This window comes from Mytilus galloprovincialis, chromosome 6 (genome assembly GCF_965363235.1).
Source record: "Mytilus galloprovincialis chromosome 6, xbMytGall1.hap1.1, whole genome shotgun sequence".
NCBI lineage: Eukaryota > Metazoa > Mollusca > Bivalvia > Mytilida > Mytilidae > Mytilus > Mytilus galloprovincialis.
Window position 1 is genome coordinate 92363576 of NC_134843.1, and position 112909 is coordinate 92476484.

At 31.4% G+C, this 112909-nt stretch overlaps 6 protein-coding genes and 1 long non-coding RNA gene across 10 annotated transcripts; 3 read left to right on the plus strand and 4 right to left on the minus strand.

Annotated features, from left to right (window-relative positions):
- Positions 1 to 8429: 8429 nt before the first annotated feature.
- Positions 8430 to 19086, minus strand: LOC143080721 (uncharacterized). Of its 3 annotated transcripts, XR_012979781.1 has the most exons (5): positions 18817 to 19086; positions 17339 to 17420; positions 15625 to 15807; positions 8933 to 9040; positions 8430 to 8502 (listed from the first exon to the last, which is right to left on the minus strand). It is a non-coding gene; the product is annotated as an uncharacterized LOC143080721 (long non-coding RNA). The 3 variants fall into 3 exon arrangements; XR_012979782.1 differs by lacking the exon at positions 17339 to 17420 and having other exon boundaries at positions 18817 to 19084; XR_012979783.1 differs by lacking the exons at positions 17339 to 17420; positions 18817 to 19086 and adding an exon at positions 16537 to 16554.
- A 16291-nt stretch (positions 19087 to 35377) lies between these two features.
- LOC143080722 (acyl-coenzyme A diphosphatase NUDT19-like) lies at positions 35378 to 39147 on the minus strand. Its single transcript, XM_076256720.1, has 3 exons — positions 38366 to 39147; positions 37542 to 37749; positions 35378 to 36782 (listed from the first exon to the last, which is right to left on the minus strand). Exons 1-3 carry the CDS (start codon positions 39086 to 39088, stop codon positions 36538 to 36540), a joined length of 1176 nt encoding a protein of 391 aa, XP_076112835.1. The 5' UTR covers positions 39089 to 39147; the 3' UTR covers positions 35378 to 36537.
- A 422-nt stretch (positions 39148 to 39569) lies between these two features.
- Positions 39570 to 56115, plus strand: LOC143080727 (xaa-Pro dipeptidase-like). 2 transcript variants are annotated; one of them, XM_076256726.1, is made up of 16 exons: positions 39570 to 39648; positions 40567 to 40744; positions 43307 to 43434; positions 44076 to 44139; positions 44566 to 44613; positions 46447 to 46508; positions 47248 to 47292; positions 47650 to 47725; positions 48645 to 48691; positions 49666 to 49734; positions 50647 to 50724; positions 50988 to 51136; positions 51829 to 52013; positions 52626 to 52733; positions 53235 to 53318; positions 53600 to 56115. In XM_076256726.1, the coding sequence occupies exons 1-16, from the start codon at positions 39629 to 39631 to the stop codon at positions 53744 to 53746; spliced, it is 1488 nt and encodes a 495-aa protein (XP_076112841.1). In that variant the 5' UTR covers positions 39570 to 39628; the 3' UTR covers positions 53747 to 56115. The 2 variants fall into 2 exon arrangements, with proteins under 2 accessions (XP_076112841.1, XP_076112842.1); XM_076256727.1 differs by lacking the exon at positions 49666 to 49734 and adding an exon at positions 49768 to 49836.
- Positions 56116 to 59234: 3119 nt separating this feature from the next.
- On the minus strand, positions 59235 to 71475 carry LOC143080730 (nucleolar protein 9-like). Its single transcript, XM_076256729.1, has 11 exons — positions 71264 to 71475; positions 69796 to 70227; positions 69232 to 69336; positions 67396 to 67534; positions 66624 to 66813; positions 65806 to 65934; positions 64953 to 65090; positions 64035 to 64274; positions 63328 to 63586; positions 60225 to 60292; positions 59235 to 59423 (listed from the first exon to the last, which is right to left on the minus strand). Exons 1-11 carry the CDS (start codon positions 71403 to 71405, stop codon positions 59250 to 59252), a joined length of 2016 nt encoding a protein of 671 aa, XP_076112844.1. The 5' UTR covers positions 71406 to 71475; the 3' UTR covers positions 59235 to 59249.
- A 14-nt stretch (positions 71476 to 71489) lies between these two features.
- LOC143080731 (uncharacterized) lies at positions 71490 to 72718 on the plus strand. Its single transcript, XM_076256730.1, has one exon. It carries the CDS (start codon positions 71592 to 71594, stop codon positions 72474 to 72476), a length of 885 nt encoding a protein of 294 aa, XP_076112845.1. The 5' UTR covers positions 71490 to 71591; the 3' UTR covers positions 72477 to 72718.
- A 2173-nt stretch (positions 72719 to 74891) lies between these two features.
- LOC143080733 (UPF0489 protein C5orf22-like) lies at positions 74892 to 90154 on the minus strand. Its single transcript, XM_076256732.1, has 6 exons — positions 90006 to 90154; positions 83123 to 83268; positions 82366 to 82515; positions 76780 to 77424; positions 75799 to 76005; positions 74892 to 75108 (listed from the first exon to the last, which is right to left on the minus strand). Exons 1-6 carry the CDS (start codon positions 90078 to 90080, stop codon positions 74964 to 74966), a joined length of 1368 nt encoding a protein of 455 aa, XP_076112847.1. The 5' UTR covers positions 90081 to 90154; the 3' UTR covers positions 74892 to 74963.
- A 93-nt stretch (positions 90155 to 90247) lies between these two features.
- On the plus strand, positions 90248 to 111993 carry LOC143080732 (protein arginine N-methyltransferase 5-like). The gene is made up of 16 exons (XM_076256731.1): positions 90248 to 90423; positions 97444 to 97562; positions 97837 to 97922; positions 98230 to 98361; positions 99162 to 99265; positions 99690 to 99903; positions 103371 to 103460; positions 103987 to 104058; positions 104459 to 104536; positions 105892 to 105950; positions 107580 to 107705; positions 108108 to 108393; positions 108895 to 108988; positions 110130 to 110246; positions 110599 to 110663; positions 111258 to 111993. Exons 1-16 carry the CDS (start codon positions 90326 to 90328, stop codon positions 111408 to 111410), a joined length of 1893 nt encoding a protein of 630 aa, XP_076112846.1. The 5' UTR covers positions 90248 to 90325; the 3' UTR covers positions 111411 to 111993.
- The last annotated feature ends 916 nt before the right edge of the window (positions 111994 to 112909 follow it).

Consider the following 112909-nt stretch of genomic DNA (forward strand, 5'->3'; position numbering starts at 1 on the left):
ATAATTTTTAAGACTTAAGATAACCAAATAAGTGTTTTTTAAATGTTATAGGTTCATCTTAAACATAGCATAGGTCAAATGAAAAGATGTGATAAGGAAATGTGTTTGAGTGAAATTTTTTGTTGGTTTTCAGATGCTTTTAATGCTGTCTTGTAATCATTATCAAGAAAAGTAAAATGGCAGCTTCTCGAGCTCAGTAAGAAAATAAATTTGATTTTACTGAAATAATAATCATTCCTTTAGCGTATTTATCCTAAGAAAAAATTACCCAAGTGTAAATTCTTCACAATAGTCAATACAATTTACTAGGGAATTTTATATATATCATTCATGACCCATGTAACGTGATGGGGTATCAGGTCGTTCCGTCCCCAAACCGATCCGGCCCAAAGTCAATCCGTCCCGAGTCGATCCGTTCCAAGTCGATCCGTCCCACGTCGATCCGGCCCTATAATAAAATGCGGGAAAATAAAAAAAAGTTAGAAAATAAAAAGTTAACGATTTTGATTTTGAGTAGATTGGATTTTTTTTTTAATTATTTTTATTGATTTTTGTACTGTTATTGGGGACCTTGTCCCCATATTAACTTTGGAGGATTTGGTGACATATTTTAATCAGTATAAATGGAATTTGCAAAAAGTATCGATGATTAAAGAAAATATTCAAATAAATGTCTCATCTTATGAAAATTAAATATTCAAATATTCGTCAAGCGCCAACTATTTTACCGCCCACCTTTTATATTATTTTAAAATTCCCAAACAAATTATGAATTACAATTCATATATGTCTTTTTGTTTTTCATTCCTTATAAATATTTTTTATATTGGGGCCAGATCGATTTAAATATGGGGCCGGATCGATTTGGGACGGAACGACTTGGGACGGATTGACTTGAAATCATGTGAGGGTACCCAAATTGCACCAATTTTGACAGGTTTTCCAACTACGTTTTTTATGATCTAGACAAAAGTGTCAATTCTGTGTTTATTTTGTAGACTTATCCTTATTTACTATATAGTTACACCAATATAATTTTGAATCCATGCTAAATCAAAGAAAATGGACTTGAACCGACCTCCAAACGATCCATGATTCTGAAATGAGAAGTACCAAAATTACATCCCTATAGTAATTTTTGGGGCCCTTTATAGCTTGCTGTTCGGTGTGAGCCAAGGCTCCATGTTGAAGACCGTACCTTGACCTATAATGGTTTACTTTTACAAATTGTGACTTGAATGGAGAGATGTCTCATTGGCACTCATACCACATCCCACATCTTTTTTTATCTATTTCCTGCTTGGTTTGTTGCTCGTGCTGTGTGGATGCAGTAGAATGTGTCCCCGTGTTTGTTATATTTTTCAATTATGGGTTGTTTGCCTTTGAGAAAGCTTTCACATGTTTATTATATCTTTGTTCTTAATTGTTAATTATATATTATGGTGTTTGGATGTATAAATACTCATCCGCGCCTGCTATTTTTATTATTGCCCCCTGCTATGGTTTTACTAAGATTTCTTACAATCGTTGTTTTTGCCCTGTGTTTATTATATGTCTGCTTTGTAATACTTAAGTCTTCACGTCGGGCCTTTTATAACAGTTTTTGTTCTTTTACTGCTTTGCCTCAGTATCATTTCTTATTCCGTAATTGTGATCCTTATTCAATGTTACAACCTCCGGTCTTTTTTATTTTTCCTATACCCCTATATGAATTATCATGATTTTACGTAATGAAAAGAAATATAACCAAACTTCTAGGAAATCCACGTGCTTAAACAAACGTATTTGTAATGCCTCTACAGTCAGATTGTTTAACAAAAATTCACGTGGATATCAACAAATTTTCCCGTGCAATGCCAAGTTTGATATATCAACGTTTAGATAAGCATAATCACAATCTAAAATTTATAAAATTCCAACCACTTGAAACCGTTCAGAAACAACCAGGAGAATCACACAAGCAATTTGAAAAATCCCGTGAAGTTCGCGAATTATTTTTGATAAAAAGACTTCAAACAGCTTATCCTCTCGGTCTCAATGACAAAATATTAGGACAGGGGAACATAACTAAAACTTCTATTGGTGTCATTAATATTGTCGATAAACGACTTAGAAATAATAGGTCTCATGGTAAACGCATAAACCGTAATCAACATATTAAACATCGTATAAATTATACACTTGCTGATCTGTTATCTATAATAAAAAATAATGGCAGACATCAAGTATTATGCAAACTGGGTCAGATACCAATAAGTAAATTAAATATATGCAATTTTTCTGGAGTGTGATAAAATTTCCTTTTTTAGCCTATTGTATGAATACACCCGTATTATTACAGCATTTTGTCATCACAGGCTGTTTCCTAGTATCGATAAACCTGAAAATCATAAACGGCATTTTCTTAAATTAAAATATATAAATAGAGGTATTGATTTTATCAACTTATCTAGTATATTCGATGACTCTACCATCCAAAGCCAAATACCTCCATATTTTGATAGAATAGAACCGTCTATGATTTCGTATTCTTATATAAAAAAAAACAGCAGAAGTTTGATTTTTAATTATACGTCAGTTACATTAGACGTCAATATAGAAAATAATGTTCCTTCCACTTGAGACTGTGAAACATCTATTTTTAGATATGTTCCCTATGGTCATGTTATTACAGTAAACCTCAACATGCATCGTCGAAGACCGTGAGGTCAAGACTTTTCTTAAGAACGGACCTAAATTTCGTCCTCCATCTATAATAGATTGGAAAGAGTGTCGTCAGGTCATTAAAGACGCTCTGTCTGCCTACTGTAAAAATTGGTGTAAACTTAAAAAATCTCTAGACAGTTATTTCAATAAATTTATGAATACTGTTGATATTCGTATATCTCATTTTGAAAACAATTCTGAAATTAATAATAGGGTCCATGATATTCCCATTTCTAGAATAAAAAATAAACTCCAAGTTACAAATCAACTCAGAGGAATGCATAAAACTAATAAGTATCATTCATTCGTTAACCTCAATAAGACACTTGAGCCATAACAGTGATTTAATAGCAGTGAGTATTGTAGAAGTGTGCCATCTGTTTTCAATTAACCTCAGTCTGGACAGGTCACAGGAAGAAGCTGCTATCTCCACAAAGATTGAGGACAGAGGCATTAGAACATATTTTTAAATACATATATCTGCAATTACTATCACTTTTATTAAACATTTCATAATTAAACAAATTAATAATTTATTTTCCTTTTTTTTTTCAATATATCTCATATTCAAAATTAAGACATATGCAAGAAGTCATAAGAAAAACATTTTAAACAACTCCTCAAACAACTTCATATATTGAAATGCAACACAATTTGAATTTGGAATAAACAGGAAGATGTACGTGTCTTCTTTCTTGAACAAAATGAGAATTTTACATTGGATGTAAAGCAAATGTTTGGAAGTAGTTCTTTTCACTTTAAATAGAGAAGATGGATCCTTCTGACTGGCATCAATGACTATTTAGGAAGATTGCATGTATTTTGAATTGCATATTCTGGTAAGTACAATAAATTGAATTCCACCATTTTGGTGATATTATCTGATATGCTCTGTTTGTTCAACATATTAATAAAATAATTATAGTATTATAAGTATCTTAATTTTTATTTTTGAAGAGTAAAAAGAATAAAAAACCTACAATAAATATTTATTCATGCAAACATTTTCATCTTGTCTGTTTTGTCCTGAGGTTTTGTCACAGTCACTTCCTATTTTGAATTGTTATTCCAAATACAATATTAAGGAATGGTTATTATTTTGAGTTGGTTTGATTTTTTTTTTTTTTTTTTATTTCTACAGTGTAAGTGATTTTCCAAGCTATGACTTTATTTTATTCTTATGCTCTTTACAGTTATTTATGCTGAATACAAAATTATAATCACACATTTTTAGGAGTAAGCATTTAGCATTTCTTGGTTTTGCCATTAAGACAGTTGAAAAAAGAAAAAGAAATAAGCAGTATATATGCATAATGCCATCTTTTTTATTTGTAATTTCAGATTATAACAAGGGATGCATGATGCAAATTAAATCAGAAGAAATTAACCATCTGAAGAAAAGCTGAGAAGTGGTAGATCCAGATGGAGGGTTGTAGGGGTTGGAACACCCCCCTTTTTTGTGGATCATCTGTTAAAAGACAAAACGGACTTTTCCAAATCCAGCTGGATTTTTTTTTGTTAAGTCCGGTTGAACTTTATAGAGGCCATATTTTTGCCAGAAATGCCAGCTGGATTTTTTTCAGACATATTTTTATGAAAGTCCACCTGGACTTATTGATGTTTTTCCTCATTTTTGTTGAGTCTGCGATTAACAGCAAAAGTAGGCGAGACACTGGGTTCCGTGGAACCCTTACGAATTTTTTATATAGATTAGACATTTGGTTTTCCCGTTTGAATGGTTTTACACTAGTCATTTTGGGGGCCCTAGATAGCTTGCTGTTCGGTATGAGCCAAGGCTCCGTGTTGAAGACCGTACTTTGACCTATAATGGTTCACTTTTACAAATTGTGACTTGGATGGAGAGTTGTCTCATTGGCACTCATACCACATCTTCTTATATCCATTAAATTCACATCCTCAAAAAAAAACGAATAACAAATGTTTTGTTCTATTTCTTCAAATGTTAAGAACAATTTGACATTAGTCCATGCTTAATATTCATTTTTTTAGAAATAGATGCTTGTAACATATTTTATTTGCTCATTTTTAAAAGATGACTTTCTGTGAACGTCGCATGGCGACGTTTCCGTAAATTTTACTTTTTCAGTGAATGGTTCATCTGTTGATATATACTGTGAACGTTTTGTGTATATTTAAATATATTTACCTATGTTGGAAGATGTGTATAATGTCAAATCATAAAATTACAAAATTGTTTAGTCTCAAAGGAAACTTGTAAGATTTCCGCAGCTATTTTTGTTGAATATGTGCAATGTGGGTACTCGGTGCAATTTGGGTACTGTGACGTTATATATGCATGTAGTCCAAACAATTATGACGTCTTGCAAGACGTCATAATTATTTGGGCTAATATGCATGATGAAAAGTTAACAAAATATGGAGATGGTTTCCCTGAGGGGAATCTAAGAAAGGTATGAAAAAATGGGGCTTTGGTCTTTAGTCGGAGGGGGGTAAAATTAAAACGATTGTTTTTACTGTGGATAAAGATTTTTGTTTTTTGTATGATAAAAAACATAAGAAAAGTTTTGTTCCGGACAAAGTATTTTGTACTTTAAGACTCTAAAACCAAAACCGTGCCTTGAAAAAAAAATGCTGTTTTTACACCTTAAACATTTCCAACTGGACTGGGTTTTTTTTCTATAGAAAATGAAAGTCTTAAATTATCTATTACCTGAGTCTATAAATACTTTTTTTCCTGTATATACTTCTCATTTCAGACCAGCATTCTGCAGAGGTCCACATACACTCACTGTTCCAGCAGAGTTATTTCAAGAGAACAGACAAAGGTTGTGTGAAAGGTTAAAGGGTAAAGTTCAGAGTGGTGCCATTGTATTGTTGCAGGGTGGAGAGTCACAGACTAGATATTGTTCTGACCATGAACCTTTATTTAGACAGGTAACAGTATACTGTAACTGAAAATCCCTGTTTACACTAGGATAGGAAGTAAACACACACATGACATACTGTACATCAAGTCATTTTTACGAAAATAAATGAATCTACAGTAATAGGAATATCATCTTAATAGCATATTCAGTTATGTGCATGAGAAAGTAAGCTTGGAATAAAAAATTCTTAATTGAAATTTGTTACTTCATATTAATTTCAGGAGTCACATATGTATTATACTGATTACATGTTCGTATTATTTTAATTATATCTGTGAAAAAAAAAGTATTTAGAGAAATAATAGTATGTGTTATTTTCTTTAGAAATAACACTTGACATCTTCAACTGTGCCTATTGAAAATGACACACCCATTATGATTAATATTTAAGTGTTACCATGATACATAGACTTATAGACTTATAATTTCTTAAAGCAGAAGGTGAAAAATGTCACCTTTTTTTTGTGAGTGGTACAATTATATAAATGTTATATGTTCTAGAAATCCTATTTCCAATGGGCTTTTGGAGTGGAATAACCAGATTTTTATGGTGCCATTGAGGTAGATACAGGAAACACAATATTGTTTCCTCCCAAAGTTCCAGATGACTATGCTGTCTGGATGGGAAAGTAAGATATTTACAAAAGAGAACTTATTGAATAATGTTCTTCAATGAAATGTCAATACCAACTAAGGCTTCATGACATTACTTGTGTGTGAAAAAATAAAAAATAGGCTTCTTGTATGAACATTTAACTAAATTTAAAATAGAGCTGATGTGATGCTTAGAATATTTTCTTGCCTGGAGTAGATTAACATAAAGAAAATCTTCCATGTGAAGATCTTTTTGAACAAAGATCGTTCTATATATACAATTTCTTAGTCATTTTTGTGTCAGCCTAGATTTTGCATTATTTCTCCATTTTGCTCAATTTATTTTAACTCTAAAATAGAACATTTAAATCTGCAAATTAGAGGCATCATGAAAAACATTTAAGTTCTTGTCCAATATAGTCCTGCTTTAGAGGATATACTTTTATAATCCAAATTAAGTCTGTTCAAAGAGTAATCTATGATGACTTTTTTATTGTCCTTTTATGATCTTTTATAATTTTCTATTTCTTGATGATGAAAAATTTAACCCTTGACCTAACTACATCCATTATCAGTTAGATTGATCAATATATTTTCAAACTTTGGTTTTATCTGTTATCTCTTTATCATATAAATGTTTCTGCTCAAGTTTCATAACATTCGATGAAGGTATGACAAAGTTGAGAATAATCAGTAAAAAATAGAAATAAGAAAGAAAAAAATCCAAGTTTTATCAGTACAGTACGGAAATTTAAGCAAAAAAGTATTTTCAAAATATCGATTTGCACACGGTCTTTTGATTATTTAGAAACTTTGATTTAGTTTTGTAAAATCCCATGATTGTTAGTCAAATGTTGATCACTGCTGACGACAGAATGTAGGAACATTTTGTCTGGCTTCCACAACTTTCAATGTGGGCAAGCCAGAAATCAGACTATGAAAAACATCAGCATGAATTGAAAATGATGACTAACTATTAATGATAATCAGGTTATTTTTGGATGGATGTATATAAAAACAAATGAAACAATGTATAAATTAAAGTAGATGTTGTTTGAAGTTTTTAAAGAAAACGAAATAAGTGTACACAGGTAAAATAGCTACGGACGTTTTACGTCCGTAAAAAATCCGTAAAACGTCCGTATTATACGGCACGTCTACGGACGAATAGTACCACGGACGTAAAACGTCCGTTGCTTCCCATCCGTAAAACGTCCGTAAAACGTCTGTAATACGGATATTTAGTACCACGTCCGTATTACGGACGTTTAGTACCACGGACGTAATACGGATGTTTAATACCACGGACGTATAACGTCTATAATAATTATGCATTATAATATATATATATTATAGTATATAACACACTTATTGTAGTATATATAACACACTTATTATAATAATAATAGTGTATAGTATAGTTTGATTTTTATGTAACAGTTGCATTGTATTGCTGAAACTTTTGATGGAACTGTCAATGATAAAATGCTATACTTTTTTTTAAGGTGATGATACTTTTTATTTGCATTTCCTTATATCATGTATATAGTCTCCTAGTGTTCTATCTAAAAAAAATATTCTGATGCAATACACATACAAGGATTTTGTCAAAGAACTTTCTGTCATACAGTGACTTGTTGTTTAACAAGTTGAATATTGATGATATCTTTTTAAACATTTTACATGATATTTCAAGAGTAAATCAACAATAATCAGAAGTATTTCAGTGGTGGTCTTTGGTTCATATTTTGCTTTCATGTATTAACTTGATAAAATAAGGCTCTTAGTTTTCTCTATTTGTCATGTCCAAACCCTTTCACAACACACTATATAGTTCATTTTTTTCATTGTTGGAGGACATATGGATACCTATAATAGCTCACTATCACATCATGTGAACTCTGGTGGATATTTTTCTCATTGGCAATTCAACCAAATGTCCTTACTTTTATAAGTCCTTTTTATTATATATCAAGAGTAATTGATCTCAAGAGTATAAATTGAGAATACTGTAATGTTTCCTTTTTACAGTTTTGAATGTATCCTTTTTCTTCAAACTTTCTTAGAACAAACATAATCTTCAATCTTCTTCAAAGTTCAAAATTTTATTTCCAAGGATTTATATGCACATTATAATTTCTCTACTTTCCAAGTCTATGAATGTCAAAATAAATGTCTTCTTTGTAAATTTAAACGTTCTATTTTTTGTAAAATTCCCAAGTTTGTGAGGTAGTCTTCTGTGTCCTGTATTCATGGTATTGGTTATTCTTCACCATGTTCACTGTGATGGTAACTGAAATAAAATATTCATAAAGAATATAAATCTAACTTCCATGAATTACATAAGCTAATTGTTATATGTTTGCAAATTCATTCTGTTAATGCAAAATCATTAACTGGTCGTTTTTTTTTTGCTTATTTGAATGTCCAGTGGCAAATATTTTATGTTTTCTAAATAACAACGTTAACTTATCAAAACATAATATTGGCCAGTCTGACTAGGTAAGTTTGTAATGTAAATGCTATGATAGTCTGAATTTCTGACATCTCAAGTGTGTGTGTATGGAGCAGAAGGAGGCGAGCAGAGTAAGGCTTAATGCATGCATTGAATCAGAAAGTGAGAAAAATAAGCAACACTGTACATGTACAATTAAACTTGAAACAGTTTTAGGTAGATAACATAAAATTATTTAAATTAACTGCAATTCTACAGATGAACTTACTTTGATATCAGGTCTGTTTTGCAGGGCATTCACACCTACATGACATACATGTTCACCAGTAATATCAATCCTTGCCAATAATGTCCTTTCCTTTCATTTGGTAACAAGCTAAAATTGTATATATATATATAAATTAATCAAGAAGTCCAGACAAAAACTATATGTAGTATGAACCGATGCTCACTAATTTATACCTTTCCTATATACTTTTACTTTTAAGTAAATTGAAACAAAATGTAAGCTAACAACAGAAAGAAGATCAAGTTTAAGCTTATAAAAAAATCCTATATACATGTATGTGCAGATTTTAATAAAAGAACAACCTTTCAATGTACCTTGGCAATTGATAAACTTCAATTGAATCATAATTTCCTGTCAATATGCACATCTACATAGTATGTCCTTATTATCATGATTATCTACTAAGTTTCATGAAATTCTGTTGTGTGGTTTCAGAGGAGTTGCAATGACAAACTGTTGAAGTAGTAATAAAGCAAATAAGTTCAAAGGGGCATAACTCCTAGAAAAAAAATGAATTGTAATTTCCTGTTGATATGCACATCTACATAGTATGTCCTTATTATCTACAAAGTTTCACGAAATTCTGTTGTGTGGATTCAGGAGAGTTGCAATAACAAACTGTTGAAGTAGTACATTAAACTTAAAGCAAATATGTTCAAAGGGGCTTAACTCCTAAAAAAAAAAATTGAATCTTAATTTCCTGTCGATATGCACATCTACATTGTATGTCCTTATTATCTAAAAAGATTTCATGAAATTCTGTTGTGTGGTTTGAGAACAGTTGTGATGACAAGAAACAGGACTTGACGTCAGACAGACAGGTCAAAAACATTATACCCCCAAAACTTCGTTGAGTGGGACATAAAAATGCTGAATATCATGAAACATTGTTAAATTGTTCATATTTTTTTGTTGTAAGCTCCCATTTGATTTTTATAAATTTAAGTTTGTCAGTTTCTGAGTTATAAGATTTTCTTCATACATGTCATAAGAAAAGGGGTGACTTTCAAGTTTTTGGAAATACATGTATCCTTAAAATTTCGTTAAACTTTGATGACCGATTTATAGCTATTAAGAAAACCTCCTTTTAGTTTTCTTTTTATAAATTTCTGATATACATGTGACATTGAGAAATTATTGTTTGTTTGCTGTCTGACAACAGATTAACCAATTATTGCGCAACAGCCCAGTGTATTGCACAACAGCAAGAAATCTTTAATTGAATATACATGTAGATTCAATTCTTGAATTCATATAAACTGCTACTTTTGCATAGGTAATGTTTCTGTATTTAAAATCTGTAGTACTGGACATTTACTTTTGATATTTAGTATCATAACTTTCTTTACTTAAAAATTATTGTAACATTTAGGTACGGTACATGTATAAGTCGTTCCCAAACCTAATTACAAACATTAATGTGTAAACTATGTAAAAGTTTCAGTCAATGAACCATGATGAGGGGGTGGGGCTATATAATCTCCATGGAAACAATACTTGCAAATGCCAATAAATTTGCATACCAAATATTATTGACTAAACATAAGCAGTTTATCTTAAACTGATCTAATCACAAACTAATACATGTAAACTAAGATAAGTTTCAAAGTCATTAGACTGTGACTGAGGGGGCGAGGCCAAATATTCTCCATGGAAATGAGATGTGCCAATGCTTATACAACTGAATACCAATTAACATTGCCCAACCACTAATGGTTCCCCTTGAACTGACCTAATCACAAACTAATACATGATAACTTAGAAAAAATTTCAAAGTCAATAGACCATGACTAAGGGGGCGGAGCCAAATTATCTCCATGGAAATGAGATATACCAATGCTTATACAACTGCATACCAAATATCATTGACTTACCACTTGTGGTTCCCCATAAACTGACCTAATCACAAACTAATACATGTATGAGCAAAAGTTTCGAAGTCAATAGACCATGACTGAGAAGGCAGGGCCAAATAATCTCCATGGAAATGAGATGTGCCAATGCTTATACAACTGCATACCAAATATGATTATCCTATCACATGTGATTCACCATAAACTAGACCTAATCACAAACTAATACATTGTTGATGCCGTCGCCTCCGAAGCTACAGTACTACATATTTTTTGGTTCAGAAATAGTACATAGATGCAAAAGTAGCTGTGTAACCAATTTCAAGTTCTTTGACTACATTTATTCAGAAACATATAATATGTCAAATATTTATTTACAATCCAAATTAGGACCTGTATCAAGGAGTAAGAAACTTGTCAACATTTAAGTGAAGCACTAATTATAAGAATTTTTGCATACATGTAGCAATATAATATTTCCTACAGAAAGTAACCAAAAGTTAGTGTGCAATAAATTCTATTATTGCATAGCAATATAATATTTCCCACAGAAAATAACTAAAAGTTAGCGTGCAATAAATTCTATTATCATATACTTAGACTTAATAACATATGATTTTTACCGTATGATAATAGCATTAAATTAAAGTATTTTCTATATTTTTCGAATTGGTGCTTAGCGGGCTGATATGAAAAGTTTATCACATGCTTCGATTGTTATCACATGCCTTTCCGTAACGTTATCACATGGCATTCTGGTGATACTCAGCAAATTCCGGAAAATACACCTTAATGCTACGTTTTCAGTGAAAAACATTACAAAGTAGTGTACAAAACAATTATATGAATACTGGAAAGTATATTGTGTAAAATAATTAAATTAAATTAAAAAAAAATATTAACAGTCAGAGATATAACTCTATAGGGTTATTACAGAAAATAACTTGCGTGTGTTATTACAGATACTTTTCCATAAATTTTCTAAATCTGTAATAACATATGTTTGTTATTTGTAAAATTCTTTAATCTATAGTGGACTCTAGGGAACTCTTGAGACTTTGCGCAGAAACTAAATGCATAGCCTTGCTAATTAATTTTTAAATGGAATTAATACATTTTTGATTAACCATGGTTAATTAATGAGACAAGGCTATTTAGGAATTAACTTAGCTGTGATAACAAGGCTTAGTTATTATAGGAATGTAACTTATTATATAAGACACTTGGGAATTACTGAGAAACTTGCACAAAACCTCATTACATGCTCTGGTCATTATTTCTTACAATAAATCAAAATACATTGTAATTAAGCATGATTTATGTCTGAGCAAATGCTTTGAAGTGATATACATGTAGAGAAGCTGTGATAACACCCTTTAGTTATTACAGGCATATTTTTTCTGTAATAACATATAGGTGTACTATTCAAAATTGGAATACTATGAACTGTTACATCTTTCAATATTTAAGTAAACATAAAGAAAATAGTAATATCAATAGAACTTGTATACATTTTAACTAAACTTATGAAGTATATTGTCCCTTTGAAACATGTAACATCAGGGGTGTGGAAATATTTGTTGTGAGCACTTGTCCTTGGGCAAGTAAAACTAAAAATTTTACTTGTCCGGAAAAAAATTACTTGCCCTGATGATCTCAATAAATATTGAAGTGTTTCTTGTTAGCTAATATATGATTCTTACTTAGCACTGTTGTGCATCACAAACAAATGAAATCCATTTGTTTATATGTGTAAAAAAATAGAAAAGTAGGAAATGGGTTAACATCAATTGCACACAAACCTAACAAACCAACCAATGAAATGACATGTAAAGGACAATTTTGCAGCAGTTTTTGAATAAAAATTGTAGACAGTAGGTACATATATATACTAAATTTGAGGACAGTGATTGAAGAAATGTAAACTAAATAATAGATAAACTAGCTATTGATGTTGAGTTTCTTTCAACTGACACACTTGTTTTTTCTTGATTATTTATTATTGTCTTGATGGGCAATGAAAGATATTAAGGTATCCCTTCTATTCACCACTTTGACAACAAATAATGTTGACCTTTCATCTATAAAAAAGACAAAAATATAATTTATTTTTCGAATTTCCCTAGATAGCCAGGAGCAATCTGATAGCCACGATGTCTAAAATTCTCGCTTTGTGTCCTCCATTTGCATTTAAGGTTTTCTACTCGACTCATGACTCTTTTTGTCTTGCTTGTTCAGCTTTTTATTAAGTATTTATCATTCTGAATCTCGATACAAAATTTTAAAATAAATGACACTTTCAGTAAATGATGAATAAAACCTAATCGACGATCCCGGGTCAATGGACAAAGCCAATGCAATGTTACGCGACTCGGGTTCGCATGCTTATTTTTATTTATTATGGTAATCAGTCTATTTCCGGCATCATGTAACATTTATCGTTATGAACATTGATGTTTTTACTTACTGAACATTGGTTTCTTTTACATAAATTAAACATCTTTATACGTTTTGAAATTAATTTAATGTTTTTGTTGGATTTGAACTTTGTCTTGTATATTTTTTTACTTGTCCACGGGCAACCAAGACAAAAATAATTACTTGTCCGGTTGTTCAAATGTACGAGTCGGGCGAGTCGGGCATAGCATTTCCACACCCCTGAACATACGTATGTTATCACATTTCTTTGATTTTTTAATCCACAATAACAAATGTATGTTATTTTCCTGTAATAACCCTATAGAGTTATATCCCTGACTGATTAAATAAATGCATTTTTTAAGTTTTTCTGAAACATAATTTAGAAAGTTACTTTAAAAAAAGTTGACTTTTCCAAACAATTTTCATCATGTATATTGTTGAATTATTTTTTTGTCCATTCGTCCATATTAAAATGTTGGGGTTTTTTTTCTCTCTGTTGAGGCATATGATAGAAAGTTTTCTTATTGAATGTATCAAATTTTGGGTCCGACGTCCGTGAACTTTTTACTCTTTCAAGATCTTTTCGGGAACCACGTAGAAGGATCAATATATGAATCTGTTATTTTTCTCTACTGTTGAAGCATATGATAAAAAGACCATAACATGTCATTTTTCATATCGCATGTATTATCAGCCATGCGGCTCTTGGGCTGATATTGAACCTAGGGCTGATAATACATGCGATATGAAAAATGCCATGTAATAATCTGATAATATTGCACTACAATGACTAGTGCAAAAATCTTCAAAAAATCATGACGTTATCAATGACAAACTCTTAGTTTAAACCAATTTTTACTTTCAAATATTATATTGCTATACAATAAAAGGGTTATTGCATGAATATTGGGGTATATTGTCCCTCGTAGAACATATATTGCACTCGCAAGCTTATGCAATATAAAATTCAACTCGGGACAATATTCCCTAATATTCATGCAATAACCCTATAATATTGCACCAGTGCAATACATCTTCAAAATTATTGCATGAATATTGGGAAATATTGTCCCTTGTAGAACAAAAATTGCACTCAACGCTCGTGCAATATAAATTTTACTCATGACAATATTCATGCAATATCCCTATATTATAACTACAATTGCACAATATTAATCACTTTACCATAAGTTATTATAAAAAAGAAGATGTGGTATGATTGCCAATGAGACAACTATCCACAAAAGACCAAAATGACACAGACATTAACAACTATAGGCGACTGTATGGCCTTCAACAATGAGCAAAGCCCATACCTATTGCTTGGTGTCAAGGTAATTAAGAATCTCAAATTTGATAAAAATAATTAAGCACGTATTCTTCATTTTGTGGTTTAAAGTTTCTTTAGACAAGTAAGATGCTGAAAGAATATAATATACAGATATAAACAATACCAAATATTCACATTATTTTTTCAAAATGGTCTCAAAGCTTCAAATTTGCAATTTCTTTAATGAAAAATGCACCAAAAAAAAATAATACCTGTAACACTTCGGTTTTGTACATTTCATGAGCAGGAGCTTATCATGATTATATAATTTAGTCAAATACAAACTTATAACTCCATAAAAGTATCGTGCTTAAGCCTTTACATAAATTTCAAGAAAATCAACCAAAAACTGACCAAAAAAGGACTCATTTTTGCGGAGTTATCTCCCCTTCCAATGTTAATTTCCAAAGGAAATATAAAATGCCACTTTTGAGTTTTCCTCAAGTTAGATTTTATGGGACTTTTTTCTGTGTATATAAAGGGCATAACGCTATAGAATAGAACTAAAACATTTTCTGTTTTAATTAGTTTGAGGTTAACCGTTTCCTCCATAATGACGCTTTTTGACCCCACCCCTTTACTCCATAATGACGCCTTTTGACGCCTGTGTAGTACCTCAGTTGAAACGCATTGACTACAAAATGTCTGCATATTAAAAAAGACTTTAAAAAAATTGTATCCAATATGAAAAGGATATTCAGGAGAATATCTGACTTGAATTTCATTGATGAAATGTTCGTTTTTACAATGCATTAATACTTTAAACCTGATGATTTTTTTTTTATTGAAAAAATCCTATGCAAATCAAGTTTGTAAAAAAAAATTCCATGGAGGAAAGGGTTAAATCTTAGTTAAATTGTTTATGGTTTTGTAAAAAAAATAATTTGTCACTTCTAACTGTTAACATGGATAATTTTCAAACTTGCCCACAACAAGAATCAAAACTTGGAACTCTATGACCTCAAATTTTAAAATAAATCTTGGAAACTACATGTCCATGATTTACCGAGTTTGACAAGAGAGCAAAATTATCAAATAAACTAGGCATCATTTTAATATAAACATACCTCTCATCACAAAATTATTCATTGACTACTGCTCCTCTGTGCTCATATGCACATAAATCAATATAATGACAATCTATGAATCCACTATATAATCTAGACAGCAATGACCCAAATGAATTCTGTTCTGTTGCTTATCTTCTCCTACTTCTCAAAGTACTTGTACTTGTACATTCTTTGAAAATGCTAAAAGAAATAATGTTTAATGAAATGAAGTTATAATATCTGCCAAAATTGCATTTAATATTTGATCTTGCAAAATTGGCTTAGTTTTGATCTTTTAAACTAGACCAACAAACTTTCCCTGAAAAAAAAGGATAGCTCTTCTTAACCTGGTAAACATTTTAACTCCAGGTCAAATTTGCTCTGAATGCTTTAGTTTCTGCTTTCAGAGATACATGTATAAGCCAAAAACTGCATTTTACCCCTATGTTCTATTTTTAGTCATGTTGGCATGTTAGTTAGCAAGAGGGGTCATCCGACACATATTTCTAACTAAATAAGTGTAATTTAGTGGTTCAATTTGTCTTATCTTGCTGTTTATCATATTTTTTTTTGTTCTGTTTTTTATATTTTACATTGTATAAATCAGTCTCTTAGTTTTCTTGTTTGAATTGATTTACAAATTTGTGATTCTCATATACATGATATAGGGTCCTTAAAAACTGAATATGCAGTATTGGCTTTGCTCATAGTCATTGTTGAAGGATGTAAAGTGACCTATTGTTGTACATGTTAACAGTTAACTTCGATGTCACTTGATTTCTGGTGGAGAGTTTTCTTTTCTTGTTAAGGGTGCAATCAAAAGTTGCAGGCTTGACAAAAACCTGAAATCAGGTCATGTGCACACCCCTGAAGACATGATACCTGCACATTTTTCATAATCAAAGTTGTATGAATTTCATAGATTTTTACCTGGTCTTTCAAAAAATTCATGCTTCAGGGTACTTTCGCCTGCTCCATAAAGAGCTACAGTGTCTGCAAATAAGTTTTCAATTTTCACTGTTTACAGTGTTGTCTCCCCTCAAAACATGTATATTTAATCTAATTTTTTTAATTATTTTAATCATTCAACCTGCTTTAATTGAAGTTAATTAATATATCTTTACAACCAAATACAAAAAACATGATACTTTTTCACCAATTATGTTGATAAAAAGGGACTTCCCTCCATGTTTATTTTTAGTTGGGGAATAACCCCTAGTTTTTATACGAAACTGTTTATAGCAACCTAAACAATATTTTATTTTGAAAATAAGGGAGCTACCATTTGATTTTTATGGGGGGGGGGGGGGGGGGCTAGGATGAAATTTGAAAAAAATAGGCAGGACAGGAGTTTTGAGTGTAAAAAAAGGCAGGATGAGACACTTTGCAAAAAAAATGCAGGATGACAATTTAGGTAAAAAAAAGTCGGAATAAACTAATAACATGAATAAAAAAAAGGCAGGACCGCATAGAGTGAAAAATAAAAAGGCAGGACAGAAATTACAACTGAAAAAAAATGCAGGACAAAATTTTTCATCCTAGCCCCCACCCCCCCTAAAAATCAAATGGTAGCTCCCTAATTATGTAATTTAAACATTATTATCATAATTACAATATGACAGATTTATAAGTGGAAAAAAGTGAATTTACACTTTTAAAAATTCCTCTATTTTCTCATTCACTATCACCATGATCACCACATTTTTTGTATTTTTATATTAACATTACGTACATGTAAAGCAGACCTTTCACCTTCTCAAGGAGTCCACTTCCCATGTACAAGAGGAGGCCCAAACAGCTTGATTCTGAGTAAGCTAAAAAAAAGTTCAAATAGATTATGATACACTAAATAAATACATAAATTACATGTACATAATAATTTAATAATAAATATGAATCCACAATCATCATGATCATGGTTTCAGAAATGACACATCAATTTAAATCAATAGATATCATACATCTGCATTGGCTAGAGGTACATGTATAGGGGGAGGGTTAAGATCTCATAAACATGTTTAACCCCGCTTGAATTTTGCGCCTGTCCCAAGTCAGGAGCCTCTGGCCTTTGTTAGTCTTGTACTATTTTTAATTTTAGTTTCTTGTGTACAATTTGGAGTTTAGCATGTTTAGTATGGCGTTCATTATCACTGAACTAGTATATATATTTGTTTAGGGGCCAGCTGATGGACGCCTCCGGAATTTCTTGCTGCATTGAAGACATGTTGGTGACCTTCTGCTGTTGTCTGCTTTATGGTCGGGTTGTTGTCTCTTTGACACATTCCCCATTTCCATTATCAATTTTATGTATATTAAATTTTTATATCAGTGTTTTCTAATTTCTGGGTAGTCTAGTAGTCCAAATTATTATGACGTCTTGAAAGGCTATTATAATATTATTTTTTGGACGCTTTACTCTAATGTACAGTAAGGCGTACAGTAAGGCGTCAAATAAAAAAAATGTAATAGCCTTTCAAGAAGTCATAATTATTTGAACTAGGTAGTCTAGATAAGTACAAATTTATGTAAATAAGGGCAAATTTGCAGACTTTTATTTTTTATATAAATTAAATATTAATTATATTCATTTGGATTTTACCCAAGTCATGCAAGTTGGGCAAGGCCATTCTTTGCAGGAGTATATTTTACAGATTTTAACCATTTTTATATAAAGTAGGGCAATTTTTTTTTAAAGCAGGACGAGTTGGTAAGGAAGCCACCACTTGACTTTTATGGGGTGGGGGCTACGATAAAAATGTTATCCTGCATTTTTTTTTAAAAGTTGACAGAACTCCAGTTCCGCATATTTTTCAAATAACATCCAAGCACCCCCCACACAGGCACTTGTCTCAGAAAAAAAAATCCTATATATATGTATTAAATATGTATTATATTAAGGTATATAGGGAATTTTTTTTCTGAGACAAGTGCCTGTGACATGGTGACCCCCCACCTCCAATAAAACTCACATGGTAGCTCCCTTAACAAGAGTGGGACATTTTTAGAAAGGGAGACGTGTTGTTAAAAAAGTAGGCCGTTTTGGCAGTGGGTCGAGTTGACTTGCGTCCGTTCTTGCCTATCTTCTGATCTTTGTCATGTTTGTCAGACTGATTTTCGGGTTTGCATGCGATGAAATTTATAAATTCAAATGTTTTTTCGTGAAAAGTATACCACTAGCATCTTCTTAAATATTTGCATGATAATATTTACCTTTCGGTGCGCTTTCCAAGTACAAAATAGCGGGTATGTAAATAATCCATCAAAAAGACACACAACTTTCTTGTTTAAAACCCGGTTTCTTCAAGTTAATCGACAAGCAAACCATTTCAATTTATCTGTTTATAATAACTTGTTGATCCAACAGTTTTGAAAAACCAGAGGTCCTCGTATTATCTATCAGACTAGTATACATCTTTCCATTCTTTTTAACTGTAAAACATGAATTCAGCCAGCAGCCGACGAGCGTCCATGGATGGAGTTGCGTCATAGTGTAAAAAACGGCAACGGTGATTTTTCCGGGTTTTCGTATTCCATTTGTCAAGCTTTCGAGAACACAGGGACTCGGTTAGCAGATTAAAATTTTGTAAATCAATGTTTTTATTTTAGGTTTTTTCAGTATAAGGATATGGATAGTAAACTGCACATTGCCAGAAAACAAAGAAATAGTGATGGCAACTTTATATACGTTAATATAGTAATGCAAATAGACAGGAAATAATAAAAAAATAAATAAAAACAATGATTTACAAAATTTTAATCTGCTAACCGAGTCCCTGTGTTCGAGAATACACTTTACGATCATTTACGTATATGATTGAGAGTTAGTCCGGAACCCGGTCTGGAATCAAGAATGGGGATTTAAGTATTGAAAATAAATACAAAAAAGTTCAGAAGTGGTACACTGAGTATTTTAAAATAGGCCTCTGTTATAAACAAGGATTTGTCTACAAATCAGTCACAGCCGCTTTATATAAAACTATGAAGAAATGAATCGGAGACATAGGCCTACATGACATTATCATACATCAGTGGCGGATCCAGGGGGGTTGGACCCCCCTTTTTGGGACGATCAATGTATTTGCAGGGGGACATAGTTAGAACCCCCCTACCCCCCTTTTTTGTAGCCGTCCCGCCGGCTAGACCACACGACCACCTGGGCCTCACAATGAATAAAGTTTTCGGTGGCCGTGTGTTACCTTTCCTCGTCAGTTTTATATACTTTTAATCTAGCGTCATACTACATTACATGATATATAAGCCATGGAGATGTTATTGTTCAGTACAAATTAATGCAAGATACAGTCACAGAAATTATTATACATGTATAAGAACGTCTAAGTTAGATTTATCCATAGGATCACCAGCAATGATGGTGATACATGGCTGTGTATATATATATATATATATATATAGTACAATCTTTATGAATTTGGTATGATATATATGTCTGTATGTTTGTCATGATGTTTGTGTATAACCAATGTGTATTGTCTTGGTATCAATCCTATGATTTTGGATTTCAAACCAATAAAAATTACTGACTTACTTACTATACACATCCTAGCTTAAATCAGAGAAGAATTAAAGTCTTGGACACTTATTATGGGCGGGGGAGGAAGGGGGGGGGGGTCACTTATGTATTCATTTAAGTGCAATCAAAATTTTACCAATCGGACTTCGTGTCAAGCTCTTTTGTAATCATGATTATTAGGAAACATCTTATAAGTTTTCCTACTGTCTCCTTGATTTACTCGATACAATTAAGATTCTAATAATAGCCAGTGCTACATTATCAGCCTGATAGATCCTTGAAATGGCTAAATTTTGGACTTGACAATATATTTTGTTTTATAATTCTCCTCCTATATTCAACGTTAAGCTCACAAGATCTTGTGGACGACATCAAAAGTTCAATGTGGAATAAACAAAACTTAATTAACATAGTTTTTTCACTGCCCCCCTCCCCCCCCCCACCTTCTTTACTTAATTTTGGAAAAAAATGATTGAATATACATGTAAAATTGATGTGAGATAAGCAAAACTTGCAGCAATGTTTACCCATCCACCACACCCCTAAACTATTTGATTTAATTTTTTTTATCCTACATTGATCTTTTAATGTCGTCAGTGTGTCACTTATGTTATCATGTTTGTCAATATGTCGAATCAAGTCAAAATTGTACTTACTAAATTTGCAATTGAGATGTAGCCTAGGTTGCCAAATTTTGAGAAGCCACGGGAAGTTCCGAACTGTTCGCTAGTACATGGCATGACTAGTGGGGCCTGTTTTTTTAACAGTCAGTGCCCCCCCCCCCCCCCCCATCCCTTTATACAAATTTCCGGATCAGTCAGTTTATGTTTAATGGTAAGGGAGCTACCATTTGATTTTTATGGGGGGGGGCTAGGATGAAAAATTTTGTCCTGCATTTTTTTTTAGTTGTAATCTCTGTCCTGCCTTTTTATTTTTCACTCTATTCGGTCCTGCCTTTTTTTTTTATTAGTTTATCCTGACTTTTTTTTACCTAAATTGTCATCCTGCCTTTTTTTTTTTGCAAAGTGTCTCATCCTGCCTTTTTTTTCACTCAAAACTCCTGTCCTGCCTATTTTTTTCAAATTTCATCCTAGCCCCCCCATAAAAATCAAATGGTAGCTCCCTAAGTTTAAAGGGACTTTAAATATTGATATTTTTATCTTTTATTCTCTGTCTTATCTCGTTTGATTGTATTTTTTGTTATAATTTAATGTAATTGGTATCCTCTTTCCAATTTCATCGTTAACAATAGACCTACAGCAAAAGGCCCTGTACTTTAATTTTCTGTCTTGCCTAAAAATACTTTAAATAGTACCCCTTTCTTCCCATAGTCCCACAATAAAATAGAAGCTTAGCAGGTAATTTGCTCTTATTCCACACCAAAGGAGGATAAATGTATGATAACATTTTAATGTTATCGGCAGTATTCTACATACATTGATTCTGAGACTACTTTAACATATACATTCTAAGGGCTTTAATATATTAAAGGGCGGGTACAAAATGTATAAGGGACGAAGGAACACCATGTGACTATTGCATTGGTTGTTGTGATTAAAACATGATAAGAGTGTTTCCTTCCCCCTGCATCTTATGATCCTCATTGAACAGTAGAAACTACTTCAGACATTAAACAATCTGAAACTTTTCAGGTACTTTCTATATGCTCATGTGCAATTTCTTGTTAGCATAGTTTTGTACTTGGACAGATAATCAGAATGATCAACAATCAAGTATATTAGACAACAGTCCGGTCTATTGCCATTGGTGAAACCTGGTATGAGGTAATTTTAATTCAGCCTTGTACAATATATACATAGACTACAGTCATTTTTGCTCAAGCATTGCAAATAAGGTTAAATGTTAGATGTTTTATATTGTTTTAACTGCTTTTATGGCAATTATTTAACCATCCATCATTAGCATGATTAGTTGGTTGTTTGAAAGACACCCAGCAGGGGCAGATCCAGCCATTTTAAAAACAGGGGGGGGGGTCCAACTATATGTCCCAATTCATATGCATTGATCGGCCAAAAAAAAGGGGGGGTTCCAACCCCCGGACCCCTTGGATCTGCCACTGCCAAGCACTCTTTGTATTTATAATTCAACTTAATTGTAATTACAACCTTTAGAAAAAAATATAGAAAGATTTTTTTCAATTTCTTTTTTTTGTAATTAGGTCAAATAAAATAATATCTGTGTTCATGCTATTCAGCTATTACATCTTTGAAAAAATAGGATAGGTAGGAATTTTTTTTTATTTTACATTTTACATATTTTTCATTGACTCTTTGGGCTGATGGGAGAGAAATTCTGACATTAACAGTGCTTATTGATAATTGGTACGCTATTTCTAGGCTTAAAATATAGGGTAGTTGCGAATGGATGTTCATAATGAACAAAAGTTAATTATTTTAATAATAAAAAATTATATTAGTACATGTACATGTATGTCATGTATGTACTCATATTATGCAAATATTTAAAGTTATAGCCTTGAAGCAGAGATTCACTATACATATGTATGTCTGGCATGCAGAATGTTGAAAGCAAGTTAAGAATTTTACTTTATACATGTATAAGCAGTCGTGCGTATATCATGCATGGTACTTTTACATCTTTGAATATGATACAGCCGTAATACGGATGTTGTAGAAACGTCCGTAATACGTATGTTTACGATACGTCCGTGAAACGGACAATCCGTTTTACGTCAGTTTTTACACGTACGTTTTACGGATGTATTTTTACAGACGTTTTACGGACGTAACCGTTTCATCCGTAATACATCCGTATTACGGATGTTTTACGGACGTTTATTACCACGGCCGTGAAACGTCCGTAGCTATTTTACCTGTGTATTGAAGACTTCAAAGAGAGATATGATGTAAATGAAGCCCATTGGTCATCAGATGTACGTTTTTATATAATTGTATTTTATTCTGCAGCTTTTGAGAGGGAATTGTTAATTTGTGTTCTTACAACATTGTTTTTTATATGTAGTCTTTAACCTGTACATTACATTTTAAATACCAATATATAAAAGTTACTTGCAAATCATATGACCTCATTTAAAAATGTAAACTATGAAACATTGATATTTTCTGATTCCGTATAAAGGTAGATATGGTCTTATAATGTGAGTAAAGGCCAAACATGGTGTGACGTCATTCTAACGAGTGATATAGAATAGGAAGACATAATGAATTTTGTTTATATTCCAACATTGAAATTTAGCATTAAATATACCAAGAAAATTATGACTTTCTATTGAAATTCCATCTCATTGGAACTAAAAAACAAAGTATTCTCTGAAAATATCTAGCATTTATATGCATGTTGAAAAATCACTGCATATGCCCTGAAATCAATGGAAAGTATTGGCAGGTAGGCAATAAATGGGCAAAATAAACATAAAAGTGATGGGTAACATTTAATTGCAGTTATATGAAAAAGACTATAAATAATCAAAACATGCATGATCTCATTTGATACCTATGCAGTTGAAAACATTGTTGTATTATTAATCAAATTTTAAATTTGTAAAAGTGTGTGTTTTACTGTTGGTTAGAATATATTTGAACAAATTTAACATGATATAAAATGCATAATATTTTGTATTTAGTTTTCTATGACGCGGAATTAGGGTCATAAACATCGAATTTAGTATATGCTTAAATCATTTTAGCATAAGCTGAATTAATTTTTGCATAAGCTAAAATCAATTTAGCATATGCTGAATTGTTTACCTTATACATAAATGTTGGTGCGGAATCAAGGTCATAAATATTAAAATTAAAGTTTATTTTAGCATATACTTAATGAATTTAGCATATCCGTCTCTGCTACCAATTAAGCCGATTTTTTTTATAAAAATGTAGGTCTCGCATGTTGGAAAATTTATTTCAAATTCTTGACACGTGTTTGTTGTTTAAATAATATTCTATGTGTTATTGTGTATACATTGTATTGGATCTTAACCCTTAACGGTGCTATAGATATGCAATGTGTACATTTGTTGCCGATTGCATAAATGAAAATTTCACTACTGTGTGGGGTTAAAAGGTCGAATACAATGTAAACATTAAAATAGATAACAAGTTGAGATTGGAACAAATAATGTTTTGCAATCTTGTACAATGATTAAGCACTATCAGAAATACAGGTCAATTTTTATTCGCAGCACAATCCCATGTGGAGTTTTCGAGTAGTTCTGCTTTGATCTTCTTAACTTTTACCAATCCTTTTGTATACCTGTAACAGGAGGGGTCAGTGCCACACCTCCAGGGACTTCGACCCACCCCACAGGGTTTCGACCATATGTATATTAATTTCAGATTTCAAAGTAACAATGTACCAAAATCAAGTAAAACATAGTGACTAAAGAAAATCTCCAAAAAAGAACATTATGCAAAATTGAAATTAGACAGCAACCATTTGATTTTTTGAGAGGGAAAGGGGGTGTTGGCTATAGAATTTTTTTATAAGTTTGATTTCACCCTCAGCTGCCACTGTATGTAATGCTAAAATTGAGAGACACGTAAAACATAAAAATGAAATGCCATACATAATTATCTTCCATGAGGTACAAAATGGCATACATATAAATCTTCCTTGAGGTACGAAATGGTATTACATATAAATCTTCCATGAGGTACGAAATGGTATTACACATAAATCTTCCTTGAAGTACGAAATGGTATTACATATAAATCTTCCATGGGGTACGAAATGGCATACATATTAATCTTCCATGAGGTACGAAATTGTATTACATATAAATCTTCCATGAGGTACGAAATGGCATGCATATACATGAGGTACGAAATGGCATAGATATAAACCTTCCATGAGGTACGAAATGGCATACATATAAATCTTCCATAAGGGTACGAAATGGTGTTATAAAGTTCACCTCACTTTATTACCGTATCATCTGTTACAGTAATTATAATTGACAGATCAGCAACTCTCACATGTCTGCACATTCTTGAATAAACATGTAATTAAATAGATTAATTGAAGTTCTTATACACATGTTGTCATTCTGTAGTCTGACCATCAAACGATGTACTTGTTAATAAATTAGTTATAGAAACTGGATTGTATTATTACATAGCAAATATATTACACATTTTGGCGACGAAAAAAAAACTGAATATTAAAATAAATGTGAATTTCTACAAGTGACAATGCCGACTTACGGGAAAGTAGACTCTTTTGATGAATCTGAAGATTGGACACAATATGTAGAACGTATGGAACATTATTTTAATGCTAATGAGATAGACGAAGAAGACCAGAAAAGGGATATTTTCTTAAGTGTATGTGGGAAGAATACCTACAAATTAATAAGGGATTTATTAGCACCAGCCAAACCAGGAACGAAATCACTGGCCGATTTAACAAAACTAGTGAAGGACCACCGAGATCCAGTACCATCAGAAATCATTCAGAGATTTAAATTTAACAGTAGGACAAGACACAGCGATGAGTCAGTGAGGACATTTATTGCAGCACTAAGAAGTCTGACAGAACACTGTAATTATGGTGACTCGTTAAACGCAATATTACGTGACAGGTTAGTCGTCGGGATAAAGAGTGACCGCATACAGAGGAGGCTGTTAGCAGAGCCGAATTTAACATTTGAAAAGGCATTGGAAATTGCTACCGCTATGGAGACTGCAGAGAAGAATGCACAGGACATACAAGCGAGTGGGACAAATGGAACATTTCAGAAACAAATCAACAAAGTTTCAAAATCATATACAAGAAACAACTCTGGAAATTTGAAACAAGGAGATTGTTACCGTTGTGGAGGAAATCACTTAGCCGCTGAATGCAGGTTCAAGGATGCAAAATGCCACAGTTGTAAAAAGAAAGGACATATCGCAAAGAAATGCCGTAACAAATCTGCCAGTGGGAATCTCAGTGAAAATCACAGAGAGTTTAAATTACGTTTTAATCCACGTGCTCATTTCAGGGAGCAGGATGAAAGTAGTGAAAGTGAAAATGAAGTTTACTCAGTTTTTCATTTTGGAAATAAATCTAATGAGGCATACAAAGTGCAAATCAATGTAAATGAATGTGAAATAGCCATGGAAATAGATACCGGAGCGTCAGTTTCTATCATGAGCGAGGATACTTACAAGGAATACAAGTCGAAATTCAGAATCGAACCGACAAGTGCTAAACTCCGAACATACATGGGAGAGCAGATTCCTGTAATAGGACGTTCAATCGTCAATGTCAATTACAAAAAGGAACGCGCAAAATTACCATTACTGATAGTGAAGCGTAAAGGTCCGAATTTACTTGGCCGAGACTGGTTGAACAAACTCCAACTGGATTGGAAGGATATTTTCTCCGTCGTTGGAAGTGATAATCAATTAAGTGATTTGAATGTGATCTTGGAAGCAAATAAGGAGGTTTTCAAAGATGAACTTGGAACTGTAAAAGGCATGAAAGCCAAGATTTATGTTGATGAGAGTGCCGTACCGAAATATTTCAAGGCTCGCCCTTTGCCGTATGCGTTGATGGATAACGTGGAGATGGAACTTGAACGTCTTGAGAAGGAGGGTCAGATTCGGCAAGTGGAATTTTCCGACTGGGCCGCTCCGATAGTACCTGTAGTTAAGGAGAACGGATCTATTAGAATTTGTGTTGACTACAAGGTAACCGTTAATGCCGTTTCAAAGTTGGATAATTATCCTATTCCTAAAACAGAGGATTTATACGCAACGCTTGGAGGAGGACAAGAATATACAAAATTGGATTTAAACCAAGCATATCAACAGATTGAACTTGATGAGGCCAGTAAGAGGTATGTGACTATAAACACGCATAAGGGTTTATTCAGATACAATAGACTTCCGTATGGTGTAGCGTCCAGCCCAGGTATTTTCCAAAGAACACTTAAAAATGTTGTTCAAGGTATAGCCAATGTTTTGGTTCGAGTAGATGATATACTGATAACGGGTAAAACAAGGGAGGAACATCTTAATACTCTTTCTGAGGTATTGTCTAGATCTAAGAGAATCGGAATTCGGTTAAAGAAACAGAAGTGTGTGTTCATGGCCGAAGAAGTTGTTTATGTGGGATTTAAAATAAACAAACACGGAATATATCCAGTGGAAAGTAAAGTTGAGGCGATCGATAAAGCACCAAGTCCGACAAACGTGACAGAACTGAAAGCTTATCTTGGTATGCTGAACTATTACAATAGATTCTTAGCGAATTTGTCTCACTTGTTAAAGCCGCTACATGTACTTCTACAGAAAGACATAAAATGGAGTTGGGAAAAAGAACAGGAAAAAGCGTTCATAGAGTCAAAACAGCTGTTGAAATCCGCATCAGTGCTTGTACATTTCGATCCGAAAAAGAAATTAATATTAGCATGTGATGCATCACCATATGGATTAGGCGCCGTACTTTCGCATAAAATGGACGACGGCAGCGACAAACCAATAGCTTATACATCTCGAACACTTACATCAGCAGAGAAGAATTATTCCGTTCTTGAGAAGGAGAGTCTGGCCATAATATTTGGTTCAAGAAATTTCATCAATATTTGTATGGACACCCCGTTACAATCATAACCGATCACAAGCCGCTCATAGGTTTATTTCGAGAAGATAAACCTATACCTACAATGGCCGCATCTCAAATTCAAAAGTGGACACGCAAGGACACAATACTGTCTATGGTGGTTAGATACATTTTGAATGGATGGCCGTCAAAATGTCCCAGTGAAGACATAAGACCGTATTATAGTAGAAAAAATGAACAGTGTAGTCAGGACGGATGCATATTGTGGGGAGGAAGAGTAATTATACCACAACCAGGACGTGAAGCCATGTTAAATGCATTACACCAAGGACATCCAGGGATTACTAGAATGAAAAGTCTAGCAAGAAGCTATATATGGTGGCCGGGAATGGACAATGACTTGGAATTAACTGTAGTTAATTGTTACAGTTGTCAGGAAAACCGCAAGTTACCAGCAGAAGCGCCGTTACATCCGTGGGAATATCCGAGCCATCCGTGGTCAAGAATACACATAGACTTTGCAGGACCTTTCATGAACAAATCATTTCTAATTATGGTTGATGCGTATTCAAAATGGATAGACATACACGTCATGAATTCTACAACATCCGAAGCTACGATTGCAAAACTTCAACAAACGTTTGCAACACATGGATTATGTGATCTCATTATTAGTGATAATGGAGCCGCATTTACTAGTAAGGAATTCGCCGATTATGTGAAATCAAATGGAATTGAACATCGCACTTCCGCGCCGTGGCATCCAGCTAGTAATGGTTGTGCTGAACGAGCAGTTCAGAGTTTCAAAGAAGGTATGAAGAAAATCAAAGAAGGAACTATCCAGGAAAAGTTGAACCGTTTTCTTTTCAACTACCGTATTACGCCACAAACAACGACAGGACTAGGTACTGGCACCGTCAGAATTGCTAATGAAAAGGAAACTCAAGTCACGTCTAGATTTAGTTTTTCCAAATATCGAGAAGCGAGTTCAGGAGAGACAACAAAAACAGAAACATTATCACGATAAGAAATCTGTGAACAGACAAATTAATGTAGGACAGGGAGTATTTGCCCGAAATTTCGCAATTGGTTCAAAGATTAAATGGATTCCAGGAGAAGTTATAAAACAATCAGGACCACTTTCATTTCATATTAAATTGCAAGATGGACGTGTCATTCGTAGACATATTGACCACATCAGAGTACGAAACTTCGATTGCACAAACAACGAAAATGAAGAAAAATGTGACAATGACAGTGATTTGTTTGAGCCAGAAATAACTATACCGATAAGTACTCCTGAGACCGAACAACCGCAAATCGAGAAACCGTCAAACATGACTGAACAAATGGAACCACGCTATCCGAAGAGAATAAGAAAAGAACCATCGCATTTAAAGGATTTTGTGTTGAAATAAATGGTTGATTTATAAAGAGGCATAATAATCCTCACAACTGTTTGAAGTGCATTAAGTACTTTGCAGTGCATGTGTGTACATATCAATTAGTGTAAGAAATAACAACAAGACCAGTGTGAACATTTTTATTTTTATTTTCATAGTAGGACATTATAGTTTCAGTGCAGACAAACTTTAACGAATGAATCTTTGTGATCTGACATTTTTATTTGTTTTCAAACTGATATGGACTCATCAATCAGTAGCCGTGAAAAGACAATTAATTTTCTGTAATTGAGTTAATTTGTTTTTATCTAAGGCCGGAGAAGTGTTATAAAGTTCACCTCACTTTATTACCGTATCATCTGTTACAGTAATTATAATTGACAGATCAGCAACTATCACATGTCTGCACATTCTTAAATAAACATGTAATTAAATAGATCAATTGAAGTTCTTATACACATGTTGTCATTCTGTAGTCTGACCATCAAACGATGTACTTGTTAATAAATTAGTTATAGAAACTGGATTGTATAATTACATAGCAAATATTACACAAATGGTATTACATATTAATCTTCCATGAGGTACGAAATGGTATAACATGTTAATATTCCATGAGGTACGAAATGGTCAAGGTACGAAATGGTCAGGGTACGAAATGGTTTTTGCCAGGGTATGAAATGGGGGGGGGGGGGGTATGAAATGGTTAGGGTACGAAATGACTATAATTCCGAATTCTTGTATATCTATGGAAGTTAGGGGTTAAAAGATCGAATACAATGTATACACACTTACACATATAATTTTATTTAAACAACAAACACGTGTCAAGAATTTGAAATAAATTTTCCAACATGCGAGACCTAAATTTTTATACAAAATCGGTTTAATTGGTAGCAGAGACGGATTAAGCGGGATGACAGAGGGCCATAGTCCCCCCTTTTATATATTTATTTACATTAATGATTTAGAAAAACATTTATTAATTTGAGAAAAGTGGTTATTTATTTATACCAGAGAAAAGTATAAATTTAAAGTAGTTAAGAAAGCGAGATTTTGATTGGATAAAACAATTAATAAAGCATAAGCTGAATTCATTTTAGCATAAGCAAAAATCATTTTAGCATAAACCAAAATTATTTTAGCATAAGCTTAAATCATTTTAGCATAAGCTTAAATCATTTTAGCATAAGCTAAATTCATATAAGCATAAGCTAAAATCATTTAAAAATCATTTTAGCATATGCTAAATTATAATATAGCATATGCTAAAATGATTTAAGCATATGCTAAATTCGATGTTTATGACCCTAATTCCGCGTCATAGTTTTCAGTTGTGTAAATTTAAATTTTCATGCACATTGTATAGATATATATATATATATTTATACATATAAAGTGTTATGCAATTATCCATGAATACATATCCAAACTTCAAAATGTATTGAATATTGTACATGTAGCCCCCAGCTACACACATCCCTACCATATCATTAAGGGTCCATGACTGGATAAGAAAATCTTGAATATCCTTTAACCCCCATAATTACTACCAAAATTTTATATCAAACCACTGTCAACCCTTCATATCATATGATGTCAAAGCTCAAAAAGTTTATGTTGAATGGAACTGTCATAACTTTTTAACTTTATCCAGGTTTAAGAATTCTGATGTCATGGGTTGCATCTTATTTCCTGTGTGGGAAAGACTAATAAGGTAACCTTTTGTTGTCAGTCTGGAAAGATAAATGCTTGGAAGATGTTTTACTTCTATCCATCTTCAACTTTCAATAAAAGCAATGAAGAATTTTTTGTCAATGACCAAAATTTACAGATATAAATTTTTACAATGGTCAGACATTAAAGGAGTATTTACAGGTAGGAAGAAACTTTTTTTACAAATCATGTCATTTTACTTTTCTAACAAACAAATGGATTGACATAGTTGTGTGAACTTGTGTCTACTATATCCTGGCAATAACAATGAAAATAAATCTTATAAAATGCATAGATATCAGTAGGAAACGTAAATACTTGCAGCTTTATTCTTTTTAAAGAATTCTTATACAGTATTGAAAGCTTTAATAAACTATGTGATTCTGAAAATATAATTTTCATTTGGTTCTACTATTGTAACTGATTCTCAATAGAAAAGACAGCATAAGGGGAGACAAATCACACATCCATTGCAGGTACCAGAATAAAAATGAGCAGCCAAACTAACAGGAAGTAGTAAAAACAGGATCAAACTCATTTTGTGAAAACTATAAAAAGCTTTATAGACTTTCTGCTTCGACAAACATTTATTGACTTTAAGAACACCCTTTGTTCATATTATCATATTTTTTAATGAAAGATTTAATTCATTATGTGATATTGTATCTTAGCATGTGATTTTGTAGTTACTTTAAAGTCATAAGAAACGAGTGGCCGGTGAAAAATAATGTTCTTCCATTTCTTGAACCAATGCATACAAACATCATAAACTTAGTCTTCTGTGCACGAATTTATCATTTTTTTCGTGTAAATTTCGTATAATCGTCAATTTTTTTTTTCAATCGGTCAGTGTTGTTGTGAAAATATGGCAGGTAATTAAAGTTCGTGTTTTGAAGCCGAAGTTTAACGAGTGTCACCTGTTTGTCAACAATCGACAAAAAATCAACAAAAAAGCATGGAAATTGAGCACGTGTTTAACATGTAAATTCAGATAATAGTTTATTTTAAGGACATCCATGCGTATTGCGATCACCGGATTTTTACGAGATGGGTCACACTGAGGTCACTTTGCATACGGAAAATATGTCGGGGGAATTGCTTCCTGGAAGGAAGCAATTAAAATAAAGTAAACTTCTTCTAAATATGAATAAATTAAAGAAGTTTCTTCAGAAAAAAGTATATGTACATAAGTTTTATAATGAAAACTATCAATTGAGTTATAAAAAAAAATATGCATTATTTTTTTTAATTTGAGGTTTCTTATGACTTTAAGTAAGGGCAGTTTTTTTATTATTAATTTGGGATTTGTAAGGCAAATTTACCATAATCATCTGATGCTCTCAAGAGTACAAATGTGTGGAATGATGGCTAGATTTTGTATTTGATCCAATATAATGCATATGGAGGAATTTTTAAGTATAAATTGTTCATTGTTTGATTTTTTTAGAAATATAAATGCTTACTTACTTTAACACAGGGTTATTGAAAAATAAAGTAAAAAATACCACAGGGTTTAAGATGTAGATGTATTATTTTTTGTGATGTACCACTTATTTTAGCTTTAATAAATGTACTTGATTATGTCCAGATTAAATGCTTCAGGAAAAACATTCTCTCTTTTTATCAAAAAAAGGTTACCTTTAGTTATTGAACCCAGTTAATAAAGTGGGATTGTAAAGTGTTTGTTTATTTTTCTGTTGAAACTTTGTATCTATAGTTCCTCTTTAACCATTGACTGGATTTTCTTGAAACATTAATGAAATAATCAGTACTGTAAGCAGTAAGGGACTGGAGGTATAATTTGTCAGCTTAGCTCACAGGTTTTTTTAGTATAATCTTAAGTTGCATATGTTGGGTTTTTTTTACAACCTGTTGAATGCTTGGAAACTGCTCATAAAAGAAGTGTTCCAATATTAATCAATTTATGCAGATTCTATTAACATTTATATTAGATAACTACAGTTTACAAGTACCTTCAGAATGAGAGGCAGCCTAGTTAGATTAAAAGAGTGAATGTTAATATGACAAATATGTTATTTATTATTTTCTGCTTTTTGATATTTTTTTTAGCAATATGATTAATAACCTGTTGATTCCAATCCTTTGTTGTCTTTTCTATGCATTTTGTATTAACTTTAAAATAAAAAGTTTAAAGTAAATAACTTGCTTTTGTCTTTCCTACTTTGAAGTGTTTCTTGTGTATAAATTAGCATACAAGGATTATTTCAAGGTCACAGGAAAGGTCAACACATGAAATATTAAATTGTAGACCACACAATTAGAAGGAAGGCCCAGCATGATAACATACCTGAAAGGATACCTACACATACAAAGACTATGATTGATGTTTATGCAAACTAAAGGTGGTTTCAAAAGGAAATGTGCTGATAATTTCTAAATCATTTCAATGGATACCGGTATTTGCCTTTGGTATGTATGCAGATATTTGACCTGTCAAAAGTGTATGTTCACATTGAGAATTCCTACCGAAGTACCCATTCAAATATCTCTTTAATTAAAGGAACAAGTTCTCTCGTATTGGCAATTTGTAAATAAACATGCCTGCAGCTGTCAATAGGTCCATTCATTAAAAAAACACTGTTCACCTGTATTTGTTGTCAAGAATCATAGTACTCATAATGCACAAATACACTTGACATTAGTCCCTTTATATATGGTTCTTTTGATTTATATATATACACAATTTTCTGATAAGGTAAGTACATTTATAAGGGGCCATCTCTGCTTTGGAGATCCTGCAGAAATTATAAAAATGAAGAGTATAGGAACAGCAAGTTGACATTTACTTCAATGCCCTAAATGAGACCCTATATTCAGAAACCAAATACAGGTTGTAAAACTACATGTAAAAGAAGTGTTTGGCTGAAAATATTTTTTTCTTGATTGTCATTAATCCTGAACATGAATGAAGTTTGCTACTGGATTTTAAATATGTATTCTTCTGACGTTTCAGTATCGCTGAAATATTGTTCTGGAATTATTTCCAAAACATGTGATACAAGTAGAAAATATCAATGAATTTAAACAATATTATAATCAAGCTAAACTCTGTGAAAAAATTGTGTATTTATAACAAGAATTTTTTTAGTAGTACAATTTTCAAATTTTATTACCAATCAAGTCAGTCTCATTAGCCAAAATGTTGAGAAAATGGGTGAGGTGTACAAGAAATGATTTTACCAGAAACATGTACATCCCATTTCAATTTTTTCTTTTCAAATTTCTTGGATATGTATTTTTTTCAATCATTTATGACTAAGAAGTTGAAATAATATGCTTTCTGTCCTAAAAAAAAAAAAAGAGAAAAATCCTAAATTTACAAAGTTGAGAGCCTGGTAAATTTGACACGAAAAAGCAACAAAATTTTATGAGACTTTCTTATATTAACACCTACCTTAAGTCTTTTTAAGTTAAATTTATTCAGATTGGTCCACCTTATCCTTATTGAAAGAATGAAAAAAAGTTTAATTGTGAAACTGATTTTGTTCATGATAATAGCCCCAAAATGGGTAAAAATGGATGAAAAATGGGAAAATCATCAGAAATGGCCTTCACAAAAAAAGAAGTGCACCACCATATGATTTTTTCTTCACATAAACCAAAAAATCAGGTTAAGAGAAAAAGTTTAATTCTAGGAATTGTTGGCTCCTCAGAGGTGTACATACTTAAAGAGTAAACTTATATATGATTTTTACAAAATGGAAAGTCCCTTATCAAATGGCAAAATCAAACGCTCAAACACATCAAACGAATGGATAACAACTGTCATATTCATGACTTGGTACAGGCATTTTCTTCTGTAGAAAATGGTCGATTAAACCTGGTTTTATATCTAGCTAAACCTCTCACTTGTATGACAGTCGCATAAAATTCCATTATATTGACAACAATGTGTGAACAAAACAAACAGACATAATAGGTAAAAATAGCTTGTAAAAACAATCACTTTTGACCTTTTACCAAAAATGTTTTCTTTTTTGAAACAGGAAAATGTTTTCATTTCTTTAAAGGTGGATGAATTGATAATCTGTGCTCTGACAGATGTTATTTTTATCAATGTATACCATCTGTAACAGCATTCCTATTTTATTCAGATAAGGTCTTTTCCTATGTACCACATAACTGGCCACATAAACTTATTGTTTGCATTCAATATGAAGAATATGATATGTTGACAGTTGCCAAACACTTTGTGTACTTCCTATTCACTTTCAAATATTATTTTTATACGTATGTGTTATTTGCAGACAGTATTTGTGACTGGTCAATGATATTTGATAATGTTACTGTCATTGTTAAGAATATGTTAGTCTAGGTGGCCTAGTATAACCTTCTTTCATGCATCATGGTTTGGTTAAAAGTTTTTTGGTTGGTGTGCAACTTTCCAAGTATCTACAAAATTTTGTCAACAGGATAAAATACAATGAAAATCAGGATTCATTTTATGAAAAATGCATGTTCATTCAAAAGGTGTCACAGTTGGACCTCAAATTGCATGCTTAATTATTTTACTCTATAAATCTTTAAGGCAGAAAAAAATTACAAAAGTATCAACTGTTTAATATATTATTTATTAACATAACAATTACAATGCCATTAATTGTTCTACAAATATTGGAGAGCCAATGATTGTACTTGAGGTATAAATTTATCAAAATCAACATTTCACTGATATAAATGTAGCACAAGATTTTAAATAAATAAAAAGTCACTACATACACTATCTAAATTACATTATGAACTAGATATGACAAGTACCAAAATTACACATTAATTCAAAATGCTTTGTAAACAGCAAAAACATGTGTTAATCTTGGGGTGTTTTTCATGAGGAGTAATTCACCTTATAAAATTGAGAATGAAAATGGGGAATATGTCAAAGAGACAACAACCCGATCAAAGAGCAGAAAACAGCCTAAGGCCACCAATGGGTCTTCAATACAGCGAAAAAATCCTGCACCCTGAGGCGTGCTTCAGCTGGCCCCTAAACAAAAATATATACTAGTTCAATGATAATGGACGTCAACAATATACATTTTAGTATTGTTAAAAAAAAAAGATGTCAAATATACCGTTTTTTTTTTTTAAACAAGCAGAAGATTCTGAACATTTTCCTATTACGTGGGATTCTAAATCAGAATCTGGAGGATAATAAACAAACAAGGTAAATGTTGAACATGATTAGTGAACAGACATGAGAAGCTTTTGTTGAAAAATTACTATTGGCAATACAGAAAAAAAATATAAAAAAATGTGTTTGAAACAGACATAATGTACAATAACAAATCATTTTAAAACAAGACTGTGTGGACAAATTTTCAAGAAATGGAAATTTTAAGTGAATTCTTGCAACATTCAAAAGCAGTACAAACCTGTTTTAAATTTTTACAAAATTTCATTAAAATTCAAAATATCACCCAATAACATATATACTTTCATAACTTATAAATCATGAGTATATTTAAGTTAAATTAACAAAAGTGGTATTAAAACTACCATAATATATATATATATATATATATATATATATATATAATACTGTAAATCTGACACTAATAATTTCATAGACGTATGAAATATCTCAATGCTGCTTAATAATATTCATATAAACACATAAATTTGAATTTTAATATTTATATCTATCACATTTGACTGCTTATTATTCTTATATGGATATAATCTTTAACATTGATTCCCTTCTTATATTGGTCTTTAAAACCTTGCCCTAGGCATTCCAAGGAAAGACAAATCTGTTACAGGAATAACATGTTCATCGCCTTGAGTAACATTACACAGGAATTTAACATCATAAATAAAATCTCTGTGACTTTCTTTGTCTTTTAAAACATAACGATTATGATGTGGATATTTCTGATGAATTTCTCTCAAAGTTCCTGGTATAATGAGTGGTCCCTTAGCACCATAGATATCTGGGTCCTCTGGGTAAAGATCATCCCCTGAAACATAAAAATTAAACCATTAACACAGAATTAACGTTATTTCTTTTAACAGGTTTAATTAAATGAAACAGATATTAATAATGTAATAGTCATATTTGTTCTTCATAAATTGTTTAATAAAAAAAGGTCGTTAATTTTCTTATTTGCTTGTTTCACATTTTTCATGTTTTGGCCTTTTATCATGTTTATCATGTTTATAGCTGACTGTAATATATGAGTTTTTCTCATTCTTAAAGGCCATACAGAGACCTATAAATAAAGAATAATGGCAATCTTATTTTTGATGTTGACTTGACAACCAGGGATTTGTTTTGGACCAATTCATTGACAATATATGCACAATTGTTAGCAAAAAGACTTTTGTTTGATTTAGGTTAAAGAATATGCAAAATCAATGCAGTTTGTTTAGATTTATAATTTTCTATTTTTTTAAGTTCTCCCTTATCAATTTATTCAGACCACAAGCATTGACAAGACAATAAAAAAGAAAACATTTGTCATGAAAAAGACTCTTAAAGTTAAGAAGTAGGTGAAATTATTCTAGGAATACATTGTACATCGACACATCTCCCTGTTAGGCATGTTGGATATTCGTGTCTTAAATCTTACAATTCTGAAGTGGGATTCCCCTGAACACATCTAGTAGTTTATACTAGCTATCAACATACTGAATTATCCAATATTAGACAGAATCTTGCCTTTAACTACAAAACTTTGTTAAAGCAAAAAACTATGTAACATTTTCCATACATGTACCTGGATATAGAATAAAGATTCCATCATCACAGACAGCAGGTACTGGAAAATTTCTCGTTACTCTCTTGTTGATTCTGGTCAGGCAAAATTCATTCAACTCCTCCATATCTTTAAAGTTCAGAAATCTACATATTTCATAAATCTGTGGTGGAGCAAGTTTAACTTTAGATTCTAAATGACTTTTTATCAACTCATCTGGTGGAGACCACTGAAGAGAAAAAAAAAAAAGTATACGAGATTAATGACATGGTTATTGTAATACAAATGTACATGTGCAAATGTATTTTGATTATTCTAGTAAGTATTGTGTTAAATATTCAACCAAGTCATTATCATTGATCATGGTCATATCAATGTTAATAAAATTTGTGAAATATAAATTATGTATCCATAGTTGGCTGTTATCTGCTCTTTGGTTAGGTTGTTGTCTCTTTGACACATTCCCCATTTCCATTCACAATTTTATCATAAACTGTGGTCATGGTCAAAATTTAAATAAATAAAATAAATTGCAGCATTGAAAAGAATATGACACAAATCAATGTGCAAGCTGTAGATATATATTTAGCTGTAATTTTTGGGGCCCTTTATAGCTTGCTGTTCGGTGTGAGCCAAGGCTCTGTGTTGAAGGCTGTACCTTGACCTATAATGGTTTACTTTTATAAATTATTACTTGGATGGAGAGTTGTCTCATTGGCACTCATACTACAGCTTCCTATATCTATTTGAAATGTTACAAAACTGAAAAATAATGGTAGTTTAACATAAAAACATTAATTCATTTGAACATAGTAGTATAAAAGAGAAGAAGCCAGAATTTTAACCTGTAAATGTACTGTTTCTTTGTCATCATGAACAGCATCTGGTATAGTATCCAATAAACAAAGAAAGAATGCAGTATCATATCTTCTTTTGGAACCTTCATCGGTTCCAGACGATCTTCTTGCCACAGTGACAGGTGTCAACCAGTTTGACCATTCTGTTAATGACCATATGTCAGGAACCATATTAAATTTTTGACACATTTTGATGAATTGTGTTGCATCTTTATCTACCTTCTCCCTCCATGTCTCAAAATCAGAAATACCAATATTACCAATTTTTCCGTAGTCCTTTGATACATTTGAATCCTCTGTTAGGAGGTTAATTTTATTGTCATTGGAAGATCTGGTAAGTAATATTCCACATTCTTCGAATGTCTCTCTTATAGCACAGATTCTAAAGGCAACTTCACTTGGGATTTTCGAAAAATGTTCATCCCTTTGTCTGCTAAACATTGGAGGACCTTGTCCCACCTTTGAAAAATGAGCAAATGTTTTGGCCCATATATCATTGTCAAGAGAGGAAAAAACATCCATCCATTCTGGGGAAAAGTCAGCTTCTTCTGCCACGCCCCCTGGAAACACATTCAAGCTTGGCATAAATGTGCTTTTACCACTTCTTTTCAACATTAAAATTTCATAAGAGTATCTGTTTGCAATGTTCTTCGATTTGGCAGCAATAATCAGAGTAGCTGCCTCCCTCCAATGTTTTAAAATAGTAGCCATGTTATAAAGAATATTTGTTTAATCAAGTTGACAATCATTCCATGGGGCAGCCATTTTTAAATTTATGGGTTTAGCTATGTTCATGAAATTATTTTAGTGTGTCAATCTTCATAAATTCCTAAATTCTATTTCAAAAACAAGATTTCAATTTTTTTTTATGTTAAAAAGTAAAAACAAATACAAAATTTTATTTTTATATACACTATTATTGGAAAAAGGTATCGATAATTTTCACAATCAGAAAAGATAATTTATCTTTTAGACAAATCCGTAGGAAGGTTTGTAATAATACCGAAGAGTAGATAGATGCAATAAACATTGTATACACAAATAAATATGTTCCGCCATTGCATTCCTTATTTTTAGAACAACGATTATTAAATTAGTGTGTCTAAAATGTTATAGGTTCATCTTAAACAAATCATATGTCAAATAAAATTTTGTGACAAGGAAATTGGTTTGAGTGAAATTTTTTGTTGGTTTTCAGATGCTTTTGAAGTTGTCTTGTGATCATCTTTGATATCAAGCAAGAAGAGTGAAATGGCAGCTTCTAGGGCTCAGTAAGAAATGATTTTACTTAATTGATAATCATTTCCTGAATGAATTCCTTAGGAAAAATAATATACTTTCTAATTCTGAAAATAATTGTGTTATAAAAACATTTTTTTAGGCTGATATGTCATGATATGGTATCACAAAACACAATTGTTCAAATCAATAAATTATCAAAAGAAATTCTAAAAATGTGATTGCATAAAACTATTAATGCATAAAGATGCATGTTCAAAAATTTAAAAAATTTAAATATTGAAGAAGGCTTTCCTAAGGGGAATCTTTAAACATGTTAAAGGGAAGGTATCAAAAAAGGGGCCTTGCATGTAAGGAGGGTGGTAGAATTGAAAAGATAAGTTAATTAGATTTTTAATTCAAACATGTTTATAAATGGAAATACCGTAACGTTTCCGATTTTGGTTCTGTTGTTAGGGATTTAGTTATGACGTTATTTAAGTTATGACGTCAAATTCATTGTAAACAAAGAAACGCTGTCATCAGGTAATGTTTTTTTTCATATAAAACAATAATTAAAAATGAATTGGTATTGAGTTCCAATCCTATATTTTACTAGACTGATAAATATATATTTTATTCAAAGTCTCATGCAAACAAGACCCGAAAGGGAAGTAGATTTCTGCACAAATGCGGGCATTTAAAAAAAGTCTGAAAAAAAAGTTAACTATTTTGAGTTCATTAGTTTATTGAAAAATTCGGGAAAATTTTCCTGATTTTTTTTTTTTTTTTTTATTGATTTTTCTACCGTAAAAGGGGACTTCGTCCCCATATAAACCATAACCATGATAACTGTGTCTTGCATGCATTCTATCTGTTTATAAAGCTTTAAAATATCTGAGAGTAAATGTTAACAGTGTTATTCTTCATCCACTATGTTGCTAATAGTATATGTGTACTTTTCATTTCAGACCAGCATTTTGTAGAGGTCCACATACACTCACTGTTCCAGCAGAATTATTTCAGGAAAACAGACAAAGGTTATGTGAAAGGTTAAAGGGTAAAGTTCCAACTGGTGCCATTGTATTGTTGCAGGGTGGAGAGTCTCAGACTAGATATTGTTCTGACCATGAACCTATATTTAGACAGGTAATATTATACTGTAACTCAATTTCCAGGAAAATAAAAGAATCTGCAGTATTAGGAATATCATCTTAATTGCATACATATCAGTGGCGGATCCAGAGGGGGGGGCGTAGAGGGCGTACGCCCCCCCTTTGCTTGGACTTTTTTTTTTTAAATTTGTAAAAATGATTAATCAGACTAAGACTTCGTGAAATTTGCCATTTCCCGTGTATTTTGTTTTTATGCGACAATTCTTAACTTATAACGATATTTTTCGCTCGTAGCTACTGTAATATACTATTGGTTATGTCAAAGTCATGTGATTCAAAACGGCGGATTTAACCAGTGCGTCGAAAAAAACGTCATTCAGTCATTTTGAAATTCAGATTACAGTAACACTTGCTTATGCTGAGGGTGACAAGTATGACACCTTCAAAGCGACAAAGGATTGAGCAAGAACGTACTGACTTCTATTTCATAATTCCACCATACAGAAAGTAATATTCTATTACACTCTTGTGAAAGTTCCACAGCAATATTATTTATCTACGAAAACATATTTAAGCCCAAACGCCCAGCCTATTGATAACATAGCTGAATAATGATCCCCAGTCAGTAAGCTCTAGATATATTTAAAGTCTAAGGTACGGACTATTTGATTTGAGCAGGGAGTCTGAGAAGTTTGAGAGGAAAAAATCTTACCCAGATTTTTGTCTTAATAAAAAATTCTGGTCGTATATATCTGGATTGTAAACAATAAGTTTGTCCACTCATTTGCTATTAGAAACAAAAATTTCAAACATAATTATTTAGGGTAAAATGAACATGATGAATAATAAACGGGTGTTATTTTTTGGTGCCGGGGTTTGCATGTAAATCCCATATCTGACCGGAACATTTGTTTCGCCGAACTGATGTATTGAATACTTTTTCAAGGCCCGGCTGCAACCTGCCTGCTGGGTGTGACCATTATGTCTCCATTTGTCGACCGTCATTCATAAATTCGTAGACTTTGGTTAATTTGGAACCCTAACTTCCCTTGTTGGCTGAAACATTTCACCAAACATTTGGACAACAATGGTTTGTTTGTTTTTAACTCGTGTTTGTCGTATTGTAAATTTCATCGATAGCCCGGCGTATATCTTGTTTACAACAAAAAAAAAAATTTGAGGTTATACAAATTAAACAAACGAGAATTGTCCATGTCCATTTTTTACTGACAACTCCCACATCAAATATATTAGTACATAGCTTTCAATCTATCCAATTATTTTATGATAGACATTTAATGGGGAGAATACGGCATCAAAAATGTCCGACCCTTACACTTTACAGCAACTATGAAATATACATGCCCAACTTTAGGAACCGTGTGAAAAGTTTGATTGTACACTTATTTTATGTTTTTATGCCCCACCTACGATAGTAGAAGGGCATTATGTTTTCTGATCTGTGGCTCAGTTCGTCTGTGCGTCCGTCCATTCAGGTTAAAGTTTTTGGTCAAGGTAGTTTTTGATGAAGCTGAAGTCCAATCAACTTGAAACTTAGTAGACTTGTTGCTTATGATATGATCTTTCTAATTTTAAAGTCAAATTAGACTTTTGACCCCAATTTCAGGGTCCACTAAACATAGAAAATGAAAGTGGGAGTTTCAGGTTAAAGTTTTTGGTCAAGGTAGTTTTTGGTGAAGCTGAAGTCCAATCAACTTGAAACTTAGTAAACTTGTTGCTTATGATATAATCTTTTTAATTTTGAAGTCAAATTAGACTTTTGACCCCAATTTCACGGTCCACTAAACATAGAAAATGAAAGTGGGAGTTTCAGGTTAAAGTTTTTGGTCAAGGTAGTTTTTGATAAAATTGAAGTCCAATCAACTTGAAACTTAGTACATATGTTCCCTATAGTATAATCTTTCTAATTTTCATACCAAATTAGATTATTACCCAATTTCACGGTCCATGGAACATGGAAAAGGATAGTGCGAGTGGGGCATCCGTGTACTTTGGACACATTCTTGTTTAGCCTAAAAAAGGTCCCAAAAATTTTACGTCTCGCTCCGCTCGTCGAATTTATAATTTACTTCGCCCCCCCCCTTTCCAAAATCCTAGATCCGCCCTTGCATATGCAGTGGTATACAGGAGAAATTAAGCTGGGAATAAAATTTCTTCACTTGAAATTGTAACTTCATATTACCATGATTTCAAATGTATTAATTTCAGGCCTGGAGTCACATATGTATTATACTGATTGCATGAAGTGCCGAATGATTTTAACGATTTCTGTGAAATAAGTACTTAGAGAAATAACATGAATAATAGAATATGTTATTCATTTTAGAAATATAGCATAATTAAAGCATGATATGTAAAACTGTGCTTTTGTTTGACCTATTGTTATTGCAATATACAGTTATTCTTCAACAATGCAATCAATTTAAATAAAATAACAAACCCATTGATGCCATTAGGGTTAATATTTAAAGTGTTACCATGATACATGTATAGACTTATAATTTTCATAACACCAAGTGTGAAAAAAATGTCACTTTCTTTTTTTTGAGTGGTACAATTATGTTCTATTTTCCAGGAATCCTACTTCCAATGGGCTTTTGGAGTAGAAGAACCTGATTTTTATGGTGCCATTGAGGTAGATTCAGGAAATGCAATATTGTTTCCTCCCAAACTTCCAGATGCTTATGCTGTCTGGATGGGAAAGTAAGATATTTGCAAAAGAGAACATAGTGTATATTGCTCTTCAGTGAAATGTTAATACCAATTTTAAAAGGCTTGATGACATCACTTGTGTGTGACATCAATTAGATTGTAAAATAACAGATGTTTTTCAAATAGAATTTGAAAAAACATCTTGTAGGAAAAAATACTTGAATTTAAAATACTTATGTGTTACTTAGAATATTTTCTTGTTGGAGTAGATAAACATCTGTACAGTACAGTGCAGTACCAAAATTTACAGTACTAAAATTACAGTGTAAGAAAAATATGATTTTCAAATATTGAATGTCACGCCATCTTTTCAATTATTTAGAAACTTTGCTTTAATTTTGTAAAATTCAAAGATGGTCAAACTCACTGAACCTCAAAGTTGAATACACTTAAGCCTTAAAATTGCTGATTGCAGAATGTAGGAATAGTTTTTTTTTCTGGCTTTCACAACCTTCAATGCAGGCATGTCAGAAATCAAACAAGGAAAAACATGATCATGAATTGATAATGATGACATACTGTTAAAAATCATCTTTTTTTTTATGGATGTATCAAAAAACAACGAAACAATATATTTTATTAATGTAGATGTTGTTTGAAGTTTTTAAGGAATAAAATAACTATATTTTCAGGTTACTTTCATGTGATGACTTTAAAGAGAGATATGGTGTAAATGAAGCCCATTGGTCATCAGATGTAAGTTAATATACAATTGTATTTTATTCTGCAACTTATGAGAGGAAATTGTTAATTTGGGCTCTGAAAACATTCAATAGGGAAGAATAGACTTTTCATGAAATTATGAAATTAATTTAATAAGGAAAAAGTAAACAACAGATAAATTTGAAAGAATATAAATTATTTTCTTAGGATAAAAAAATCATATAACCATTTTCTTATGAAAATAAAGATTTATTTTTTTTTAACCAAGACCCAAATGTCTGGGTCAATATTTGGCATAACCACAATCATGCATCCACCAAAAATACATTTTCCCCTAAATCTACAAAAAATGATACCCACAAAAATAAGTGAATCTACATTATACTGAAATTTTGTCCCTTTGTATCTTCTTTCCAATAAATTCTTTTTAATAAATTGTTTATTGCTGTTTTATTTCAGATCCCTTCAGTATTGAAAGGAAGAAACCCAGCAGTCCTGTTAACATTGGTAAGTTAGTGTATAATTTTAACGTTCACTGTTTGATTTTACTCTTTATTGAAAAATCTTATCAAATTGAAAAGTTTAAATCTGGTTAAAACATATAGCTGAATACATTTGAGCTGTGTCAGATAGGAATGAACCTTGTCCAAGTGCAGGATACATGTACATGTACATGTAAATGTAAAAGGCTTAGACTGTTGGTTTTCCCGTTTGAATGGTTTTACACTAGTAATTTTGGGGCCCTTTATAGGTTGTTGTTCGGTGTGAGCCAAGGCTCCGTGTTGAAGGCTGTACATTGACCTATAAATTATGGTTCACTTTTTTAAAATTGTTATTTGGATGGAGAGTTGTCTCATTGGCACTCACACTACATCTTCCTATATCTATTTGGTGAATTTTGGAACATTCACATATAAAATAAAAGAGGCATTTTGGTCTGTTTTGTAGGGTTTTTATAACAATTCATTTTCAAACAGTTACAGACTTTTCATAGTGATTTTTATAATATAAAGTTAACAGATGTATTGATATCCATTTGATAGTGATTTTTATAATATAAAGTTAACAGATGTATTGATATCCATTTGATAGTGATTTTTATAATATAAAGTTAACAGATGTATTGATATCCATTTGATAGTGATTTTTATAATATAAAGTTAACAGATGTATTGATATCCATTTGATAGTGATTTTTATTATATAAAGTTAACAGATGTATTGATATCCATTTGATAGTGATTTTTATAATATAAAGTTAACAGATGTATTGATATTCATTTCATAGTGATTTTTATAATATAAAGTTAACAGATGTATTGATATCCATTTGATAGTGATTTTTATAATATAAAGTTAACAGATGTATTGATATCCATTTGATAGTGATTTTTATAATATAAAGTTAACAGATGTATTGATATCCATTTGATAGTGATTTTTATAATATAAAGTTAACAGATGTATTGATATTCATTTGATAGTGATTTTTATAATATAAAGTTAACAGATGTATTGATATTCATTTGATAGTGATTTTTATAATATAAAGTTAACAGATATATTGATATTCATTTCATAGTGATTTTTATAATATGATAGTGATTTTTATAATATAAAGTTAACAGATGTATTGATATTCATTTGATAGTGATTTTTATAATATAAAGTTAACAGATGTATTGATATCCATTTCATAGTGATTTTTATAATATAAAGTTAACAGATGTATTGATATCCATTTGATAGTGATTTTTATAATATAAAGTTAACAGATGTATTGATATCCATTTCATAGTGATTTTTATAATATAAAGTTAACAGATGTATTGATATTCATTTGATAGTGATTTTTATAATATAAAGTGAACAGATGTATTGATATTCATTTTATAATATAAAGTTAACAGATGTATTGATATCCATTTCATAGTGATTTTTATAATATAAAGTTAACAGATGTATTGATATCCATTTGATAGTGATTTTTATAATATAAAGTTAACAGATGTATTGATATCCATTTCATAGTGATTTTTATAATATAAAGTTAACAGATGTATTGATATTCATTTGATAGTGATTTTTATAATATAAAGTGAACAGATGTATTGATATTCATTTTATAATATAAAGTTAACAGATGTATTGATATCCATTTGATAGTGATTTTTATAATATAAAGTTAACAGATGTATTGATATCCATTTGCATTACGGTTGATTTCTATCTGACCCAGCTTATTTATTTTTTGATGATAAAATAAAAATGATATCTGCATATGATCATGATGATACACTTTACTTAAATGGAAGCTAAATGTAAAATATTATTTTCCAGAAAGGACTGAACACAGACAGTGGTAACTATAGCAGAGAAGCAGCATTTGATGGAATCAGTCAGTAAGTATAGTTCAGATTGTTTTGATATACCATTAAAGTCATGATATCTAAATTACAGTTTCTTTTCTTTATTTTCTGTGAAATATTGAAATGTAATTTCAGTAATATTCACCTTTGGTTTTGGAAGTTAAAGTTTACTCTTTTATTTCTAAAAGGAAATTAATTTGATTTGAAAGGTTATTTTTAAGCAATCTTTGGAAGTAATACTTATTGGAGAAGAAAAAAAACCTTATTAATTTTTTTATGGCAACTTGGTCAAAAGCCAAGGTTACAATATTAGTTACAGCTGATTGCATGGAGTGTGTAGGTAAAGGTAATATATTTGGTTATCTTGCTTGCTAGCTGAACCATGAAGTCATTATTAGGTTAAGAGTAGACTAATCTATCTGTCTGTAGGATAAGGCTACCACTAAAGGAGGGTAGTATACCTTACCTACTAATGACTTCACGGTTCAGCTAGCAAGCATGCTAACCAAAGATATTACCTTTACCTACACACTCAATGCAATCTGCTGTAATACCGTAGGAACTCAAATATAAGTCTGAAGTTTGGGAGTAAAATGACTGACTTAAACACAATTCCAATCACATGACATTAGTTTTCAGCATACTATACACAAATCCTTATCAAAACTGCAATGACTCATTTCTTGTCTTCAAATTTTGATAGATTGCAACTTGACATTGTTATTTTGTATTTTTAATGGAAATTTTCAAAAGAACATTTTTAATGTTTCAGATTTAAAGTAGATAATACAATTCTTCATCCACAGATCAGCGAATGGTGAGTATATGAAAAAAGATTTTAAAACTTGACCTGAACACAAGTTTTTAGAACAGGTTTTTTAGCTATTTATATGAACTTTTACAATATAATATATTCCAGATTCTTAAGTCTTAATTTTTCTTCAGGTTTTACCTACATTGATCTTTGATGGATAACAGTCTCATTTCAATTCAATTCACATTGTAATCAACATTAATATTGTTATTTTATATTTATCTTTTCATTAAAACATTTGAAAAAAACATAAACATTAACTTTTGGCTTATCTAGGTACAAACATTGAAGCCTGATGTCCTTTTAAAGCAAGGGAAGTAAATATGTAGTTGCTAAATGTATTTGAATTCCATTTTTCAGTAGAGTTTTCAAGTCAGACAAAGAATTAGATGCTTTGAGATATTCCAATAAGATTAGCAGTGATGCTCATAAAGAGGTATGCGAATATATACTATTAGATCTGTCAGATTAGCAAAATTCTGGAGCACTTGAGTTCACTCTTTGTTTTTGAGATGAGTTCATATTGTGTCCTGACTATTGTGTGTGTTTTTTTTGTCATTTTCTTTTGTCCATGCTGTTTTCTGATTTCTTTGACATCTCTCCATCTAATTATTTCTTAGAAGAATCAGTAGACAAGAAGATTTCCTTCAGTGTCACTAGCTTGTCAACACAATGACACATAAGGTTGTGAGTTTTGAGTACAACAATTTTTAGTAAATTTTTGTAATCTTTTACAAAAATCTTCCCCTCTGAAACTACTGAGACATAATTTGAATAAACTAGGCCACACACATCATCAGGGTATCTACTATACAAAAATGTGTCAGATGCCCACCAACATGCTGGACATGGCTAAATAAGAAACATAGAGAGGTAAAATACAGTATTTGGCTAAAAAATCTCTAAAATTAAAGCGAAAGTATAATCGTTGCATCATTTCATACGTAAATTGTAAACAAAAATATCAGGTGAGCGACACAGGCTCCTTGGCCCTTATTTCAATTTTCATGGCTGTTCCTAAGGAATCATTTGATGACAATTTTACTTGATTGCTACAATATAACTGTTCTGATGTTTGTAATTCAGAGTTTTATATTAACAGAGTGGCCCATTAACAAAAATGATTGTAAGATCTCTTGAATAAAAAACATACTCCTTTATACTGTATTTCATTAAACCTGGAAATAAAAACATACTCCTTTATACTGTATTTCATTAAACCTCGAAATAAAAACATACTCCTTTATACTGTATTTCATTAAACCTTGAAATAAAAACATGTTTGCTGCCTCCTTGATGTCTAACAAATAATATGTTTATAAATTAATGGTCTTTTTCTTTATGTTTTCTTACAGATAATGAAATCAATCCGACCAGGAGTGTACGAATACCAGATGGAAAGGTAGGCATAATTATTAAAAATATTAAATGATAAAAGTAAGCCTATTGTCTAATACTTGATCTTATATAACTGATGCTTTTTCCTAAAAAAAAATTGACGTCACAAAGCAAATATCTTCACATCACAATGTCCCATGGCGTCTTTCCTCGAATGACCTTAAGTCAACTGGGATAGTTCATTCATTGAATCGAAATTGAAAACTTGTCTATTCTGGTATTCTACTAAAAAAATTGTTCTGAAGAATACTTGTTTGGTTATTGAGCAGCAATCTAAAATGAAATAACATACAATATGCATATAATTTGTATATGTGTCATGTTTTAAAAGGTAACTCTTTTTAATAAAGGAAAATTAAAATATGCAAAGCAAATTAACTGTTAATGTTGCGGGAATTGTTTTTTAACTTACCTCAACTCAAATTAAGGTTAAGAATCTGAGCATACCTAGCTGTAGTTGTAGAATCAGAAAAGAGGATATATTTTCTCTATATTTACTGTCATAGAGAAATTCTATCCTTGTTAATGGTATTTGAAATTATAACAGATTTTCCAAATGAAAATTATTAAACCAAAATACCTATCATACAAATTTATTTTCTAAGTTGACAGAATGCACTATGTAAAGTTAAGGGGTTAACTATCTTTATATAAGTGTAGCCTTTCAGTACATGAAAATGTCTTGTCAAACTATGTTGTAAATGCGATATTGAGCGTTTTCAATCCACCTGACATTTTTAGTACACAAATAATAGTAGTGAGGTTTGAGTTTTTTTTTGGTCATATCCATGTGATGTCACATGTGAATGTTTGCAAATGTGTGAATTACAATTCTTGTCAAGAAATTGTTTACATTACACAAGTTGCAAAAAGTAGTGTGAAGTGTATGAATTGAATGTATACCTAATCCCAAATTATTCACAAGCACTTTGATTTTAATTGTCCTTTGTCTTTTATTTTTTTGACTTCTGATTTCAGTTTATTCAAGCATTACTGTTATTTTACGGGTGGAATGAGAGGTGAAGCTTACACTTGTATTTGTGGAACGTAAGTATTCATTGTTCACTGTTTTTATTTCAGTCTGTTTAAACATTATTGTTATTTCACTGGTGGAACAAGAAATGGGGCATATGCTTGTGTTTGTGGATCGTAAGTACTATACACAATTACATATGCATGAAGATTAAGTTTTCATTTAGAATACATACATACCCAGTAATGATATTATTAGAGAACTGTGGATTCTTTAATATTCATTTGATACCAACGCTCATGGATTTCATGTGTAAAGGTTAATCACAAAAAAATTCAGCGACATACACATTTTCTATTGTTACTTATGCATATATATACTTTGGCAAAACCATAAAATATTTTTACGAAAATTGGTATCAACAAAAATAAAAGAATCTACAGTACTTCTTTTGAGTTTATATATATTGCCATCTTACAATCTAATCTCTTCCAAAAATAATACTTAATTTTATAGTAATTGGCATTAGACTATAATGTGATTGATCGGGTCTCCTCTATACAAAAAGGTAAGTTAATTGGAAAAAATAGAATAATTGCCATCTTCTCAATAAGAGTCCATAGTTGTTAAACATTTTCCCATTAGAAAAAGAATAGTTATTTTATCTTGGCCATAAAACCACTCGAATGAAAATGTCATTGGGACACTCAATTGAACAGTCAGAAAGATGCATTTTCCTGTCAACTATAGAAGACTTGAGAAAAAGTATGAGGCAAGTGTTTCTCTAACAGGCGTCGATAATTGTTCAAGGAACCTTTCTACTATTCTTTCAGTATAATTCTCCTCAGAGAAATAACTGCATGGTTAGATCATAATGGTATATTTTCATTCTTGTATAATATTTAGTAGTAATTTTTAAGAGGCAACTACTGTACATCTGTGGAAAACCAATAGGCAGTGTGTCCATTTTAAGTGTATATTTTCAGTGGAGACAATGGTTCTGTACTACATTATGGCCATGCAGGTGCCCCAAACAGTAAACTGGTGCAAGATGGTGATATGTGGTAAGTTGGTAATTAGACACAATTATATCTTGTTGCTACATAGGATTCTTCTAGCACTTAAACCAAAAAAATATGAAGTCATTCTTTTCTGTCAGTAATTTTTTATGCAAGTGTGATGAAAACTTTTGTCAGAATAATAAATGGACCAATGGCTATACAGACAACATAATTGCAGTATTAACTTTATTAATTGGAGGCAGCATTCATGAAAATACCTTCTTTCTAATTAATTTTATGAATTAACGTAATTATTTTTATTTCAGTTTATTTGATATGGGCTGTGAGTATTATTGCTACACATCAGATATCACATGTTCCTTCCCAGCCAATGGAAAGTTTACAGAGAGACAAAAAGGAATATATGAAGCTGTATATAAATCTAGTAGGGCAGTAATGGCAGCTGTTAAACCAGGTACAGTTCTCATCAAGTCCCCAAAGTAACATGGAAAAACATTTCTTCATTATCATTTCTTTTCCTTAAGATAATGAATACTTGAATTAAGTTTTAAATTTTTATGGCTTGGTGTTAATTAGATTTTATTATTTAAATTTGTTAAAGACTTTTCACTTTTGCAATGTGTCATAAAGATATTAGAATTAGGTTGCAGCTGGTTTTGATAATGATTTTTTCCCCCTTGTGATTACTTAAGGATTTCTCATGTTTTTAGAATTTGATAGTTGATTAGACATTCAAAAAATTCAAGAATTGATGTATTGTACAACAATGTGATGCTCTTCCCATTTATTTCATCATTCAAGTTCTTGGATGAGTTATTCCTTTTATTACATTGCCTTTTAATGCCAATAGGTAAAAAAACAAATAGAAGCACTTACATATTTTTCAACACATTTTTACTTTGTGTAGATGCAACTTCATTGTCAACAACTATTGTTTTGTATGACGTCACAGATGTGAAATTACAGAATTTATTTCACATGCAGAATATCAGTTCATTTGACTGGAAAATCACAATCTTTCAATGGAACCAATGTACTGTCCTATAACAATGTTATTTGTTTAAAGAGTAAAATAGAGTTCAGACGTATTTATACGTCTTCTTCTGAGACCAATACAGATATCTATAAATTTGCTATTGTTTTTAGGTGTTTGTTGGGTTGACATGCACTTGCTGGCAGACAGAACACACCTAGAGGAATTGAAGAGACTTTGTCTGGTTACAGGAGATGTTGATGAGATGATGAAAGTCAGACTTGGGGCAGTGTTCATGCCACATGGTCTGGGTCATTTTATGGGACTAGATACACATGATGTGGGAGGATACCCAGAGGTATGGATTCAATTTTAAATGGAAGAATTAATAAATATTTAATCTTTAATGGATGAGATTAGTGAATAAATATAGATTCCACAACTGCAACAAGTGTATTACAATATTTCTCCACTCGAGAGAGTTAAATTTTAATATTTAAAGCGCGAGGCTTTCTGAGCTTTTTAAATAATTAAAATTTAACTGTTGAGAGTGAAGAAATATCGAGATACACAAATTACAGTGGTGGACTCTGTTTCCCTCATGAATTTTATCCTTCCTTTTCAAAGATTTGAGGAAAGTTGTGTACTTTTGATGTGACGTCATCAGGCATGGTCGCCTTTTTTCATGACGATACAATAAGAAAAGAAGAAGAAAAGAAGAAAATTCAACGTCACAAGTAAATTTCAACCAATAATTTGCCGAGAACAGATTTTTCACCAGTGAGGAGAAATATTTTTCTCACACCGGTCAGGAAATGAGAAAATAGCACAAAAATTAGAGAAACTTACAAATACAACTAGAATATTTTTACAGTGATAAATGTATCTCAAAAAATTAATTAAATCTTATGAAATCATTAAGTCTTTGACAAGCAAATTAAATACCAGTCTATCATTCTTATGATTTCAGGGCACGGAGAGAAGCAAAGAAGCAGGATTGAAATCCCTGAGAACAGTACGAACTCTAGAACAAAGAATGGTTCTCACCATTGAACCTGGAATATATTTTATTGATGTGGTGAGTTATTTATATATATTGTCTGGTAATGGTACTATATATGTAGATAAAGGAATATAAATGAATGAGACAGAATGCAAACAACTCAAAAACCAATGACAGCAGTAGGATGCATAATGTTGTAACTTATTGATTTATCTCAACATGTGTCCTATCTTAATAGATTTATATCCAAAATAGTTTACAAGGGCTATTATATGTTTCAACTTAATTCTTAATTTCATTGCAAATATTTACAGTTCATACTTAAAATCAAAAATCCTCTAATTGTCTGATTAGTGAAAAGGGAGGCAAAACGTCTTACATTCTAATGTTTTTTTGTAAATTTTACATATTTGTATTGTTTAAAGTTGTTTTTTTGTTGTTTGTATTTAGTAGCAATCCATTGTTAGGATTTTATACTCATAAAATATTATATCTGATAGGTGTACTAAGTGTAAACAGTACTAGATTGTATTTATTCAATAACATAAAATAATTATTTGATTTATATTATTCCAGTTATTGGATGCAGCTTTGAATAATCCAGAACAAGCCAAGTTTTTAGTACGGGAAAAGATTGACAGCCATCGAGGCTTTGGAGGGGTAAGCTATTTAATATCTTCATTGCTAGGTCAAGGAAAAGTTCAAGTATAATACCTTAAACAATAGCTAGAATGTGTCATATGAAATTTCAATCTGTTTAGACGAAATATAGAAACATTTTTAGTTTGCATTACTTTGTACTTGATTTTGTTTTAAAAACGTTTTAAATGAGGCTTACAACCTGCCAATTATATATAATATATATGGTGAAATTGAACCTGTATAAGCTACATTTTCTGATAGATACTTTAAACTTATAGTATTAATGATTGATTTCCTAGGTAAGAATAGAAGATGATATAGCAATAACTGAGGATGGAATGGAACTTATGACATGTGTTCCTAGAACTGTGGAAGAGATCGAGAGATTAATGGAGGAGGGTAGGAAACAGCCACCAATGCCTCTCCCACAGGACATGAAAAAGTGATTTCAAATGTTGATAGTTATATTTCATACTGTCTCAAACAGACACTAAATAATTCATGCCTACAATGTTCTCCCTAGTCAGTTTTCTTGTGGGTTATGGGCTGCTTTAAATATCATTTAATTTTTATGTTATCATTTCACTGTATTTACTATAATAGTATTTGCTACTAGAACTTAAATAATAAATAAGGTTACCTTGAGTTATCCAGGTAAATGTTTATGGCTGATGGCAGATACAACTAGGAAGTTCCAGGTTAAATTAGACGTATGTCTGCATCAAGTACTGGAGTAATTCTGCAAAGTCAAAAAGTACTCACCACTGGTTCTGTGATAATGAGTTCTGGACATTTATAAACAATACTTTGGTTCTTGGTGCAATGTTGAAAGAACTATTAATTCATAAATTTCTAAAATAGATATTTGTTATGAGCTTACATGGAAAGTAAATATACATGTAGTTTGATGAAAATCATTCTGATGATTAAAGGGGCTGTTTTATATATAAATTCCAGTATTGTTTTGAACTGAATGACAGGAGTTAATTATTCAAGAATTCCATAAGATGGAAAATATGAACCAGTTAAATTTCTTTGTATCAGATCAGAAGATACTATTTTTTAGCATAAATGGTGCATGGTATATTTCTATCCACAAAGCTTTTCTCATCTACAGGCAATTTAAATGATGTTTTCTTTATATCAAATTAGCATGTAATTAAATAAGCAATATTTAAATGTTATAACATACTGTAAATGCAATACAGAAGTTTTAATTTGCCATTATAGAAATTTTATCTTATTTGAGTATAATAGTTGTAGAGTGGGGTGCTCATTTTCGCCGGGGACACAATTTCGCAGTTTAAGGATTTTGAGGTGTAAAAACTTCAAAGGATGGCTGAAATGGAAGAAATGTACCCGTTAATTATATTTTTGTAACAAATATAATATTTTTTTAAACTGAGACAAAATTGCGGCTCCTACCGAAAATGACCGAAAAACGGACAACGATTTTCAGACAATTTCCTGAATAAAAAACACGATTTCAAAGAAGTATTTCTAAGTAAATATTTGACTGAATGCCCTAATTTTGAATTCTTTATACCTTTGGAATGTCTGCTATTCATCTATAATGCAATTGATTTGATAAAAATTGTTAAAAGCTGCGGTTATTTGGTTCTAAATAGATGTGTAAAAACGGCGAATATGTGTCCCCCATTGACAAAACATCCGGAAATTTCAAACACCCTTTAATCTAACTTTTCAGATGATTTTCTTAAAACAAACCGGTTTTCAAGCTTAAGTATATTTTGCATTTGAAGTTATCTTCATATAGAAATATCAGTATACTTCAAAAACATTTAGACCTGAACATAAACTGTAGAAAACATGGAAAGATGTGGCGAAAATGAGCACCCCACTCTATTTGTCAACTGTTAGAGAGAAAAACATTAATGTATTGTTTATATTCTGATATGTGTTGACTATATGTATAATGAAAAATTGAGAATAATCAACAGTAATAATCTCAATAATGACAAAAACATATTTACTTCCATAATGTTCCCCTTGTTTATATACTGTCGATTTATTTATTTGGAAGTTGACTTATTTTTTCTTGATTTCATTTGTTAAACGAGTGAAAAAATTACTTATTATTTGTTTGTGTGAAAAATATATTAAGACCAAAATAATTCATTCTGTGCTCAGTCATTAATATATAGCAATATATAGATCTTTACAAAATGGGTTTTTATTTTGATTAATTCTTGTTGATAGAATATTTGTCTATAAAATGTGACATGATAATTTCATGTTATAGGATTTTTTTTCTGCTATTAGACAAATCATCTGTAAAAGTATTATATATGTATCCAAGATAATGTTAGGGTATTAACATATTCAGTTTCTCTAAATATATCTGATTTTAAATATAATCTTTTTGTCAATTTTTTTTTTTTATTCATTTACTTTTTGCAATTGAATGCACAGAAACATACAATATGAATAGTATGAGGCTTGTGATAAAATCTTTTCACACTCAAATATTTGTGAAGTACCAATTTTTGAGGATTTTCTAATGGTTTACTCAATAAAATGTGATGACCTACAAATCATAAAACACCACTTATTTATTACTCACCAAATATGAAAACCACTAATTTCAAAATTGTGGAATGTGCACACTACTGGATTATTAAAAAAATACAAATATCAACATTTAATACTATGAAAATGTGAAATGATGTATGTAAATTATTATTAGACATCTCAAGTGCCATATTTAAATATCATCATCAGTATAATCATCAGTATATATTTTATATTAAGATCCTTCTCACTGTGATATTCAAATAAATAGTTCATAGTTCAATTTGGTGTATTCATTGATATGAAACAAAGATGTGTTGTCTTCTGTATCACGGTATGTATAAATTCTCTCCAAGTACCTGATTGTTGTTGTGAACAATTAAGTCTGCCTCATATCTTGACTATCATCTAGAAATTGACTTTGAGGCTCAGTTGAGAACAAAACATTATGACAAAAGAGATGATTTCTGCTTCCCATTAGTGAATACTGTGTATCAACATTCAGTGCCTTGCATTTCCTATCATGATAGAGGGTTGCTGTTTAAGTTAAAGTTATAAAACCAAGAGTTCCAAGTGGTGCAGTTGAAGTCATCCCTTCTAAAATGTTATGGATACCATCACGATTCTGTTGACCATTATGGAATATGTGTTTCACAGAGGATGACAAATATTTTCCTATTGTTGTAATCACTATCGCCATCCTCTTTTCCTTGAATGCGACCTATCAAATTATACTTATCACGATGTAATGAGCAACACAATGGGTACCACATGTGGACCTGTATCTGCTTACCCTTCTGGAGCACCTTAGGTCATCCCCAGTTTTAGTGGAGTTCCTGTAGCACAGTCTGGTTTTCAAGGTTGTGTTTTGTAGACCTTTCTTCTTTTGTTTGTTTTGGGTTTTTTTGCCATGTTATTGTCATTTCATTTTTGACCTATTAGTATTATATAATAATTAGTAGTATTTGAAAAACAGACCAAAACACAAGAGTGCACACGCTGGAATGTCTCATTTGCTTTACTGACCATTTATTTTATGCTGATAGTCCTAAATTATCACATTACCATGACATAATCCCAAGAAAATGAGATTAAGGTGAGATAAACCAAGCAAGAAATACATGTACACTTTACCTTGAAAACATTATATTGACCAATGAACCATGAAAATGAGGTCAAGGTCAGATAAACCAAGCAAGAAATACATGTACACTTTATCTTGAAAACATTATATTGACCAATGAACCATGAAAATGAGGTCAAGGTCAGATAAACCAAGCAAGAAATACATGTACACTTCACCTTGAAAACATTATATTGACCAATGAACCATGAAATTGAGGTCAAGGTCAGATAAACCAAGCAAGAAATACATGTACACTTTACCTTGAAAACATTATATTGACCAATGAACCATGCAATTGAGGTCAAGGTCAGATGATCCTGACAGATAAACCTGTACATCTTAATGTGATTTCATGCATCAAATTTAGTAAACTTATTGCTTTTAATACCATATAAGTAAACTTGACTAAGAAAACTTAACATTGACCAATGAACCATAGAAGTGAGGTCAAGGTCAGATGATACCTGTCGGACAGACATATACACCTAACAATCATTCCATGCACTAAATATGGTTGAACTGTCTACTGCTTATTGTTTAACAATGAAAATGAGATCAGTCAAATAAAACATGCCGGACTGACAAAAAACATTCTAAAAATATTTCCATACACTAAAATATAGCGGACCTATTCATAGCATTCGGTATTTGAAAAACGGACCTAAACTTTAATATTTTTGAAACCCTGAACAAGAAATCGAGGTCGAGGTCAGATGACACCTGCAAGTTGGACATGTACCTTATAATCATTCCATATACCCAATATAGTTGACCAATGGCTTATAGTATCCAAGATATAGATTTGACCACGAAAACTTAATCTTGATCACTGAGCCATGAAATGATGTGAAAGTCATATGAAAACTGTCCGACAACCACAAGGACCTTAAAAGGTACGCACACATCAAATAGAGTTATCCTATCAATCATAAGAAGACAGAAATAAACATTTCAAAAATCTTTACATTTTTTTCAGGAAGTCACTGAACCATTTATAACAAGAATGTGTCCAAAATCTGCACTATCATTTTCTATGTTCAGTGGACTGTGAAAATGAGATAAAATCTCTAATTTGGCATTGAAATTAGAAAGATCATATCATAGGGAACATGCTTAGTAAGTTTCAAGTTGATAGGACTTCAAACTTCATCAAAAACTACCTCGTCCAAAAACTTTAACCTGAAGCAGGACAAACGGACAGACGGACGGATGCACAGACCAGAAAACATAATGCCAATAAATCGGGCATAAAAATGTTTTCAAGGACAATTGGCCATATTATGATGGAAACTTCATAACATAAGGCATCTATAAACAGAGATTGACACATACAGGTCTTATACCTTCTAGAATATAAAGTTTTAAGAAGTACTGTAATGCCATAGTCACTGGATCACTATCCCTATGTCTCAGTTTCTGCAATAGAAGTGACTAATGAACCTTTAAAATGAGGTTAAGGTCAGATGAAACCTGCCAGACTGACAAGTACTATTACAATCATTCCATACACCACATATAATTGACTGCTTATAGTATCTAAGAAATGAACATGAGCAACACCAACCTTGATCCCTGAACAGAGATCAAGGTAAGGTGAAATATGCCTAGACATGTCAACATTGCAAGATACCCATATACTTAATATAGTTATATGATTACTCATAATTAGTGAGATATTCACCTGACCTAAAAGATTTAATTTCGAGCAATCTGTGAACCATGAAAATGAGATCAAGGACAACGGACATATGACAATAGAAACTTTGTAACATAACATATCTGCAAACAAAGTATGATTCATCCAGGTCTTCTACCTTCTGAAATATAAAGCTTTAAACAAATAGTTTACACCATTGCCTAATTGTAATCCCTATATATATGTCTCACTTTCTGAGATCTTTAATCATGTATTAATCTGCATGATATTTGGTAGTTGACTAAAGGTAGAAATAAAAGAGTCCATATTTAATAATAGGACCCCAAAATTCAGAAGATAAATTAACACGGACAACAGCTACATCTTGTCCTGGTCTTATAAAGTAATTCAGGTATGTTTCATTATATCCAAATGCTAACTTTCCAGTGTGCTACAACCTATTTTTTTCTTTAAATAAAAACCCAATAATCAGATTGATACTTGGTGAGACAGAGAGAATAGACAAAAATAGTGTTTAAAACTACTTAATTCTATGTTTTCAAAAATTGGAGAAACTCGACTTCATAATTGATACCATTGAAATATACGAATTAAAGATGTGTCAAAGATAAAACTAAAATATTTGTTAAAATTTTTATTTCTTTTTCTTCTTCCCAGTCACTTCATTTAACAAATGTTTCATTTTCTTGTCTTTTAATTGATATTCTTTTGATTGTTTTTTACTTCCTGGTATTGTTTGTTCATATCCTAGTTTCCTTTTGTACAATACAGGTTTCTTTGTTTTAGCTTCCTCTTCATCATCACTGTCCTGGAAAAATAAATAATACTTAAAATATTTCTCCTAACTGTTATAAACATATTACAATATATACGCTGCTGAAATATACTGATACTGTAAACTAATTCATTTTCTTGGATACTTTTCGTGTTCAGCCAATTCTAGACTATTTTGCACCTATTTAGTTACGCAATTTCCAAATTTACTTGATATAGGTAAGTTAGGAAAAATTCAAGTCTTACATATTTTTCTACTCACTAAATTAAATTGCTCGCGCAAAATTAGTTTGTTTACAGTTATACAGATACTGTCACAAATATATAATTAGTATATGTGGCTTTAATGGTCTAGTGGTAGGGTTTAAGCCTCTAAGTATAGGAGGTCATGGTTTCCATCCTTAGTTAAGCCTGATCAGACTTGTTTTCGCTGCTTGTCTGCCAAGCATGCTGCATTATGGGTAAGAACATACTGGTAGGCTCAGAGTCATATTAATGTGTTTAGGTAGTTAGTATAAAGCAGAGGTCATTATCATATCACATCAACATGTTTTCGTTCTGATACTTCATCAAATTTATTAATTCAAGCAGAAGAAACCAGGTATGTTTGTGATGATGTAGAGCTAACCAGCAAGTGGAATGTAAAAAGTCTTGTTATGTGAATACAATTGTAAAGTGAACATATCTTGTGCTGCAAACATTATATGATGAGTAGATGTGAGGTATGTATTTTGGAAACTCAATGATACAAATAACAAGAGTAATGTGAACATAAGTCTCTTTACTTTTTTGCATTAGGTGTATAAGATTAATCAAGAATATACCAAAACTATACCTCTAACTTAAGTGGATTGTCTTCAGATTTACTACTACCTTTCTTCTTTTTATTTCCTGAGGAATCAACTGTAGAATATAATGAAATATTATCACATTTGTCGCAATACATTGAATAACTCATTTAGTTTTATCCAAATTTACAATAAATCATTACTATGGTTAAAACCAGATGCTCTGCAGGGCGCAGCTTTATACGACCGCAGAGCTTGAACCCTGAACGGTTGGGGCAAGTATGGACACAACATTCAAGCTGGATTCAGCTCTAAATTTGGATTGTGATTAAATAGTTGACACAGCATAGGTTTCTGACACAGAATTAATGTGGTCTAATGAACTTAAAAAATTTTTTTTGCCTTTGAGCAATTCACTATGCTGTTGAATATTAATCCTCTCACAAAAAAATTTGAAGAAATTTTCTTTTTATTTATGAAATCTGAAATGAGAAAAATTGAACACCCCCAAATTTTTTTTTCCCTTATTCCAAAACTGATCTCAATTCAAATTTCTAATGGAGTTCGCAACAATAACTACTCATTTAAATACATCATAAAATATTAAAATGTAAAAAAAGTGCTTGTTATCAATTAATGGTAAAGATTGTTTTAATTTATCAGTTGGTAGTACAAGTGAATATACATTGTATATTGTATAAAACAATGATTTAAGGAGGCTCGCGGGTATAAGATTTTCAGAAAAAAAATAAACTTTATTTTTTTATTACAAATTCTATTTATTACCTTAAGTAGTTGTTACTTTATCATATGGTGCAAAAATCATTCCACAAAATCAATTTGTGTTGGCCCCAGGTGACTTTTAAAATGTAGATATCATTGAAAAAGCTCCAAATTATCTCCCTTTGGTCAAAAATGCCATTTTTTTGGCATTAAAATTGAAATATCTTTTTTAACTTGTCGGTGACCTATATTTTTTATTGTTGTTTTCAAATAAGCCGTTCATAAACTAAATAATTGTAAAATTTAAGCGATTTCTGTAATTTAGTTCCTTTTTTATTTCGATATTACCGCTATTTCTCCTATTAGTTCAACAGAAAAAAAGGACATTAACAAAAATGTATGCTTCTTTCGAAGGCAGATTGTGAGCGTAAATGAACGGTGACCCCATTTTTTTAATTCATTTTTCTAGTTAGTATAAGATAAAGTTCATTTATAGAAAAATATAGAGAAATCCTATATTAAATAAAAAAATTGATTTAGACCCGCCAGCCCCCTTAAGTTGATTCAACTACTATTCTGGACAAAGAAAGATAACTCCAATTGAAAATTTCTTGCTATTGTGCAATACTGTGCAATTGAAAATACTTGCTATTGCACAATACTGTGCAATTGAAGATTTCTTGCTATTGTGCAATTGAAAATTTCTTGCTATTGCACAATACTGTGCAATTCAAGATTTCTTGCTATTGCTGAATACTGTGCAATTAAAAATTTCTTGCTATTGCACAATACTTAATATAATAATTTTGGATCCTGATTTGGACCAACTTGAAAACTGGGCCCATAATCAAAAATCTAAGTACATGTTTAGTCTCAGCATATCAAAGAAGCCCAAGAATTCAATTTTTGTTAAAATCAAACTTAGTTTAATTTTGGACCCTTTGGACTTTAATGTAGCCCAATTTGAAAACGGGACCAAAAATTAAGAATCTACAAACACAGTTAGATTTGGCATATAAAGAACCCCAACTATTCAATTTTTTATGAAATCAAACAAAGTTTAATTTTGGACAAACTTGAAAACACGGCCCATTATCAAAATCTAAGTACATTTTTAGATTCAGCATATCAAAGAACCCCAAGTATTTAATTTTTGTTAAAATCAAACTAAGTTTAATTTGGACCCTTTTGGACCTTAATGTATATCTAGACCAATTTGAAAACGGGACCAAAAATTAAGAATCTACATACACAGTTAGATTCGGCATATCAAAGAACCCCAATTATTCAATTTTTGATGAAATCAAACAAAGTTTAATTTTGGACCATTTGGGCCCCTTAATCCTAAACTGTTGGGACCAAAACTCCCAAAATCAATCCTAACCTTCCTTTTATGGTCATAAACCTTGTGTTTAAATTTCATAGATTTCTATTTACTTATACTAAAGTTATTGTGCGAAAACTGTGAATAATGCTTATTTGGGCCCTTTTTTTGGCCCCTAATTCCTAAACTGTTGGAACCAAAACTCCCAAAATCAATCCCAACCTTCCTTTTGTGGTCATAAACCTTGTGTTAAAATTTCATAGATTTCTATTTACTTATACTAAAGTTATAGTGCGAAAACCAAATATCTTTGGACGACGACGACGCAGCCAACGTGATACCAATATACGACCAAAACATTTTCAATTTTTGCGTATATCCAAACAATAGCAAAGCTGAAATGTTTTACTCTTATAATTCTGAAGCAAAAAGTGGTGTACAAGCATAGTTTTAGAATTTTTCTTTTCCAATCTTGTCCTCCTGATAATTTTTGGTGTTTACAGATTTCTTCATCCATATTTAAGGCCAAAAATGCAAAAATTGTTAAAAAAAAAAATTGTCATTTAAGGGTAAAAGATATCATTCAACAATTTCAGCTTTTTTTTCTAAACTTGAAGATGTTGTCTTGCTGATCATTTTTGCAATTTAAAATTTGCTTTATCTATTACAACTAAGATGATAGCCAAAATGCAAATAATTGATATAAAAACATCATTTAGAGGCTTTAACTTCCCATGATTTAGGCCATGTTTAGTCATATTTCTAGATCTTGTTTTGCTAATTATTTTTGCAATTAAATTTTATACTTTATCTATCTATAATAAGAAATGTGTAGAACTTGTCATTTAAGGCAACAATAGCTTCTATAGTGAGTTGTCTGACGTTTTTTGTTTGTTATAAAATGAACAGAATGGTAGAACATTTTTAACATTTTTGCAATTGACTGATTTTCTCAATTTATAGCATATGAATTTTTCAAGATAAAGATTTAGTAAATTACCCATATATTCTATTGACGATAAGCATCAGGTAAAGAGAATTGCTCATCACCCTTTGCTAAAAGCACAAATATAAGTTTCATGACAGTACAAGAGTTTACAAACCTCCTAAAATCTCTTCGAACAATTTTCTTTTCTTCAAATTGGCATTCAGATTTTCCTCCCAATCTTTCCTCCGTTGAACAAATTGGAAAATTCCAAAGTTTTTATGAACAAAGAATCCAAATCTGTCTCCCCTAATTTTGTGTTCCTGTTTACCAAGTTCTGTAGCTATAGCAATTTTCTGGCTTGTATTTACATGTTTCCAAATCATTTCCAATGTTCTGCTTCCATTTTTATTACAAGCAATATCAAGATATTGACCCTGCATTGAAAAAAAGTGATAAAATAAGTGATTATAACAAATGCATGCATTTACATGCTATATTAATTAGATATATAGGAAGATGTGGTGTGAGTGCCAATGATATTAAACATTAATGTAATCAATGAGCTAAGACAACATCTTGTTTTATTCTGTTCTATTGTGTTGTTGTTTTTGCTTTTTCATTGACCTAAACCCCTCATCCCCTTCAGTTCATAAGATACACTCCTAATCCTAGATGTCTTAACTATGACATTAATGTTATCAATGAAAGTGACAATCATCTTGAAATTCAAAGTTTTATTTAAATTTGATATTCAATAAACTACATCAACACAAGCTCTAGTGAGCCTTTCAAACTGACTAAATAACTTATCATTTATTGCATTGATGAAAATTCTTGAAAAATTATCTGCTGTGATCTATATTTAGCATGAACAAAAATTACCTTTATTCTATTTACAAATGCCTCTCTACTTTTTTCTCCAATTGTTTTGCTCTGGAAAAATGCATCCACCACATGACTACCACATGGGTTACATGACAAATTCTTCAACTCAACTGGTTTCAGTTCTAGTAGACTGGTAACCATCTGTTTAGGGTTACCAAACTTCAATAAATGTTGAAGTAACATGGACCCATGGTAATTAATATCTGTTAAAACTGGATCTTTCTTTGCTGGTTCTTTCTGAAATATATTCCTCGTTATATCACAAACTATTTATTTAGTTTTTTTCTCCAAACTTATTTTTCATCTGGACTTTGAGGATTAGAATGAACACAGTAATCACACCTTATCTTTTGCATTGTGAAGTGTTTAGTATTAAAGGCTGTGAATGTAAAAATAATAATTTCGATGATTCATAGTTCACTGAAAACTGAAAAGTGGGAGGGTTGTATACTTTAAACCCTGGTTCATTAGAAAGTGTTATCAGGACCATGACAGTTGTATGTCAATTATTCTTGTTTGAAGAGATCGTTTAGGTAGTAGCCAGAATATGTTGACACAGACAGTTTTAGAATTTGCTTTTAATATATTGTTATTTTCCTTCAGACATAAATGACCAGAAAAGTTTAGTCCATAAAGCATGTTGATTTTAGTTCATTTTTATTGTCTCTCAACATTAACTGACAAGACGAGTACACTATAATAACAATTGAATTGAAAATTGGGAATGTTAATATAATGAGTAAGTGCCTATCAGTGTCACTTTGCACCAATGGAAGACAAAATGAATGTACCCTTTTAAATATCGTGCAGATTATATGAATAAAAATGGTAAAAAGGGTATAATTTTTTAAGTCTTAATTTTATTGTCAGAATAGTATCAGTCATATCTTATTAAAAGACATTAAAATAACTTACATCAGTTTCGTCTTCTTTCTTTACATCACTGTCTGTCATACCATAATATATCTCATATGTAGTTAGTGAAAGCAACAGTGGCGCCACCTTCGTTTCTCTTTCTACTGGTTCCAAACAATGAAATGCTGCCTTTAGAGACTGCAAAAGTAGTACAAAATCTTACTTAAAAAGTTTATACCCTCAATTATAATATTCTGTCTTTTTTACAAGAAAGATTCATAACAGCTATCTTTTATTTACATGTAATTACTATTATTGTATGTTACTTTATGAACATTTTGTTTGTCGACTGTTAAGAGATTAAAAGTGTCAGGGTGGGGTCTCAAAAAACTATATCAGCCCAGAAACATATTCACTTTTGCTAAGGGCTATTCCAGAAAAAAATGTTTAGGGGGGTTGGAAGGCACATTATATTAATAATACATGGGTGATGGGTATCAGAGCAACTTTTCACACTATAATGCACTATAAGTCTCAATTACAATTGTCTGGGTGACAGGTGCTGACAAAAAGTGCCTTCCAACCCCTCCATACATTTTTTTCTGGAATAGCCCTAAAAAAAAATTAATAACAATCCGATTTTTAATTTTTTTTTAATTTTCAAAAACATAAAAATTCCACTATAAAAACAAAAGAATATATCTTCTAAGACAAGAAAGCACATAGTATATGATATTATCTGTATTCTGAGATACAGATTGACCAAGTATCTTTAACCTTGATATGAGGTCGAGGTCAGGTGAACCCTACCTGAGGGCCATGTAGTTATTGCAAGAAACCAGATTATATTCCATCCTTTCACAAGTTTTTTATGAGACAACTTTCCACACATACATATATATATAACACCTACTCTTAAAAGTTTTTCTTGATTACATCCCAGCCTGTGACAAGTCTCTGCTAGCCTAGTCACTACTCCTAAATGATTTACAGCTAACATGTCTTCCAAATATCCACATAGTTCTCCAAATATCTCCTCAAACTAAAATGAGATATATATTTCTTAAGAGCACAATAACATATGTATATATGTCAACTTTCTTCAATAAGTATAAGGATGCTATAAAGAAGAAATGATAAAAATGCCCATTTGAGGTGGTACATGTAAACACAACAGATAGTGTAAAAATCACCAGAAAGTTTTAATCACGTTCTATTGTTAAGGAAAGGTTATGCTTTTCAATGATCAAAATAAGTGTTTGTCAAACTGCTATATATCCAATGAAATTTTACCATATAGGTGTGTGGTTCAATTTAATTTTTTTTCATTTTTTGTCTACGGTTCAAAGTAAATATTTTGTTAAAAATGTTATGAAAATTAAATGAACCAAATTTATTTTAATCGAGGTGTTCTGTACCACCTTAAAATAAAAGTCCAGCTCCTGATTTATTGTTTTTTCTTAGCATCTACAGGCAAACAATTTTCATGCATAATCAACTTATTAAGCACCTATAAGTCAACTTCCTAAAATTTAGATATTTTCAATGTGAATTAGTGTAACAATTAAAGATCTTATTTCTTCTTGTTAAAATGATACTAAAAATTTAGAAAATTTCAACAGTAGTATAGACATTGACATTAAACATGGAGTTGAAATAAAATATAGACTTAAACATTAAAAAAGAAACATAGACATACAACATTTTACAAACAGTAAATAATGATCTTACATGCTCTTTTTCTTTTACATTTGTGATTAGTCTCTGAAGAATAAAATTTGACACTGGATGAACTGCATACAACAGTAGTTTCCCTTTGAATAGCTTTTTGTACAGTTCAGTGTAAAATTCTCCTGAACACAGATTTAAAATTTGCTCCACCATAAAAGATCCAACTTCATCCTTAGCAATGACAGGAAGGCTACAAAATAAAACATCATCATATATTTCTGAGATAAAATATCCAATTATCTTCTTTCAAGTATGTGTCAGTTCTTTAGTAAAATAGCAACAGCTGTTAAAATTAACTTACTTTTTTCAAAAGATGTTTTAACAAAACAAAATGAAAGTAACCTCTTGCAATTAACTAACATGTTTGAGGCTGGCCTCTGGGTATATGTTTTATGCATCATGTTTATATATAAACCTTTTTTTCTGTAAGCAAAAACTGTAATTAATCTCTAATTTTAGAACAAAGCCATAGATAGATCTTTTTAAATTACTAAATAACAAAAACAAACAATTGAATCATAATTTCCTGTCCATATACACGTCTACATAGCATGTCCTTATTATCTAAAAAATTTCATTAAATTCTGTTGTGTAGTTTCAGGAGTTGTGATGACAAGAACAGGACTAAAGGTCTGACAAACAAATGAACGGAACAGACAGAGCAATGGGTAAAAACATTTATACCCTAAGCAACAAAATGAAGTATGTCCAAGTACATAAAGTACTACAAAAGACTGAAAGAAGTGAAGGATGTTATTTTGCTTAACCATACCTCTCCTCGTTCGATTCAAAGAGACCAGGAATACAGAGGAGTTTCTTTAAGTATTTCTGACACTTTTGGTCATTCACTTTGTGTAATACCAGAAGTACTGTCTGTATCAGAGGGTTATTTGTAGCACTACAAATCTCCACTGAAAAATAAAATACATATTTATGGCAAAGCAAATTAAATCATTATCTTTTTTTTTTATATTTGATGTTGTAACTTTGTCAGCTTAACCCTGTGGTTATCTTCTGTCTGTTTACACAGTGACTGTTACATGCATTTCACTCAAAACTAAGAGCAGATATTAATTATCAAGGTGTAAATTACATATTGTTACCGGTATGAATGTTGTGATCTAACAAGTTGTAAATTACATATTCAGTGTTCTCCCCAGGATTTTTGGATAGCACCAGGGTAACGCGTGACGAAATGAATTTTACAGTATTTTGTGTCGCTTTGCGTCGCTTATTTTTTTCTTGTTACTTTTTGTCATTACCTGTTTGCCTTTGTTTTGTTTACTGTGGAACTGTGTTGTAGGACTTTGGGTCAGAAAATTATTGGTAGAAAAAGTAAATTAATAATCAGTTTGTATACTTTAATATCTTTGAAGAATAAATAAAAGAAAGCACAATTAGTCTTTAAGCTAAAGTCACTTCTTATATTTTGATCAAGCCATTTTGTCCCGATACTTGTAGTTACACTACACATTCCCCATAACAATGAACTTTGAACAAGATTTTTGATACAGAACCTTCAGTAAATTAAAAGCTATTTTCCATAGTTTTAGATCTGATTCTTTTAATTAATTCTTTGTTACAGACATGGAGAGTTCTTTAAGAGTTTTCTATTCACAAGGTTCATCCCTAGCTTTAGTCCTGCGTGGGAATGTATTAGAGTTGTTGCAGTAGGCTTTTTAGACCTGTTACAGTCAAACATTATATATTATTTAATAAATTACCTATTTATTATAATATGTCTGTGCATCAATAATGGTATGATTCTCAAAAATAATTTGCAAAACATTTTTGTTGGTATGTTCTAAGAATGTTTTCATCCTTAATGTAACATTCTAATATAATTTTGCATTCAATTTGTACTTTATTTTTTTTTGCAATGAGAAATTATATGTGAGGAGCATTTATTTGTAATTAGCAAAATCAGGGGAAGTAACTCCACAATTAATTCATCAAGGTTAACCTCAACAGGTAAATCGATCACGTGGTGTAAACAATCATCTTGTCAATACTGGATTAAACTGGTTAGAACTGGTCAATTTTGATGTAAAGTTGAAGTCATCTGAAACTTTACCGATTTTAATACGATTTTTTTACCGAAAACTTTAGCACCACGGAAAAAAATTATACATCGCGGCAAGAACGATACCACCGCGGCAGAAAATTATACATCGCGGGCCCGTGGTCCTTTAAGGGCCTGGGGAGAACACTGATATTGTTACAGGTATGAATGTTGTGATCTAACAAGTTGTACCGGTATGTTTCACCTTCTGCTATCTATGTATACTTTGTGTATTTTATATGTTTATGCCTATAGTTTGATGACTTTAGTAAATAAAGATTATTAAGATTGAACAGTTACACATTACATTTAAGTTTTTTCAAGTTTTTGTGTTTATTTATTTCAACATGTTCAATGGTTGCCCCAGACATTGAACGCACATTGCCTCTGGGTTTGTTTTTTTAGAATCAAACTCATATTTTTTCTTCAGAATACAAAGCACTGGCATTGATGTCTCAATTTCATGTAGGTGCTTGACCTTTTCATATTTGTGCATGGATCTAGATCTTGAAGTTAACAAACATTTTTATTGACATGTTTACTTACTATTTAAGGTCTCAGAACTTAGTATGACTTTGGTAAATTTCAGTAATACTTTCTTGAATTTGTCAGATGGGCTGAAATTGTCCATGTTAATTTCATCTTGTCCATCTGTAAAGAAATACTTCAATTTAACATGTTTAAGAAAAATATATAGATAGATTCAATACAATACACCATATGCATGTACATTTTATTTGGAAGGTGAAGCAACAAAATTTACTTTAATATATAAATTCAGAAATAATCAATGTTATACATGATTGAAAAGGAAATACAAATGTAATGTCATCCATGTAGTTGAGAGGAAAAATAAAGAACTGAAGAAGGCCAATGGCCGAAGCGTCTCAAAAAATTGGTTTATTGATACAATTATATATAAAGTATGTTCCCTATTGGAATTTTGAAAACAAGGGTTATTATTCTAATAGAATTATAAATTTGAAAGACAATTTCCTCTTCATAACACATGCAATCATTCTTTTTCACAGAATCTAAGCTTCCCCATGAATATTAAAATGAAAATACATGTCTTTCAATAATTTCCTGAAAAGCATTATGACAATTTACCTTTATCCTGATTTCTTGAAAGACGACTTCTAACAACTTGTTCTCCAACATTTACACCACCTAAAACTTGTAAAACTACCCTCAAAATATGTGAGGCATACACATCTGTCCTTGCGTCAGAAATGTTATCCTTGAGAAAGTTACAAAGATTTAAGAAGTATGTGTAAATAGTTTCATCCTCTGTATCTTCTTCATTAGAAATCTTAGATAAACATCGTGGAATTTGACAAATTAGTTTCTGTAAAACATGGCTTCCAAATCGGTCTGACAATAATACAATCCAGTCTTGGCTAAACGCTTTTAATAATTGTAAAATATTTTTGTCTTGCGCATCAAGTATAAGTTTTTCTAACACACGACTAGTACTTGCTAGTCTGCACACTTTTGGTCCATCCTCTTCAAGCTGATTAAAAACATTATCCAAGAACAATTCTGAAAAACAAACAAAAATGTATATTAAAATGACATTTTAGTGATATCATATTAAGGACTTTGAAATACATGCATGTACCACAAAAAAGTAGTTGACAGAAACTAGGATATCTGGTATTATTGTCAGTGAGATTAATATCCACCAAATGCAAAGACCAAATGACAAGTGTGTGAATAACTTAAGGGCATACCATACAGTTGAATGACTATTATGGAATATCTGTTTCACAGATGATCATGAGGATATTGGATATGTTCCTTATGTTTTAACTACAATCCTGTTCCCTTTTCACGAATGTGACCTACCGAACTAGACTATTTATTTCCCTGGTTTGTAATAATAAGATCAACACAATGGATGCCACATGCAGTCAGGGGTACTACTTGTACAAGTTAATTTTAATTACTTGAAGAAGTAATATTAATATACTTATATTAAAGTAAATTTGTAGGATACCTATACAAGTGAATTTTATTTAGTTGTATAGGTAAAAAAAAATATTGGCTGAGTTACAATGTACATTTTGTATGTCCCTTAGACATTCAGATTTTTAAGTAAAAAAGTCATCCTATCTTCTTTTATTGAGTTCTTATGATTTCTTTGCTTTAATAGAATTTTAGATTATATGCCCTTTGCAGATGTCTTTACTAATCATTTAAGTGTAATTTCATGGTCAATGAAAATCCCATTTGTCTGTTACATTTAGTATCTTCAGAACACTGCTCATTTACAAGCCCCCAAGGAGCAAATTTTGAAGGCCTTGCACAAATATTTAAGATTTTTGCGCAATTAGTTTCTTTGTTGAATTGATAAGATTAAACATTGAACTCTGTGTGCAGCAGGATCTCCCCCCCCCCCTTTTTTTTTGGCCGATCAATGCATTTGAATGGGGACATATACCCTTTTTTTTTTGGCCGATCAATGCATTTGAATGGGGACATATAGTTGGAATCTCTCCTTTATCCTGGGTTGAGAGTAAATGTATATGTAAGTATAAAGAAAAATAAAGAAACAACACAGATTGATAGCTTTTACCTCTATCTTCATCTGTTGAAAATCCCTCATTCAATGTCTCTGTGACTCGTCTGTAATAGTTAATTGTATTCTCATCAACCCTTTCTTTCTTTTGAGAAAAGTTTGAGTCATTTTCATCCTTGTTTCTTCTGCTTTTTCCCATTTTCGCTTGTTTTTATTATGTTTTTAACTTCACATGGCATGTGTTTTCACCGGAAGTAAGAATAGATATTCTAAATACTGTACCGATAACGGTGTGATTGAATTTTTCTGTGTCTTCAAACTCAAAGCCGTCAAAGCCGGTTAAATCATGATACGGTGATATCAAAGATCATCATACTCAACAATAATGGAATCATCAATTACTCCAGCCGCAGCTGTCTGTCAAAAGAGGAAATATGTTTCCGAAGACATGACTATTGGATTTATAGGGGCTGGCAAAATGGCCCAAGCAATGACAAAAGGTTTTGTTACCTCAGGTATCATCAAAGGAAAGAACATTACACTTTCAGATGTTTCAGCAAGTAATGCAAATCCCAGAATGCTTCAGTTTGTTAAGGAATTCGGAGTAACAACAACACAAGATAACAAAGAAGTTGTGAATAAGAGTCAAGTTGTGGTTATATCTGTCAAACCCAATGTTGTCAATAAAGTACTAAAGGAGGTCAAAGAGCATGTGTCAAAGGACAAAATAGTTGTGTCAATAGCTGCAGGAGTACCACTCTCTACTTTCGAACAAAACTTACCTCCTGGTTCCAGAGTTGTCAGAGTTATGCCAAACATTACTGTCACGGTACAGGCAGCAGCCTCAGTGGTAGCACCCGGTACCAGTGTCCAGCTACACGATAGTGAACTTGTAAGGGAACTGTTTCAGAGTATAGGGATATGTGAAATTGGATCGGAGTATCTATTAGATGCAGTTACAGGCCTAAGTGGTAGTGGTCCTGCATATGGATTTATGGCAATTGAATCTCTAGCTGATGGTGGTGTAAACATGGGACTCCCACGAGATTTAGCATTAAAACTAGCTGCTCAGACTTTATTGGGAGCTGCTAAAATGGTTCTAGAATCGGGTAAACATCCAGGGCAACTAAAGGATGATGTCTGCTCACCAGGAGGAACTACTATAGCTGCAGTGCAATCTCTTGAGAAGTCTGGATTTAGATCATGTTTAATTGGTGCTGTTGAAGCAGCAACATTAAAAGCACAAGAACTTGGATCTAAAAACAAATAACAGTGTTATTTTTTTGTCTAACAGTTACATACTGTATTTTAATCTGGAACTAACAGTAAACATAACTTTAAAAAGTTCATATATTTGTGAACATGAAATCATTGACATTCATTGACATTGTATTGTTCAATTCATATTGCAATGTTATTCATTTTTAATAGCATGTTCATGATGTTTGGTCATGTTGGTCATGTTGGTCAAAAACTATTCACAACATGTATAAAAATAAATATAATGGTATATTGCATGGGTATGCCATTTCCAGTTGAACCAATTGCTTTTATTTGTATTAATCCTTAAGCATATACCATGTATACACTGCATACATTTTAGGAACTTTTAATGAAGAAAACTTTGCACAACTAGCCATGCTCACCAAAACTATTCCTTAAGTGAATGGAAACTAAATTTAGGGAATCAGGATTTGTTCATTTTGTATTCATAAATTAAGCCGTTAATTTTCTCTTTTGAATTGTTTTACAAATGTCATTTCTGGCCTTTTATAGTTGACTATGTGGTATGGGCTTTGCTAATTGTTGTAGGCCGTATGGTGACCTATAGTTGTTTATTTCTGTGTCATTTGGTCTCTTGTGGAGAGTTGTCTAATTGGCAATCATACCACATCTTCTTTTTTTATACTTGAATAATATTAATTTCATGGAATATAACTGGGTGATGTCCTAAAATAAGATATTTGACATAATTTTTTTTTTAAGAAATTGACTTTAAAAACATGTGAAAAATTAAAAAGATTGTACACGTATAATCTTGATTTTTTAAAATTTTTGTTTGTTTCAAACTGATTTATACACAATCTTTTAAATTTTTCACATGTTTTTAAAGTCAATTTCTAAAAAAAAAAAATTATGTCAAATATCTTATCAACATGTTCAATGAGAGTGAAAACTGTCAACAGAAAAGATATGATGAGGTCAATGAAACTAAGGTCTTCAAAAACAGTAATGTGTCTATATTATATGACAAGCTCTAAATTGGTATATAAAACTCATGAATAAATTGAACAAAGAGACATCAAAAGATCTACAGAACTGTTTTCAACAACAAAATCTTACAAGAACAGAGCACAAAGATTAAAAAACAATTTTTGACAAGTTTCTTTGTAATTTTGTGCAAATCCATCAAAAGTTTTACACTTGTATTTTCATCTATTTACTTCCTTTTAGTTTACCTTTCAGAAACTGTCTGAGCAACATGTATATATAAAAGTTTTTTACATGGAATCAGCTGATTGTTCGACTTAGAGTAAACAAAGGTAGATAACAATATTAAAACCAGACAAATGAATACATTGACAATTACTCTTGTTGACAGCCATTTTGCCAGTGTGTTTGGAAATTTAAAAACATTAGATTATTGACAAAGAAGAAAGACAATTTAAATTTTATTCTTTTTATTGATCACTTTTATTTAAGGTGGTACCTAACACCTTCACTAAAATTAATCTGGCTTGGTCAATTTTCATAAAATTTTCACAAAATGTTTACTTTAATTTGACCCTTTTAAAAAAAATATAAAAATTTCAAAAAAAAAGAACCAATCACTTTCTTGGAAAAAATAGGTTGAATATATAGCAGTTTGACAAATACTATTATTTTGATCATTGAGAAGCTTTATATTTCTTTAACAAAAGTCAATACAATGTGATTAAAATGTTTAGCTGATTTTACAGAGTTATCTCCCTGTAGTGTTAGGTACCACCTTAAAACAAACATACAACAGCAAATATCACATATGACTCAAAAAGTGTTGTTTATGAGCTTTACATAGAAAGAGTAAAAAGTATCTTTAACAAGATCATTCCACAAAAATTTAAATAGCTTTTGTAGTACCATATAGTATAATTTACAAAGTTTGTATTTGCATGAGTGGCTATGAGCTCATTTGGTGTATAGTAAAAAAACATTTTACCGGAAACAATTGTTATTCCTGATTTGTTTACACTTACAACTTGCTGACAGTAAGCTGTAATGGTTTAAGATAAAAAGAGCAAAAGAAATCACCAGAGGTAACATTACAAATGTAATGTCACAGGACCTTATTCAACCATATATTTGGTACTTTATCAATCTTGTGTTAATTGTAGTTTATTTTATATAACACTAATCCTAAAGTTAACCATGAAGATGGACTAAAATATATCCTCTCCATTACAGTATCCCCATACAGCAGATAGTACCAATTTCTAATGGCCACAGCAGTTTTACTCAAACAGATGTATTGCATTGGTGTTAATCACAGTTTAGTGTACCAACTATTACTTCTGGATCCCTGCTATTTTATTCTGTTATTGGAGAGAATCATATATTGAGTTATAGCAACATCTATTGTATGGAGATACAGTTCACGTCTGCTTGCATATGATTATTGTGATTATGGCACCAAATGAAATATTATGATTATGGCACCAAATGAAATTAACAAAAAGTTTCACACATTTCTGTTGATAGGATAAGATTTAAATGAGTATCAATTTTTTGAAACATTTTCATCTTCATTATCATAATCATTTATAACATTTATTTCCAAATATAAATCTTGTAGCATTTCTATTGTCTGTTCTTGTATTGTTTCAACTTGAGCTGGTGGACAATATTCATCTGTTATACTGGATCTACAAAACATTAAACATTATTAAAAGGAAACAAAAGTGCACATGCTGAAATGTCTCACCTGCTATACTTATGAATTGATGTTGAAAGTCTAACATGAAGTTTTACTATAGCTACAAGTATGACATAAACTAAACATTTTCAATGATCAATGGAAATAAGGTCAAGGTCAGATGGCCAATGCCAAACAGATATAAGAACAGAGAATTATCAAAAATAAGAGTTTATTAAAAATTCTAGAATGAAGGTTGATTTTAAAATTGAGAGGCTTTTTAAAGTTAAGTAAATTTTATATGAGTTTTGTTTTTCTTGTTTGAATTGTCATTTCTGGCCTTAAGTAATTCAGGGCCTTTAATAAAATTGTGCAGTATGGGTTAAGCTCATTGTTGAAGACCGAACGGTGACCTATTTTTGTTAATTTCTGTGTCATTTTGGTCTCTTGTGGAGAGTTGTCTCATTGGCAATCATACCACATCTTCTCTTTATATCTGACAATTGTTGACAGCCCTATGATGACCTACAGTGGCTTGGATGAACATCATTTGGACTGAACAGAATTTTATTCACATTAGGATCGTCTCCCTTTTTTTTTTTTTTATTAAAACAGCTTCATCAGGGTAATGACAAGACATATAGCATTTTATAAAGCAAAAAGACAAATCAACAGTAAATGTATGATAAACCATAATTACCTTGCCATTGTAATCATCACAGGTTTATGAAAGTGGCTGATAGTTTCCTGGACAGCAGATACAAGTAGAGTTATCTGCCCTTCAGAGCTGACATGATGAGGTAACTCCGTGTCATCACATGTGCATCCTGCTTCATTAAGTAACTGAAAATCAGGACTTTCCTCTTTATCAAATAGAGCATCTCTCAGGATCAGTATTAATTCTTTGCTGTATAGAATAAAACAAACAAATTTAGTTGATGCTTGTAAAATCTTTATGACAATCCATGATGATTTTTAAATATATTATGTCCCTTGCCACAACTCCGGTATATATGACTATCAGAATACCATTTTGCCCAAATCTGTATTGTAAGAGCTCAATCAGTTTTTCTTCCAATCTTGACTTAAAAATATACATTGTATATTAAAAAAAAATGAATTTTCTGCTGTTTTCGAAAAAGATGTCAAGGCGGTTATGTTAAAATTGAAAAATTGCCTTTACAGCACTTTACAGTTATTTAACTTTTACTTGTAGACAATGCATTAGTTATAAATGCATGATTGCATCTTGAATGTTTGCTTAAATATTCAAAAAGAAGAAAAAGATGAGTTAAACCCCTTGAAACATTTGAAAACTTCTAAATTTCTAATTTAAGAAACCGTACAACCATAGACTTCTGTAATAAAAAGAACAACAGCTTCTATAATGAAACATTATGAATAAAGACCGAAATCCAACCATGTACTAAAACATGAATATTGCTAGCTTATATCAAAGTGTGAATATTTTTTCAATTTATAATAAATGGATTTCAGAAGTATCAGTACCATAAAATTGAGAATGAAAATGGGGAATTTAATCATTAGTCAACACTTCAAACAAGATATTTAATGATTTGAAAAAGTCATGGGGAACAACTAATATTTCCACCCTGATTTTTTTTTTAAATTAAAACTATAAATTGCAATTGTAGAGAACAACAAACTTTTGATATAATACCTGGGATGATCAATTTCAGCATGTCTATCCTGATGTATGCTATTAAACACTGCTTTTAGTTCTGATAACTGTTTCTGTCTCTCTGTAGTACATTTAGATATTTCTTCATCTGATAAGTTCTTAGGTTTGTCAAATTTATACAGATCTTTCAGCATTCCATAGATTGTGTCTGAGTACATAACTCTGAATGGATTCTGAGTTGAAAAGAAATCAAGGTCAATGTCTAAAATAAAATTCTTGTCACAAAAAGAGTTGTGTAATATTTCAAGCTGTTTGCTTAAATTTTCTGAAGTTGTCATAATATCATTATTTGAAAAAGAATTAGAATTTTTCATCTTTAATTCCTCTGTACATAAGCGTTTAGTATGTTGACCTGAATTCTCATCATCACATATATTTTTGTTACAGTTTTCACTTTGATCTGATGTACATGTATCATTTTCAGTTGATAAACTGGTTCCTATATCAATGTCAACTTTTATTCCTTGTTTAGCACTACTTTCTGGTTCCCTATCATTACAGGACTGTTCCCATCTATTGGGAACTATTTTCAATACAGTCAGTTTGACCTTTTTCTTGTTCTCTAACTTTTCTTCTGGACAGTATAAAGTTTCACTCACAAAATAGTTTTCTTTGCATGTTGTTCTGAAAAAAGTTGAAAGGATAAGTGAACTGATTAATTGTATACACAAAAATACTTTTATTCATATTACCAACTTTTGGTAACTCTTCGAAAGGTTACCTTCTCTTTGATAGGACACTCAGGAACTTGGTCAAGTAAAGCAATGTAAAGAAGTCAAATCAAGCTTTTAATAGGTTCAATTTTGCAGGAAATAAACTGTTTTTTGTTTTCTATACACAACAAAATAATCTGAAAACAGTAAACTTTAACCCAAAATAGCATTGATTATACCGGTATGTCAAATTTTATTCCTTTTGGTGTCACAAGTCAAGAACCTGTAATTTTTTGCTGTTAGATTTCTCATTTGAATTGTTTTACTTTTGTCATTTTGGGCTTTAAATTACTACATGTATAGTCTAAACAATTTAGGGTTTTCTCATTGTGGAAGGCTGTTCTGTCACCTATAGTTGTTCTTCGTCATTTGGTCTTTGATGGAGAGTCGTCTCATCAGCAATCATACTTCATCTTCTTGTTTTTATATAATAGCAGTGACTACAAAAAATTAGTAGAACCTTATCATATGTATCAATGATACTAAGCTTGTAATTTTTTAAGGCCACACTTTTTGTTGTGCAAATAAGACTCATCACTTGTATTACTGTGGATTCATTTATTTTCATGGGGACCAATTTTTGTGGATTAAGGAAAACGTACATGTTCGTGGATATTCAATTTCGTGGTTTTGCAGAAGTATGCATACAAGCCTATAGAAAATTTGATATTCATTGAACATTTAAATTCGTGGTTTACCTGTACCCATGAAATCCACGAACATTAGTATACACCGAATAATAATGAATCACAGTAAAACATTTAGAAGGCCTATAAACATGATAAAACTGATGTTACATTTTACACAATTATGACGTTCTAGTACCCATTTTTAGCTCACCTGGCCTAAAAGGCCATGTGAGCTTTTCTCATGACTTGGCGTCCGTCGTCGTCGTCGTCGTTAACAATTTTTCAAACATCTTCTCCTCTGAAACTACTGAATGGATTTGAATGAAACTTAGCATGATTGTTCCTTAGATTATCCTGCACAAAGTGTGTGCTTCGATTTTTGATCCGTCAAAAAACATGGCCGCCGTTACTTAAAATAGAACATAGGGGTCAAATGCAGTTTTTGGCTTATATCTCAAAAAAGAAAGCATTTAGAGCAAATCTGACATGGGGTAAGAATGTTCATTAGGTCAAGATCTATCAGCCCTGAAATTTTCAGATGAATCAAACAAACCATTGTTGGGTTGCTGCCACTTAATTGGTAATTTTAAGGAAATTTTGCAGTTTTTGGTCATTATCTTGAATATTATTATAGATAAAGTTAAACTGTAAACAGCAAAAATGATCAGCAAAGTAAGATCTACAAATAAGTTAATATGACCAAAATTGTCAATTGACCCCTTAAGGGGTTATTGTCCTTTAATGACAATTTTTCACAATTTGTTCATCACATTTGCTAACTTTAAAAAATCTTCTCCTCTGAAACTACTGAATGGATTTGGATGAAACTTAGCATGATTGTTCCTTAGATTATCCTGCACAAAGTGTGTGCTTCGATTTTTGATCCGTCAAAAAACATGGCCGCTGTTACTTAAAATAGAACATAGGGGTCAAATGCAGTTTTTTGCTTATATCTCAAAAACGAAAGCATTTAGAGAAAATCTGACATGGGGTAAAAATGTTCATTAGGTCAAGATCTATCAGCCCTGAAATTTTCAGATGAATCAAACAAACCATTGTTGGGTTGCTGCCACTTAATTGGTAATTTTAAGGAAATTTTGCAGTTTTTGGTCATTATCTTGAATATTATTATAGATAAAGATAAACTGTAAACAGCAAAAATGATCAGCAAAGTAAGATCTACAAATAAGATAAATATGACCAAAATTGTCAATTGACCCCTTAAGGGGTTATTGTCCTTTAATGACAATTTTTCACAATTTGTTCATCATATTTGCTAACTTTAAAAAATCTTCTCCTCTAAAACTACTAAACCAAATTCAACCAAACTTCAACTGAATGATCAGTAGGGTGTATAAAATAAAGTTTGTGCTTTATTTTTTATTTCGTCAAAAAACATGGCTGTCATGGCTAAAAATAGAACACAGGGTAAAATGCAGTTTTTGGCTTATATGGACCATAATTTGGTATTCGGCCTTTGGTTTCTTTTTGTATCCTTTTTTATAAGTTCTAAAATTTTAACTTTTATTTTGTGAATTGTGTTGGTGTTAGAATAGTATGAATGGAACAATTGAGTTTTTCCAGAAAAAATTAATACATTTTGATTCACCGTTTACGTGACAGGAAACCAATCTTTATTTTCTTTATTTTGCACAATATAATTCAAAAGGCATAAATTAACACCATTACTAGTGTTACTTGCTTCATGTTAATATTTAAAATCTATTTTCAATGTTATATTAAAGTTTTTTTTAAACGTGACAGGAAACCATAAGAAACCGAAAGCATTTTTTTAGTTTTATTTTATTGCAAAATCTGCTTAAAATAATCTGAACAGTATACTTTTTCTTAAAATCCATCTTAAATGTAACAGTATTATAAAACTCCTAAATATGTGCTTGTTTTGAAAACAATTAGTACAATTTATTCAGAATTTTCCATATTTTCTTCATTGATACAGGATACCATAATCGTTGTATCTTGATGTTTTGGCCAAAAAAATATATTTATATTTGGTTTTATAAAACCAGTTATATAAAATTTATTCCAAATCATTGGCAATGTAAAATTCTTTAAATCCAGTAAAGAAAAAAACTTTTAACTTTGAATTAAAATCTTTAAAATAGGCACCATGTGATATTTGTGACCTGTACACCATCTACATGGTTTCCACATTTTAACCTACTTTAGTGGGCTAAAATCAATAAAGTACTTCCTTTCAAGTCATGCCTGGTAAAAGTTTACTTTTCCTTTGACAATTTTATTGTGTTTCTGAAAAGTGTTTGCAGAACATGAATAAAAAAAAAAAATTAAAAATTGTGACAAAGTTACCAACTTTGTACATTCCAAGTGTAACGGTATATTAACATGCATTTTTCATTTAATTATCTTTATTCACCTAAAATATCCAGTAATATTCACTGCTGAAGCAAAATCAATCCAACGAACATCGGCACCATGATAAGAGACGTAATTTCGATTGAATTTTCCAAGGACCCTTTACATCGTTATTTGGAAACGTAGTGTGTTTAAACGTCGGTCAAATCTGAAATCGATTTTGTCAAGTCATTGAGCATTTATTTTCACACAAGGTCGTATGTAACATTATGCACATAGGAAAAATAATAGACCCCCGGCGCAATCTCTTTGAAAATTGTATTTTCCTTTTTTAAACAAGTCGAAACAAGTCTACAGATTATGTTTGCTAACATCCCCTTGGAAACAAAAACAATGTTTAGAACTAGTATATCGTATGTCCAGCTGTAAGGGCGTGATCACATGTTAGTCACATGTTTCACGTATGACCGGAAATGATTAGAACTTAAGGACAAAAACAATTTTAATAAATAACTGGACTTCTGTTTCGTGTGAAATGTAACGCATAACGATAACGTCATTTTCTTACTTAATTATTACGAAGATCAAAACAAGAACGTAAATCATCTCTGATTTACCTGTTTGAACATCTCGCGAGAGTTCATGTTTGCATATTGTTTTTAAGAATTCTATTACAACAAAGCAGATTACATCATCTAAAATTTGCGTTACGAAATCGGACACAAAAGTCACGCCACTGTTCTTACATCTGCTACATAAATACTTATAGTTCTCGGCATTTTCTTCTCACTATTCTTATTGGTCGATGTTCTTTGTTATTTGAAAGCAAAAGTTACGAATTTGCCGGTGACGATTATCTATAAATCAGTCAGCGTTATGCTCTTCGGAAGCAAAAAGTAACGCGAGAAACGACACAAAAATACGGTTGTAGAATCTTTGAAATTCGTATATTTCAATTTTTTTTCTAGGGAAGAGTAGCATACACTTGTATGTTGATAAAAATAATGGCATCTTTAGATGTAGTTACAACTTTTCTTACAGTAATTCACATTTTATCACTTTTCTATAGTTATAGGAAACGGAGCCCAATAGCAAATTATGGTCCATATCTCAAAAACTCCAGCATTTAGAGCAAATAAGACAAGAAGTTAAAGTACTTATTAGGTCAAGGTCTACCTGTCTTGAAATTTTCAGCCGAATTGGGTAACTGGTTTTTCAGGTATAATGCCCCTGAATTGATGATTTTAAAGAAATTTTGCAGTTTTTGGTTATTATCTTGAATATTATTATAGATACAGATAAACTGTTAATAGCAAAAATGTTAAGCAAAGTAAGATCTACAAATAAGTCAATTTGACCAAAATTGTCAATTGACCCCTTAAGGAGTTATTGCCCTTTAAAGACTTTTTTCACAATTTGTTCATCATGTTGACTTACTTTAAAAAATCTTCTCCTTTGAAACTGTTGTATCAATTTCAGCCAAACTTAGGCTAAATGAGTTTCAGAGTATCTAGTATAAATTTTATATTTCATTTCCTTGTATGTCAGAAACATAGCTCCTATGGCTAAAATAGAACATAGGAGAAAATGATTTTTTTTTTGCTTTTGAAGAAAACAGGACGATTCAAAGAACATTTAAATAAATTGAAAAGCCAAAATAATCATTGATGAGAGATTTAACCAAAAAAATTAAGGTGAGCGATTCAGGCTCTTGAGAGCCTCTTGTTGTTTAGGGGCCAGCTGATGCCCATCCCTAGGTGTTGTATTTTCTGGCTGTGTTGAAAACCCTTTGGTGGCCTTCAGATGTGTTCTACTCTTTTGTGAGGTTTTTGTCTCTTTGACATGTTCCTCATTTCCATTCTCAATTTTACTGTAAATGTAACTACCTTATACAACCTGTAGTGTTACACTTCCCGACATAGAACTGGATCTCTTTATCCTGTATTTGTTCACACCATGGGGGTTTAAACCATACAATATGACTGATATGTCCAGCATATACCATTGGTATAATCCAGTTCTCTATACTTAATGTCCTGAAAAAAATACAATCATATTAAAATAATGGTTTGTTTTTCTGTCTATTATTTTTTTAAATATTATAAATAAACTATGTACAGCAGACATGTGTTTCATCTGTGAATATATTAGTGACTCTCTAATCAAAAAGTGTAACAATCAAATAAATTACTAAGTTGAAGAGCATTAAATAATGATAATATTTATAATGCTGCAATGTCCAGACAAAAACTATTAACTTATAAATTAATTATTTTCCTGTCTTATTTGAATATTTATTTTAACAGTGGTAAAATTCTATCCAACTTGACATTTAAAATTCAATCAATTTCCTACATGTTTCTATAGAGAAAAAAAAATATATACAAGTCATATCTTAAACAAAGATTTGAAAATGAAAAACATTGTTAATAAAAATACCACAAAATTATAATTGTTTTAATGTAACAAGGAATTTTTGTGGTACAACCTGACATTTAAAAAAATATCTTGTTTTTAAATTCAAAGGGAGACAATTCATGTCCTCAGAGCATAGTATCCTGAGTAAAATAAGTATCTGCATTGATTATTAGCAAATAAAGATCAATCCAACTTTTCCATTTACAATTACGAAAATGATATTACTCATATAAGACATCTTTCCGGTATACATCATCTGCCTTCATATCACATGGAATCAGTAGATCTGGATGGGAGTCATAATGTACAAATACAATGTCCTCAACAGGGAGGTGCTTACTGCCAATACCTCTATGGATGAATGGTACGACCTAAAATGTACAAATATAATGTCGTCAACAGAGAGGTGCTTACAGCCAATACCTCTGTGGATGAATGGAACGACCTGAAATGCACAAATACAATGTCCTCAATACGGAGGTGTTTACTGCAAATACCTCTGTGGATGAATAGTATGACCTGAAATGTACAAATATAATGTCCTCAACAGGGAGGTGCTTACTGCCAATACCTCTGTGGATGAATGGTACGACCTGAAATGTACAAATACAATGTCCTCAATAGGGAGGTGCTTACTGCCAATACCTCTGTGGATGAATGGTACGACCTGAAATGTACAAATACAATGTCCTCAATACGGAGGTGTTTACTGCAAATACCTCTGTGGATGAATAGTATGACCTGAAATGTACAAGTATAATGATTCAGGGGTTTCATTATCTTTCATGTTGACTGGTACTTTCCACGTTTCTAGGAGGTACTTTTCAATTTATTCCATGAATATCTTATATAAAAATTCCTACATTTAGGCGGTACTTGTCAATAGCATAGGAGGGTAAAAGTACCGGGTACTGCCTCCTAATGAATGGCCTGTTAATGTCCTCAACAGGGAGGTGCTTACTGCCAATACCTCTGTGGATGAATGGTACGACCTGAAATGTAAAAATACAATGTCCTCAATAGGGAGGTGTTTACTGCCAATACCTCTGTAGATGAATGGTACAACCTGAAATGTATAACCATTTAATTATCAACATATGTTTTTATCCAAACAGTGTCATGAACAATAAATTATCTTTTTTGGAAAGCTCTAAAATTGAAAAATAAAGACTGAAATTGTTGGGTTGTGCAGAATGTTGCTTAAAATATGGACAATGGTGTAGAATTAACATTTAAATATATTAAAATCTAAAATAAATCTTTGAACAGCTACAAAATGGATGGTGAATAACCATGATTGATAACTTCAATAAGTCGGCATACTTTGTATGAAAGTTTAAAGGTAGTTAAAAAACAAATGTTGCCATCTTTTGAAAAATCTCCCTTTAAAAATTGGAAAAAAAATCATCAAAGGATCTTCATATTATTTTTATTTCATGTGTTTTTCATGTTTGATATATATTTCTTGTCTCATGTTTGGCTGCATGCTTTGTGTTTGCCCTTATTCATTTTCTGTGTTTCTTGTCTGTACTCTTAATTTCTCTTGTGTGTCATGCTTGTCCCGCATTTGATTAAAAGTAAACCGGTGACTTATTCAAAATCAGCCCGCATATTGTATAAGTGTGATATATGTAATTAAGGCCATCAAATTACTAGGAGTAATATTTTTTTTTCAAATCAAATGCAGTTAGCGGACGCTAACTGGTGACCACAGGATCTTCATGTACATGTATATATGACTGGATTATCTCCAAAAACGGCTGAGTAATAATTTCTAGTACCTTTTTTCCTTATTATTTATGATTTTATTTCTCATGCTTTATTTTTCACATTTATTAGTTTCAGTGCAATGTTTTATTTCACACAGTGTTCTCCCCAGGATTTTTGGATAGCACCAGGGTAACGCGTGACGAAATGAATTTTACAGTATTTTGTGTCGCTTTGCGTCGCTTATTTTTTTCTTGTTACTTTTTGTCATTACCTGTTTGCCTTTGTTTTGTTTACTGTGGAACTGTGTTGTAGGACTTTGGGTCAGAAAATTATTGGTAGAAAAAGTAAATTAATAATCAGTTTGTATACTTTAATATCTTTGAAGAATAAATAAAAGAAAGCACAATTAGTCTTTAAGCTAAAGTCACTTCTTATATTTTGATCAAGCCATTTTGTCCCGATACTTGTAGTTACACTACACATTCCCCATAACAATGAACTTTGAACAAGATTTTTGATACAGAACCTTCAGTAAATTAAAAGCTATTTTCCATAGTTTTAGATCTGATTGTTTTAATTAATTCTTTGTTACAGACATGGAGAGTTCTTTAAGAGTTTTCTATTCACAAGGTTCATCCCTAGCTTTAGTCCTGCGTGGGAATGTATTAGAGTTGTTGCAGTAGGCTTTTTAGACCTGTTACAGTCAAACATTATATATTATTTAATAAATTACCTATTTATTATAATATGTCTGTGCATCAATAATGGTATGATTCTCAAAAATAATTTGCAAAACATTTTTGTTGGTATGTTCTAAGAATGTTTTCATCCTTAATGTAACATTCTAATATAATTTTGCATTCAATTTGTACTTTATTTTTTTTTGCAATGAGAAATTATATGTGAGGAGCATTTATTTGTAATTAGCAAAATCAGGGGAAGTAACTCCACAATTAATTCATCAAGGTTAACCTCAACAGGTAAATCGATCACGTGGTGTAAACAATCATCTTGTCAATACTGGATTAAACTGGTTAGAACTGGTCAATTTTGATGTAAAGTTGAAGTCATCTGAAACTTTACCGATTTTAATACGATTTTTTTACCGAAAACTTTAGCACCACGGAAAAAAATTATACATCGCGGCAAGAACGATACCACCGCGGCAGAAAATTATACATCGCGGGCCCGTGGTCCTTTAAGGGCCTGGGGAGAACACTGTCACATGTTTCTGCGTTTAGACTCACCCTTCAATTTACCACCCTTGAGTGACAGTCTTGCAAAATTCTTGTACACCGAAAACAATGTGTGAAAAAATAAACAGACACAATAAGTAAAAATGTCAAAAAAATAAGTGTACAGCATTTAACATCACTTCTTCTTTCTTTCTTTTCTTTTCTTCGTATCAGCTTCCTATTATAAAAAACACCTTTAACAGGTAATATTTAAATGTTCAATTAGGGTGGGGGAGGTAGACTATATTATCCTCGTGTAATGTGTTTTTGTACTGATAACAATTTTCACTGCTTACAGTTTTCACTGTTGATTTTTTATTCACGTGTGTACTCAAGTTTTAAAAAGCATATCAGAGGTCTAGATTTTCAAAAAACTGTATCTCAGCAATCTGTCCATTATGTAACATTGAACCAGAAGATATGACTCACTTTATACTTAAATGTGAAAAACTGTCAAGCATAAGAAATCGCTTTATGCAAGAGTTGAAATCTCTTCTCGTAGATTGTAATAAGCCACCTTTGCTAATTCAAGAACTATTTGATGACAAGGAGAATCTTTTACATCTAGTTATAGACTGTACATCATATCATTTTCTTACCTACAAGGAACAGGTCCGTATAGAGACATTAACCAGAGGTCTGTGTTACAAACTATATCACAAACGTTTACTTTTAATGTCCGAGTAAATTTGATTCGCACTTAATGGATTGTGTCAGGATTTATTCTGCAATATTGAGAGATGGATAGTGTTTGAACTGAAAACTCGTATCCAAGGCTTGTAAAATATCAAGTGGTTTTAGATTTTAAATATTTTATTAGCGTGTTTTATATGGAATAATTGTCTACAAAATGAACAGTGAAACGTTTTTTAGATTTTAAAGATACCAAGGACAGTGTTTTGAACAGTAAATGCTATTGCGAGGGCAGGAGTATTTTAATTATAGTCTATAACACTATGTTATATGGAGATATAATAGTGATCCGGTTATGAAACGATTGGACTGTGTAAGATATATAGTTAACTACGTTTACATGGTGATGGATTAGTCCGCATGCTGTATATATGTTACTGATATATAAATTATTATAATAACTACCTACGTATACTGATTTTATGAGTGCCCCGTGTGTAAGGGTTAGGGTGCAAATAAGGGTGCAAATTGGAATTACGCTATAGAAGCGAAGCTCCTGCTAGAGGAGGAAGATAAAGACTAGGTAACTAGGTAACAGGTAACAGCATGTTCTATCAAATGTTTTTAGGTATCTAAATTTTTTTGTCATGGCTTACTTTTACTGTTTCCGATTATTTTGTGATTTTCGTATGTCAAAAAAATGGTGAAATAAGTTTTCTTATGAAGTCAAAACTGGAACAGTAGACAGACTGGTAATGACTATAAAATCCGGAAATGAGTATTTTCTGGTACAAATGTAATTGCCTGAATCATAAAAAAAGTTATTTAATTCTTTTCAGTACTAAAACTAACTAGTAAATAGTTTTTGGTTGATGTTTCATGTGTTGAAATTCTAACATTGTGATTTTTTTTCAGATTGGCACTGGGTTTCTACAAAAGACGGTATTTTATTTTAATTTAAATTGCAGTTCTGAAATTTTGTGATAAAAAATAAAAAGCCAAGACTGTTTTCGTCTTTATGTAGTGTGGATGCATAAAAAGATTGTGAATAGAAAGTTGAATGAATGGAGTTTGAACAACCATTTTATATAAGAACCCAGCTAATTTTAACTCGCTGGTTTGTAATAAAAACGACCAAAAAACACATGACAATCACATGCCTTGAAGATCTGATGTCTGACAGGCAAACGTCATATCTGTACTTCATGTAACCCTCCTGAATTTTCCCCTACAACTATTCTAGTGATGCACATTTTTTTTACATTAAATAAAAATGGCTAAACAGTTCAGTTTTATTAAATGTGTTCTAATGTCTTTTAAAGCGAATATGAATACGTTTTAAATTTGTCAAGATGTTATAAGTGTTGTAGTTGTTCCAAATATAGAAACCGATAAACACAATATATGTGTGTGCAATCGAAACCGGTGATAAATGGATGATACAAATACGTATGACATATGAAAACATATGACATACGAAAACATATGGCACGACGATCGATACATCAAAGTAAAATCCAATGGTGGTGCACACAGGCACTTGTTTCTATCCATGGGAAGACCCACTATCAATGCAGTGGCGGATCAAGAACTTTTCCTAAGGGGGGGGGGGGCATGCTGACTGACCTAAGGGGGGCCCGTTCCAGTCATGATTCAATGATTCCCTATATAATCAACCAAATTTTTCCCACGAAAGGGGCGCCCAAGCCCCCCAGGATCCGCCTATGCAACGTATATTTACGTTGATAGTAGGTCTTCCCATGGATAGAAACATTAGGTAAACGGACAGAAAGTCACAGAACAAAAAGTCCCAGGACATAAAGTCACAAATTTGATAGGACAAAAAGTCACAGGACAAAAAGTCACAAATAGTTTGTTGACAATTATTTGAATAAATAAGAGAAATATCTTGAAATATTTACTTTTTAATACATATATTCATATTAAAGTGTAGGAAATGTGTTATTATACTTGAAAAATGAAGATTTATTCAATTTTAATCATGCAAAGGGTATATTTCTGGTCACCATGAAGCCATTTAAGTGCAAAGCCACGTTGACATTTTGTTTTTTTTAACAACTATTTGATCATCTTTGATATTTTTTGGGATAAATTTTGTTTACAATGTTGGTTTATATATCCCCGAGGAACCAGTAATGACGCACCTAACGTTGTGTTTGTCTCTGCATTTAATCTACCATTTAAAAGAAAAAGAAACACGGAATAGAATGAAAGATTGATTACTTGTTAATGTATTTCAATCATTAAACAGTTGATTTTTGAAACAGTAAAATCAATAAAAATCATGTTTGCTAACATTACAAACGGACTGTCAACTTATGATGGGTACCAGTAATGACGCACTATAAACAAACCAGTAAAAACCACTTGCAGTGTACCTGATGTTCGAAAAATTGCTTCAATCCGGATAATTTAAAGTTAACACTATTCAACAAATTTAATTTTAATAACAAATTTTGACATTTACAGTCACTTTTATGATCATGTTGATAGCAACACAATTTTTTTCATTAATTTAATTGTAACCTATATTTTATTTCAAATTTTATATAAAATTGTTCAAAATTTATCAAAATGACATATATATTCCATATACTTGAAAATAAGAAGTAATTGCATTCATAAAACAACATTGACATTAAAACATTTATCAATGTATACTTCGTACAATGAATGAAAAAAATCGATAAACAATAGAAAATTATATAAGCGACGATCATTTGTTCTACAGTGATTCCCGCTTAAATGTAAAACCATGTCACATGACAGTCATATGATTTGAAAAACACAAACTGGGGCAGCATGTGCATACATACTTTTGCCGGCCAAAGTGGATTTAGGACTGATAATCATTCTGGGAAGGGTAGAATGTTTTTGACCTTAATAAAATGGCAGAAATTGCATTATCTTTACTAATTCAAGCAATAATAACATTTCTGGACAGAGTTTGAGGCATCTATGTTGTAGTCATATGACCTTCACCATCATGTTATGAATAGTAATTATCGATGACGTCACATCTTTTGTTTAGAAATATAAAACCCAAAACTAAATTGGTGCGTCATTTCTGGTCCGCGTCAAAACAGGTACCAAGACGATACAATAGTTCAAGAAAAATACAAAAATATTTTTGTAGAAATAAGTGTTTTTTGTTCAAAGAAAATATTCAGAAAAAATGAATTGTGACTTTTTGTCCTGTGACTTTTTGTCCGTGACTTTTTGTCTGTGACTTTTTGTCCTGTGACTTTCTGTCCTACATTCAAACATTAGTGCCTGTGCTGCATAATTCATAAATTTGACAGTGAGATGTAAAAATCTAAGTAGATAAAATATAAATATGATAAACATAAAAAGGCAATCTTCATAAGGTAAAAAAAAACAAATAATCACAAAAAAGTAAACAAATATTTATGTCAACAAAGAAAAACAAAACTGAAAAAAAATCAAAAAAGTCAGGTGAACATTCAATGATAACAATTTGTCAAAATTGAATTATTGTAACGCCTTACTTCGTTATGATCTTCTACAATATGAAGAGGTGTGACGGCAAATTTCTTTAGTGCTTTGTTTTGTTGCCGAGCCATTTTTCAATTTTTAAAAACTGAAAACACGGGCGCAGACATGTTGAAATTCAGCAGTGAATGATTTAAAAAATATATTAAAAACTCTTAGAATAAACCTTCTTTTGTTACAATTCAGATACTTTTGTTTTGTATCAAACTTATTTTATATCAAAATAAGTTATTTATTGATAAAATGATCAAAGAGACATGTTTTGTAGAATTCCGAACTATAAACCCGTGTTTGTACCGTAATTGTTTTTGTAATCATGCCGGTGGTAAAAATGTCAACACGTGTGTCCTGTGGCAGAGACTTTCATTGCTGTCCAAACATTAATGATACGTTAGATCAGGCTTGCAAGTCTGGGTAAATTAAACTAAACCTAGTGTTACTTCATGCCACAATCTGTACTCCTGTTTTTTTCGAAGATTTTCAACATCCAAAATTCCAAGACCCCATCAGGCATCATGAGCATGAGAATCCAACCTTTCAGGAAAACGCTTATACATTTTGATGTATTTACTCTTTTTATATTGCAAATAAGTTATTATATCCGGAAAACAACTGATAAATATAATACGTAAAATAGTTAAAGAAGACTAAAGCCTGTTTTGATTATACATGTATGTAAATCGATTAAATTTCTATTCTGGTAAATCAATTGTTAATGGATCTCGATCAAGAGCCTCAGAACTAACGCACAATACTGCCAATCATTCCACATCAAATTTAAACATGAATGGATTTTCCCATGGTCGTTCAATAAGGTCACCTGTGTTTACTGTTACGATATTTCCCGCCATATAAAAATCTCGTGCAGTGGACAAAATCGATCTTTAATATCTTTTATTATCATTCAATATTGTGCGTGAAGTCAAGTTAAAGTTCAACCACGTGCACACGCTGTTGATCACTAATATGTGTATCATGGAATTGTCTTTTCACGGCAAATATTTTTTTTAGATTGCTGTCAAAAATATGACATGAAAGTTTCCAAGTTTACATGGATTGTGCGTAATTTAATATTACATGTATGCAATTAACGAAGTCCCAAGGTCCCGAATTTAAATTTACCCGACATCCCGAAATTCAAACCCCTCCTACCCCCCCAATTTATCATAATGAAGAAACACGGAAATATTAAAATAAACTTATGCCCGGGAAGAATCAATATCTTCTTCTAGTGTTATTATTTGCGTTCTATTTTAGTTATACATCTCTAACTTTCGGACAAAATTTGTTTACAGTAAAAAGTGAATTCACAACTATAAAGAATCATCAAGCTACTTGTATACAAGTATTGCTCACTGTGATTATTTTTATCTCGGAACTGACCCAACACAGACTGAATATTAAAGGGAAAATTCGCGATTTTTTACTTATGGTTTAAATATGTTCATTATGACAAAATATATATATTCACAAAGTTTTATCGCTATATGTCCAGTAATAAAGGAGAAATTCAACAATTAATGAAATTTTTTTAACTACTTCCTGTAGGTCGTGACGTTTTCTCCTGGTTTTTGCATGCCGGGATTTAAAATACAATCAGTAAAAGTCTTGGTTTTTAATGATATTTAAACGTAATCGTAAGCGCGCCGATGACTTATGGTTTATCTAATAAACATCCGATAATAAGAAGATAAGACGCACAGACGTGCAATTGTACACATTCATGAGATAAATTTTCTATGTTAAACGTATATATTCGAATTATTTTAGTAGACAACCAAAAAAGTTATAAATTTATTAATTAATGCATTTTCGGACTGATATATGAGGTGAACAAATTAAAGTACAATAATCTGTAAAGACAATATGTTGGTGTACTCTTATTGACCTTTTACTATCTCTGCTTTGACTAGATTTATACGATGTGTGTATTCACGGTTCTGTGGCAAATTGAATACTCTTAGATGGCTTGTTGAAAGGTAAATTGTTATTTGCACTTAGGTATTTAACCACGCCTCTAGGGCACACCTTGCCAGATGTGACTGTCTATTCGGATCAGTGGATTATAAAACAAGGGAGCATTCAATATACACATCTATAATACCAGAGACATATAATACAAGAGATTGGCAACTCGGCGAAATCCCGTAATATCACACGGCCACATTTATATGTCTCTGATAATACTAATTCAAGTTTCAAGTTTGTTACAAATAAAAATAGATCGCCGTGGAATTATTTAATTATATTTGCTGTATCATTTATTTCAATTCAAATAAATTAATTTACTAAGTAATAAAATTTAAACAATTTTCGGTTAAGACGGGAAACTTAATTCATGTGTCAGAATGAAATGATATACACCTCTTGTCCTTGATGTATGTCTCATTAAAAAGGGGGAATTAGAAATAACTTTACCAAAGCATTTTGATTTTCTTTATTAGGCAAAAAATGTACGAGAACACTTACATTTAGACTTTTGAAAGCCATGTATTAATGTATATCTGAAACTATCTGAAGATAAGTAGATAAATCTACCGAAGCGGAGTATAATATGTACGAACAAAGAAAAATACTTTTGTTTTTAAATCTTTGCACATTCATGATTAATTATTGTTATCTATTACTCATTCAATTACTTAATTGGTACCTAAAATATGTCTACCGCTTGGCATTAAAACTCGGTGTAGTAGGAAGGGTTTTATTACATATACTAGATTATATTATTTGGATGAGGATTTGAGCTATCCTATAAAACACATTTATTAGTTAACTACATTCGAGCCCAAAGGATATTAACTTAAATGATTCAATTAACTTTACTCACATATTACTTAAAAGTTATATTTCTATCTTATGATTTTTGCGTGCTTGTTTTTATAGAACAGTTTATATATGGTCCAAAAATTTATCATAAAATCATAAATAAAAATATCTTGTTCGGAGAATGATAGTACTATAACAGTGGTTCCAGTCAGTCAAAAGAGTCAGATTTTGACGAGTATGGTCATATTGGGTACGCACTAGAGCCAGGGTATACCGAAGAAGAGCTCCATAAAATGGAAGCTGCAGAAAGTTCCCGAAATCATCACAATTGTTCCGACATTCATGTAAAATATATGCAACTGGACGTAGCAACCATCGCTAGTTTTTAAAACACAGATTGGTGTTCGTGTACTAACTGCATACTTATGCCGTTATTAACGGAATGTCTATGTTGCCACTAATTTACTCTCTTTGATCGTAATATTGAATTGGGTGAATGCATAAGTAACAGCATCGATTTCATAACAGTTTGTCTGAACCCGGTTGTTCTTGAAACTAACTATATAAGTTTTTTTTAAGTACAATCGTATTCATATTATACATGTTAAATGAATGAACAAATATTAAACCTATCTGTTTATTGTTTTCCGTCCATGTCTGCTCATCGCCAGAAATAAAGTTTGTCGCACGAAAAAATGGTGTTAATTCCAGAGTCAAAATTTAAAGAACTTATTTTCCATGTTTTCTGGTATTGTTCGAAAGAGAATTGACCTAACAGAAGAATTACTATCTTAGGCTGTCAGTAACACATGTAGAGTAGTGGGTCGTTGTTGGACATGCAAATCTTATAAAGTGTATCATCTGTTAAATTTGCAGGTCACTGAAAGGGGTAGTTCCATACGGAAGTAGGTTTTGAGATTGATTTTTTTTTATATCCAGTGACACATTTTACATGCGTATTCTTGAACGTTTGATACATCATTTACTCTCAAATTGCAAAAAACGAAAACTTCCTCTTGTATTTATAGTATTTGTTGAAATAGTCCTCGTCTCACAACGTATAATACTCTATCTATTTGACCAACGATGTTCAAAAACAAAAGACAGCGAATTTTATGTCATCTTTCCCTATTTTTGAATGTAACTTATAAGGCTGTTCAACTGGCAAGAATACCGCCAGAGACATATATACATGTCTCTGATACCGCTAAAGCGAACAAGCAGTTTATTCTTTAAATTGCTATCATATCACGGCAAGAAAGAAAATAAATCCCGAAATTGATTTGAAACTTTAATACTCAATAGTTTTCCTAGAAAATACTCACACCCCTTTGGGATTATTAGTGTACGTCCAGTTGCATATATTTTACATGAATGTCGGAACAATTGTGATGATGACGAATTTCTTCCTTTATTCGAGAACAATCTAATTGATACATAAAACTGGGATTTTACTATGTTCATAACTTCGATGAACCAAAGCAAGATATATATCGACCTGTATTTAAATCAAACTGGTTCTCTTCTTCTTCTTCTTCTTCTTTTGGTATACAATATAGTCTGATACATGTATATATTTTAAATTGCACTATAGTTCCGTAACTTTCTATCCAGGCGTATAAGCCAACATCGACAAGTGCGTACATTTTTTAAATCAATATTTTTGGTATGTACCAGTCTGTCCTTTACTATAATTGACAAATTACATTTTCCCAAATTAACCCTCGGAAAAAATATGTATATAGATTTTTATTTCTTCAAATCTTTTTTTTTTTTTTTGTGGTATTTTTTATATTTTCATAAATAATATTCTTTACACCAGAAATGTTATTTATAAACAAGCGTACGAGTTAAATATTGGCATCATATCACTTTCGGACACACAAGACAGAGATGTGTATTATACACCTGATAGTTCAAAATGGAAAGTTATAAGTCTGCCGTGTACACTGATCAATACCTACAGAAGTGAAACGATGCATGAACTTGCAAGCCCGACAGGAAATCGCTTGAATACCCGGACGTGTCACCTGAGTCCTCACACCCCTCACAATACCTTTGGGAGTAATACCTTTAGCCATGCTGGTGATCAGATGAGGAAAGATCCGAATTTATTTGAATAAAGTTTATTACTTTAAAGAATTATGAACGAATTAGATTTTTGAAAACAATTTTCACGGAACACTTATTTATTATTTGAACTGTGACTCTTTAACTAATTCCAATATTAACAGTTTAAAAATAACAGATATATAATAATGGTCATTTAAAAAAAAATAAGAACATTTTCCGTATCAAGTTTATTGTTAGTCAGATAAAACAATCGTACGATTGACAAGATATCGACACGCAATTACGACTACATCGGTTACTGTAGTTTTGGTCCTTTGTGTTTTATAGACATATCGTGATTATAATCGTAGAAGATGACAAGATGGCGGAGCGTAGAAAATTGATACTCAAATTTTAAAATCGATGTTGATCTCTTATCTAGCGGAATAAAACTTTAATATCTATAAATTTGAGCCTTTTTATACAGAATGGACATAATATCAATTTTTGATTTTTTTGCGAAGTTTCCCTTTAAATACAAATGTAGTGTGATTAATATAGAAATATTTTGCATGTGACCTCGCCAAACAGCAATGTAAAACGTATGCACTTGAGATAGCATTCTGCTAATCAATGGATTTACATGGAAAATAAATCAGTAAAACAAAAATAACCTTCCAGAAATTGAATAAAAATATGTTTAAAAAATTTATGCAAAAGATACGAAAAAAAACAACAAACAAGGATCATAAAATAAAAATAATTTTGAGGATTAAAGAAAATAAATAGCAGTCATAATATAAAAACCATAATTAAAAAAATTAGGCTATTTTTATTAAAACAAAGTTTTCTCCAGTACTTCACCTGTAAAAATATTTTATGTCAAATACGATGTATAAAAACTAATATAAGGCCAGGATTTTTTAATTTGTTGGTTTACGGATCCGCCGACCCGATTTTTCCGATTTTCAGAATAAAAATAAAATTGACTTTTCATGCTTTTTTATTCCCGCCGACCTTACAAATGCATTATCCCTGAAAAATAATTAAATAATTTTTTTTTATGAAATGAAATGCATTAATCACTAACAAAATTGATAACACTTTCTGTTGTGAAAAAATAAAACTTCCAGTTTACGTTTCTAAAAATAGACAAATCAATTATAACTGACCTTGAAATGTCGTTTGCGCAAATAATATTGCGGAACGAAACTTGTGTTTAAAACCAATTACACAATAAGTTCGTTTCCCTTATTTGTCATCAGTCCGTAAGATGCATCATCTCATAGATATTAGACTTGTCCAAATGTGGACAGGGTAAAGGCATCAAGTTGAAGTACTGAATATTAACAAATCATTTTGAATTTTGTTGTTTCATAGATAATAAAAAAATTATCGTCCATTTGGATAAAAAACGGGAATGCGAGACAACAGATTAACCCGATAATCTCGTTTTCCAGTGGACGAGTCTATTAGGTTTTTAACACGTGTGTTGAAACTTATTTTCGTACGACGTTTTTACATTTTTTTCTTTATCAGTTTTCGTGCTTGAAGATCATTATTCACCAAGTTTTCTGGAATTGATAAAGAGCTACGCGATATTATTTTTCTTGTTTCTGAAATGACGATTTAATTTCGTCTTTGTCCGTGCACCCCCCTTTTTTTACTGTAAATTATTAGACAATGTCATGCGATGTTTATAACAGTTGAGCAATAATATTTCATCGAACTAAAATTTAAGAAATGATGATAACATAGCATAACAAACATATTGTTAGAAAGGTGAAATATATATTGATTTTGCATATTTTTCTGTCTTCAAAGATGATTTTTTTTCTTTTTTTTTCCCGACCGACCGACCCGACTTTTTCATGGGGAAAATCCGTAAACCATCAAATTAAAAAACCGTGGCCTAATCAATAGAGTGACTGGCAGGTTAAAATTACAGGTAGACTGATTCTGAAATCAGTGAACCGTAATAGTAGCACGATAATAGCACGTAATAGTTGTGCGCGAACGTGTAGGTTGCGAAAGTGAAAGGGGGCGAACGTGAATGGGTGCGAAAGTGAAAGGGGGCGAACGAAAATGGGTGCGAACGGCCCCGGATTTGTAAAAAATCAGCCACATGAAGACTATGTCCATAATTTCTTCATTCATGATTAGTCTAAGATTACTCTGATGTCCAGCAGCTGTTTTGCCAGACAGGCTGATGCCATGGGAAGTCAGAGCTCGTCCTATATCTAAAAGTTGATATTTGCCCATCCAAGATTGAAAGTGTCGCTTTTTGAGCCAGCTGACAGCCTTGTATCCTTGTATCTCACAGGCACTTGTCTAAGAAAAAAATTCCTATATATCTTGATATAATACAAGGTTCTTAACTTGCATTCTAGAAAAATGTCAGCCGGTGGCGAAATTCCATTACATGCCAATTTCTCTGCTGTCAATCCCACTAAAATTTGTTACATAATGTATGTCGTAAATCTAAATTGATTTTTGTACACAATGGTGTATAACACGCCTCTTTTGTTTGTCAGAATTATCTGTAGCAGGCCTACCGAAGTATGCCAATTGTAATAATTTCGAAATAACATAGATAATTTACATTTTCCATTTTAGATTTGATTTTGTATGTTTTCCCATTGTCAACCCTCGTTACAAGAGAGAATTCATCCATGGACCTGCCAAGGAGAGACCAGGAGCCATTACTAGATCTGACATGCTTCTCACAGGACAAGGTTTGTTTTAGTTCTTATTAGCAGGTATTATTAATATTCTATATCAATGTTCATAAGGTCACGTCTTTGAAATGTTTAATACAGTACTGTATTATGTGATTTGCTAATTGTTGAAGAAAGTACAGTGACCTACAATGTATACTTTCTTTTACCTACTTTGGTCTTTGTTGGATGGTTGTTTTGCTAGCAATAGTAATACTGCTTTTTATTTATTTTTTAAATCTTATCAAACACAGAAAAGGGGAGATAATTGAATTAACTTTCTATTTTATAGACTGGAATTCATTGGTTGTTGGAAAGATATCGCCATGGCTACAACCAGATTCTCGAGTTGACGTGATTAGAAAGAACTCAGAGGCTGTAAGTTTATACACTTATTGGTTTCAATAGAAATAAAGTATTATGGTATGTATTTGTTACCTGAATTATCATAAAAAGTTAAATGAGAAATTTTGACTTCCATTTACAGAATCAATGTATGGTATTCACATATATGATCTTGGATGGATGCTGTATCTACTAAGAAACAAAATTGGTGGCTATATATCAGCATGATATTAAATACAAACAAATATGATTTAATATCTTTTTAAACTTTAAATTAGTAGAGTCTTATAATATTAATCAGACTTGATATTTACAATAATATACCCTCCACTATTTTCAGGCTTTAAGACAGGAGTTAACTTTTGCTAGTCACTTAGCTATACCGTCTGTACTGATACCACTGAAGAATGGAAATATTACAAATCTAGCCAGAATTCTGAATGAACATCTTGTTAACAGCTATGCTAATCAGGTCAGTAATGTTATCTATCAGTGTGTTATCATGTGATGTGGTTGTCAGAATAAATTTTGAATGCATCTGACATAACTACTGGATAAAATATGTTATCCTGATTCAGAGTAATTTCTCGCAATTTGATTGGCTGATATTGTCCTAATAAATTTAAGTGCAATTTTTTATCGCGTCATTTGGAATTATCTCCCTTATTTATGACGTCAATTGAAATTATCTCCCTTATTTATTATGTCAATTAAAATTTGAGTTGCTTTAAAGTGCTAATTTTTTTAAAGTTTCAGATTAAATATCTATAATATATTTGATTGCTATATTGTCCTAAAATTGAATTTGAATATAATAATATGCAAAATAACAAAATCAGGATAAATTCGTTACTGTGTTCAATTGTCCTAATACAGAATTTAATCGGGTCAATAAAATTCATATTTGATTTGGCTTCGCCTCACCCGATATGAATTTTATTGACCTGATAAATTCTCGTATTAGGACAATTGCACACTGTGTAACTAATAGTATCCTTAGAACTTTATATTTTGATATTATACCTAGTCTTTTTTAGATTAAATTTTAATGTTAAAGGCTAAGGAATATAATTTAATGAATGAACATTTTATTAAGAAATGAGAATATAGAAATTTACTTTGATTATTACACGTTCAACTTTAATAAGTTTTACTCTGAGATGTTTCAGTTTATGCCAAAAGTAGATATTTAGATTCTACTCAAATCAGAATGGATTATATTATAAAGTGTATATTTATTTTAGTCATACAAACTTCTTGTTTTAATTTCAGCAATACTGGATCCATGTCCCAACAATGTCTCCAAGGGACCAAATTGATCCATTGATTGAGGGTCAGACAGAGGAGATAGAAAACCCAGAAGACACATGGACATGGTAACTTTATTCTTATATTTTTTTGTATTTAATTCAAATAGATGAATGCTGACTTGTAAAAAAATCTAAAGGATATTTCAAACTATTAACAGCTTTAGCTATTGTTAATTTCATTTAACTTAATATCTACTCTACCTAATGCATGTAAGAAAGAGGTTTCAGAAACAAAACATATTATAGTTCTCTAAGAGAATAATATATAGCATATACAGCAAAATCACATGATATAATATGTAAATGTATAACATAATGAAGAAATCACATGACTTAAAATGGTGTTCACAAATAATAATTTAACTACATGTATTAAAGTCATATAATTCTTTTTGAAGTTGTTAAAAAGTATATAATTAACTTAGCTCTTTCTTGTCACAGAAATTCTTTGATACTCTAAATTCAAGTTGTAAAAAAAATTTGATTTTAGGTGGCACAAATTCAGGACTCTTTGTGATTCTCACAAGAGAGTTAGTGTTTGTTTAGAACTTACACCAGATATGCCGTCTGTAGAAGTCCAGAAAAGATGGTTAGCAGAGCCAGTAAAATCATGCTCTATCTCTACCAGTCTGTTCCTTACCAATAAGAGAGGCTATCCAGTGTTGACCAGAGCTCATCAGATATTCATTCTTATGTTATTCAAGGTAAAATTAAAATTGTCGCCATATTTTTAGCTCACCTGGCCCGAAGGGCCAAGTGAGCTTTTCCCATCACTTGTCGTCCGTCGTCGTCGTCTTCCGTCGTAGTTAACTTTTACAAAAATCTTCTCCTCTGAAACTACTGGGCCAAATTAAACCAAACTTGGCCACAATCATCATTGGGGTATCTAGTTTAAAAAATGTGTGGAGTGACCCAGCCAACCATCCAAGATGGCTGCCATGGCTAAAAATAGAACATAGGGGTAAAATGCAGTTTTTGGCTTATAACTCAAAAACCAAAGCATTTAGAGGAAATCTGACATGGGGTAAAAATGTTAATCAGGTCAAGATCTATCTGCCCTGAAATTTTCAGATGAATCGGTCAACCCGTTGTTGGGTTGCTGCCCCTGAATTGGTAATTTTGAGGAAATTTTGCTGTTTTTGGTTATTATCTTGAATATTATTATAGATAGAGATAAACTGTAAACAGCAATAATGTTCGGCAAAGTTAGATTTAAAAATAAGTCAACATGACCGAAATGGTCAGTTGACCCCTTTAGGAGTTATTGCCCTTTATAGTCAATTTTTAACCATTTTTCATAAATCTAAGTAATCTTTTACAAAAATCTTCTCCTCTGAAACTACTGGGCCAAATTAATCCAAACTTGGCCACAATCATCTTTTGGGTATCTAGTTTAAAAAATGTGTGGCGTGACCGGGTCAACCAACCAAGATGGCCGCCACGGCTAAAAATAGAACATAGGGGTAAAATGCAGTTTTTGGCTTATAACTCAAAAACCAAAGCATTTAGAGGAAATCTGATGTGGGGTAAAAATGTTTATCAGGTCAAGATCTATCTGTCCTGAAATTTTCAGATGAATTGGTCAACCTGTTGTTGGGTTGCTGCCCCTGAATTGGTAATTTTGAGGAAATTTTGCCATTTTTAGCTCACCTGGCCCGAAGGGCCAAGTGAGCTTTTCCCATCACTTTGCGTCCGGCGTCCGTCGGCGTCCGTCGTCGTTAACTTTTACAAAAATCTTCTCCTCTGAAACTACTGGGCCAAATCTAACCAAACTTGACCAAAATTATCATTGGGGTATCTAGTTTAAAAAATGTGTGGCGTGACCCGGTAAACCAACCAAGATGGCCGCCACAGCTAAAAATAGAACATAGGGGTAAAATGCAGTTTTTGGCTTATAACTCAAAAACCAAAGCATTTAGAGCAAATCTTACATGGGGTAAAAATGTTAATCAGGTCAAGATCTATCTGCCCTGAAATTTTCAGATGAATCGGTCAATCGGTTGTTGGGTTGCTGCCCCTGAATTGGTAATTTTGAGGAAATTTTGCTGTTTTTGGTTATTATCTTGAATATTATTATAGATAGAGATAAACTGTAAACAGCAATAATGTTCAGCAAATTTCGATTTACAAATAAGTCAACATGATCGAAATGGTCAATTGACCCCTCAAGGAGTTGTTGCCCTTTATAGTAAATTTTTAACCATTTTTCATAAATCTAAGTAATCTTTTACAAAAATCTTCTCCTCTGAAACTAATGGGCCAAATTAATCCAAAGTTGGCCACAATCATCTTTGGGGTATCTAGTTTAAAAAATGTGCGGCATGACCTGGTCAACCAACCAAGATGGCCGCCATGGCTAAAAATAGAACATAGGGGTAAAATGCAGTTTTTGGCTTATAACTCATAAAAATAAAACATTTAGAGGAAATCTGACATGGGGTAAAAATGTTTATCAGGTCAAGATCTATCTGCCCTGAAATTGTCAGATGAATCGGTCAGTCTGTTGTTGGGTTGCTGCCCCTGAATTGGTAATTTTGAGGAAATTTTGCTGTTTTTGGTTATTATCTTGAATATTATTATAGATAGAGATAAACTGTAAACAGCAATAATGTTCATCAAAGTAAGATTAACAAATAAGTCAACATGACAGAAATGGTCAGTTGACCCCTTTAGGAGTTATTGCCCTTTATAGTAAAATTTTTAACCATTTTTCGTAAATCTTAGTTATCTTTTACAAAAATTTTCTCCTCTGAAACTACTGGGCCAAATTAATTCAAACTTGGCCACAATCATCTTTGAGGTACCTTGTTTGAAAAATATGTCCGATGACCCGGCCATCCAACCAAGATGGCAACCACGGCTAAAAATAGAACAGGGGTAAAATGTTGTTTTTTGCTTATAACTCTGAAACAAATCATTTAGAGGAAATCTGACAAGGAGTTAAATTGTTAATGAAGTCAATATATATCTGCCCTGAAATATTCAAATGAATTGGACAACCGGTTGTTGGGTTGCTGCCCTCCAATTGGTAATTTTTAAAGAAATTTTTCTGTTTTTGGTTTTATCTTGAATACTATTATAGATAGAGATAAACTGTAAACAGCGATAATGTTCATCAAAGTAAGATCTACAAATAAGTCAACGTGACCTAAATGGTCAATTGACCCCTTAAGGAGTTATTGCCCTTTATAGTCAATTTTTAACAATTTTCATTAATTTGGTAAATTTATGTAAATTTTTACCAAATATTTTTCTCTGTTACTAATGGGCAAAGTTCATTATAGATATAATTGTAAGAAGCAAGAGCGTTCAGTAAAGTAAGAACTTCAAACACATCACCAACACCAAAATACAATTTTGTCATGAATCCATTTGTGTCCTTTGTTTAATATGCACATAATTATGTTGGTTTTATTAGAAAAAACTGTGACATACTAAAAAAAAATTACGAAATCCATAACTATCGTTATGTTTGTATATATTATTCCCTTTGAAATTTTATCCATGCTTTGAAATCAACTGTCTGTTTACTTCTATGGGAAAAAACTTAAATAAAAAGTTGAATAAGACTCACAGTCATTCATTTTCGTTATTTCTGAAACATGTCGGATTCTCTGGGGATGCTTTTCCTGACTATATTTCTATGGGGGGGTCTGCACAGAAGAATGTGAAATAAAATTGCCATTTCACGAAGAACGAATAATTAAAAATGTCTTGCACATTGATCTTTTAACCTATTTCATGAAACACTGTGGATAGTGAAATTTTTTCACAGCTGCATGTGAAATAAAAATGGCAAAACAAGTTGCACAAAAATAACCCTTTACATCCCTCTTCTATTAATAATCCCCAGACTGGAGTTTCGGTATTGTTTTAACCATATTACACAAGTGAGTTTACCTAAATTTTATATAATTCTCCGTTCTAGTTGTGCTTTATATGTAACCTTCTATTTTAAAAACAACAAAGACAATAGAAAAAAATGATGTTTAATAAGAAATAAAATTCGAAAACTAATTGCAGAATTTAGTAGTCTAGAAAAAGATTTTTTTAAATCTCCACCTAAGTGAAGTATAAAAATAAGTACAGTAGTCGATGAAAATGTCATTAGTAATAGCTCTACTCTTCTTTTGACAATCTGTTATCATATTAAATTATATATATTTTACAGTTGGAAGTCCAGATTATTATAACAGGTACAAACAGACACCTAGACAAAGGTATTCACACCTACCAACAGTACCTAGATCACTTGTTTCAGGTAAGTTGACCAAGTCATCTGTAAAATGTCAAATCTTTTTATTGCCACAATATTCATATTAACCAACAACACTAAGATCACATGTTCCAGGTATTTTAACACAGAGTCTGTATTTACTGTCAAATTTTGGATCTTTTGGTTAACTTGAGTTGGCAAACGGTATTCACAGCTACATATAATACCTGAATGGCTTGTTCAATTCACCACTCATAAGTACTGAAAATTCAGATGTTAACAATAAAATCTTGGATATTCGATTGAACAGTACATGCATAACATTTCATTGTTTAGCTTTTGGTCCTTTTTGGTTACAGATATCTTAGCAACAAGCATCCTGAAGAGACATACATTTATTGTTAAAATCAGGTGCAGTAATTGTTTACAAAAAATGTAAATAAAAAGTTTAATTTTATTCTTATCTGACTATGTTTATTTCATACACTAGTCATATATTATATATATAGTATAGATTACCTGATCACACAATAAGATCAACCTGTCCATAATCTGATATTTTTTACTATAGACCCAGCCACCACCAGATCCAGTGGCACAGTTTGCTAAAGGATACGAGGACTACTTACAGAGCCCATTGCAGGTACGCAATCATTGTAATACACAACATTATTCTATAAATAGATGATCACTTTTATGAGCTATGGTAACTGTATTTTCAATTTAATCTGAATAGCAAGGTTTCTTACAATACAAGATTAATGATCTCTTTCACTACTATTATGATGCACAAATTATTCTTATTAACAAGTTATATTGCCAAGCATACAATAATCAATGACTAGTACTTGTGCTTCAGGTTAACCTCTCAAAGACATCTACATGAAAATCGAAATTATTTATGAAAGGAAGTCTGAAAAGTTGTGTTTTATTTTGGCATGAATAAGAAAAATATATTGCTAGCAATTATGGTTGCACTTGTTGATCTAAGACCTAAATATTAAAGCATTGTATTTTCACTATTATTTTACTTCCAATTTTAGCCACTGATGGACAACTTAGAATCACAGACCTATGAGATATTTGAAAAGGATCCTGTCAAATATTCACAATATCAGAAGGTAATATACTTTTTATTGAACTGCAGTAAGACATGTAACATTTTGTTTTTAATTATGTCTGCTGTCAATTACAATGTTGACAGTCAGTGTCATTAGTCAAAATATTTAGTGATGGCAGTCAACGTTTGGTGGATATTTGAAATATTTATTTTGAAAATTTTTACTATTATTGCATTTGAATAAGATAAGATAAGATAAGAATTTAATAATCTAATCAAGAACCCATAAAGGGCATCATTTTACAACAATATTATGAACAATATGATTGGAAAAAAGCAAAACAGAAACCTAATACCATACTATAGAGTTGTGGACAGGATCAGAGCCTAACACAACATGTGTCTTCCATAACTATTACATCAAATCTCATAGTAATAAAATAAGAATGACAGGACTGTATTTGAAGATTGCCACAGTCAATTTTGGATTTGATTGTTGCAAGTACATGTTATACTTGTTCAGCTCAGCATCACCAATAAAACTGCATCTGCAATGGTCAAATCTGTAGTCAGTGGTGAACAACCACCAAACAGAGTGCTGTTATTTTAAAATAATTTAATTTTGGATGTAACACGTCTTCTGATTGGCTGTGAGAATTTTTTTTATCAGCCCATAGACATAATTTTGTCATTTGACTGTGAAGTCATCACTGTTTTTTCATGATTTACTCCTTGAATATGGAATCTTGAGGAATGTCTATTCGAAATAACATAAAAAATGTGGTGCACACTGTCAAATAACGCGCTACGTGTGTTATTCAGTGTGTACCACATTTTTTATGTTATTTCTTCATAGACAGAAAAATTATTACAGTCATTCCTTAAATAGCTTGAAAAATGGCAAGCAAAAAAATGTTGTTGTAAATACTATTTTTTTTAATGAAAAAGAAATAATCAATCAAAAACTCATTGAAACTTATATGTCAAAAATGTGCATCAAGAAGTATATGGATAATATATCCTTGTAATGTTACATGCAAAAATTTCCACTTCAAGATATAACATAGTTATTTATACTGCTTCATTATCTAATACCATTAATATAGAAAATATAATTTAGAACTTGAAAGCAATGTGGATATTTTCTTATTTTATGTTATGAAATAAGACTACAGAATCTTTAAACTTGTTTGACAAAATATTTACTTACAAATAGGCATTGATGTGAAGAATTTGATATTATTTTATAAACTAATTCCATTAAAGAAAATGAAGTGCAATTTTCCATGTTAGAAAAGGTAGATGTGTTTTTCTTCAGTTTGTTCACTTGTCATAGTCATTCTAACAATATGTTATACTATTCTTTCATGATATCAAAACCTTAAGTAATGCCTAATGATAAACATTTCATTTCAGGCTGTGTATCATGCTTTGTTAGACAAAGTCAAACCAGAGGAAAGAGATACAAAAGAAATGTAAGTAGCAATCAAATCATTGTTGTATGAATTGTTTTATGTAAATTACCGTAGATACTCGCTTATAAGTCGGAAGTTTGGGAGTAAAATTCAGAATCCAGAGAGGGGTACCAACTTATAAGCGAGATCCAGCGACCAGAGGAAAAATCCAAGCTCGAGAAAAGTGGTCAGGAGTGAATTTCCTGGTCAAAACTACGTTGGTGATTGCCAAACCTACATAAATCCCTAAATTAAAAGTTTTTGTTGAAAATAAATGACTACAATACTGTCTTTGTGTTTTATTTGTTCTCTGTTAACATTTTTCTGTCAATTTGTTTTGAATTTCCGACTGTTTCCGGTTTGTGTATTGATTTTCATGGTCAAATGGTTTGTGCATAAACCCAAAAGAAAGAGCCAAGAACCAAAAATGAAAACGAGATAACAATGTACCAACTATTTAAAAGGATGTATTCAGCGGAGTTATTGTGTCATTATTGTGATATCATGATATCAATTCAATACTTATAAATCATACAATAATCAAAAATAATTTTAAGATTCATTCCCAAGATCAAAATATTATTCATTAAAATGTCTCAGGTAAACTGTGAGTGAGTGACAAAGATTACAAAATTGATTGGCAAGCCAATATAATCCATTGATAACCCCTAATTAAGAGACAAAGAGTTGTATTCACTAAAGGTGTGAAAAACATCACTGATACCGGTAGGTGAATAGATGACACTAATGAGTTGGGAGTTATTTTAATATAAAGTTGATTAGCTTCACTTAATTTTTTTTAATCCTTTAATCATCACAATATAATGAGAATTATGAAGTGTACATGCTCCTTTAACACTGAGTTATGTGTTCTGTGAAAATATTGATCGACTTAAAAAAATTTCAGGTTCATATTGGTTTATGTTCGCTTTTCTCAAACAATAGGTTGTTAGTCATACCCTACAAAATCATTGATGCATTACGTAAACAACACATGGCTAATCTGTAATCAAACAGTGAACAAAACAACAGGAATAAATACATCTTTATTATTAAACAGCTATATAAATTATCATAATCAACATCAACTAAATTCAAACCAAACAAACATTCATGCAGAAAATGAATATAATTCCTGGATTTGCATTGGTTTTACCGGCGTTCAGTAACTGTCAGCTGCAAACAAAAATGTCCAAATTTTGTCCGACTTATACGAGGGTCAAGACTAAATACTCAGAATTTGGAGCTGAAAAGGGCATCCGACTTATAGTCGGATCGACTTATTATCGAGTATCTACGGTATGGTTGATAATGGATTGATATTTCCTTCAATGCTGATACCTCAAATCAAGGCAGTTAGATGGCACCCGAAAGACAATCTGTCATCAAGTTGAGAGAATTTAAAATGTTACAAACTAAACACCAATTGAAGTGTTTTTCATAAAGACTTCCAATTAATATGTCAGATCAGATTATATACAGATTAGGGGCTGCTATAATTTTAGTATTAATGTAGAATTTGTTGTAAACATTAAAATTCTATTAACTGTATAAGTCTTCTGGGTTGAATTCTTACATATTGAGTTAGTAAAATACATAATAAGTACATCATGTGAAAGTTTATGCTAATCAATCTTTAAATTTATATAGTGTGTTAATGGTTGTTGGTGCTGGGCGTGGACCATTAGTCAGGGCATCTATAGCAGCTGCACAACAAGCAGGCAGGAAGGTGAAAAAGATCTATGCTGTGGAGAAAAATCCTAATGCTGTCATCACGTAAGTTAAATGAAGGAACAATAATATGGAAATTTATAGACGAAGAAAAACAATAACAATGCAGATCTTTGTTTTTTTGGTATTTTGATCATGTCTTCATTGAGATTGTCTTTATGCACAATTGCCATAAAAAAAATCCTTTTAAATTATGTATTTTCATTTAGTCTGGTGTTCCTTTATTAATAAACTAATTTGAAATAGATAAATAAATAATCAATTTATTCCTGAAATAGATGCTTCTTTTTAAATCTTCTGAATTACCCTGGACTTTTTGTTAATTTTACGTCTTGGTGAAAATTCTGCTATTTCCAATACCTCCTATTTAAACTTATTTTCTGTGCCATTATGGACCGACACTTTTACCTAGTATTCTAATTATAGATTTTATTGGTTTGTTTTAAGGCTAGAGAACATGAAAGATGAGATGTGGGGTGACCAAGTAGAAGTTATATCATGTGACATGAGGAAGTGGGAGGCGCCACAGAAAGCTGACATTCTAGTGAGTGAATTACTGGGATCATTTGCTGATAATGAACTGTCACCAGAATGTCTTGATGGAGCACAGAGATTCCTGAAGGAGGATGGGATCAGCATTCCGTGTGAATATACATCATTCCTAGCGCCATTACAGTCAGAGAAACTACACAATGAAGTCAGGAACTGTAAAGATAAGGATAAACAACCTGATGTAAGTAGTTAAATATTTTGACAGTTGTTTAATCTATTGGTGCAGTTTTTCTACCATGTTGATAACTAGTTTCTTGGGATTTTACATCTGTTTTTTTACACATCCTGTATAATAATTGTATGCATTTATAGTTTAATTACTATGAAATTTATTACTGTGAAAGACCATCGAACAAATATGAAAAATACATCACACCCACCAAAAAAAAATTGATATCTTGAAAGTTAGAAAAAAAGGCCAGATTGAATGGTAAGAAGGCTCATCCAAAAGTCATCATATAAAATCTATAAATCCAAGACACTTTACCAGCTCAGAATAACATAATGTCTCAAACAGTAGTTAATGGTTACATTATATTTACTGAATTTTATAGGCAATGTTTTTGTTTTTTAAATGTGTAATGTAAGACTAAAGTAAAAAAAACCATTTCTATATGTATAGTATTTTTCATTTAATATGTACAAAGTTTTTGTCTTAATTTTGATTCTTTAAACTTATTAGCATTATTTTGAGATGCCATATGTTGTCAGACTACACAATTGTCAGGTCCTAGATGAACCAAAGAAAGTTTTTGTCTTCAAACATCCAAACAAAGGTGAGTAAGAAAAGAAAAGAAATGCCAGTTACAGATGATGAATTTTGTATCAATGATGGCTTTGTTGTTGAAATAGTTGGGCAAAATGTATACAAATCACTACTAGAATTAAAGATTCTGAAGGAATGACTGTAATATTTTTATGCCCCACCTACAATAGTAGAGGGGCATTATGTTTTCTGGTTTGTGCGTTTGTTCATTCGTTAGTCCTTCGAATTCTGTCTGTCCTTCCGTTCGTTCTTCCAGCTTCAGGTTAAAGTTTTTGGTCAAGGTAGTTTTTGATGAACTTGAAGTCCAATCAACTTGAAACTTGGTACACATTTGCCCTATGATATGATCTTTCTAATTTTAATGCCAAATTAGTGTTTTGATCCCAATTTCACAGTTCACTGAACATAGAAAATGATAGTGCAAATTTCAGGTAAAAGTTTTTGGTCAAGGTAGTTTTTGATGAAGTGGAAGTCCAATCTACTTGAAACTTACTATACATGTTCTGTGATATGATCTTTCTAATTTAAATGCCAATTTCACAGTCCACTAAAAACAGAAAATGATAGTGTACTATGGACACATTCTTGTTTCTGTCTATGAAGAAAAAACATCAAAAATGTGGTGCACACTGAATAAGACGTGTTATGCTAAAAATTTACTGGTTTTGAAATAACTAATTTAAGGGTTTCAAAATAGAAAGGGATGATTTTTTTTAAGTTGTTTTTTTCTCTTTGTTCTATTTGGTTTCTTTCATTAATTTTAATATTTAGATGTTGATATTTGATACTAAGCCACGTACAATAGTACACCATGTGATTTTTAGTACATGCATATTTAAAAAATAGAATATTAATATGTAATCCAGCAATGCAGTCGTTTTCCCTCTGTTTGTTATTTTACTTATTCATACCAGGCGCGGATCCAGAGGGGGGGGTTCCGGGGGTTGGAACCCCCCCTTTTTTTGGGTCGATCAATGCATTTGAATGGGGAAATATAATCAGAACCCCCCCTTTGTCCTGGGTTAGGAACCCCCCCTTTTTAAAATGGCTGGATCCGCCCTGCATACATGATGCTAATATAAGTGTTTTTTTAGAAGTCGAGACTTATAAATAATATTGTAAGATTTCCTCAATAACTGATTATATTTCAGATGAGGTGATAGACAACTCACGACACATCAGTTTAGACTTTGACATACAGAATGATGCATTACTACATGGCTTCTCTGGTTATTTTGAAACTGTGCTGTATGGAGACATTAATCTCAGTAAGTCAAACATTTTAGGAAGAAAAACTCGCAAATATTTTGATGCCCACTAACTTTCATTTTTTAAATGTTTCCAGTAATCTGCATGACCAAACATTGGACAAGGTAAAATTGAATTCTAGACCTCTTTGGAACCTACATGAATTTCATGAGCAGCCAGTTGAATACATTACTACAGAATTTTGCTTCCACAAATTGTTCCATGGTAACTATTAGATTGATCAATAGAAAACATTTTTATATGCAAGATAATCATGTAATTAATTACCTAGATTCATGGTTTATGTTTTTTTTCATTATTCAACATACTGATTCAATTATTCCATATTAATTATTAATTACTACTTTTCAGGTATATTACCATCTACCCATTCACAAGGAATGTTCAGTTGGTTTCCAATATATTTTCCAATCAAGGTAAGAACAAAGTACATGAAAATGAGTTTGTGTGTACAGTTTAACATGAAGAGAATATAAAAAATAACATATGTGACAGAATTTTCAAAAAGAAAGTTTGAACTGAGACCTGTTGTTGTTTACATCCTTATGAATAATTGTGTCATCACACTACATCTACTTATTTCTATAACAGAATAATTTAATTTTGGATGTAACACATCTTCTGATTGGCTGACGTTATTTTGTTATCAGCCCATAGACATTCGAGAAAACATAAAAAATGTGGTGCACACTGTTGAATAACCCGATAGGCACGTTATTCAGTGTGCACCAAATTTTTTATGTTATTTCTTCATAGACATTCCTTAAATGTTAAACAAAGAAGTAAGACTATACAAAGTTTTGTAAGACAATTAAATGTATCATGAAAGTCATATAAGATGGAGATATCAAAAGGCTGACAATTCACACAGTTAATTATCTTGTACTTATCAACTGTACAATGTTTATAAGGGCTAATTTAGAAATTATGTAAAAATAATTTCTACTTTTGATTAAAAAGATATTTATTTTTTTAAATTACTAATTTTTCACTTCATTTTCTCTTTTTAGACTCCATTGTTTTTGAAGAAAGGTGATACAGTTTCAGTAGATATTTGGAGATGTGTCAGTGAGAAAAATGTCTGGTATGAATGGGCTATTACTAAACCTCAAATCCTACCAATTCACAATCCTAAAGGCAGATCATATACCATTGGTTTATAGACAGTTCTACGCAATCCATACACAATCTGATTGAGACAATTGTACTTAATTTGACATTTTGTAAAATAGATCTGCTAAAAATATCAATGAACAAAGTTTTCCATTGTTTACATGCATTGATTGTTTGATATATTTTTATTGTACCACTTGATTTAAAAAATTGTAATAATATTTATTTCTTGTACTAGATATAGGGAATATGTAATGAAATACTTCGGATATGTTTTCAGATAGTTTACTATGTGATCTGGTTCAACCAAACTTTAATATTGTACAAATAATGCAAACATTTTATCATTTTTTTGTATAATCGTTTACACTTGAGGTATCAATGGATTATATTGTTTATTTTATAATTATATTTGTCCGAGCTTCTTTTGAAATACCCTCTTGGATTAAGAAGGAACCATTTGTAAGAAGGTACATTTAAGACCTGAAATCTGTGTCATTTTGCCTGTATATCAGCATATTTTTTGTTTGTTAATTTTTACATTACATTACAAATTGCAAATTGTTCAAATTTTGGTTTATTTACCTGTTATCACAAACAAGTGAAATGAAATAAAAAGAAAACATTTTTATATTAGTTTTTTGTTTTGTTTAATCAACGAATACATATAACATATATATCACAACATTTGGAATATACTTTCAACATGTACCTTTTGGTTTTGGTCCTATTCCAGCTTTGAGCACACATCTGGGGTTGAGAATAATGTACATTTCAAAATGTTATTACAATATAAATAAAAGGAACAAATATACCACTGTATGGTAAGGTAAAATACTCATTTCAGATTCTCTGGGTAAACACAAGTATGTTAATTTCTCCAAAAAAGTTATTATAAGTAAATTGTGACCATTGAAACAAATTTCAATGGTCATAAATTATTTCAGTTGATAAATGTCATACAATGACATACTTTTACATAGATTCATTCACAACTTGAATATTATAGACACAAATCAATATTTATCACAAAATATAGTTTAAAATTTGGTAACAATATATATGGTATAGTAAAACTTGAACACACAGTTTCAGACAACAATAAATACACCCAGTTCACATGGAGTTTTATTCAGAAAATTGTGCTGTTAGTATACCACTGAGTAATTATCAATTTACCCAAGTTAATGTATGCTGTGCTCAACATTATTTTTTTCCACTGAAAAAACAATGTTGAAGCCTGATGGTCAGTAGCCATATTAGATAAGCATTCCATGACTGTGGATTTATTATTATTCGTTGGATACTAATTTTCGTGGATTTTCTGGGTCAAGGTCAACCACGAAATTTAATGTTCAACAAATGACAAATTTTCTAAATGATTGTTTAAAGAATTTGGTAAAACCACGAAATTAAATGTCCACAAATATGCAAGTTTTCCATTGCCCACAAAAATAAATGAATCCAGAGTGTGACAGTATTGGAAAGTGCAATGGTTTGTGGACTAGTAACATGCAAATTCTAACTTCAGCTGATGAAGGATGAAGAG

Coding starts and splice junctions, on each gene's coding strand:
- LOC143080722 (XM_076256720.1), bottom strand. CDS start 39,088: ATGGCTACTATTTTAAAACATTGGAGGGAGGCAGCTACTCTGATTATT. Junction 37,750..38,365: donor AAGAAACAGTACATTTACAG/GTTAAAATTCTG, acceptor TTTTCTCTTCAG/TGGTCTCCACCAGATGAGTT. Junction 36,783..37,541: donor AATCTTTATTCTATATCCAG/GTACATGTATGG, acceptor TTTATGTTTCAG/GGGATGATCTTTACCCAGAG.
- LOC143080727 (XM_076256726.1), top strand. CDS start 39,629: ATGGCAGCTTCTAGGGCTCA. Junction 44,140..44,565: donor AAGCCCATTGGTCATCAGAT/GTAAGTTAATAT, acceptor GTTTTATTTCAG/ATCCCTTCAGTATTGAAAGG. Junction 49,735..50,646: donor TACACTTGTATTTGTGGAAC/GTAAGTATTCAT, acceptor GTATATTTTCAG/TGGAGACAATGGTTCTGTAC.
- LOC143080730 (XM_076256729.1), bottom strand. CDS start 71,405: ATGGGAAAAAGCAGAAGAAACAAGGATGAAAATGACTCAAACTTTTCT. Junction 66,814..67,395: donor TTTGAATCGAACGAGGAGAG/GTATGGTTAAGC, acceptor TTTATTTTGTAG/CCTTCCTGTCATTGCTAAGG. Junction 59,424..60,224: donor ACAATCCACTTAAGTTAGAG/GTATAGTTTTGG, acceptor TTATTTTTCCAG/GACAGTGATGATGAAGAGGA.
- LOC143080731 (XM_076256730.1), top strand. CDS start 71,592: ATGGAATCATCAATTACTCCAGCCGCAGCTGTCTGTCAAAAGAGGAAA.
- LOC143080733 (XM_076256732.1), bottom strand. CDS start 90,080: ATGGCTCGGCAACAAAACAAAGCACTAAAGAAATTTGCCGTCACACCT. Junction 82,516..83,122: donor CGGAAAGATGTCTTATATGA/GTAATATCATTT, acceptor TATTTTTTTCAG/GACATTAAGTATAGAGAACT. Junction 75,109..75,798: donor GTGATGATTACAATGGCAAG/GTAATTATGGTT, acceptor AATGTTTTGTAG/ATCCAGTATAACAGATGAAT.
- LOC143080732 (XM_076256731.1), top strand. CDS start 90,326: ATGCCGGTGGTAAAAATGTCAACACGTGTGTCCTGTGGCAGAGACTTT. Junction 99,904..103,370: donor TCATTCTTATGTTATTCAAG/GTAAAATTAAAA, acceptor TATATTTTACAG/TTGGAAGTCCAGATTATTAT. Junction 105,951..107,579: donor GAAAGAGATACAAAAGAAAT/GTAAGTAGCAAT, acceptor AAATTTATATAG/TGTGTTAATGGTTGTTGGTG.